This window comes from Podarcis bocagei, assembly GCF_964188305.1.
Source record: "Podarcis bocagei genome assembly, chromosome: 3".
NCBI classification, from domain to species: Eukaryota; Metazoa; Chordata; class Lepidosauria; order Squamata; family Lacertidae; genus Podarcis; species Podarcis bocagei.
In genome coordinates this window covers 62,236,419-62,380,597 of record NC_138127.1, presented here as the reverse complement: position 1 = coordinate 62,380,597, position 144,179 = coordinate 62,236,419, and the positions used below count along the sequence as shown (strand labels likewise).

Here is a 144,179-nt window from a genome sequence, read left to right as displayed (position 1 = left end):
TAAAGTTGTCCCTGCCATTGTGTAATTTACATGTATCATAGAATTGTAGAGTTGGAAGGGACTGCATGGGTAAAGCTGACAGTGTTGTGTGTTAGATTACAATTTTCTACACCAGGTTATGTTGGGCAACAGGCTGAAAAGTGTGTTTACAATTGTTTTTATCTCTTTTCCAGCATACTAGCTAGTAAGGGACCACAGGAGTTCACACACACACACACACACACACACACACACACACACCCTTTCAGTATTGCACAAAACTGGAAAACTGCCCAAGCAAATTTATAATAGCCAGATGGTGTGATTTTGTACACTTCTTGGGCAAGGATTGTCTTTGTAAATACATATGGGTGTGGACAGCTCTAGTCTAATTAGAATTTGGGCGGAAAGGATTAACAGCTAAATAATGCTCAAATGTGGACAAGCCTCAGTCATCATCCAGGGAGCACACTCAAGCCTCATTGGGTTGTTTTTGTTGTTCCTCCCTCCCTCTAGGTTTTGTTTTCCTTTTTTGTCTAAAATTTGCTTTTTGTCACACATTGCATTAAATCAGCTCCCGTGTTGTCATGTGGGTATTCATGTAGGCTTCCTGGACGTAATGTATCTTTAGAAAGATTTAAAAGCTAAACTTGCTTCATGTGCTTTATACCCTTATGTTTCTATTATCCCTACCTTTAATTCCTCACTAATGTAATGTAATCAATTCGAAACTGTATCAGTGTGGAAAATGAATGTTCAAATGGATGTTGGCTCTGCCTAAATTGCTGAGGGGAGAAAACAGGAGAATCACTCACAGTTATCTCAAACAGGACACATAAATTTTGCCTTTTTACAATATTAGATAAGAGAAACCTTCTTTGGAAGTCATAGATTAACAGACACTCCTGAAATGGCACATTCCAGGGCAGCTGGTACCTTGTCTCTCCAGAAAGGACAATAGCATCCTGATAAGAGCAGAGATTTCTGCAATCATGGTGCTGACCTGCTTGTGAACATACCTGAAAACTTGGAAAAAACAAATGGAGTAAGGTGCTCAGCTGAGCATACAAAGCAGAAGCGGGCGGAATATAGGAGCCACAGATGAACAGATCCATCTTCGATCAAGACTGCCCGTAGTCTACACTGAGAATGATAACTCTCTCTAAAGCACAAGTTTTGTAGGCAGAGTTTGATAGGAGTGGCAGGTTCATTCGTGAAACGACGTATTCATTCCACTTTGTAAGAAAGCTGAGATGCATTACTCAGTTAATCAGAGCAATTCATTGTTCACAGGTTAAACACATGGATTTTCCAGGCTGTTCCACACTAAAGGGTTTAAGTGCTGTTTTTCTTCTTGTAAACAATCTGTGTACTTATAGGGCGACATCCAAAACCACACAACAGATTTCTATTCCTCTCGTCCCTTCTGCAGCCCCACCCTCCCCCACATGTCTGCCTGTCAGGTTCAGAAAAGGAGAGGGGATTTGTGCCACCAGCAGTATTCATTCCATTGGGGGACGGTCACTATTGGATTTCACCCATAATGGCTGGGGAAAAGAGGAAGAAATTAAGCGAAACGCTTATCTTTCTGTAATAGCTTCAAAGCAGCAATTTAGCTGATTGTGTGAAATTGATCAGTTTCTTAATGAATAAAAATATCAATATGCTGAACTGGCAAAAATGTCCATGTCCTTGTTTTAAAACAGTGATTACACAAAAGCAATGAGTCTTCTTTTTGGGGTGGGTAGGGGTGTTGATTTTATGTTGTTGCATGATATGCAGGGGGGGGGGGAGAGATGTTTAGTATATTTGTTTCCTTGTAATGATTATTTATTGTATATGTTTTGTTTGTTATTTTCTCTATAAATTGCTTTGGGACTCCTCCTGGAAGTGTGAAGTGATACATACTGGTAAATTGAGCTGAATTAACTATCGGGGGGGGGGGATGTTTCCTGCTGTTGTCTTGGAAATCTGAGGGTAGCTTCGATGAACAACTTGGGCAAGGAGCAACCGCAGCAGCAGTTGTCTCTCAGTGAAACTTTAACTTGTATGGCAACTGATGGGTCACGAGGAGGGGATGAAAACATAGGTCACCAGCTGTGGAAATACCTTTAAAATGTGGAGGGAGCCAACAGATGCTGAGAGATGATTTCATCACATGGCTTTGATGTGTCAGCACAAGCAAATGATTGCCATAACCCCTGCACCCAGATCTCTGCTATAGCCAGCTGCCTGAACCCACCTGAAGAAAAACCTAGAAATTTAAAGGAAGATGCAGGTTGAGAGAGTCTGAGAGCAATATCCAATGATAAGAGAACTTCTGGTCAAATTCCAAGAGTTCTTGGCTATTGATGGGCTCCTCCACATGACCTGTTTATTGATGTACTTGCACAGAGCTTATGAGGAAGTTAGACTGAGCCTGGTGTTTATTGGGCCTTCATTTTTATTTGTTTGCAGGGACAATGAGCATTTTTCCTGATTTGCTTGTCTGGTGTTTCTATATCTTCCCATTTATCATTTGTTCGTGGTGCACTTTTTGGTGCATTTCCCCACTGCTTTCTTAATTGTAAAAAGCCCTTTGTTGATGTTTTTAAGTGGATTTGTTGTGCTAGGGCAGGGGTCTGCAACCCGCGGCTCCGGAGCCGCATGTGGCTCTTTTACACCTTTGCCGCGGCTTTGGGGCGGATACTAGCGAGGGGAGGAGGCGCATTGTGCGCCCCGACACTCCCCACTGTGGCGGGCGCTGTACTGGCTGCGACGTCGCATGGGGGCAGTGCGTGCGTTAGTTACGCACCGTCCCGACGTCACCTTCCCACCCGCCCACCCGCTACATTGTAAGGGGCATGTACGCTGGTCATTGCATTGAAAGGGGGCATGTACGCTGGTCACTGTTTTGAAGGGGAGTGAAGAACACACACACACAAAAAGCTAACTTGTTAATTTAACGTTTATTTCTATGAGGAGGAGTAATTCTGAGGGGTCAAACAAAGAAATAATAAAAAAGTGATAAAAAAGTTATTTTTATAATAACGAGTTTTGCAGCTCCCAGTTTTTTTTTCTTCGGAAACGGGTCCAAGTGGCTCTTTTTGTCTTAAAGGTTGCAGACCCCTGTGCTAGGGTGACTGGGCACTTCAGTCCACTTGAATTGCGCAAACCTAAATTTCTCATGTGCACTCAAATCTCTTCTGCAAAATACTGACAGCCTGGAGGGGGCCAGGGTCAGTTTCAGAGCTTGTGCTAGCTGTGACACCGTACTGTGCACTTGTCAGAGTGTAGCAGTCTCTCTGTGGCTGTAGGGTCATGCGCTGAATGTGTGGTGGTGCAGAATGATCTCACAGAGCTAGTCCGCCCTCTTCACACATGGATTGGTACTTTCTGTGTTTAGCTAATGTGGGGAGGGACATGCTTGGTGCACTACACTGTGATTGATGGGCGTTGCTAGGGTTACTGTAGAAGTGTCTGGCTTTGCTACATTATCTTTTGTTTCTAGTAGTAGTATTGCTTTGCTGTGGACATTGCTGCCACATTGAATTGGCTTGCAGCTACCAAACTTACACTGATGTAAGAGACCACTCAGGACCACAGGACCATTAGACTGAGATGCCTGTTTGCTACCCTTCCTTCTGTGTGCCTGATCCTTCACAGCGAAGCAGCCTGACTGAGCTGTTGACCGGTTTAACAAGTGACACGACCTTTTCATCCAGATTCTCCCTCTCCAACTCACTGCAACGACTGAGTTCCGGGTCACAAATGTCCATTCGCAGAATGTTAAAACTTTTCTAAAATGATCCAAGACTGACCTTTGTGCTGAGCATCGCAGCACCAGACATTTTTCAGGCTGCTGAAAAATCTAATGTTTACCTCACAGAATAGCCAATTCTGTGTACTTTGGAGTGGAAAACGGAGCAGATGGTTTTCAAGTCAAAGTGCTGAAACGAAGCAGGCAGATTGGTGGAAAACTAACGTGTTATTGCCTTGTCTGCATTTGTAAAGCCTCAGCAAAGGATGGATGGTGTGGAATCTCCTCCTGCTGATGTTGGCACTCTACACCCTTGAGTGGCTGTGAACAGAGTCAGCATTTATGAAAGGGTAGCATTCAAAGACAAGGTGCAGAAAATGACTGAGAATTAGCTTGCTCTTCCACATTCTTAGGAGCTAAAATATTTCTTTATTTTCAGAATTTCTGGGGACAAATCCAGTCCTGTTTTATACTTCGATCAGCATCGAAACAGAATGTGATCCAGTGAGTTGCTTGCATGTACACACACACACACACACACACACACACACACACACACCCCTATACATGCAGCATTTTTGGCCAGGCCAGTGGATGGAGAATTCATACTAGTTTAGGGTAGATCTGCATATCTTGTGGCCCATCAAGCCAAATGCAGGTTTTGTGGAATCAATAAAGCTCCCATTTTTCTGTCTGCTTCTGATTGCAGAAATACTGGACAGGCCAGATACCTGACCAGTGGAGTAGGGATAGGAGAGAAATTTGGTTTGGTTTGCATTTGAATGCAAACATACCTAATTTGTGTTCCCCAAAACAAGACACAAATGAAATGCAGGTGAGAGTGCTACGGTGCTCAGGTCCTTATTGAGGGCTTGGCAACTGTGAGAACAGGATAGGTCACTGGCCTGATAAAGCAGGCTCGTCTTATGGTCGTATCCTCCAAAATTCATACTTCTCTGAATTTTGTGATGCAGTTCTTCAACCAAAAAATGCACACAAAAATGTGTCGATTATGGAAGTACAGTGGAACCTCGGCTTAAGTACTTAATTCGTTCCAGAGGTCCGTTCTTAACCTGAAACTGTTCTTAACCTGAAGCACCACTTTAGCTAATGGGTCCTCCTGCTGCCGCCGCGCCACCGGAGCATGATTTCTGTTCTCATCCTGAAGCAAAGTTCTTAACCTGAAGCACTATTTCTGGGTTAGCGGAGTCTGTAACCTGAAGCGTATGTAACCTGAAGCGTATGTAGCCTGAGGTACCACTGTATGTCCATAAAAGGCATATAATTAGGGGAAAGAACACACACAAAATGCATTATATTGTTGAAAATTGCTTGTAAAAATGTGTATATTTTGGAAAACTCTGACATATGTCCTGAAGAGATGTTTTGGAGGGGCTGGTCAGAACTGGACAAAACAGCTGAAGAAGTCGGAAACTGATGGTCCTGGGAAAGGACCCAGTGGCCTGGCACAGGCCACATCAAGGCCCTGTGAGACTATTCAGAGTAGGGGGTGGGATTGCAGCAGGTGAGGAAGACCCAGTGAGTTGCCACGCAGTTAACCCCACCTCCAGTCCTGATGGTGCCTCTCATGCCACTGGAACCTGCCCTTCCATTGACACCTGCTGACTAGCCTCTGCCCACAAAGAAGATGTCAGTCTGGTTCTGAGCTGGTGCTGTCTTCACCTCTGTCGCCTAGGACACAGGGATGCCAACACTGGCGCAAGCAGACAGTGCAGGCTTGGCCTGCCGGAAGGCAGTCCCATTTGCTTGTCCACTCTAAAGAAATGCCCAACTTGCAATGCTAAAGCCATGCCCATACCCCACTCCTATATAACAGGCGCTCAAGGAGCACATCACCCATTGGATCTTAGCTCCCTTAGCCATCCATTGCACTTGCTGTGTCCTTCCCTTTTCCCTTGCTTAGGTACCGGGCTGATCTGAGCATTGAAGTTTTTTGCAGAGACTGTAATCTGAGTTCAAGTTCTTTATCCAGTGGGAGCCAAGACAAATTGCATTCAAAATTGTATACATTAAGAGATGTTCTCATTAAAATGCTGGTGAATTTTTGTGTAGTTTTTTTTTTTTAAAGTAAAGCATGGAGTGATGCAGAACTGGGAAGAACTTAGGAAAGTGACAAATGGAGAGAAACCAAAATAGGCAAGGTTGGTCCATCCCTGCTTGTGGCACTTGTCCACTAGATGTGGAGCCTTGCTTGAAAGATACCTGAGCTCAACTCCAATGGCGAACGTTAGAAAAACTGCTACCTCTTGGCCTCTAAAAATACTGAGTTGGGATGATAACAAGTTCCCACAGAATGGGATTTTGGTAGGGCTCATTAGTTGCTTTGCACACACACACAGGAAATATTATATACAAGGCGAAACCCATCAAAGTTTGCAGATGGGCCTCTTTGGAAACACTTTGCCGTCTTGTACCCATTTGCCCTTCCTCTCTTACACACAGTCGCTCGGATAAAATGTACAAGTTGTGCTTTCATTAATATGCAGACTTGCTGGAAGCTTTTGACAAGCAGAACTGTAAAAAGCTGAGCCAGGAAGAACAGGAATGGGAGGGGGTTTGGCTTGCTATTTTCTGCCCATAGAAGAGAGGCAAATATTATGCATGGGAACAAAGAAGCCAGAGAAAATTTTGAAAATAAGCATAATCATTCTGCCCTTCTTCTTCCCTCAGGGTGGCTCCTGTCCTCCCACTGATAGGGGAGATGTTAGAAGCAATTTGGGTTGATCCATCACAACTGTGAGATAAAAAGTAAGGTAAAGGCTGTGTGGTGGTTTTTCGAACTACACATGACATTAGCCATCATCCATTGGCATCCTGTAGCTTCTTGAGATATATTTTATCTTAACTTCAGATAGTCGAGGGTGAAGCCAAATTGGACAGTTCTGTGGACTGGTCTCCATGTTTTGATTATATATAGTCAATAAACAATCGTCCCATGACTCATTCTTTGTTGTGGTTGGACTATATAGATTCATCTTAAAATCTGGCTGTATGTAACTGCATCTCTGTAATTTGATTTTTATACTGCATGTGATCCATGTGTGGTTCTGTTATTGTTTGCATAGTTATGTGTTAGTTTGTATGATAAATCAATACAGAATATTTCTAAAGTGCTCGTTTGATGTGCTTTCCCTTAAACCAGCTTTCATCCAGTTACAAAATGGAAGCCACTGTTAAGCGGAGGTGAGTAGATTTCAGGCAGCCAATGCACAGATAATGGCTTTAGCAAATTGGAGTTCAGCATGAGGAAACAAACCAGGCAATGGACATCAGGTGGAGACATCCCAACCACCTCTCTAGTGTGAGGAGCAGCATACAAAAGCACAACCGGAGGGCAGGACCACACACTCACTGTGTTTCAAGCCGCAAATGTGCACAAAGCCAAAGAAATGCAAGACAAGTTCCACCTCATCCGCACCTTTAACTCTTACATATTTTAAATTATGTGCCCCACTAAACATGTCTGCTGGAAAGCTAGCTATTTCCCACATCGAGAAACTGGCTCTGGGACAGACCAGTCCAGGGATGTTTTCAGCTATGTATAAATGGGGAAGGATTACATCTGTATTCTGGAATTTTGTCAGCTAGGCAGAAGGATTCTGGCAGAGCTTTTCTCAAACATCTCTGCACTGTTGTGACCTTTTGCTCTGAGTCATTGTTATTCTCAACAGTAGGAATGACCCAAGGCAGCCTTCTTGATAAGGCAAGACAATGACATCCTTTCGGTAAGCTAAAAATATTACATTGGCCTCACACAATGAATAGCGGTATGACAGCAGGGAAATCAAAAGCAACGCTGGGCTGCATTTTATCAAAAACGCAACATTGCCCGTGGTCCAGATGTGATGTTACTAGTCCTTCTGCAACCTCTGGACTTTTCTAACAAAAGATACTGTAAAAAGTGACAGTGATGCTGTACATTGAACAATTACAATGGCAATTTATATGTTACCTGGTGTTAAGTAATAGATTGGCTAAAAAAAATTGCAGAAGAAAACAACTTTGTCCCCTGTCTTCCTGCAGAGAACTTTAATAACATGAACAGCTTAAATCTATTTGACCTTGTTTCCAAAAGCCAAAGAGCATTTAACATGGAACAATGTTAAGGAAAGGCAGCGATCTTTGGTGTCTTCAATCTCCTTTGGGCATAAGAAGCAGCAGCTTAAATGCTCTGCTTTTTTCGCATTGTGGAAGGGCATCTCCTATAGAGCTAAGCTGAAAGTTATTCATGAAATTGTTCTGCCAGAAACTGGGGGCTCCAGGGGAAAAGGAGTCCTAAAATTGCACGCCCTTCTCTCTTTCTACCACTGCCACCCCCCATTTCATGGTTTAGACCAGTGTTTCTGAGACTTGGGTCTCCAGCTGGTTTTGGACTACAATTCCCATCATCCCTGATCAGCGGTCCTGCTAGCCAGGGATGATGGGAGTTGTAGTCCAAAAGCAGCAGGAGACCCAAGTTTGGGAAACCCTGGTTTGGACAGTAGTGTCGGTTGCACTCTTAGGAGTCCTGGTGGCTGGTGGACACATTGCCCCATTTCCCCACTCCCCCAAATCCATAAGGGTATGGTTTGATTTGGCTTCACACCAATGCCATATCCCCATGTGACTTTATCGTGAAGCATCGGGGAGTGAGAGCAACGCTTCCTGCTCTCATTGGGGAGCCTTAGCCGGGGCTTAACAAAATGGCATCCAGCAGCACAAGAGAACATGATCACCTCACCTTGCTCCTCAAATCACTCAGTGGTCCCTAAATGTGTATGTTATGAAGAGGATGGTGAAGTGGCCCAGGGGTTCACCACTAATCCAGGCACAGTATTTTACATTTTCCCCTTCCTGGATTCGGGAGAAGTCCAGGGCAGCCTATCACAGGGCAGCCCAAAAGATGGATGGTGTCTGTGTGATTCACTAGGCACGTCCACGCTGTGCAGGTGATGCAAGGACACAGAAGAATCCACTTGCCAGCAGGCCGGCAATGTCACATTTATTATGCCACTGCAAGACCTGTACACTTGAAAGCAGCACCGTTGATTTTTCACTTCAGAAATCTGTCCGCCAGCTCCAAACAAACATATTCTTTTCAGTAGTAGATAGGTAGCCGTGTTGGTCTGCCATAGTCAAAATAAAAAAATTCCTTCCAGTAGCACCTTAAAGACCAACTAAGTTAGTTCTTGGTATGAGCTTTCGTGTGCATGTGTATCTGAAGAAGTGTGCATGCACACGAAAGCTCATACCAAGAACTAACTTAGTTGGTCTTTAAGGTGCTACTGGAAGGAATTTTTTTATATTCTTTTCACTTTGTGGAATCTGGATCATCCTCCTTCAGCCAAAGCATCAGCTGGGTGAAATGTATCTTGATCACCTGGATCAAGATTCGGCACCTCTTTTTCTTGCAAAATAGCACCGGTTTGGCCCATTAAATCTGCCTATAGCAGCCTACAACATATCTGTGCGGCCAATGGTGAGCATAGTGACCTCCAAGCCCCTTAATTCAGGGGTCCCTGGGGTCTCCTTTTCACCCTGAATCTTACCTCCAACTCTCCCATCTGGCCTTTTTCTGAATCTACCATTTTGTCTCCAACCTTCTCCTGAACAACATCCTTCCCTCCACCTTGGCCCATTGCCCGGCAGCTGTTTCTCATGGGAAATCAGCCCAGGGCAGGTTCAAAAACGTTGCATTCCTCCACCCAAGTGCTACCAAGAAATGTTTCCATGGTGTGGTTCTGCATGTGGAAATCATCACCATGCCTGTAAACAACTCGGGGTGTTGTTTGGGGCAGTAATACGACACCTCTCCATGTCAGTGGCTACCAAGGGAATCTAGTGCCTGTATGAAGACGCCTCGCATGATGTCAGCCACCCTAACCGCATGGTAAGCTGTTTACAAGAATTATGGCTTCCACATGGCATTCATAACTGTCTTTTCTCCGCAATGTGCATGTTGTGGGCTGTAATGTTTGAGGCAGTCCTGAGAATGTAGAATGCATTTGTCTCCCAGAGTTCTGGGCAGCCTGGTGTTTGTCTTCTGAGCTACAGAGAAGGGTCATAGTGCAGTGGTGGAGTGCAGGATTTATCAGCAGAAAGTCCCAGGTTCATCCACCAATGTCTCTAGATAGGACTGGGGAAGTTTTCGGTCTGGAAACCTGGACAGATGCTGCCTGTCACTATACACAATTACCCAAGGGTCTGACTTGGGAGACGGAAGCATTCTATGCCTCCAAGTCCCACTTTGGACCTTATCTGAAAGGTAGCGATGCCTTTAAAGTTTGGGTGCTGTTACAATGTTTCAAAAGAACATTTAACTCCATTGGAAATAATTTCTTGATATTGTTGACTAATTCAGGGTTATCATCTGGGCTGATTCTGTGTCCTGATTCAAGCTAAACTACAGTTTGTATTATGGATTGCTAATGGGAAGTCAACACATGGTTTTTGGTTTTGACCAGATGTAAAAATAAGTTGATTGCTCAATTATTATTATTATTATTATTATTATTATTAAAATTGTATAAAAAGAACATTTAACACACATTTCATCCCTTGTTAGCTTTGATCAAATCTATACCAGACACCTAAAGCACATGGCTGCCCCCAAAGAATCCTGGGAACTGTAGTTTGTTAAGGGTGCTGGGAATTGTTGCTCTGTGAGGGGTAAGCTACAATTCCTAATATTTGGGGGGCAGGCACAATGTGCCTCAATGTGCCTCATTCCTTCATAGTTTAGCCTCTCCCTTTGTCTTGTTTTATTGACATCCTTTGGAACCTCTCTCACTGTTGAAATTTAGAGATAGTAAGCTCTTTGGGGCACGAACCTGCCTCCTTTCCCCCACTTAAGTCACACTGTAAAATGTATTATTAAGATATTCAGTATGTGGCCTTAGGAATGGCAGCTACTACTGTATTTCTTAGCCTCAGCCATCCATTTGAAGAACAGGGATAATAATACCAATGCACTTTACAGGGGGTTATAAGAACTATTTACCTCAATAGTTCTTATGTATGTGAAGTGCTTTCAACACTCTGGGGTGCTATAAAAATGCTCAGCATTTTTAGAAAGAAAAACAAAACAAACCACAAACCCCCCAAGGTTAAATCAGAATTATACATGGGTCAGAATACCAGCTACATTATTATCAGGACATTTGGGGAACCAGGTCTTTGATTCTGCAAAGCAGACTTTTGGAAATGTTAAAAACCATTTTGTGGATTCTCTGAAGCGAAACTGAAAAGCAGGCAACACCTCTCTGTTTCAGAAACTCACGCCTGTGTGGCAAGGTCTCTGAAATCCGTGAGCAGCACAGAGTACCAGAGGTTTGCTTTGTCTTCCTGCCTTTTTTGGTAAATTAATATTTTGGACAATGGGGGATATAAATAATGTACAGATACAGCTTCTGTTCTGCTGGCTTACTGAGCTGGAGTTGCAGAGGCGCTGAGCCAGGATCTAATTCCTGGCTTTATTAGGTTATGAAACTCTGCCTGCCTAGAAGAGGTAATGTCCTCAAGCTGTTAACATCAGCAGCAACCGATGGATCTAGTGCTGTTGGACCTAATGGAATTAGATTTGTGTGTGTGTGGGGGGGGGCTAATGAATGCAAATGCTGCTGGGAAGTCATTTTGGGTGAGGCATATGGTAGACTAGAGAAAGTACTCAGAACTATATTCTGTGCAACCATAATAAGCCATTTCACCAGAGGGGAATGGTAGGCAAATGCCAGCAAGATAAAGCTGTATGGTTTAGGACCAGCTGTGAAGCAACATCTGTATCTATGCATTGGGCAATTTGCAAGGGTTCCATTGGTTCTGTTTTCCAGCAGCCAGAAAAGTAGTTTAGGAATGGCAACTGCACAGACAGGAACCTATTATCAAACTTCTCATCCATCTACCTTGCTATTGTCTAATTATTGACTCTCCAGGCTCTCCAGGGTTTCAATCCAATCTGGAGATCAGACCAGAGATCTTCTCTCACCTCCAAGGCAGGTGACACACTCCTGAGCAACAGTCCTTAAAGACACATTAATAATGCCTCTGCTTAGTCTTCTCAAGAGGAACATTTTACTGCTAGAATCCTTGAAGAAATGCAGGCAATGTTTCCATCTGAAGCCCCACAAGGAAAGCCCAAGCCACATGCAACCCTGAACAAAGTTTGCATTTGATAGCCCTTTGCTGGGGGGAAGTAACTTGGTTAATAAAGGAATAGATTTCCCAGCAGTGTTTGGATGCATTCTTAGTCAGCTGTTACTCCAAAATGTTGGGCTGTGGGAGGCTTGTGAATGGCTGGCTGCTAGGTCATGAGATGGAACCACCAGGTAAATACATCCATAGTGGAAAGCGCATCAAGGGATAGAAAGGAGCTTGCCATAGAAAGGATCACCTTTGGTATAGCATCCTATAGGCATGTGTACATTGGGGTGGAGAAGAAATTCAGTTCAGCTTACATTTAAAGGCAACCTACCTAATTCACGGGACGTGGGTGGCGCTGTGGGTTAAACCACAGAGCCTAGGACTTGCTGATCAGAAGGTTGGCGGTTCAAAGCCCCGCGGTGGGGTGAGCTCCTGTTGCTCAGTCCCTGCTCCTGCCAACCTAGCAGTTCGAAAGCATGTCAAAGTGCAAGTAGATAAATAGGTACCACTCCGGCGGGAAGGTAAACGGTGTTTCCGTGCGCTGCCCTGGTTCGCCAGAAGCGGCTTTGTCATGCTGGCCACATGACCTGGAAGCTGTACCCTGGCTCCCTTGGTCAATAAAGCGAGATGAGCGCCGCAACCCCAGAGTTGGTCACGACTGGAAATAATGGTCAGGGGTCCCTTTACCTTTACCTACCTAATTCACACCTTCATAAAAAACCCAACAACCTAAAACCTTCCAAATTTGCTCTTCTCTGAATTTTGCAATGCAGTTCCCTGGGCAAGTAGTGTGTACAAAAATACATATACTGGTTCATAAATGTGCACTAAAATGCTTTATGTTAGGGAGCGTAGGCAAAATGGCATACAAGAATGTGTATAGTAGGAGAAATTTGGACTAAAATACTGGTGATTTTTCATAAGGACTTTAAAAATCTGGTGTATAAATGTGGACAACTAAACTTAAGACTGGCAAATGAGAAACTGAGAGAAATGGAAACTGACAGATTTGTGCATCCCCAGTCTACATTGATAAGCTTCTCCACGACTGCCACCTACAACGGATTTTCTAAGCCTGTTCCTATTTGCATTCTACTTCCTGGTGGTGGTGCTGGCACTCATATTAATATCCCACAAGGAGAGCCAAGTTCATTGGGATGTTCCTTAACCTTAGTGATCAGACCAGCCTCAAAGTACCTCCTTTGTGCCCGGTGAGCGAGAGGCAGCCGTGAAGCAACATTGCATATTACGCACCAAACCACATACCAAGATTGCATTGGCATTCCTTCTGCTTGCTCCAAGATGACACTACAGTTATGTGCCTGTTCCACATGTGTGCATGTTAAGTATACACTGGGCACACATTATTAAAAAACCCTTAGTACCCTTATGTCCCTCCCCTCCAAAAGCAAAGAGTAGGGGGGAGGATAATGAAAGGAGTCTGTGTGTATGTTTTGCCAACAGAACGCAACATTCAAAACACAAAACATGCTGCATGAGATCAAGAAGAAATAGTGTGTCAGGAAACAAAGCATTAAGATCGGGGATGAAGGTGTGATGAGAGTTGGTGATAGAAGCATAGATGAGCATGTTTTCAGCCTGGCATTTATGATGCTGCTGCAGCAGCAGCAGCAGCTCACTACGGTGAATTCCTGGTAGGATCGTCTAGAGTTATTCAGAGATTACAGATGCAGGAAGTGAAAATCCCACCTACGGATTAAAGAGCCGGGGCTAAGAATGAGGGAAGTTGCTAAAAGCTAGGAAACTAGCTCAGAGGGCAGCCTTTTGGAGAGGACATTCTATCTGCTATGTTTTATGGGAGCAGCACGTGATAAGCCATGACCAACAACGCTCCCCTTGACATAGTGCAGGTGTCTGGACATTCTCCAGGGCACTTATGCTAACAGTATACCAAGATGACTCACGACACAGCACAGATTACACCAGTCTCTCGCACATCAATACAAATCTGAAGTAAAACCGAGCCATGGATTTGTACTCATGCAGGCAATCATTAACTGAACAGCCTCAACCTTGCCCAAGGCTAGAGTCTGGATTCTAGCCAAAGTTTGCACTCAGTAGATTACGTGACAAAGCTTCCATTAGCCATGAATAAGCAGAATTCTGTCCAATGGAAATATAACCCATAAAGGTGCATCTTTGGGTGGGTGGGTGCAAAACTAATAAAGATTTGCTTCTGGACATAGCAATAAGGAAAAATATCTTCTGTAATCTAAAATGTGTATGCCTGATCACAGACGTCTTCAGGGGAGTCACCGTTCGTAGTCTTGGATGGTTCAGGTGCATGGCTTGCATCCACCAGGAGCCATGAGTTTAGTGTGGTGGACCCAATTTTACTCCCTTCTAGTTGAAGCCAGACTGGTCACCTCCCTGCTGAAATTCCAGCAGCTACTGAAAATTTCTGTATTCCAGCAGGCATTTCAAGTGAAGTCTGATTTTATAGTTTTAACTGAGTTTTATACTTTTTCCTATTACATATCCTTGTAAACCATTTAGAGGCAATTGCACTTGAGCAGTATATACATTTCCAAACAAACAAACAAACAGACAGACAGACAGACAGACAGACAGACAATAAAATGGAAAGTCTAAGAGCAGCATGTTTTTCCAAAGAGTGACTGCTGATCTGTTGTCATTTCTGGTGCTTTGAAGCTGGCACCAATGGGGGATTTCCTCCCAGCTGAATAGCGGCTTCAGAGAAGGGATTTTCCATCAGCACTGCAGCAGTGGAGGCATGAGTTAAATTCCCTCCCCATAACTAATGTGATACTGATAATTGCCAGACACACCAGCGGATGGTATAAGATTTTTTAAAATGTACTTGTTAAATGCAAAGAGTCATTCAGCATCACCACCAACTTTGGCCCCAAGGAATTGCTGGCAGCTGTATTTCTTCATATTACCTGTTCTCCTTCCTCCCTGCTGCCTTCTCTATTGCTCAAATTTATTACCACCATCATTTATTTTGTATGCTGCCTTTCTGTAGTTAAAATGGTGCTCAAGGCCGCTTACAATGTGAAAAGATTTACATAATTACAAGCATAAGAGAAGTAGTCATAAACAAGAAATAAAACACATCAAAATGTACACAACCATAATCGAACAATTTCCACATACATCTAAAATGAGTATTGATAACAGCAGCAGCAACAAAACCCAACAAACCTCTTTAAACAATACCCTTGTAAAGTCAAGAGAGGGACCTGGGCTCAGTGTTTTGGCTGGTTTGTATACATGGTTCTATAAAGCGTGATGCACATTTGGTGCCACTATTAGGAAAAAAGTATATAATAATCATCATTATCATGTATGACTAACTCAAGTGGAGCTCAGCAGTTCCCAGATGTAAAGTGTAAAGCTCTCATAAGAGCCTACTGTCATTAGTCTGGCAGGAAATACACATTTAATAAATAAAACCTATTCAGCTGTATGTGGTGCTTTGTTGTTGTTGTTGTTAGAAATAAGCTGCCTGGTAGTCATAATAATAATAATAATAATAATAATAATAATAATAATAATAATAATAATAATATATTTATTTATTTATTTATACATACATGCATACGTACATACATACATACCCTTACCAATCTGGCTGGGTTTCCCCAGCTACTCTGGGCTGCTCCCAACAAAATATTAAAAACACAATAAAATATCAAACATTATAAACTTCCCTAAACAGGGCTGCCTTCAGACGTCTTCTAAAAGTCAGGTAGTTGTTTATTTCTTTGACATCTGATGGGAGGGCGTTCCACAGGGAAGGCGCCACTACCGAGAAGGCCCTCTGCCTGGTTCCCTGTAACCTCACTTCTTGCAGTGAGGGAACAGCCAGAAGGCCCTCGGAACTGGAACTCAGTGTCCAGGCAAAACGATGGGGGTGGAGATGCTCCTTCAGGTATACTGGGCTGAGGCTGTTTAGGGCTTTAAAGGTCAGCACCAACGCTTTGAACTGTGCTCGGAAACGTACTGGGAGCCAATGTACGACAAGTGTTATATGTCATATCTTGATAAATGTGCTGTGGGTGCCACCACAAAATGGCTGTCACAGGCAGGAAAAAAGAAAAAGAAATGAGGTGACCACTCTGTAATGGTGAGTAGTTTCATACACAAAAGCACCGACTATATCCTCCTTTCAGGAATACCCAATGTGGAGCCCTCTAGATGTTGGTAAGACTACAACTCCCACCATCCTTGACCATGTGCAAGGTTGGCTGGGGCTGAGAGGGACTTGTAGTCCAACACCACTTAGGCTACCACAGACCTGTTTTATTTCTTTTTTGTGTGTGCACTCTGAGTACGTTCCATATGGCTGTCTATCTGCATAATAATTACAAGTCTCTAAATGCAGATACTATTCCTTCTGCCACACCTTTGGCACTGGCAAGGAGAAGGGGAAAATCAGCAAGTTTGTTATGAAGCTAGATCTTTTGAAATGCATATTTGAACTAATCAACCCTTCTTACAGTGTTTTAACAAGCAACAGGAAATAAAAACAGAGTTGTCTGAGTAAATGAACAAGACTGACGCAGTTAGTTCTTCTCCTCTGCAGAAACAACGCAAAATCAAAAACCGCTCACAGTCATGTGTGCTATAAACACTTCTTTAGAGAATTACACACACACACACAAAAAAAACCCACGATGATAAGTTATATGTGTCAGGAAATGTAATAAGCAAAAGCAAGAGTTGCCAGAATATGTAAACACGCCATTTCTGCTTTGAAAGATTGCTTTGTTTACCTTGAGTTCATTAAAGATACAAGAGAGACACACATTGCAAATTCAGCATCCTTGCAAAGCTGCATTTTCTCTCTCTCTACAGTCCCAGATCAGAAGTGCATGATAGTTCAAGAAGGGTATGTTCCCAAATCTGTAAAAGAACACAGATGGGGCAGGAAGTGCTTAACCCTTGCTCACCCACCAATTCTCCCCTGAACCATTCTGTTTCGCCCTTAAGTTGGCCTCATTCCTGGTCTTGGAGTTCAGCTGCAGGGGAAGGGGGTGAGCAAGAGACCTCACAAAGCCCAGTTGCCCTCACACCATTCGTGCTACAAGCAAAGACTGGATCACCAATGGGCCTCTGGATTCTTGGAGGTAGCAGAGTGCCTGCTCAATCCCTTTTTGCAAAGAACACCGATTGCTATTAATAGTACAGTAACTTCAATGCAGCAATAAAAGAGGAAATAAAGTTTTTAAAAAGAGAAAGAGGAACATCTGCTCCATAGCAGAGAAAGCAAGCAAGAAATCTCTATGGGAACAAGATATGTTGACCTTGTACCATCTTCCTGTCATCTCTTTTCTGGTTTCATTTTATCATTTCATGCGGGACTCCAGGTAGCAGCTGTGCAGTTGAAGTTGCTTCGAAATGCTTCTAAAATGTAACATCAACATTCACAAATCAAAATCTGCCAGGAAACCAAACCTCTGCAGCCCACAAGACTACTATGGCTAATGTAGAGATTTGACCCATATTTCAATCTAAAAGAGCTCCTTACACTTAGAGCAAAACCTTTTCTCCATTTGCACCTTTCCAAAGTTTCTCTTTTGTTGTCATCTCCCTCACATTTCAGAGAGGCTGCTCATTGGTATGTCAAAACAATAAAATATGATTTTGTGATAAACTTACAACCACGAGAAGCTACTTTTTGAACTAGCTATTAACTGAAGGGTATGCTATACCTTACAAATAGTACTGTAAAGGACCTCATGGATTTCCTATACTACAGTAATACTATGAATATGGCTATTTTTACTTTCGGGGGGGGGGTACAAAATGCAGTTTTCAAGGATGTTGCAAAAATCTGCAGGTCTAAAGTAACAGCTAATGGAGAAATATACTTGAGTCTCAAACCTATTATTTGATTATGAGTGGCACAAGGTTTCTTTAACAGAGAGCAGATGAGCTAAGCAAGGGAAAAATCATATGTGAACATGTTTGCACACACACCCAGACTAATCCCCTTTTGACCATTTGTTTGAGGGGTGAAAAAACAAGCTATTGCCAGTACTGTTGCTTTGGCAAAGGATATTTTCCCTCCTCTCCAGGGTTTTCCCCCAATTAATCAGGGACTGCATCTGCGTGCAACCAATCTCTCTTCGGCTCTTTTCATTTCTCTGCATGTCCTAAGAGACTAGGCTGGGAGAGCTGGTGACAGCAGGAGAGGGAGACTCCCTGGATTCTTCAGCAGCCTGCCTCACCCCTGTCTCCTGCCCCCCACCTCCAGCCTCTACATCAGGACTGCTTTCTTTTTTTATTTTATTTTTTTATAATCATATTTATTAAAATTTCCAATAATAACAGAATAAGAAAAATAGAAAAGATAGAGAAAGAAAGAAAAAGAAAGAGAAGCTTAAATCCTTACTTTCATAACCTTCTTTCTAGGACTCCCTCCTTCCCCTCCCTACTGTATTCCCCTTTCCTTAAGTTGGTTCCACAAGCTCTCATTCCCAATTTAAAACCAATATGTTTAACCCATTAGCCAAAATTTATACAATCTTACCATCACTCCTCGTCTTTAACAGAAAAAGTAAAAAGATTTTCCCCCCAAGATCTGCCCCAATTTCCTTCCACGAGTTCCCCCCCTTTTTTTTAAACATGTTAAATCAAAATACCAAAGTTATATAAAGAAATAGAAGACAAAAGATATAAGAAGATTCAAAAAGTTGGTTACATAGCCTTTGGATTCCAAGATTCCCCCTCCCTTCCCTGGTTTGAATTCCTCATGTCCATCAGTCTGTTTGTTGTTAGCCTGGAGGTCTCAAGTCCATAGCCAAATTTTTCCCATTCTACCTTGCCGGTTTTCTTTTAATTTGTTTGTTTCAATGATGTTTAACTTCAAAAATCCAGTCTAATAGAGGCCTTTAGTTTCCTTGGTCTTTGTTGCTCCTCCCATTGTTCTTTCAGTGTCGTAGTTGGTCCTTTGTTCTTTTTATTCCTTACTTTCTCAGGTTTCTTGTCTTGTTCAGCTGCTAAAACATTCTTATTCCGAGATCTGGTATCTCTACAGAGGTTTGTTATTCAGGAACAAAAACTTGCGTCCAGTCCCTTCCTTTCTTCAATAGAAAATTCTATTGTCTCCTTTTAATGTAAACACCTCTGTAGACAAAATACTGTTTCAGTTTTGCAGCTTTCCCAGAGGATAAGACCTGTACACATCCCAGAGTAATTTTCCACATACGAACACTTGTAATGTCCCGAAACCCCTCTAGGGGGATTGCAGTAACTTTGTATCCTCTAATCCAAAAGTCAAATACTTGTTTCTTTTCTTTTCCCGACAGTTTGTATCCATATTATATCAAATTGTAACAGAATTAACCAGCAAAATACTTGTAACAAAGTCCTCTTTATATTCTCAAGATTTGACAGCTACTTTGACAGCTGTCAAATTCTCCGTCTCTCTTCGCCAGGTTCTACGAATCACCCCGGTTCCCAGGGGGGGTTGCCTTTTCCCTCTCGCCCTCCACTCTTCTCCTCCAGCACAATTCTTGTAGTTTCCCATCGTGGAATTTATAATTTTTATCAGCAGTAAACTTCTGGATCGATCTTGGTTACCCAGTCCTTGTTTTAGCATGTTTACAATCAGGAGGGGACTGACTTCCTTTTTAGATCCCCCCCGCTCGTGCCGAATCCGAAAAAAAATTCTTTTTTTCTCCTTTTGTACCCGGTTTCCCAATTACTCACGGGTTGTTGTTAAAAGTCCGAATTTCCAATGGAAGAAGCCAGCGCTCTCCGTTGAATGGCATGCGGCTGCGCTCGGCAGGGGAAGCAAAGGACTCACAGCACCACGCCACTCCCCGGCACCCGATCGGAAGCCTTTAAAAAGGCTCCTTCACGAGTCGGGAGGGCGCTATCGGTGCCAGCCGAGTCACCATGTCCACGGGCTCCGTGCCCGTGGTTTTTGAGGGTCCCCGCGTCGCCGGCGTGGTAGGACCCAGCCCCTGCCGAGCAGACTCCCTCCGGAGCTCGGAGGGAGTCCGCCATTCGGCGATGGCGCCAACCCGGAAGTCCTACATCAGGACTGCTTTCTGCCCCAGCTTCTTCCTGCTCACTAAACCCTGTTGCCTCTTCAGCATCCGACACCTCGTTCTCCCAGTCTGCTTCCTCTTCTCCCTCTGACCACTCATCGTCATCCCACCACCAGTCCCCTGGTTCTGCATCTTCTTCCCCTGGGGGTTTCCTTGGGGGTTCTCCAGTTGGTGCCTCCCACAGCATCTCTTCATCCAGCCAGTCCATGACAGTTGCCTAAAAGAGAGAGCCAGTGTGGTGTAGTGGTTAAGAGCGGTGGACTCATAATCTGGTGAACTGGGTTTGCTTCCCTGCTCCTCCACCTGCAGCTGCTGGGTGACCTTGGGCCAGTCACACTTCTCTTAAGTCTCTCAGCCTCACTCACCTCACAGAGTGTTTGTTGTGGGGGAGGAAGGGAAAGGAGAGTGTTAGCCGCTTTGAGACTCCTTCGGGTAGTGATAAAGCGGGATATCAAATCCAAACTCCTCTAAAAGAGTTCTATCTATTGTGGATCCTGTTTCCACACATTGACTTAATCCAAATATTCCATTATACAACTGGAAGGGGACTGAGCAATGTTGTCCCCTTCTGCATGCCCCCTGTGAGCCTTGAAAATCCTATAGGGGATATCCAGAATTGCTTTCCAGGCAGCAAGAGGGTCAGAGCAGGAGGGAGGGAGGAAACCAGCGACACTGCAGTACAAGCAGAGATGCCTTCTGTTGACCCAGCGGGATCTTTGGATATCAGCTGCTGCTGGCAAACTATGAAAATCCAGCTTGTTCAACAACTGGTGACTGTGGAGTCTATTAATCATTTGACCATCTCTGACAATCAATTAGCGGGAGTCACGGCTAATAAAATACGTCACAGTTCCAACTGTTTTCTGCCAGCTAGGGACTGCAAAACTGATTTTTGAGACAAGGATTTTAAAGGGCGTTGCACCTATAATTACACACACCAAAAGAGGACTGAGGGCCAATGCGATTCACATATCTAGTGATGGCATGGATTCCTTCCCCCCCTTAAAGTAAATAAATTCATGGGAGGCAGCTGGTCAGGGTTAGGACCCTAAGTAGGGGTGGGGCGCTTTAAACCTGCACCCCAAACCTAATTCAAATCCCCTTTTCTTGCCCTCCCAGCTGCTATTTGCATCTGGAGAAAAATCCCAAGCCATGGGGAAAGTGGGGAATCTGGTTTCGGACCTCAGCAGCGGCAAAGAATTAAACTGGACCACAGTTCTGATCTGACTCTCTCTCTCCCCACCCACCCACCCACACCCCATAAACACCCTGTGGCTGCTATTTGCTTCTAAAAATGATCCATGCCATTGCCGACTGTGTGAATATTGGGGGCCCCAAACAGCAAGGTACTATCTCCAGTTTCGGGACGCAGGTGGCGCTGTGGGTAAAAGCCTCAGCGCCTAGGGCTTGCCGATCGAAAGGTCGGCGGTTCGAATCCCTGCGGCGGGGTGCGCTCCCGTCGTTCGGTCCCAGCGCCTGCCAACCTAGCAGTCCGAAAGCACCCCTGGGTGCAAGTAGATAAATAGGGACCGCTTACAAGCGGGAAGGTAAACGGCGTTTCCGTGTGCGGCTCTGGTTTGCCAGAGCAGCGATGTCACGCTGGCCACGTGACCCGGAAGTGTCTTCGGACAGCGCTGGCCCCCGGCCTCTTGAGTGAGATGGGCGCACAACCCTAGAGTCTGGCAAGACTGGCCCGTACGGGCAGGGGTACCTTTACCTTTATCTCCAGTTTCACCCCGGACCAGACTAATGACTTAATGCTGCTGTTGTTATAGCTGAAAAAGCCGAGCCAGCAATCGTGGCTTGAAAGAAACAGCACACAGCACTGTCATGGATTTTCAATCTCGGCTGAACATTATGGAGTTAGGGAATTCCCGGCCCACATTCCGCCAGGTCAAGAGTTCAAGCCTCCCTTTGATCTCCATGGCAAACAGTAGCAGATACTGATGTTGTGTATTCCTTTGAGTTGTCAATTTCAGTGAACCTTTTCCATGTCACACTGAGGGTTTATAGCCTTTCCCCTGCTTCATTGGTCCCTGTTGTATTGACCATGAAGTGCTTTTTAATGCCTGGAACAAACAACATTCATCCAGTCTCCAAACAAAACAGACATTTAAATGGCTTTTAACAAGCTCTTTACCTGGGGTCTTTATGCACTTACCATTTATAGTGGAACAGTTGCTGGGGCTTTTCAGATATTTTGGCACGACAGCAGCACCATTCGGCTGGTATTCTGGAATAATGGACCAACACTTGTGGCTTGTACTGTAGGCTACATGCCCGCCGCACGGAAGCCACATGCATGTACACATCTCTGTCCAGGCAAGCAAGCCGCATTAAGGATTCCTGGAATCCTGGGAACAGTAGTTGGAAATTCTAGGAGTAAACTACATTTTCCAGGAGGTGTGAGGAAGTCATTGAAACAAGTAAATGAAAGATAAGATATGGAAATATTGGGTGTGTTTTTAATTGTTTCTCTTTTTGTTTTTGTTTTGTTGAGCAGTGCTTTTTGTTTTTTTATGTATTGTATTGTATTGTTTTGCTTTGTTTAATTCCTTCTCTTCTTTTTGTAATTTTTAAACTCTTAATAAATATTATTTTTTTAAAAAAAACAAAAAACAAAACTCTTTCAGGGGGGGAATGTGCTTCAAATATGCTTGAAAGGTATAGCCTTGGAAATCTCGCTGTGATGCTCCAATGCCTAGAACAGCTGTGGCCACATGCCTCCATTTGCCCCGCCTCTTCCCTCTAGAAAAACCCATGGTTTACCACTTAATTGGGACAAGTGGCAATTGAGTTTTCCATGGATTGAGGTTTGTTCTGATTCAGTGGTGAAGGGTGTGTTTTTCAGGGGGGAAGTGTGGAAGACCCTTTTGGTCTGCCCGCCAGCAGAGCTGGAGCCAAGGGCTGCAGAGAGCTGATTCATTAAGCACCTCTTTTTCCTAGGGGAGGAACTCTCAAAACATGGAATCAGGTTCAGGAATCTGTTAGATGGTTCTGTGCCCAAGCAAGGGTGGTAACCCATGGCATTGTATGTCCAGCTCTGTATGGCCCATGTTCATGTGTGGCACAGCATATTGACACATATACCTCTCCACAGGATCTTCCTGTCACCAAAAAGGGGATAGACTGTGCAAGTGAACAGTACACACAGATGCATGTACTGCCTAAGGTCTCATGCAACTTTCTGATCATTCTCATTCCACACACTCAATGTGAGCCATAGATTCTACCCCAAATTTCAGTTGTTCCTTTAAATGTGTCCTAGCAGGGGGGGAAATCCCTGCAGAAAATCCTGCAGAAAACCTTCAACCCAAGGACTTGGGGATTTCTTGCCTACACAAAAAATAAAATAAAAAATTGTAGAGTTTACCTAGTCCCTGAAGAGCTGCCACAACATTAATGTTCTATGCACTTTTTTCCAGTTCACTTCACTGCCTAGATGAAATGAAAATGTTTTCCTGGCCCATCCTAAATGGGTCAGCGAAGTGCATCTCCCATGATTCCACTGACCACCACAGAAAATATCCTGTTCCTAGGAGAAAGAACGAGGCATCTGTTTCTCCATCAGCAGCTAACTACGAGGATGACCACCTACATTCCACCACCTAACAAGGTTTATGCTCAACCATTCATTTGCTATTTTAAGGCCACCCTCACAATGCAAATGGCTGAATGTGAATTTGGGTTCAATGTAATTGTTTGGTTCAGTCTGGCATATGCTTAACTGGTCATGTGACTTCTTTTGCAAATACCCGACTCTTAATTCAAGCTATGGTTGGCTTCTCTCTGGGGAAGCCATAGATAGGATCCGAGTCTCTGTTCGGATGCTTGCTGGCAAAATTACAAGACTATATGACTGCATTCACACTGTACATTCAAAGCACTATGATGCCTCTTTAAACAGCCATGACTTCCCCTAAAGAATCCTGGGAATGTGTTAAGAGAGCTGAGAGTTGTTAGAAGGCCCCTACTTCCACGACACAGCCATAATTCCCAGAGTGGTTTAACAATCAATCCCGCTTCACAGGGAAATCTGAGAACTGTAGCTCTGTAAGGGGAATAGGGGTCTTTTTAAACTCTCAGTACCCTGAACAAACTGCAGTTCCCAGAATTCTTTGTGGGAAGCCATCGCTGTTTAAAGTGACACCATATGCTTTAAAGGTATAGTGTGTCAGAGCATATCAGACTCAGCCTTGATGTATACGATGTAACCCATATCCACAGTGCTCCAGATTGATCACATTGTTGTTGTTGTTGTTTAGTCGTTTAGTCGTGTCTGACTCTTCGTGACCCCAGGGACCAGAGCACGCCAGGCACTTCTGTTTTCCACTGCCTCCCGCAGTTTGGTCAAACTCATGCTGGTAGCTTCGAGAACACTGTCCAACCATCTCGTCCTCTGTCATCCCCTTCTCCTTGTGTTCTCAATCTTTCCCAGCATCAGGGTCTTTTCCAGGGAGTCTTCTCTTCTCATGAGGTGGCCAAAGTATTGGAGCCTCAGCTTCACGATCTGTCCTTCCAGTGAGCACTCAGGGCTGATTTCCTTAAGAATGGAGAGGTCTGATCTTCTTGCAACCCATGGGACTAAATTAGCCCTAAAACCTCACACCCACACATTTAGCTTTAACTGTTCTGCTGATTTCAGTGGAATTTACTTCCAAGTAAGCATGGCAGGATTGCAGTGTTACTTTTTCCTCAGTTTTCATTTCGTAGCTATGAAAGGGAATACACACACACACACACATTTGCAAGATTCTTAGAAGGGAAAATGTTGTAACTCACACTGGGCCTTTGGGAAATGTATTTGCATATTAAATAAATTAATGGATATCCATGCTCTACTTCTTGCAAAAAGTCCTACTGTGCAGGAATGGGCAAGGTTTCATTCAGCTCATTTGCAACCTTATGGGTTGCATTCTTGCACGCATTTAGGCAAGAATCCAATAGGATTTAAGCAGTCTTAGCTGTGTGAAGGATTGCTGTCATAGTCAATCAATTCCAAAAGATCTAATGAAATGCAGAAAGCTGCCAGGGCAGTACAGCTTACTTATAATGACTTCTATGATTCCACTAGCCCTCCTGACTGACAATATCCAGGGTCTCATAATGCACATGCATTGTTTAGCTGTCTGAAATGTTTCTTTGGGGTCCAAATGATGCATGAGCTCTGGTTGTTCATGTGCCAGTTCTGAAAGTCAAGGACTAACTGGGAGTAATTCAACATATGTGTAGGAATGTCAAAAGCATTTATATTGAGCCTTCAAGCTGCCTAAGTGGAGTTTTCAATTTAGCTTGCAGCTTATCTCGCTCCTGTATTTGGCAGGGAAAGATATTAGGCTTACGATCTATCTTGGTGGTGCTGGAAGCTAGCCAAAAGCTTGCACTTGAATTGTTTAGTTCTATAAAATCTGGCTTTGACTGGGCAGGGTAGTAGGTGCCTGCAAACTTGTGACTTCACAAAACTTAGTAAGAGTTCTTAAGCCGGAGTCCAGAAATAAATGTAACCCTAACCTCCACCTGCACTCAGAGCAAAGCAGAGATATTTGCATTGTGGAGTTCAAGGCAATGCTATCTGATAAGAAGAAATCAATACAAATACTCTACCAGAGACAGGAATGTAGGAAGCTGCCTTGTACAGAATTACCGGTAGACCATTAATCCAATGGAGTCAGTCTGCATTGACTGGCAGTGGCTCTCCAGCCCCACCTGGAGATGCCAGTGATCCAACTGGGGTCTTCTACTGGAGATCTGCCACTGAGCCACAGCCCTTCCCTCAATTCTGCTTTCTCTATCCTGATCAGAACAGAACAGAATTGTTGAGTTGGAAGGGACCATGGCAATCATCTAGCCCAACTCCTGGCAATACAGAAATCTTTGTTCCCAACATGGGGCTCCAACACATGACGATGAGATTAAGAGTCTCATGCTCTACTAACTGAGCTATCCCAGGTCCCTAAGTTCCTTTCCTGCCTAATACAAACCGCTACATCTAGAGAGCACAGGTCTAAATATTTCTGAACTCTGACATGCTTACTAGCAAACAAATGCTAAAATATGACCTTTGCTGCAAAGGCTATTGACTTCCTTTGGGTGGTTCAATCTGGAATGATCTTCCATTTGTGAAACAGTGGTTCTCCCCAGCTCTTAGCCCAACTGAATAGTTGTGTTGATGACAAGTTAATGAACCAAAATAAAGCAAAAGTCAATGACAAGTTTCGATTGTTAATGTCCCTTAGTTTCCTTTTAATTAAAATTTATGTAGAAACATGCATGCCCTACTCAGAAACAATGGACTGGAAAGGTAACATACAGTTAGACAATTGGCAAGACACAATAATGTTGGTGGAAAGCTCTGATGACACAACACAGACATTTCTAGGTTGGTACAAGAGATTTTATTGCTTGAGGTGGAACAGCAAGTCAAAGTACATCGTATCCAGGTTGGTCAGAGTATTTTGCACCAGGGTAGTAAATCCCAAAAGTGTCTGCCCCCTCACTGGCAGTAAAAATACAGCTATCATAAATTCATAGAATCAAAGAATTGCAGAGTTGGAAGGGATCCTGGGGCCCATGGAATCCATCCCGCTGTGATGCAGAAATCTCAGCTAAAGCATTCATGACAGATGGCCATACAACTTCTGCTTAAAAACCTCCAAGTAAGGAGAGCCCACCGCCTCCTGGGAGAGATCAGAAGGTCCTTCCTGATGCTTAGTCAAAATCTTCTTTCTTGTAACTTGAATTCATTGGTTTGGGTCCTAGCCTCCAGAGCAGGAAAAAACAATCTTGCTCCATCTTCCATGTGACAGCCCTTGAGATATTTGAAGATGGCTGTCATATCTCCTCTCAGTCCCCTCTTTACCAAGATAAACATACCCAACTCCCTCAACTGTTCCTCGTAAGGCTTGGTTTCCAGACACTTTACGATATCCAAAATCAACGGCCTGAGGTGGCCAAGACCTTCTCATGCGCGCTTCTGTGTATCGTGCATAGCTCCATACATCCCCAAAAAACTGTGGCAGACAGCAGGCCTTCCCTAAGCCTGCTGTGTAGGTGACAGTTGGCTGAGACTTTCCACAACTATTACACAACTGCTTTCTCTTCAGCTAAAAATGCTACCTCTCAAGTTTACTTCAAACATGCTCCATTTCATGACAAGTAGAACGTACAAATGGCATGCCAGAGAACCAGTGGAGCCTAGGGAATGTGCCAGATGAGAACACAGAGACCCAGGTTCAGATCCCCCTCACCGGGTTGACCTTGGGCCATCTCTCAGCCTAACCTACCTCACTGGGCTGTTCTGAGAATAAAATGATGGTGTTGGGTGAACATTATATGCCAGAAGCTCCTTGAAAGAAAGGTGGGAGAGAAAAACAACACATAATAATGTAGGAAAGTATGTCAGTTGGAAATCATGCATGGCAATTGCATACTTTCAAACTAAGGAGCCAAAAAGAGATGTGTGCATTTGTCGCATGTGGTGATTTACATGTGGCTGGCATGTTTCCACCCCACTCCCCACAGAAGTACCATCTGTGTGGGAAATTAACCACATTTGGAAGTGCCCTTCTGTTGACACCAATAGTGGAAAGATTAGTCAGTCTCCTTGTTCTTCTGTTGTTATCTAAGCTGCAGCACTGTTGCAACTGGCAGGTGTCAAGGGAAGAAAGATTACCTCCGTGCTTAAAAAAGAGGATGCACCAGGAGAGAAACGGTAGAATAAAAAAAAAAAAAACAGTCTGGGTTTTTGAAACAGTGCAGCCCAGCAATGTTTCACCCCGAGTTAGTAAGGGCTTAAACTATCATTTACCTACTGCTACTCACAAAACAGTGGATCAAGTGTGAGTTATAAAACCATCATACCACTACCAGCAGCTAAATGTGGGGGAAAGGTCATGCTGTGTAAGACCAACTTCCAGAGGTGAAAGTAGAAAGCTGAAACATAATAGGGTGTGGGGAGAAGAGATCCTTCTACACCACACCTATGTGACACAGCCACAAAAGCCCTATTCAGTTGTTCTGCCTAAGCACGAAGGCTGAATGTGTAGGGGGCAGGGGAACGTGTGCCAACCCCACACCCAATATTCTTGCACACTGGGGGCACCGTCTCCAACCTCACCTTCATGCATTGAGTGGGAAAGTTTAAAGAAGAAGGGAATGTGGGAATTTATTGGTTTACTATATATAGCCGAGGGTGTCCAAGCTACTGGGTCATGGGGTCATTTTCGGAAATGCATCCTCCCACCTCCATATACAGTTGTAACTTGGAAGTCGAACGGAATCCATTCCAGAAGTCCGTTTGACTTCTAAAACGTTCAAAAACCAAAGCCCCGTCGCATGTTTGGCTTCCAAAAATAGTTCGCAAACCGGAACAGTCACTTCTGAGTTTGTGACATTTGGGAGCCATAACGTTCAGGAACTAAGCTGCTCAACTTCCAAGGTACGACTGTATTTATATATGGAGGTGGGAGGATGCATTTCTGAAAATGACCCTTAACCCAGTAGCTTGGGTCATGTGTATGTGTGTGTGTCTGTCTATATCTACCGTATTTTTCGCTCTATAAGACACACCCAACCATAAGACGCACCTCATTTATAGAGGAGGAAAACAAGAAACAAGAAAGCAACGCAAAGCCTCTTGAGCGAAGGGGCAGGAGCGCTCCGGCTGCGCTCAAGACGCTTTGCGTGGCTATCGCTGAAGCCAGGAGAGCAAGAGGGTTCGGTGTGCACTGATCCCTCTTGCTCTTCTGGCTTCAGCAATAGCTGCGCAGCCTGCATTTGCTCCATAAGATGCACACACATTTCCAGTTACTTTTTAGGAGAGGAAAAGCGCGTCTTATAGAGCGAAAAATACGGTATATAGGCAACATCCAATTGACTCAGGCCTGTGCATGTGTGCATTACTTCAAGGTGGAAGTGGCTGGAAAGTGAGCTGGGGCAGTGTGTGAAGGGGCAGAAGGGGTTTACGCGCACTCCACTGGTGTGCATGGGGGTCAGGAGAACAATCCTCTGTGCAAAACAGTCGTTGCCTGTATCTATATGCAAAACCTCTGGCCCTTTCTCCTCTTTATTGTGTGAACTAAAATAAAAAAGCAAATAATGTGGTCTGTAGTCTGTGGTCACCTTGAACTAAAAAACTAGAAGAAAGAAGTTTTTAAAAAGCATATTTTACACACATTCTCAGAAGTTACTTGTGACTTTTTCTGACAAATCCTGTTGTTGATGTTCTCACAGACGGGTGTCAAGTAGACCCTGTGCTGAAAATGGATAGCTCTCTAGACATGCAATCTGTAAAGCGATCTTCTGCCAAGAAAGGTACACTGTAAAAGCAACTGATAATGTCAACTCCTTTCCTGTGGAATGGGATTTATCCTCACCCTTTTCGCTCTTTGGCCAATATTGAGAAATATTAGTGAAGCCACTCCCCAACTGAGTCAGTGAAACTTCTGTAATAACATTCCAGCTCATTCCAGCCATCAGATAAGAGAACCCCATGCATGCAGAGCATAAAGTTACAGTGAATGAGTCAGTAATGAATCTCCCAAAGACAGGCGTATATCAGGGGAGGTCTCATGGTGTTACGGGGGGGGGGTGAGGGGAGACACATCATGTGCTTTTGCAAGGGGATAAAATTAATTCCACTTCTTCAAAGAAGAGTGCATCTTAAGAGGCCCATCTAAACAGTTTTCTGGCATGCTTTTGCCATCTGTGGCTACCAAGAGAATAAGATTAATATTATTGTCTGCTACCAGTGCTGTTTATTCCCTTTATAAGATGCTGAGCTTATGCGGTACCATATATGTTATGTTTTTGTAGTTCAGAGTGGATAAAAGTAGTTTTGAGTCACTTAATGACTGAACTTTATGCTGTATTCAAAAATATAACATGAAAACAATAAAACAGTGTAACAAAAATCAGTAAACCAGTACAATATTCTGAAAGCAGGACTTCCGTAATAACAGGGTCCAATCTCATGTGTCAGGGAAAGCCTGATCAAAAAGCTATATGCTTACAAGATGTCTGAAGGATGATTCCATATTTGCCGGGTAATGGAAATAACTCTTCACGTATTTTAGATTGCTGGGTGGCACAGTCCAGTTGCAATGCCAATTATCCTATTTCTGGATTCTCATTGTCATCTTTTGATGATGCAGAATTGTGGGGAAATGTGGCACAAAGTGAACCCAGGGCTGTGTACGGACACTCGTTTACTCTGCATCTACGGCGCTCCCACCACTGATTTGGGGAGTGGTGTACACATGACATTAACCCCAATCCGTATCTATCCTACTGTTCCTCATGAACTGCTGTGTTTTGATGTGCTTTCCCCCAAGCCACCATCCACCTGAATTGAGAAAAAGGACAACCTAGCTGCATTTTAAGCCAGTAATGTGTACACAGCCTGCTACAAAAATAAAGTTCATTTTATTGATGTTCGAAGTTTATACCCAGATAAAACTCAAAATCCTTCTCTAACCATGTATATGAACTACACGTGATAATGTCAACAAGAGCACTGGATGGCCAACCTTTGTGAATGTCCTTTCTTAGCAGGAACGAAGAGTGACATTGTGGGAGGTCATGAGAAGTGTACAGGCAGGACCAGTCCCATATTTCCTGCTGGTCATGCATGACAGATATGCTCAGCAAAGCTGCATTAATTCAGGGGAGCTCAGAGTCAGCACAAAGTGACATGACATTTCCTGATTCCATGCATCTTTTCACATGGAAGCACACAGTATAGCACAAAAACCACCATGTAAGGCTTCTGAGGACTGGAAACGTGTCCAGATGCAGGGGAAATTCCCATGTCCATCGCTGGCCTTCAGATTCCTTTGCACGCAAAATCTGAGTCTGTGTTAGCGCATACTCTCGTTGCACCATTTAGTTCACACCCTTGTGTGGCCATGGGAATAAGTTATATTAAATTAGCTAAGATGTCTGCAAGACAAATAGCTTAGAATGCAAGTCCATAGATATGTAGAAGTGGGTGATCCATATGTCTGTCTGTCTACATATCTAATCATGTCTGTATTTTCACATGGTTCTGCTCTGCGAAAAAAATAAAGAAGTGAATATTTTGTTTGTATTCTCCCTGAAAGGTGAAACTAAAGGCTTGCTCTTGGCTACAGATTATGTAGCAGAGACCTTAACAACAATCTCAAGTTGTTGGTTTTTTTAAAAAAAAATTACATTTACAGTATATCCCGCCTTTCCTTCAAGGAGCTCAAGGTAGTTCTCCTTCTCCGCATTTTATCCTCATGTTGATTTATGTGAGGGAGGGGGCTACTCTCTCCACCCTTAATTTGAAGCTTTATGGCACTTCGGCTGTGCTTCTAAACTTGGAGGGATTATGTGCCCTGTGCACATTCCAAACACTTAGCTAGTTGATGTTGTTGGGTTGATTGACCAAAACCCCACCACCACATTTCACCTCTCTCCCTAGCCTGCCAGAGATCCTTGACCAGCGCGAACAAGGCAGTTTCAGTCCCACGATGAGGTCTGAATCCCAATTGGAAGGATCCAAATGGTCCGCATCCTCCAGGTGTGCCTGGAGTTGTTCAGCAACCACCGGCTCAATCACTTTGCCCAAGAATGGAAGATTTCTAGCCTTATTTTCTCTATGACATGCTAGTTTACAGGGCGGAAGCATCCATGGGAGTGAGCATCTCTCTCCTCCATTCTTAAGTAATAAGAGTCTCACTAATGGTCTATTATGGGGCACAGGTGGCACTGTGGTCTAAACCACTGCGCCTAGGGCTTGCGGATCGGAAGGTTGGAGCTTCGAATCCCCGCGACGGGGTGAGCTCCTGTTGCTCGGTCCCAGCTCCTGCCAACCTAGGAGTTCGAAAGAACATCAAAGTGCAAGTAGATAAATAGGTACCGCTTCAGTGGGAAGGTAAACGGGGTTTCCGTGCGCTGCTCTGGTTTCACCAGAAGAGGCTTAGTCATGCTGGCCACATGACCCAGAAAAACTGTTTGTGGACAAACGCCAGCTCCCTCGGCCAGTAAAGTGAGATGTGTGCCGCAACCCCAGAGTCGTTGGCGATTGGACTTAACTGTCAGGGGTCCCTTTCCCTTTTTAATGGTCTATTGACTCTATTTATTTTTCTGACAGAGCTGGCCTACCTATGAGGCAGACTGTGGCAGCTGCCTTGTGCAATGGAAGCCCATGAGGTGCCACACCTGTGGGCACCTCCACCACTGGCAAGATTTCTGCTTTGCAAGTGCCGCCCCACAACCCAGGTAAGGGAGGTGGCAGTGGCAGCAAGATGGCAATTTCCTAGTTTGTGTCAGGTGGTGGTTAAGCAAGCATCGCCTCTGTTTTCTGAATATCTAAAGTGCCCCTTTGTCCTGATATAAGAATCAGACCAAATCACTTTGAATTTTGCTCACTTTGATTTCGTTCACCATTTATTCGCTGATCAATGCGAACCAATTTGTTCTGAACACAACAGAAGCCATAGCATGGGTAACAAAAACTGAAACAAGCTGCTCATTGTTTCATGCTCTGCATTTGATAAATATGCATCTGAACTGCAATAGCTGATGTAATGATCACGCCAGTGCCCAGCGCATTCCTGCTGATTTAGAGCAGAATTTAAGAGCTCTTTGTTCAAACAGCGGGTCAGAAATTTTGGGCAACTTTACATCAACTACGTATTCTCCCTGTGCTTCAAAACACCATCTTTTAAACTGGGACAGCACTGCTCTTTTGTACAAGCATGCTACAAGAATAAATTCATTAATGCATCTGAAGTGCTCAGAAACATAATGACAATGATTAGCACCATAGAAAAGTCCCTGAATTAATACACTGATTACTCACAAATATAATTTGGGTTTTCAAAGATGCAAATTTCATTCAATTGTTGTTCTTTTTATTCTGATCTTAGCAAGCTGACTGTTCCCCCCTCCCTTTTTTATGTGAAGAAATTGGCTATGCAGTATTGAAAGCAGAATGGAAGTTAATTCTCAGTAAACCCTGGGATTAAATCCTTAGCAATAAACCTAATCATTTTCTTACAAAGCACCCTATATGATATTTCCAATTTGGGAGGTTTTCTATTCTATATTCAGATTTTTAAATAGATATATCTGAAGGAATTATTTTCAGAAATAAACCAGTGACTGAAGTCACAAGGCATAAACTGTTTTAGATACAGTTAATTATATCTGTTTCGGAGTCTTCATGTTTTTAATGTTCATCTTGCGTCAGAATGGGATCTGGGATGCATAGAATTCTACAAATTGTTATTCCTTTCAGCACATCATGAAAACCACATATTCCTTTCATAACTGCTGGGATGAGTCCAGACAAGTCCATTGAAAACTTCAGATTCGGATTTGTTCAACCAAAGCAGGGCCTAGGAGATAATCCAAAACGCTAGTTTGCTTTTTTAACTGCATAAATGACCCTTAAAATTGCAGTTGGGCTTAGAATTCAGGTCTTCTGAATGAAAACCTCTTTGAAGTCTTAAGCTTTGCTAGTCTGAGCCACAAAGCCAGATGTGATGATACATACTATTTTTAGATATATTTTTTGTTGCCTATGCTTTATTGTTTATGTATTTTATTGTAAATGGTAAACCTCTATGGGATCATCTTGTTATGATGGAAGAATGGGGTAGAAATATTTTAAATAAATAAATAGCATTATTTTCTAAGGTGCAAAGTTTAATTTTCAAGGTTTTGTTTGTTTTTTAAAGAGAGCACATGCCTTGAAATATCTGAATGATGGCACAAATGTTTTGCTATTCAAAACCTCTTGAGTAGGGATGGGGGGATTCAATTCACTTTGCATTTAAAGATGAACCTACCTAATTATCACTTTTAGTGAATGCAATATATCCATACTTCAAATGTTGGGCTTCTCTGAATCTTGCAGTGCCAAGTAATACACACACAAATGCATATACTAGGATGAAATGTGCAGACAAATGCATATACTAGTAAAAAGGACATATGGAAGTGTCAACAACTGCTTTTGCAAAAAATGAGTATATTTGGGGAAATTACATGCTAACATGTACATACAGTATAAGGAGAAATTTGTGTCAAAATGCTGATGACTTTCCATGATGACCTCTTTTTTTTTTTTTTAGCAAACTGATGTGGAAATGTGAAGAACTGCACTTAGGACTGGGGAAAAATGAGAAACTGAAATGGAAACTGATACATTGGCCCATCCTTGCTCATGAGCAATAAAAAGTGGTGTAACAGTAATAGTAGACACGGGCTACAAATCTGTGACTATTGATGGTGAAGTCTGCAGTTCCTAATTTTCAAAAGTACATGAGTAAGAACTATGCTGCTTTATACATATTTTCGTCTATGCAAGTTCATCTGAGCCTAGCTAGAGAATGTGGACAGGTCATTTACAAAGTCTGTTGGTTGTGGTAGCTCTTGCGCTATGACCTAAGGCAAAATTTGCAAGCAGGCTTGTAAAAAAGCGATGACAGTCTAAACAAAAGGTGGCGTGGGTGTCATTTCCAGGTTTCACCCTGCTCCATGTAAAGTTGATGGGAAATGGATTTTACCAGAAGCAAGACCTGGAGTTATACAAATATAAGCTCTTTAATGTGACAGCAGTGCCCAAATGGAAGATAGTGTACAATGCAGCAAATGTGATGCTCTGTTGAGATATTATTATTGCTGCTGCTGTGTTACTATAGTGTTGTAAACCACTTTGAGGTTTGTTTTGAAGTGAAATATTGATTTATAATAAAGAAATACATTTATCCCTCTTACCTGTACACAGCTGACAATGAATAGCCTACACTGCCTGATTCATATTAAGAGGGCAGATCATGGCATTGCTTTATTTTACCAGCATGAAATGAAATGCATCTAAGGATAGAGACAAACAATAACTTTTAAGAGAGTTGAAGGCATTGCAATAGAGTAGGGTATCCTTGCTTCTTTGATCTGATGGTTTGGTCCAGTAGCTTTTTCAGGTTTTTGAAGCACTATGAAACCCACTTACCAGATACACCATATGCAATATTGCTTCTAACATACCTGTATGAATGTACAGTGGTTAAGAACTTAATTCGTTCCGGAGGTCCGTTCTTAACCTGAAACTGTTCTTAACCTGAGGTACCGCTTTAGCTAATGGGGCCTCCCGCTGCCGCCGCACGATTTCTGTTCATATCCTGAAGTAAAGTTCTTAACCCGAGGTACTACTTCCGGGTTAACGGAGTCTGTAACCTGAAGCATTTGTAACATGAGGTACCACTGTATAAGTGAATGGGAGGCACTATCCCTTAGGGAGCACTGCTCTCTACTTGGTTTGGCTGGTGTCAAGAAATGGATGCAATGGATTTCCCTTCCTTCCTGTTATTTTTATCCTGACTCTTTCAAGTTTCAGGTGGCTCACATCTGTAAAGCACCATATGTAAAATATCATCACCAGGAACCCAGTGCAGCCTTTGCCAGGTTTGGAGTGTGTGTTTCTGAAAATGGGGTGCTCTGGACAGGAAAGGCATTGTGTTGGTGTATTGCCTGCCTCACTGCCAAACACTCTCTAGGCCGGTGAGGGATGTAACCTGAGGAGAAGTGGTATGGCCTAGGGAGGAGGCATATTCTAGGGCAGAGGTCAGCAAACTTTTTCAGCAGGGGCCGGTCCGCTGTCCCTCAGACCTTGTGGGGGGCCAGCCTATATTTTGAAGGGGAAAAAATGAATGAATTCCTATGCCCCACATATAACCCAGAGGTGCATTTTAAATACAGTGGTACCTCTGGATGCGAATGGGGCTCTGGAACGGATCCCGTTTGCATCCAGAGGTACCACTGAAGCGAACGCAACCCACATCTGCGGGTTGCAATTCGCCACGTCTGCGCATGCGCGTGACGTCATTTTGGGCGTCTGCACATGCGCGAGCAGCCAAACCCGGAAGTAACGCATTCAGTTACTTCCGGGTCGCCGCGGAGCATAACCTGAAAACGCTCAACCTGAAGCATATTTAACCCGGGGTATGACTGTAAAAGCACACATTCTACTCATGTAAAAACACCAGACACGCCCCACAAATAACCCAGAGATGCATGTTAAATAAAAGGACATCTTCTACTCATGATTCCCGGACTGTCCGGAGGCCGGATTTAGAAGGTGATCGGGCCGCATCTGGCCCCCAGGCCTTAGGTTGCCTACCCATGTTCTAGGGAGAGTCTCATGGGCTGGATAGAGTAGCCTGGAGGGCTGCATTTGGCTGAGCTTTCCTATGCCTGAGGTAAGAGGAAAAGTGATGCTGATATGATAAAGAACCGAGCTGTCTTAGGGCAGATCCACACTACACATTTAAAGCACATTCCACTCGATTTCCCCCAAAGAATCCTGGGAACTGCAGTTTCCTCCTCACAGAGTAAACATTCCTAGGACCCTTAACAAACTACAATTCCCAGGATTCTCTGGAGGAAGTCATGTGTTTTAAATGTGTGCTGGATGTGCTTTAAATGCATAGTGTGGATCTCCCATGGAAAACCACTGCAGGGAAAAGTTGAGGTTTTAAATGGCTACATCCAGAGTCCTTCAGCTTTTCTCTAGTTTTTGGCCTCAGGCAGAGAGCATTCCCAACCCATGTACACGTGAGTGGACTTGTCCACTTTCGAAGCAGTGTGGTGGGTCTTCTATAAATACAAAACAGGACCAACAACTTCAAGAACCAGTTCAAAGTGTCTCTGCTGTAAATGTTACAAAACAGAGACTATTTGCAATGTGTTTTGAGACCTGCTGATTTCTGAGACTGAGCAGTGAACTAATTCACCTCCCCCCCCCCCGCAGCCCCAGCCTGTCTTTGCCCAGACGGTGAAAAATTACATAAAGTCTGTGTCATTGTACTTGTTAGAACAGTGGGGAAACAGTATGAAACAAAAGATAAAACCAAGTCTCCTTTCTGTTGTCTCATGTGATGGATGAGTCAGGAGCCTTGGTCAGCATGACGTGCAAAAGGAGAAACAGTGGGATGGGTCAAAACACAGAGGAGGTGGTGATAACATGACATGCACAAACGGTACCCAATGGGGGGGGCACTGGCAGAGGCAACACACAGCTCTCCTGTGAGCCACACAATTAAGTGAAACTTTTTTTAAATAAAGAAACATCTGAAAATTGAGTTGCCCGAGATATCACTTATAAGGTTTTCCTAACCTTTTCTAAAGTTTTTTTCCCCCAGCTCAACATCCGAGTACACCCACCAAAATCAACAGAACAAACTAAAGTTAAGGACGTCTGTTTTGTGTGCAGCATTTTCTGATTGTGCATGTTTTTCCCTCTGGCTGAGCATGCTTTGGATTATGGTCTAATCCTATAACTGCCTGACTGCCTCAATTTTTCAAACCTTCAAATGAATAGCTGATTGCTTGCCTGGCATATGCTTCTGTCACATGCAGCCAAACGAAGGAGGCAAACAGGAACTTTGAATTCCATCACAGACACACAGAGGTGTACCTAGACTCCCTCATGCCCTTGGCAAGAAGATGTTGGCCAGGCGGAGCAGAAGAGCAGTGACCCAAGCAGCGCGGAGACAGGCAGATGGCCTCCTAGCCACTCAAAGCCAGAGTGGAGAGGCACGGTTTTTGCACATACACCCTGGGCCTGTGTCCTTGGTGGTGGACAGCCTGGCCAACCACTAGGTTGAAATGGGACCTTGCTCTGTTGCACCTTGTGTCACGGTCCGGTCTACGGGGGATCAAAGTCCCAGCTGACGATGTCGGGACCAGGAGCAAGATGGCGGGGTGGGAGCAGGAACGAGAGTCCAGAAGCCGGGGGTCCGAGTGTCAGGAAGCAAGGAGTCACGAAGTCAAAGGTCCGAGGGTCAAGAAACATGGAGTCACGAAGTCATGGGCCTGAGGATCAACAAGCAGGGAGTCAGGAAGCCAAGGACCGGGGATCAGGAAGCCAAACACAGCAAGGCGGGAAGTGTGTTTCTGTGGCAAAGAGCCGAAGGGAAATGCTGACCTTATATCCCTTCCCGGCTCTTGCCACCAGGTGCAGTGAGTTACCAAGCGGTCCCACCTGTGCGGCCATGCCTTGCCTCTCCAGAACAAACTTAGGAAGGCCCCAGTCCTGCGAAGCCCTACTGGTCATAGGGCCTGGCTCCTGCACACACTCCTGACACCTTGCTTCCTAGGATTTCAAATGGCTAGAAATCAGTGTGGGTGGTTTGTCTCCAGTATCCAAGTATGTTTGTGAGAGACACTGTTTGTAACAGGCCTGCATGACAGATGACTCCCCAAACCCAATATGCCATGCCCAGTAGCTTCTGAAATTCTTGTCACCCTTTCCTTTTTGCACTTCTAGGCAGGGAGGGGGGGGGGGAAGGATTGTGTTACCCTTTGTTTGCCACTGTCCGGGGGGTGGGGGTGGGGTGGGTTGTGCTTAACTTGGTGGGCTACAAATTCTACAGGCTTAGTGAGCCACAAGTTGTGCACAAATTGTGATTCTTGCAGCTGAGATCTTCCGAGGATACCAGGACAATGCAAGCTACTTGTATATATATATACTTGTATATACTTGTGTGTGTGTGTACACACACACATATACACCCCCCCCAAAAAAAAAGAAGTTTAGGAGAAAATTAAGCCTCCTTAAAGAGTTAAGCTTCATTCTCAGCAAAGCAAACAGTGGATTAGCAGTATTATATTTCACATTTGCTGAAATGCAGCCAGTCTAGCGTGCTTTAACACAATGTGAATCCTGTTGAAAGTACAGAGGAATTTTAGGCAGCTTTCTAATATGCTTTGCTTGTGTGAGAACTGGCTAGGAAACAAGCCTGAAAGTTTTCATTGTTATAGGAAGAGGCATAATGGATGCAAGGATTGTGAGTTTTAAATTACTACCTTAAAGCTACAATCCTGTACATACTTGAGAGTAAGTGCCATTGAACACAATAGGGGTAACATCTGAGTGCACGTCAGTTTGCATTTAAAGGCAAATTTACCCAATGCACAATTTCCAAAATAAGATGAAACCGAAACACAGCCATCTTTTGAAAAGCACACTTGTCTGAATTTTGGAAAGCAATAATGTGTACAAAGATGCATATACTAGTGTAAAGTGTGCATATAAATGTATATATATATGAAGGAAGGAAATACAAAAGGAAAAATTCTTTGCAAAAATGTGTATTTTATGAGAAATTTGCAGGAACATACTGGTGAATTTGCATTTTATATATATATATATATATTTGAAACCAATATATACTTTGAAACCAATGCTTTAGACAAGTCAGAACACAAACCCAAACTTTGGCTCAGATATGTTGACGACACCTTTGTAATTTGGCCACACGGGAAGGAAAAACTAGATAGCTTCCTCACACATCTCAACAGCCTACACCCCAAAATACAATTCACTATGGAAATAGAAGCCAACAACCAACTTCCCTTCCTTGACGTCCTAATCTATAAAAAACCTGATGGCTCCCTAGGACACACTATCTACCGGAAAAAAACACACACCAACCGCTACTTACATGCACAATCACACCACCACCCTGCACAAATAAACTCCGTAGCCAAGACTCTCATCTCCAGAACCAAACGCCTGGCTGACAAAGACCACTTGACAACTGAGTTACAGAATCTCTCAAATGTGTTAATCGCCAACGGATACCAACAAAACAGGGTTACGAAGCTAATCCAAAAAGAAACACCCCCCAAAAACCAAGACACAGAAGAAAACAATGGCATGGCCCTCCTTCCTTATATCAAGGGCACTACAGATAAAATTAGCAAAATCCTCCATAAACACAATATCAAAACAGCCTTTTGCACCAACCAAAAAATAGCCAATATCCTCAGAAACCCAAAAGATAAAATCCAGTTAGAAAACCAAGGGGTCTATGAAATACCCTGCAAAGTCTGCCCAGCCACGTACATTGGACAAACAAACAGACGAATAAATGCACGTATCGCAGAACACAAGAATGCCGTCAAAAAAGAAGAAAAAACTTCCTCTCTTTACCAACACATGAAAGAAACAGGACACGAAATTAATTTTGCAGATTCCAAATTGCTCTTTAACATGGAACATCACCACAAGAGAATAATCATGGAAGCCATCGAGATAGAGAAACACCCTCACAACATGAACAAGCGTGACGACACGTCCCGCCTGCCAGACATCTGGAAATTAGCCCTCCCCACAAAAACCGACACCAGAACCAGAGGCACACAGAACGCCATCTCCAATCAACCACACCAGACCCAAACCCAGACCCTCTCCACAGATAAATTACAGACACCATCCAGTAGCCAAACCATAGTGGCACCTCCGGATGCTGCACCCCCCTGCAAACCCTACACAGATCTGGCTGGCACAGGGCACAAAACCACAGCTCGCCCCTATACACGAAGCCAAGCCAGAGCACAACTAAGTGCAGTACAGCCATCTTCTCAGAAAAACTCTTCACAAGCTCAAGAGGTCAAGACACGAAAGCTTTAGCAACTAATCCACACCTAATGACCCTCCTAAGTGGTACTCAGAATATCACTCAAGAAATCACTCAAGATATCCCTCAAGTAATTAAGGAACAAAAGAAGAAAAGGCACACTAACCTGGGAACTTCCTCTCTGCCCAGAACGTTGGAGGCTATACACCACACCCCCTCAACAGTATTTATAGGAACTCAAACACTGAGATCCTGCTCTGTTCTAGTAACAAGAAGCCGAAAGCACCAGCCTGAAGATGACGAGTGAGACCTCGTCGAAACGTCGCCTAGACACCCCAACTCTTACACGGGAAGACACCCGAAGACACCAAAACCTGCATATATATATATATATATATATATATATATATACTAATGTGGAAATGTGGAGAACTGAAGACAAGGTTGGGAAAATGAGCAACTGAGAGAAACCAACACTGGCAGATTCACCCATCCAGGCTTCTGAGTAACTAAGGCCACACTACAAAGTCTGATTCTCTCTGGTGTGATGCAGCATTATCAATGACTATAGAAAATAGCCACTGCCATGTGGAGAATTTTGATTTGATAGGTCATGGGTGCTCCAAGGGCATTCACTTGCAAATAAAAACATGCCAGGAATGTTCCCCAACAAAGAGCTGAAAGGCAGAGGAGGACAGCTTTTGTGTGATTAAGTAATATTTCGGGAAACTGTGTAAACCCAGCGCTTGGTGGTGGAGCCTGGGAAGCTCCCCTGCCCTGCTGGGGTTTGTTGTTTGATGGAGAAGGGGCAGCATGTATCAGAGCCTGGCTCACCATGGTCCCCGCTGGCTGAGCTAAGGAAGACGTTGTCTCAGCAACACACCAGCTTTGTCTGCTGACAAGACCTTTCTTTCCAGTAGCTCCACCCTTCTGGGACAGGTATCTGCAAACCGTAAGGGCCCCATAACTGATTCTGTCGTCACGTGTCCCTGAGTGGCTATGGAGGAGGGCACGTTAAGAAGGGGCCAAGGAGACTGGTGAAACTTCTCCAATAGGAGCAGTATATGGAGAATGGGGCACTACTTCCATCTTGTACCTCCTGGTTGTCATGGTGACCGCTGGCTCCAGGCCCCTTAGCCCATGGAGTTTCCCCACTCCTTCATACTCTCAAACACACAGCTGCTTGATTTATCTTGCAGGCCAGATTATTTCCTTTGACCTAACTAGGGCAGGCATCTTTACTTCATGGCGTTCTTCTTAAGTTGTCACGACTCCCTTGTGCTTTCTAAATAAACTTTCTCAAAGAGAAAGAGGCAGCCTCAGAGCCAGAGCACATTTGAAGAGTGAACAACCCCAAAGTCAGAAGATGATAGCAGAGCCATGCCCTCAGGCTGGGGTGGTACTGAAGGAGGTGTTAAGGGCACTCGCCTGAGTGGGGGGAACACTGGGACTTGACAGGAACATGCCCGCTCATCCTTCCTAGAATATACTTCCCATGTTTATAATGTAATTTCAAATTTGTTTTATTTTCCAAAGTCTTGTTTCTGTGTGCTTAGTAAAGTGGTATGGAAAACAAGTCTTGCATTTCTGTTTCCATTAGGTGAGAGAATATGCAGTCCCGGCCCACACACAAGGTGGGGTGAAGCAGCTGCCTCAGGCAGCAGAGGTTCCCAAGGTGGAGCCCCTGTGAGTGCCCACCCCACCCCAGAGAAGCGGCACCTGCTCTGGCGTGCAAAGTCTTGTGAGATTTTGGTGAGAACTGTTGTGGTGAGCGGCACAGCGGTGGCAGAGCAAGGCAGCACTTCTCGTTTGGCCTCAAGTAGTGAAACGGGATGCATTGCCCCTGAATATATGAGTGGATTGTGTCCCTTAAGTCCTATCACTCTGTCACCCATTCTGCTGCCCCTAGTGGCATTCACAACAAGTCACAAGCCATCACCAGCAAATCGACTGCCTCAGCTTGTTTCATAGTAGGGCCAACACAGAATGCCAAGCTCTGATACTCTAACAGTGGCTTGCAGTGCCTCTGCTTGCTCACGCTCTCACTGAAAAGGCCATTTCTGCTGGGCTCCTTTCTCAAAGGTGGTGGGGAAATTACAATCAGGGTTCATCCAGCTCATTAGCTGCCGGCAGTATTATGGGTGGTGGGGTGCAATTATTTATGTTACAGTGTTCGGAGATCTCAGATACCACATCTGGATCAGGAGGGGGTGACAGCTGAACTTTAAAACGATTTCCTTCCCCAGCATAATTAAGTTAGTGTGGCTGCGCAGCTCATTTTAGCAAATCTGAAAGGCTGGAAAATGTCAGCATGGCAAGTGTACAGATTATCGTTGTATGTTCTCTAATCTTATATTGATAAGTCCCCTCTAGTGGTTTCCTGCTGGTAAACCACAGACAAGGGAGGCAGGGGTTAGTCAACTGGGGAAAATTAGATGAAACTTTGCTTCTGCAATTAATATAAAGGCACACTTATTTGAAGGATATTGCTAATTAAAACAAGCAGTGCTTTCCCCATTTCATGGGCTCTGGAAATGGGTTTCATGGAATGCACAGTAAAGCCTACTTCATGGGAGTTAGTGGTGATTGAGGTAAGCCACTGTGGCAAACTCCATCGCAAGGCATCTGTTTTATGTGTTCAGGTGAAGACTTCTTCACCTTTATACATACAGATAAAATCGAGGATTTTTAATGCAATTTAAATGCATGTGGTTATCTGTGGATTTTTAAAGCAGCCCTCTTCCTTCCCTGTATACCATCTCTCCACTAAGTGTCTGCAGATTAAAGTTATCACACATCCCGTAATGCTCCAAAGGTACTCAGAATTGCTGTCCTGACCCCAACCTCCTACTCCCCCCACCCCACCCCATTCACCCAGCAGTTCCTGGACTGTGGTTGCAGCAGGTCTGATGGTGGTGGTAGCAGAGATGAAGAATGAACTTTCTTTTCCTCACTTCCTCTCCAGCACCAGGAATAGGGCTGAGGAGGGTGGGGGGAGGAAGAGGAGAAGGAAGGGGAGAAAAGAAGGTGGACAGAGGATTCCCAGCTACTGTTGACACTGTAGCACAGATAGCACAAGCAACAGCTAGGTCAGCAGGTGGGAGCAGGGTGGAAGAACAGCCCATCCCTCCTTCCTCTGCTCCTGCGTAGTTATGAACTGGGAAGAAAACGGCATTTGGTTTGGTTTAAGGATCACCCACGGAGATTAGCACCAACATCAGAATCTCAATATTAACAGGAAAGGAACTAGGCGAAGGGGCTGTCAGGAGGTAACAAAAGTCCACTGGAATTATATGAAAGCCTGGAAGTGCAAGTGTGTATGTATAGGATTATTGCCTAGGGCTGAAGCCCTGTGCTCACTTACCTGGGAGTAAGCCCCTTTTAATTTAAGGGGATTCACATCAAGTAGACAAATGTAGCATTGCACTGTTAGCGATCCAAGTGAAAGCCAGGCCTACAGAGAAAGAGCAGAGAAAGGAAATTTTAGGGGGATGTGCTAGCATGTCTATAAGGGATGCAATATGCACTGTTTCAAATTAATATAGCTAGCATTTCCATGGTCTTAGGCAGTGCTTTTTTCTGGGGGGACCCCTAATCATTTTGTGAATCTTTGTACTTTTGTCCATTTACTGTACTTATTTTCCCTTGAGTCAAAATGAGAGTACCCCCAAACATACTTTTTTTAAGAAAAAAAAAGCACTGGTCTTAGGGAATAGTATTTCCAGGCAAGGTTGCTGAAGTATAAATCTGCAGCAAACAGACCCTGGATCTGAAACACTCCTGATCTCTTAATAATACAGGTTGGTTTCAGTCCAAAAATTGCTTGCAAAAGGTCAAGAATTCTGCACAGCATTTAGCACAGCAGGGGGGTCCCATCAAAATGAGCTCACATGTAATAGTAGCCAATAATGCAATAAATATTTCAGTATTACTGAAATGTAATAGGTAAGAGAGAAAAATCAATGGTTAGGAAGGGCGACCTGTAAATGTTCATATTTTTAAAAAGGACCAGAGATTTCATGTCCAGAAATAACCACAGCAGCAAGTATTAACAGAGGACACCTAGTGGTGGAGAACCATAACAGGTTACTTCTTAAGACAATGTACATTATGTAAACTGCACAATCAAATTGCCTGTAATGCAAATTCTTGTATAATGATTTTACAGAGATTGGGGCCTCGATGGTTCTGGAGAAAATATGCTAATGAAAGAATCAGAAAGTTTTAAATACATGTGAAATAAAATCATTTGTGTCCTCAATTTTGTTTCAAACTACTGTAAGCAGAGGGATTATCCAGGGAATAGCATTTTTTGCTCGTTCCCTTAATACACTTGTCAGTTATTTCTAGGAACAACAGTGACAAGCTATGAAGAAAAGGCTTCAAACACAGCCAGAATGCTTTGTAGGCGTAATGTGGGACTCTGGGTACTGGAGATAGCACGACAAGAAGAAATATAGGTGTACCTTCAATTGTTCGGCATGAACAGTCTTTAAAAGGCGGAAGTAATATAGATTCCACCTGCCCACCTTTAAGGAGAATTCACATCCACCTACCAAGCAAAAGGTAGTTTATATAGTACACCAGTAACGATTTAATTCTTCAGCTGCTAATTCTTACATAGCCAAAAACCATCTATGCACAAGAGGTAGGTGCCAACGGACTTGGGGGAACCTCAAGGTTTGCAGAAGCAGAAAAGTACATTAGGAAGGCCCTATGGAGGAAGAAGACCCCCTCCCAGTCTGATGAAGGTAGCGTGTGCTGAGTGGGCATTGAATACTGAGTGTCTGTTAAAGGGATGCTGGTAAAAAATGGGTATTTGTTTGTTTGTATAATTTATATCATGCTCTTCCCCCCAAAGAAGGCCAGGATGGCAGGGTGAGTTACAGAATGTCCTCGGAGAGGCCATGACCCACTGGCAGGCTGGAGCACTCAATGGGAGCATTCCACACTGCAACGAGTGCAGGTCCCACTTAGAAACATAGTAGAGTTTGAAGGGATCCTGAGGGTCATCTAATCCAGCTCCTTGCAATGCAGGAATCTCAACTAAGGCATGCATGGCAGCTTAAAGACCTTCAGTGGAGAGTCCACTACCTTCCAAGGGAGTCCTGATGTTTAGTTGTAATCTCCTTTCTTGTAACTTGTATCCATTGGTTCAGGTCCTGCCCTCTGGAGCAGGAGAAAACAAGCTTGTGATGGCCCTTGTGATATTTGAAGATGACTATCAAATCTTGTTTCCTTTTGTTTTAAAAGCAGGTGTTTCACCTTTATACTGCAGTTGTGCTTTCAATGCAGCTCTCAAAATATTTACTAAAACAATTCAGACACACTAAAACTATGTGTTGCCCACACAATGCAAAACGAGTGTGAGCTGATCAATGTTGATAATGTGCTAGCCAACACCACACTATTACTTGTCTGATTTTTTTAAAAAAAAACCTATTCATATACTGTTTAATACTGTAGTCTCTATGTGGCACTACTAAAACCAGCCATTCAGTGCCATAGCATATTAACATTGTGCATATATGTGCAGTGTATATATTTCTACAATATATTCACCCTGTACAAATTCTCCACAAACCTTTGTATCATAGATGGATATATGTCTACCCTGAGTTTATAAAAGAGTGCACTTTCAGATAGCACTCACTGGGGAGTAGCTACCTAATGACTCAACAGAATGCCACCTTCATTTAATCAATTAAAATGCCCATTTGTAATTACATTTGTAAAAATCAATAAATAAACAGAGGATTCTTTTTATATATGGAGAGAGAGAGAGAGAGAGGCAACTATCTACACTGGGTAATGTTGTATACAATTTGAAACAAAGATTGCCTAGGAAAAAATTAATGGATTTGATTAAACACTTGAGGAATGCAGTCAGGTTGTGTGTGATGTTTTACTTATTTAAAACATTTCTAGGCCACTCTTCATCAAAGCAGATGCCAGGATTGTCTTCAGTAATATAGGCAACAAATTAATTAAAACCTAACGCAACACAAAAACATGAACATTAGCAGCTGGGGTAAAAACAACAACAGCAACCCAACAGCAGATATATTAAGGTTAAAATGTAAACTTGATTGGTTGAGTATTTTAGAGCAACCTTGAGCATGTGGCATTTTCATTGTGTCTGCCTGCTCTGTTTCAATAAGGTTAGCAGTAAAAGCGAAATTTACAAGACAAGGGAATTCTTGTAAATGTCAGTCTGTTGCTTGTTTCCAAGCCATGTGAAAACTAGGGTTACTGAATGGTTAATCCCCATACCTTCCTAGTGAGCAATTGAAACTTTGAGGGGCAGACTATGCACTACACGAAAATGTATGTAATGAAGGCCTGATGAGTTTTGTAATGAAAACAGCCTCAGGAGACGGTGTTTTTGAACAGAGGAGCACTTTGCCTATGTGTAACCTTTTCCCTGCCAAGTATTTTCCCCCCTCCCAGCTTCTCTCCCTCTGCTTCCATATGTGTATTTGTGGAAAAGGGTATTTGTGTGTGTGATTTTAAACTAAAATCATCATGGGGAGGGGTTAAGCACCCATTCCCTCTACCATTCTTTTGCTCAAAATTGCAGCCTTTTTTAAAAAAAAGACATTTATAGATCACTTTTCTATCTCAAAGATCTCAGTGTCTTACATACACAATAAGTACAAAAAAAAAACTTCAAATGATTTGCACAACAAAATACATGAACAATATCCATAAACTTAAAATAAAATTAATAAAATCAGAGAGCACTACAAGGAAGAATATCTAGGGGCTGCTTTCTATGGCAAAAACTCTGGGCTTCGTAGTACCTACTTTATCCCAGAGTTCATTACTGTCATGTCACAGTTATGATTAAAAGTGTTGGTGGCAGTAGCACTTTTATTAAATTGAATGATATCTTGCCTACTGTACTGCCTGGACTCTTGCAACTGCCCATCTCTAGACATGATTTCACCGTGGATGAATTCTGAGTCAACTTTAGGAGGATCAAGACCATGTATTCCTGTGAGGGGGCCTCTCACTGAGAGCCAGTGTGGTGTGGTGGTTAAGAGCAGTAGATTCGTAATCTGGTGAACCAGGTTCGCATCCCCGCTCCTCCACATGCAGCTGCTGGATGACCTTGGGCCAGTCACACTTCTCTGAAGTCTCTCAGCCTCACTCACCTCACAGAGTGTTTGTTGTGGGGGAGGAGGGGAATAAGATTGTTAGCCACTTTGAGACTCCTTAGGGTAGTGATAAAGTGGGATATCAAATCCAAACTCTTCTTCTCTTCTCAAATTCTTTTTGTCCAAGGGGGCTGAAGAAATGAAGCCAAGAAAACAACACCTTCTCCCATCACTACTTTACTAATGGGAAACACCCCAAAAGAATCAATTAAATATCATTTCAGAGCATACTGAAGTCATAACGTCTTTCCCCTGGAGTACACCTGTTTGAATTTATGGGGCTAATATTTTTTACATATATAAAAAGATGAAAGTGCACTTCTTCTGGAAACTGCATTAAGGCTTAAAATTATTGTTTCCAAAACTTTAGTGCACTATTCTCAATTTTAGAGGGAATAATAGGGCTATAGTACATTTGCACTTTACTGAAAACCCTGTGCCTGTCCTCAAGACAAAGTGCAACAAGGGAACTGTGCTTTGGGCTGCAATCCTGCACACACTTACTTGGGAGTAAGCCCCATGAAACTCAGACTTATTTCTGAGTACGAATGCACTGTCAGAATCAATGTTGATGACTTCTTCTTTCTTCCCAGGATGGCCTTCCTGTATCTGGGTACCTGGTACATAATTCCTTCAGAATGAGCTGCACAACTCTCTGTGTCTCTGCATTCCATGCATTCTTATCAAGTATCAGTATCCAGACCTGGTCAAATCAGATTTTTCTTATGGTGGATGTTTTAATAAGAAATAATGTAAGAAGTCAGCAAAATGCATCTCATTAGAGAGATGGGCGGGTTGCTTTACATACCCAACAACAGCAAATTTGTAAGCATAAGGTTTTCAGAACAGAAGTTACTGTAAGAGTAGCTTTTATCATCATACGTTTGAGAGATATGTAATTTATTTTGTCTTCTCAAATAAAAACTCATGGTGCAATTTTACTTCCTACTTCTAAAGAGCTGTCCCTACATGCTGTCTGTCTCTCGTTTTTTCATTTCCACTGTTTTACAGTGGCTACCACAGATGTGTACATTACGTTTTTAAATAGTCTTTGAGGTAGTTTGTGCGTTTTGGCACTCAGCTGGGATAGCTCAGTGAACTGAACACGAGACTCTTAATCTCAGGGTTGGGCAAAAGATTCCTGTACCATAGGAGCCAACTCCTAGGAGCTGAGGGGGATTGACCCCCCCCCCAATAAAATATTTGAGGATGCTGCCCCTCCAAATTGAAGGGCATTGCCATATAAATGTGCACAGTGTCATGTGATCGATTATTCGGGGCAGGGCTTACCTCCCTTCCCCCTATTTTATTCAAGTTGGCACACCTGACCCTCACGGTCCCTTACAATTCTGTGATTCTGATTTCCCTGCGAAGACACCACCTGCCCCAGAAAGAGAGCAGGAAATGGCAACGCCTTACAACGATGGAGTTGTCCAGGGTCTTGAAACCGAGATGCCATTGAATGCTTCGAGGATGCTCCCCCCCTCTCTGCAAAGGGCTGCCCTATGCGCCCTGTAGGGGCTACGGAGTCCCCATCGGAGTTTTAGAGGCGGGCACGTTTATTAAAGTTTACCGATAGCCGCTTTTCTTTTCACCCCCCCCCCCGCTTAAACAGCGACTCGGGTCAAGGTCCGATCGCCGTCCACGCAAGAGAGGAGTTTGCGGTGCAAATCGGCGTCCTGGCCAACGTAGGTTTCATATTCGCATTTAAAAAACCCCTTTGGCCGCCCAGAGTCGCGCTATGAGGAATCCCACCGGGATCCGAGACGCAGCGCGCAAGGCTGGTTACAGTCTCTCTCTCTGGCGGTGAGCTGCTTCGCTCCGGGCTTCCCGCCGGCCTCCTCCCCCAGCTTAGAGACTTTCCCCAGCGGAGCTGTCCTAAGAGGCAGAACTTTAGGAACCCGCCCCGCGCGCCGCCTGGGAAACGGCGGGGGGGGAAGGAAAGGAAAGAGCGGCGGCTGCGGATCTCAGCGGGCTCTATAAGGCAAGGAAGACAATTACCGAGAGAGAGAGAGAGGGAGAGAGAGAGGGGAACAGCAGAAGGTGGGATCGCCTGCTAATACGTAGGCGGGGCGTCCTCCCCCCCCCACAAGAGGCATCCTCCCTGTCCAATGGGGCGTCAGGGCGCCCTCCGAGGGGCGGCCTCAGCCAATGAGGAGCCAGGGAGGCGTAGCCGCGCCTCGCAGCGAAGCTGAGCTCCTTTCCTCCCCAGCCTATCCGGCGGCTGAGACGGACCGAGCCGGAGCTTGCCTCGCGCGGGCAGCTGCGCCGGCTAAAGCGGACGGGCGGCGCGCGCGGCGCTCGCTCGGGTCGCCCCCCCCTCCTTCCCCTCCCCGCCGCCCTTTGAGGGAGAGACGCTCCCTCAGTCAGTCAGTCAGTCCGCCAGTTGGTTTCGAGGGGGGAGAGGAAGGTAACCGGACGGAGCTCCTTCGCCTGGGAGCAGCCCGGCTTCGCTGCTGGGGTGTGGAAAGGAGGTAAGGGAGCCGCCGCCGCCGCTGTCGCCGGGTCTCTCTCGCGTCGGTTCTCCTCAGAAAGTGGTGAGGGAGTCTGGAAGGGGAGCCGAGCCGGCTGGGTTCGAGACTGAGGGGCAGAAGCGGCTCCTTCAGTCGGGCTGAGGGGAAAGCGGGTCTTCCGAGGAGGGGCAGGTCGGTGCCATCCCCTCCCCCTCCGCCCTTTGGTGGAAGAGAAAGAGGGAGGAATTAATGGAGGGCTTTTGGGGATTAGTTCTCTACAGCACCAGGAACTCTCGCTCTCTCTTTGTGTGTGTGTGTGTGTGTGTGTCTGTCTGTCTGTCTGTCTGTCTGTGTGTGGTTTCTGGTGGGGGGTTGGAGAAGCGACACTTTCTTCATGCACTTGCTGCAGATGGTGCAAAGGTTCCTCACGTTACTTCCTTCCTCTCCCCTCCCCTCCGAGAGAGAGACAGACAGGCAGTCAAGATGGAAAGTTGGAGGAGGTTATTCTGGCCTGGGAATAGGTGAGGAGGCGAAGGCAGGAGGGAGTTGCCTTTTCCTCCCTCCCTCAGGGATCTCTGCTTAGCCACCCCCACTCCCGTGGGTGGAAAAATAGCACGGGGGGGGGAGAGGGGCTTGGGGTTGGAATTCGCCTCCCCCCCCCGCCCGCCCAGCACAGAGTTCGCCTCTCTGGCGCACAGCTTTTGTGCCTGCTGTAGCATTGCCATACATCGCTTGATTTCATCTACTGTATTTATTTATAAGTTTTGCAAAACAAATGGTTCTGCTTGGACTAGGGCATGGGTTGGCACAACGGTGGTATCTGTTGGGCTGCCGACGTCATTTCGCTGGACAGTTGTCTAAAACCGGCACCTCAAGTTTAGTCTAACTTTTTAAGGAATGCTGTGTGCTAATTGCTGGGATGTTTTTATAAGGCTCCCCCTCCCCCAAATGGGCATATCGAAAGGGAGGTAATGGGGCAATCTTCTCTTCCCTTTGGTTTTGAAAAACAAATGTATGTACATCAATCGTAGGTGCTAGAATACGGTTATTGTCTGGTACAGCTAAATGATTTTTCAGCAGTTTGATTTTTATGTATAGCAAATGGCAAACGATGTCCTGTGTGTTTTCTCTCCCCCCCCCTTCTCTGCTACCCCCTTGTTTTTCTTCGAGTCTGAAGCATGACCACCAATTCATTTTTTTTAAAAGAAAGATTTCTCCTTGTTAATGTTTTGTCTTATGCTGCATTTAATGGAACACAAGTGCCTTTGTAGTTTTGTGGAAAACTTTTACCATTATTTTATGGATTTTGGTTTAACAACATTTGCAGGGCTTTCCACTGTTACTGGGTAGCTAGCTCACTGCTTTATTTTGACAATAGACTGCTCTGAAGCTGATAATTATCTAATGCACCTATTAACATATAAAGTGAGTTTGTCAGCTACATTTTTAATGTATGTTAGAGGATACCTTTGAATACCTGCAGCATGGTTATACTATTTTTATAGGGTTGGTTGTTGGCAAAACATTGTTTGAAAACAGATATCTATATTTTTGTAGTAAAGATTCTTGCTAACGAAAAGACTGCTGTGAATTCTTTTACCTTATTTTTGTGTTCAATTTTCATTCCTAAATGTTAACACTAGATGGCTTTCTTGCATCGTCCAGAAAGTACAGTACAGTTCAGAGCTGGCTTCTGACTTTGCTAGGTTATATCCTAGCACTTGCTGCTTATAAAATGCTAGTGCCCTGATCTGTTTTATAGTAAATGGAACTACAGTAAAACCAAATTTAAGCAGTTCCGTTCTTGGCAGTTTTGTTTTGACATTCTTCTTTACAGAAGTGCTATATGTGCAGTTTGCAATTTCTATAATTCTGTGCTAAGCGATGCTCAGAAAAAGCTTTGAACATATTTTTTCCATGAAAAGGGCTGCTTTATCATTGATGCATATATTGATTAATCAAAATTGCATTGCTTTACATTCTCTTTGAAACTGGTATAATCTCTTTAACTGGTTTAATATAAACAAATCAATATTTTCTCTAGTTTTGTGTTTTTGTTGTTAATTTTGGCCAAAATGATGCTACTCCAAGTCACATTTCATTAGCTTCTGTGTAGCTAATACACTTGTATTTTGTTTGTACAAAAAGTGGCCATAGAACAGTTCTTTATTAGTGTATGATGTTTTTCTTCCTAAGAACTAGTGCAAGTAGTGTAGATATGTTTCTCTCCATTCATAGGAGCACAGTATGAAATAGAGACTGCGCTGTTGTTGTGGCCTGTCTTCTACTTGGGTCATGCTCTGAAGAGTAAAAATGTCGCCCCCCCCCCATATCAGCACCCTTAGACTGCATATCAGTACAGAGGATTGAAATGTGGAGGTGCTGCATTTGGATTTAGGAAGGCTATTGGGCTCATTATGGTTATCATTTATCTGTGCTGTTTTCTGAACTATTGTTGCTGGAAAACATGAAATGTAGGACCCCAATGAAAAAAACTGCTTACTACCTAAGAAATAATTACAGATGAAATTATTCCAATAGTGCAACTTTAAGGACATTAAAAACACAGTTTGGCTTCAGAATTGTTGGCTTACTCTGAATGTTCATATAAATTAAAATGGATCCCAGCAAAGTCTTAAGCATTGACTTGTGTAGCTGTCTCTTACTGCTTTGAACTTGAAAAGGAAGAATGAGATAATATTTCTGCAGTTTTGAAAAAAATTGTATAGATGGTCTAAGCAGCAGTGTAGCTAGCCAATTGGGTGCCTGGTGCGGCGTACACGCCCTGCAGCTGGGGGCGAACTGAACCGCCCATGGGGGCGGGGCGAGCCAAGGCAGGGGTGCTGCGTGGAGCCTCTCTGCAGCCTCCCCCTCAGCTATAAGGTGGCTGAGGTAGTGGACAGACGCAAGCCCTGTGCTGCTCAAAAAAGCAGTGCCGAGCTTGCAGGCAGTCCACTCGCCGCCTCACCCTCAGGAGAGACGCATGGCTAAGGCACACTGCAGGCCCCGCGGTGTGACACCCAGTGTCCCCTGCCTGACCTAGCTGGCAGAAAACGAGCCCAGCAGGATCCCGCAGTTTCATTAGCTAGTGGAGAGAGAGAAACACACAGAGCTGCATTGGTGACCGCCACACCTGAACTTACCTGTCCTCACTGGGTGGAGCTGCTCCACTGTGTCCACTGGGCTTGTGGTCCATCAAGGATGCTCCGGGAGGTTTTGGGTGGCCTCAGCAGGCAGTGCCCAGCCACACCCAGTGCTGAGACCGTCCCAGCCTGCCCCTTCGTCGTTTTCCACTCGGTAGGCGCCACATGGGTGCATTGGCTGCCCGCAGTGGTGTAGGAAGGGGGTGTGGTGGGTGAGGGAGTTATTTTTTCAAAAAATGTGTCATGAGCCCAACTTTTATTTATTTAAAAAACACACATTTTTGCCATTTTGTCACCCCCCTCAGTGATGACACCCAGGGCAGCCCGCACCCACCACATGCCGCTTCCTACACCACTGGGTCTAAGCCAAGATGACATTTTTCTTGGGCCAATGTCAAACACTTCATCATTCATTACTTCCAATATTATGATTCTGAATATTCACTTGGAAGGAAGTCTTGTCAATTTCAATAGAATTTCCTAATAAGCATTCTTGGGATTTCCTCTGTAGGCCTAGTGAAGAATCTTAAATCCCAATATTTGATACTGGAAGGGGTTAGAATAAGCTTTGCCACTGTGGAGGCCCCCATTGTACGCTCTGACCAAGCGCGATGTTCCTGCCCCTGGCAGCCATAATAAAGCCCCCAAATGAGGTATTAAAGTTGTGCAGTGTCCAATTCAGTGTATTCAAAACTGCCCCATTTCCTGACAAGGGGCCTAATATGGGCTCCTCTGCTGTGTCAGCTTGGAGTTGCCACAGCTAAAAGCAGAGGATTATTGCCTCATGTCCTCTACTATGGCTGTCAGGGAGCTATAGGGCTGCAGTTGTAGTGGTCAATTGCCTGGTCAGTGCCATCCCAGCTCCAGTTTTAATTGCTCTTCCTAGGCATGCTTCCTGGGGAGAAAATCCAACTGCCCTTAGTGGGAGTTACTTCTGGGTAAGCATCCACAGGTTTGAGTTGCATAAGTTTCAAGTCTGGAGTAAATATTTATTTATTTATTTGGTTTGTTTATGCAGGCTGTGACTAATGTTGTCTGTTACCCAGCAGTAGGCTTTTCTTGTAGGTTGATGCTACAAGAAGTAGATTGAGATAGTTGGCCACTTCTGCTTCTGCTTGTTGTTTCTCACATTGGTAAATTCCATCATTGAATGTTACAACTGAAATTGTCTTGATGGATGTTACTTTATATGTATGATTTGGCCTCATTTTAAAATCTACTTCAGTGTCATGTCTATCCCGAGACCTGACAGAGGGTTAGAGCATAAGCTACTCACTTGGTATGCTTTATAACATGACCACAATAAGTCAAATTGTTTACATTCTGTTTGTAAAAGCTACTTACATTTTCTGTGCTCTTATCCCTGCACTTTAGTTAGGTTTGTAAATCCAGTTCCGTGTTTCTGGATTTGTCAAGGTTGCTTGGCAGGTGTCTTGTAAGTAATCAGCTCGTTTGGCTTTTATAGAAGACACTCAGAATATTTGACATCATCTGTTAATTTGCAATGGAATAAATTACTGGAATAAAAGTTGACTACCTGTACTTTTGTAATTCATTAACATAATTTCAATCTTGCAAACTCCTATCTTTTCAGTTTTCTTTGAATTTATATTAGAATATTTTGTCAAGCTATTTTGATGTGTGAGAAACACTTGTTTAATCAGAGTTTTGAAATGTCTGCCTCATGTACATTGATGGCACTAAATTAAATAAACGCAGCATTTACAAAAAGTTGTGGAAGAATTGATTTTAAAACATACTGATGAAGTAAAAAGTTCCCCCAACTAATTGAGTAGATGTTTATTTGCTCCTGTGTAAATACTTCTAATAACAGTAGAGGAAGAAGTGTTTCTAAGGTTGTGCTGGCCAGGTTTGGAGGGGGACAAGTTTTTCTGTCTGTCCTTGGTGGATCTCCTTTTAATAAAATGCCCCCCTCCAAAAAATAAAAAAATAACCAATGCAGGATAATTAATTATGCCAGTTCCAAACTGGCATTTTTGATGATTATAATCCTGGAGCTTCTTCAAGGAATGAAGGGTTTCAGATTGAAGACTGCCTCTACCCCACGCCTGGAATGAACCATTTCAGGGCCTAACTTTGACTACTGCCAGCAGTAGAACTATGTTCATAGAAGTATCTGCCAGTGTGCAGCAGGGGCCTGTGTAGCAGATGTGCCTATCTGCCAGTGCAGCTCTTCACCAGTGCCAGCTGCCTCCAGCCAGTGAATGAATGGGGGGTGGGTAGGATTGTTCTTCCAAACTTGTGTAGTTATTTGACTTTCTTTAATTGGGTGAGAATTATAATCATAGAGGTGGAAGAGACCCAAGGGTCATCTTGTCCAACCCCCTGCAATGCCGGAATCACAGCTAAAACATCCATGACAGATGGCTATCCAACCTCTGCTTAAAAACTTCCAATGAAGGAGAGTCCACCACCTCTTGTGGGGTTCCACCGTTGAAAAGCTGTTAATGTCAGAAAGATTTTCCAGATGTTTAGTCAGAATCTTCTTTCATGTAACTTGAAGCCATTGGTTCGAGTCCTACCCTCCAGAACAGGAGAAAACAAGCATGTTCCCTCTTACATGTGACAGCCCTTAAGATATTTGAAGATGGCTATCATATCTCCTCTTAGTCTCCTCTTTTCCAGGCTAAACATATCCAGCTCCTTCAAGCACTCCTTGTAAGACTTCATTTCCAGACCCTTGATCATCTTGGTTGCCCTCCTCTACAAACGTTCCAGCTTGTCAACATCTTTCTTAAATTGTGGTGCCCAGAATTGGACACAGTATTCCAAGTGTGGCCTGACCAAGGCATAATAGAGTGGTACTATTCCTTCCTTTGATCTGGACATGTACTTCTGTTGATGCAGCCTAGTATAGTGTTAGTTTTTTTTGCTGCTGCATCACACTGTTGACTCAAGTTAAGCTTGTGCATTACATTTGTCCCTATTGAAATTTATTTTGTTAGCTTGCGTCCAGTTCTCCAATCTGTTATCGTCATTTTGAATTCTAATTCTGTCTTCTGCAGCATTAGCTACCCCTCGCAGTTTGGTGTCATCTGCAAATTTGATGAGCATCCCGTCAATTCCTTCATCCAAGTCACTTATAAAGACATTAAACAATAATGGGCCCAGGACAGAACAGTATGGCACCCCACTTGTCACTTTTTCCAGTTGACAAGGAACCATTAATGAGTACTCTTTGGGTTCAGCCAGCCAGCCAGCTACAAATCCACCTCGTTTAACCCACATTTTACCAGTTTCTTCACAAGAATATCATAACATGTACTTCACTGTCTACACGGTGTGAACCACTCTGGATAGTCACACACTCCTGCATAAGTATTCTGTAGTAAGAACTGTAGTAAGAAGAAAAAGAACCCCTACAACTGACAGCTGTTCAACATGAATAAAACATGTATAATAAATAAATAGTCATGTTAGGTGACTTTGAACATTTATTAACATGAGAAGTGTTCTATAGTATCTCCAGCTGGTCATTGTAGCAGCAAAGTTGGGAGCAGTTTACGGAGAGAAGTGTTGATCTGGCAATGTGGGCATACCTTCTGCTGCACAGGATCATAATATTTAGTGTTTCTTTTGTGCCTTTTTAGCTTTTCAAATACCAGTGTGGCAAAGCATCCAGAAAATGGAGAGCTGGAAAATGAAATTATGGTATAGGGAACAAAAATACAGATACAATAAGAATGTTCTGATTAGAATTGAATACCCACATACTTAATTGTATTTAAATATCAGTGACCCATAAGCAGTAAGTCTTCCTTTATTTATTAGAGATGCAGAATAGAGTGCTGGGCTCAATTTGTGTTGAAATTAGAAGAAACTTCATGGAAATAGCTTGTATGTTTAGGATTTATCCCTTTATATTTGTTGCAAAACAGCATGGCATGTGGAAAGTCCTAGCAAGATGAGAACTGAATAGAACAGATATCTGTGGAGTATTACAGAAGGTTCTAGGAACATTTTAAGATGTAGAGACCAAATGAACACAGCATAGGGAGGTCAATCTATTCCATTTAGAGAGGCTGAAGCAGGGTTGCAGTCAAGCAGTGAGCTGCCAGGAAGGTAGGTGGGCAAGAAATTTGGAAGACTCAAAGGGGAAAAAGCAGGGGAGTGAGAATATATTTGCAAGCTGACAAGCAGAGGCAACTAGAGGTAGACTACAGCCAAATGGAAATAAGACCAAGATCTGGCTGTTGATCAGGCCTGATCTGGAAGTATTTAAGACAAGTCAGAGAAACAATGGATTGTCTGGGTAGTGAAGCATTCAAAGAGAATGCTTTGGTCAGCCTTAGCACAAGGGGCACAGCTGATCTAATCAGAAAGCTTCCAGCTTGAGACTTACAGTTCTGAAAATAAGGCACCTCTCCAGATATATGTGGCTTGATAAAGAGCACTGGGTTTAGGTTGTTGTAATAGTGTCAGCATCTGCATGGTTGGAATGTGTAAAGGACAGGGGTCTACCATTTTTGGTTGGCGTTGCTCACCAAGCCAAAAAGTCTAGCTACTAAACACCCACCACCCAATCAAGCCTCCAACCCTCTTCTCTCTGGGCAATAATCTTAACAGGCATTTCTCAAAGAAAAGACCAGTAGTGTACCAGGTTTGGCACTGCTGGTTTGAAAACACTCTGAGTGCCTTCAGAAAATAGCATCCAGCCCTCCCCAGTGCATTCCATTCCTGTTCCAAAGCAGGAAGAACCAGTATGGGGGTTGTTGGTTTGGCCCTGTGCGGCCAAGGCTCATCAGACATTTTGGCAATGCAGCTGCCAATCTCCATCATTCCTTACAATTTTGGAGGTGGCAGACATAACCACATACTTGTCTGGATGACCTCCACTCACCTCTAAAGCTTCAAAGTTGGGAAGAAAGCTTTGTTGGGAAGTTGAGGAGTGAAAATAAAAGGATAGGAAGGAAACCTAGAGATAGAATTTAATTTCATTGATAAGTAAGATGAAAATTAAACCAAGTTCCTAGACAGAGTTAAAATAAGCTATTGAGTCATCACTTGCTCTTTCAAATTCCTAATGAGGCTGATTTTATCACCAGATGATGGACCCTGGCATTGATGTATTGCATCTTGGTTTAGACAATTTATTCAAATATCTTTCACTAATATGGAAATAAACTCTGTCCTACTGAAATTTCAATTGTAGCTTACATGCAAATACAGTACATGGTTTCATTTTTCTATTGTAACCTCCAAGCAACATCACAGCAAGAAGATTATTTTTGCTGAGCCATTTGAAGTAAGCTAACACATTTGCTGTTTGACCAGCAGTACAATTGTCCTCCATGGGCTTCGTATACCAGCTGTACCACTACAAATGATTGTGTTGAATGGTGCTTTGTTTAAAAGAGGGAAAACAAATGTGATGTTAATGTACAATTTCCAGAGTTAGCCACATATGGGGGTTGGAGAGGGGACTGGCAAGGAAGTGCATGGATGGATAAGATGTAGACAGCATTGTGGTGAGAAAAGAATTTTAAGAGGTGGGAATAAAGTGGAATCGGGTTTTCATAGATGGAATAGCATGCAAAACAAACTATTTACAGATTTTGTTTAAAATATTTTTCAGAATATGTATTGTAAAAACTCAAGGTAGGTAGGAGTGAAGTTGTGAAAACCCTAAAGAATAAAGAATAGTATTTGTTAAAAGTGTAATAAATAATCCCCTTTAAAAGGTCTTATAACACATAGTAACCTATAGTAAGGTCTACCATTTGTTAACGCATTATTTCTTATTACCACTGAGGACACCGTTCAGTGGAAATGTCTCTGGCACAAATGCCATTGAAACTATATGAATGGTTGCATGCTATATCCAGGGTTGCTTGCATAAATGTTCCCAGTGAATTGCTCATATATATAACCCCAGGGTAGTCAGAATTGTAACCTCTACTGTGGAACCTTGAAATTAGTTCATTAATGTATAAGAAATTTATAAGCTTTGTTAAAATGATCATGATAGATATTTGCTTTAAATAGATTTATTTAGTATGGCCTTCAAAAAACTTCAGTGAGAAGATGATGTGTTCTGTATATGTTTCACATGGTGTGATTTAATCACTTGCTTCCATTTTAAAAGCAACAATTATAGTTGTAAATAGCTTTTTCTAAAGCATAGCATAAATACTATAGGAGTTAATGACATTTCAAAATAACAGCTGCTTTTAAAAATAACATTAAGTACTGGTGTGTGTGCATTTTTAGCATTCCCTTGATTTTGGTAGGTAGTGTAGCTGAACAGCTGCAGATTGTGTATTTTCATCACAAGTTGTGGCAGTTGGAAAGTTACTCTACTTCTGCCTATCCAACAAAGGTAGTTTGATGTTTGAGCAGCTAGATCAAGGTCACTTAGTTTCAACTACACACAGTACAGATCCCCCCCTACTGTGTATAACAGTATAGTAAGTCACTGAAAGGAAAGGCACCTACAGGATTATTTTGTATGTTCTCACAAACTTTCAATTTATTCTTTTATGTAATTGTGCTTAGTAATAATTCTCTACATAGACACTCACATATTCAGACTATGATTAATACAAATGAGCTGTCAATGGTGCAATGCTTGTTTGTAATATACAAGAGATCTGAAGCAAAATGTTGTAGCTTTGCGAGTTCTGTTCACTGTTACTATCACTCTAATGCATGATAACACAACTCAGTTCATTTCTCCTCTGGTTTTCTACCCTTCCCTCCAAATATCAGTCAGTATTTATTGGCCATTGAGTAAGCATAGTTCTCATTTGGTTATTTTGTGTTCCCCTCTTGGTTTTTTATCTCCTAAGCATTTTTGTACTTCTGAGCAATTTGGGCTCTCCCAAGCCCACTAATGTATTAGTTAGTGCTCACAGCCTGGACTTCAAAAGCATAGGGAATGGTAGAAAGATTATTTACTGAGATGTGCTTACTGTGTTGAATCTTAGTAGCCTGCTTAAGATCTTGACCAGCTTCTTTCTAGAAGCTTTACCATAAATCCTTAACTAATGGCTTTCACAATACTACTTGATTCAATAATGACCATCTATGTTCTAGAAGATTTCGAGGCATGATTTTGGCCCAAATCTTGCAGTTACCACCACTAAATATTCAACTGTTGTAACTCTTTTTCAGGTCAATTGCAACAGTCAGTGTACTTGAGTACATGCCTTTATCATGCCTTATATTTCTGATTGAAGTTGTCTTGTGATTGTGGCACTGCCCAAGCATGTTGGGGGACCGGGCGGGGGGGGGGGGGGCTCAGCTGATGAAGCATTTCAGCCTCAGTGATGACAAGTCAAGACAAGTGAGATAGGCAACTATGTAAGGACAGATGACATCCACCCAAGAGTTCTTAAAGAACTCAAATATGAACTTGTTTATGAGCTATACTTTTGTTAGAAGATATCCAACTGTGTTGCTCAGCTGATAGCAAAACGTCTATCAGAAGAATGGGGGAAAAAACAATTTTCAGTGAACCCCACTCCTCCCTGAAGCACCCAAGTTCCTCCAAAATTGTTCTGGAGGGGTCAGCTTGAGCAAATTTAAGGGGAATGTGGAGGGGAATTGTGAAAAAAACGATTCTCTCCATTCTTCTGACAGAAGCCTTGCTGTCAGCTGATCAACACTATCGGCTATAACCCAGTGTAATTTGTCTGTAAGATCAGCCTCTATACTTGAGGACTGGAAAGAGGCCAATGCAACTTTAAAAGAGGGAGGCAGAATCCAGGAGTGATCTGAGAAATGGCAATCTGGTTAAGCTTAACATCTATTCCTGGAAATTACTGAGCAAGTCTTGAGGAACAAGTTTTGCTGATGAAGAATCAGTGTGATTTGTATAAGGATTAGTCTTGTGGTTAAAATAAAAAGGGATTTTGAGGAATCCAAAATGAAATCTCCAAATGGGAGATTAAATGGGCAGTAAAGGTAAAGGTAAAGGTACCCCTGCCCGAACGGGCCAGTCTTGACAGACTCTGGGGTTTGTGCGCCCATCTCACATCTATTGGCCGGGGGCCAGCGCTGTCCGGAGACACTTCCGGGTCACGTGGCCAGCGTGACAAAGCTGCATCTGGCGAGCCAGCGCAGCACACGGAACGCCGTTTACCTTCCCGCTGGTAAGCGGTACCTATTTATCTACTTGCACCCGGGGGTGTTTTCGAACTGCTAGGTTGGCAGGCGCTAGGACCGAGCAGCGGGAGCGCACCCCGCCGCGGGGATTCGAACCGCCGACCTTTCGATCGGCAAGCCCTAGGCACTGAGGCTTTAGGCAATGGGCAGTAGATGTGATTAAATGTAAGAAAATGTAAAGCGATGCACACTGGAACAAAAAGCCTAACTTCACAGATATGTGACTTTGCAGTGGTTTGAGCAGTAAAGTGATCTTGGAGTTGTAGTGGATAACTCAATGAAGATGTCAACTTAGCTATAGAAATCTGAATTTCATGTTGGTGATAATTAGGAAAAGGATTGAAAAGAAAACAATCAATATCATAATGTCATTATACAAATCTGTCATGAAATCACACTTGGAATACTGTGTTCAGTTCTGGTCTTCAAAAAAAGACGTGGAGTTGGAGCAGGTTCAGATTATGGCAGCCAAAAATGATCAAGGGATTGGAACAACTCTCCTATAAGAATAGATTACAACACTTGGACATGAGAGAGTTGTATAAAAGTATGCATACTGTGGAAAAAGTGGGTGGACAGAAGTCCCCATCCCCTCGCAATACTAGAGTGGGGGCCATCCAATGAAGCTGCATGTTGGAAGATTTATGACAGATGAAAGAAAGTACTTCAGTTAAACTGGAAATTGTTCCCACAAGATGTAGTGATGTCCACTAAACTATTCACCTTTAAAAGAAAAGTTCATGGAGAATAAGGCTATTGGTTGCCTCCTCCGGTATTGGAGACAATATGGACCTGAATGTCAGTTGCTGGAAAGCACAAGTGTGGGGAGTGTAATGTTGTGCTCATGTCCTGCCTAGGGGAGAATAGTGAATCAAGGCCATCACAATCAGAGAACAGATGGGCCACAAGCAGAAGAAAGAAGTTTATGTAGAACAGATAACAGCTGCACACTATGGGTCAGGTTATACATATTGTGAAATTAAGGAACTGAAATACATTGTAGAAGGCACTAGATAAGAGAGGTGAAAGAGGACAAGCCAAGTACTGGTATTTGAGTGAATCCATGTTAAAGAATTCTTAAACATGAGCCACTATGGCAGAGCTCCTCATGTGTACGCTTTACAGTGTTCCCATCACTGTTAAATGCATCTTGCCACACTGTCCATGGTTGTCAAGTGTGCAGCGGACCTTTCTGCATACCCAGTTCCTGCTGTGAACTCAGCCTTGGTACGCATCTATTGACTTTTTTCAGTTCCTGAGCTGTTGGTTGGCTGACCATTTAAAGAGGCTTTGGATTATAAGGGACATGACAAAGTTAAGAATCCTTGTAAATCCTTACAGTTGTTTGTCCTCACTATGGTAAGAATAGTTTGAGGGCTAATGGGAAGCAAGGAAATGCTCGTTTTAGATGTGTTATCAGCACTAGATGTGACTCTGGCTGCCACATTAAATTGGAGTGAGAGCATGAAAGGCTGATTTTTATATTAAAAATGAGTGCAAATAGAGAAGGGTACCTTGTCTTTCCTCCCACCCTCCCCCACCATACTTTGTTTCTTCAGGCATTTGTCGGCCTGGCCTAGAAGGTCTTCCTGAAGCAATGGAAAGTGGAGAGGTAAAATGAGGGAGGCTTAGGCTCCCTCATCTGCATAATACTGCAGTATATTTTGTCCCTCACGTGAATGAAATAAGTGAAGTTTTTAATCAATGGGTTAAATACACCCCCCCGCCCCAGTGCAGCAGTCTGTGTCCTCAAATATATTGCCATTAATCAGCATGCCTCTTCTGAAACAAGACATCAAATGTAGCAGTACCTGCTACTGTAATACCTGCTTCATGTAAACATCAGTATGATAGGAAATGAAACACTTTCTGCTCTTGCTGCCAGTTGTGTTTCCTGTATGTAAACAAAAGCAATCAGTTAGCAGAATGGGAAATTGTTTATTTGCAGGATGCTTGCTGTATGAACGGAAGGAAATGTTCTTTTACAGACATCAGCTCATTGTGTTGAGGCTACATTGCTGGCAAAATTGATTTTAGAATAGTTTGGGGAAATTAGCTGCAAAATAGGTGCATCTATTTTGAGTCCTAAAAACTTCTTAACTCTTTACATTAGTGTTTGAAGTTGAAGCTTATAGATCTCATAACCATCCCTATTCATAGTTTGTGAACAGGGGATTTACACAGTTAAATGAATGTAATTTTAAACAGGAAGTTTGCTGTTTGTGCACTGCCTTTTTAAAATTTTGAAGCAAAGATGTACAGCAATCTTGAATGCAATCTGAACAAATTAGCTAGGAAATATGTAGCCTGATAGTCTGTGGTTTAAAATTTTGTAGGATGCGTGATAACAGGACTCCAGTAAATCTCTGCACCCACCCTGCCTTGAAGTGAAATGAAGGTTGTTTCCCCACTAGAACACTTTACTGCCACTGAGACCTTGCTTTTCATTGGCTGGGGGCTTCACACAGGACTTAATAGCCCACCATTACCTTTCCATGTAGCTATTTGCTTAGAATTAAGTCTATCCAAGGCAGTGTATTACAATATAAACATAAAATTGCAATAATGTAACATGATGTTTCAAACATTAAATTGCAGAAACAAACAAGCAAGAATACATTAAACTATAATTCAGGCAGTACAGAATAGTTTCCAAGCCACAGCAATAAAAAGTATATACAATAAAATAACATGTGTTAAAAAGCACATGAAACAGGTGTTTGTCTTTTTTAACACAGCACATCCATTGAGAGGGAGATCCATAAAGTGGAGACCACTGTACTTTGAAGTCTCTGTCTCTGAATCCCACCAATTTGACAGATTTTAAAAGTGAACCAGTGAGCAGTCCCTATATTCAGCAAAGGTCTCTCAACATTAAGGATCCCTCCTTGCAAGTTTTGCCCCTTTATTGTTTTGTCATGAGCATGATAGTTCTTTTTAGAAAGCTGATTCTTAACAGACCTATGGCCCCACCTGCACTATACATTTAAAACAGTATCATGCCACTTTAAACAGTTATGGCATCCCCCAAAGAATCCTGGGAACAGTCATTTGTTAAGGGTGCTGAGAGTTGTTAGGAGACCTCTGTTTCCATTAGCAACTGCAATTCTTCGAATCACTCTTCCCAGGGAACTCTAGGAATTGCTAGGTGTTATAATAGCTCATAATTTTGTATGTTTACAGATCTAGATTTGTCTTGTCAGGTTGGCAGGGAAGGGTTTCTCTTATTTTGTGCATTCTTAGAAATGGATTCTCATTCGTGGATTTAATTTTAAAATGTATTCTCCCTTGCTGTTCCTTTATCAGCAGACATTTATTTAGAATTTCTGAAGTTCTAGTGGGCTAGTTTAGATGTGTTTCCAAACATTTGATTCTGTGAAGCAGATAACTTGATGTCATGGACTACTACTCTACCCCTTCATCTTTTGTGTTCTAATTATTAGATTGTACTCCAGTAGTCTTGTCTGGGGAGGATGTTGTAGTACAGATTATTCAGCACCTGTGTGCTTCCCAGTTAAGTCTTAGGTGCAATCATTTTATTTTACTTTATATTTAGCTGGATATTCTTGGGTCTGTAGTATGTACTGATATAATTTTATATGTCGTGAATGTATGTTACACAGTATCAATTCATTATGGAATATTCATTGTACTTTTATTCTCTGTCTGTAAAATAATTTTAATCACTAAGATAATTTAATGTAATAGTATTTCCGAAAGAAGAAGAAACCTTTTTGTTACATAATATAAATGGAAACCCATTAAGTTGAAGACTATAATTTTAATTTGCTTCTACCTGTATACTCCCAAATCTTTCTATTCCAGATAGCCATTAAAAGAGCTATGTAACTAAAACAAATAGTGAGCATGCCACACATAATGCTAAGCCAAAACATGATTTAGCACAAACAACTAAATGTGCATATTTCCAGGCCAAAGGTTGCAGCTGTATTGCTCCTGCCTTAGTTCTGCTGCCACCATGTCACCCGGGTCTAAGCCATGGTTTGCCTTAGCATTGTGTCTGAAGGTCATTTGGTATTCTTTCAAGCTGAGCAAGGTTTTGAATCTAGTAGCTTCCTCTGCTAATGACGCAAGAAGACTATGTACATTACAAAACTTCTTAGCTGTAGGTAGTTTTATATGTATGCTTTTGTAGTACATAATGCTTCTGAAATGTTGGAGAAGACTAGCAATAAGTCTTTTTTAGACATTTTCATAGGAAATGGACTGGGATTTAAAAATCAGAAGTTTGTATTCTTCTTCCCTGAATCATATATGGTGCAACTGTCCCATTTTAAGCGAGACATCTTGGATTGACAGAAGCCGCCCTTGCTTCTGATCCCAATCCTGGATGTCCCATTCTGGCTTCTGTGCTCTGGCCCTGCCAGAACATGGGACCAAAAGATGGATGCTTTGTCATCTCTTCCTGTGGTGCGAGTCAGTTGGCTCACACCAGAGCGTAGGACCAAAAAACAGAAGCAAAGCCTTCCTTGCCCCTGTGTGTCACCACTCTTTTTTCTCCTTCCATTGTGGGACTTCTGGAAACTGGCTTCAGGAAGCACATCTGCGGAGGAGCTGGAGGCCGCAGTGATTTCTCCCAAGGCCATGCCAGCCATAGATGAGGCAAAGGCCATGGAGGAGGAAGCCACAGAGGTGGCAGGCAGTGGCAAACGAGTGGGTGATGGGAACTGAATCTTGCCTAATCAGTCCAAACTATCACTGCTTTGTTAAATTGACTGGGCCAACACATTATCTCTGCATAAAATAGTATATCATCATTATACCACATGCTGAAATCATGCAGAAAATACACTACTAAGAAAAGACAGCATACAGTCTAGTTTCATTCATAAATAACATTAGCTACAGAATGAGAAGCAAAGGATGTAGCTACAAATAACTAGTCAACTGAAGTCTCTGTAGTGTCAGCCTTCTTTACAGTATTTGGAAAATCATGGTTAAGCTCTCTTGTCACTAGCCACATACTGTAGCTTGAGCAGTCGTGTTAAGCCAAGGTTTGGTTTAGTGTGTCGTGCAAACCTGGTTTGTGTGAAATATAAGTGATTGGGTATTTCTTTAAAGTTTGTTCTGTTGTATCCCACCCTTATGCTACTACTAAAAGATTATTGCAGGGCTCTCTAAAATGTGCATTTTGAACTACAAATAGCTGAATATACAAAGTTGCCTCAGGGCTACTAATCCCATGAGATGGCAGCTTGTCACAGCTAGAAGGGCCAATATTGCGGTACCCTGATATGGAAGATAATTGTCTATACCTTTATATAATTTTGAATGTGTCATATTGGGACATTTGAAATCAGTCCAAATGGATTTCTTCTTTGTTTAAATTAATTTATTATATATAGGAAATGGTTCTGATGCTGGTGGTGTTTTAGAGTAAGGCTTTACATTTCGAATAGACTATGTGTTAATTGATTTCTTCTTCCCTTTTGGTTGACAGGTATGTGGAGTAAAAGTGAATTGCTGTCAACTTGATCTTGATCCGAAGTTATAAAATGCAGACCCAGAAATAAGTCCTACTGAACTACCTTCTGGAATGGCAACCTGAAAGATCTTTTGATACACACAGACACTGTAACTCTTTCTTACCTCACTTCATAAATAATGGAAATGTCAGGCCAACAGCACTGCTCTTGAAGATAAGGCTTTGCATTCCCTTCCCATTGCTTGGATATGAGTGATCACACATCACAGGAAGAAAAACACAAATCCAGCAGAACTTCCTTAAAGTTTAAGGAATCAGCAAGAATTATGCAGTCTGATGACTATTTTGCAAGAAAATTTAAGGCTCTAAATGGTAATATGGGCCCCCCTTCTTCTTTAAGTGCAACCAACAAAGGTGAAAGCAGCAACCCCGCCAATGGTACCCCAGCTATGCCTAAGATGGGTGTCCGAGCCAGAGTATCTGAATGGCCTCCTAAGAAAGATTGTACCAAGGAATTAAGCAAAGCTACATGGGAAAGTAGACCTCAAGTTAGTTATGACGGTGCTGGGTCAGCAAATGGTGACCAGAATGAGGGGCAGCAAAAAGAACCTCTTGATATAGAATTTGCAGAGGCAAAGTATGCATTAGGAGACATTTTTCTCCATTCACCACACAGAGGGCTTCACCCTATAAGACAAAGAAGCAACAGTGATGTTACAATCAGTGACATTGACACAGAGGATGTACTAGACCAGAATGCTGTTAATCCAAATACAGGAGCATCTCTCCATAGGGAATATGGAAGCACTTCATCAATTGACAGACAAGGTTTATCTGGTGAGAATTTTTTTGCAATGCTTCGAGGCTACAGGGTGGAAAACTTTGAGCATAAAACACACATGCCATTTGGATTTCCTGAATTTTTTCACTGTGATCCCACAATTTCTCCAAGTCTCCATGCTGCAGCACAGATATCCAGAGGAGAATTTGTAAGAATTTCTGGACTTGACTACATGGATAGTGCCCTGCTAATTGGCAGAGACCGGGACAAATCTTTCAAATGGAGATTGAAGTCAGAATCTGTAGAAACGTCACTCTTTAGAAAATTGCGGACTGCTAAAAGTGAACATGAAACTCTTAAATTCTCATCTGAACTAGAAGAAAGTAGACTTGATAAAAATGTTCATCCTTGGAATTGTCAGAAGTGTTTTGCACATTATGATGTCCAGAGCATTCTGTTTAACATTAATGAAGCAATGGTTACCAGAATTAATGTGGGGAAAAGAAAAAATATAACCACTGGGGCATCTGCTGCATCACAAACTTCAACAGTAGCCGGACAGCTTGGAAGCTGTGAATCTCCTATGGGGAGTAAAGAGGATCTCAATTCAAAAGAGAACTTAGATGCTGATGAAGGTGATGGGAAAAGTAATGACCTAGTACTGAACTGTCCTTATTTCAGGAATGAAACTGGTGGGGAAGGTGATAGGCGGATTGCACTCTCTAGGGCAAACTCAGCCTCTTTTTGTGCAGGAGATAGTTGTTCTTTTGAGTCTTCGCTAAGTTCACATTGCACGAATGCCGGTGTTTCGGTGCTGGAAGTACCCAGGGAGAATCAACCAATCCACAGGGAGAAAGTGAAACGTTATATCATCGAGCACATTGATCTTGGTGCATATTACTATAGAAAGTTTTTCTATGGAAAAGGTAAGCATTTTTTTTCTGGAATCTCTTGCTCCCAAAGGTTTCAGAACATTTGCTGAACTTGTGGGTAGTGTTGTGAGATGTGAAAATATCTAATGTAAAACGAAGCTCTGCTTTTTTAATATGTGTCTTAGAGGGCATCATTATGGCCCTCCTTAAAGTATTGAAAGCCCCAACCTACTTATTTAGTATTAATGATTTACTATTGGGGTTGTGTTTCTCTGACTTTGGTGTCATGTTCTTACATATGCTTTGACATCTTTAATGAAAACCATAATCTGGTCTCCTATTCTGAACGACAAGATTAAAGGAGTTAGGACTGTGAGAAATATTCTTTAGGAGAGTATCACACTGTCAGAGGTTGCAGCATCATTGTTTACAAGTACAAAAAACTGTCTTCCATCAAAATGCCATAAGTGATATGCTCTTATTCTCTAACTAGCATTTTATACAAATAAACCAGCTAATTTCATAAGTGCCTAATACATGTGAGGGTGATGTGATGAGTTTTAAACTCTATACTTAGTGCAAACAAGGGTTTAATATTGCTACAGATAAGTTTAAAAATACTCAAAATGACGCATTTTAACTTTATAAAGTGCATAAAGTGTGGTTAACCCATGGTCTGGATCTGGCCACCAAAGGCACAGGAAGTAGTGCCAGCACCTCCAATTTTATCTCTCAATCTGATCAGGAGATAGAGCTCTATCTGCTCTTTAAGGAACTAACTCTTCTCTAAAGATCTTTTCTAAAGGGCAGGGAGAGAGATTTTATCTTCAGTCTTGGTGCTAAGCAGCAGAACACTCAGATCAGAGAAAGAGTCTGGTGCTTGCTCTTAAATGGCAACATTTCCACCTACCCCAGCATTGGAATGGAGAGGGTTAAAATGTGTGCACCTGCATATCTGTCCCTGTGTATTTTGTGTGTGAGCATGTTTGTGGGCTGTGTGCCCACATATCTAAGGAATGGGTGTGTGGGGGCAGGGAGGGTCTGAGTGTGCTGTATGTGTAGTGTTTTTCTAGGAACGTGTGTGCACATTGACATGCATTGGCCATGTCAACCACTGGCATGTGGCCCTTGGAGGAATTGCTTTTGGGTAAAAAAAGCATTAAACCATATTTGGTATAAAGCGTTCAGTGCATTTGACCATCTTCCATCTAGTTTTGGTACAATGAGTGTATTCCCCTGAGTGTATTCTTGTTTTTAAGAGTCATTCAGTAGTATGTTGTGCATGTGCATACACATGCTGTTTCTTTGTTTCTGAGGATATTTATAAAAATATTCAAACTATTTGCTCAAAGTTTAGGGGCCATTCTTACCAGTTTCATATTTACGAAAGCTGCAATGCAGAATTGTAATTGTCTAAAATATGTGTTAACGGGCTGTTGCTTTGAGAATTGGACAAAATCTGGGTTTTAAAACAAAGTGTGATAAAATTTAGGTATATAATAAATACCTGCCTCTACTTAGCTTTAAGTGGAAGCAGATATTTTTATTTATTATTGAATGTTTGTGTGGTACGTATGGACTATGAAATAACTTTTAATGTTGATTCTTATTCAAGGTATGTGGTGTTAGGTGAAATACATTAAGAACATACCGGTAATCCTTCTTCCTATGTGATGGACAACAGAATGTAGACAGAAACCCCATGGGAGATTGAAACCTTCTGGGGTGCTCTGGAGAGAGGCTTATACAATGCTATAAGCCTCTCACAGAAAACTGAAGCTCTTTTGAACCTTGAAGGCCCAAGCCAGCCCATTGGAGACAGTCTCAGCATGGATGTTGAAGTCTTCCAACACTGCTGTAAAAGGGTTCTCCAACACCACAGCCAAGATTGCCTCCATCAGCTCAGAAAGGGAGGTAGTACAGCCAGGTAGACAGTACACTAAAAGCACAGGAGGGTTTGAAATAGCTGAAGGAATAACAGCAGGATTATTTAATGTTTTCTAGAAGTAAGTCCCATTGAGCTCAATGGCATTTACTCACAGCCTAAGAGAATTTGAGCTGTGTGAACTCGGAAGGACAAAAGGAATGCACCAGAAAATGATATATCAGTTAGGACTCATCAAAGGAGGACAAGTTTGAGAAAGGTACTCAAGCAAGACTGTAAAGTAACTAGTAAATAATTTTTATTAGTTTTAGCCATCTTTGCCCCATGCTTCAAGTAGATTTCCATGACAGCTCACAAAATTTCAAAATAAAATCTTTAATTAAAATGTGCAATCATAAGCTAAAAGCAACAATTCAAATTAGAAGATATAAAAATATAAAGGAGAGGAAAACATCTAAAATTCAAAAAATGGAAAAGTAAGGTTCTGTGAATACTCTTGAAGCACCGGTAAGTTCAAAGAAGAAATGGGAATGAAATTTCCCACTCCTACTGCCAGTGAAGGCAAAGCTAGAAGGATAATATATTCAGATTATTTTTATCACTTTTTAAAAGAGGCATGTTATTAAACAAATAATTGCTTGATTTGGGGACTTGCATGTGTATAAATAGTCATATTTGGCAAAAAGAAAATTCTGTCTGTCCACCTTCCAAAAATGTGGAAATTCTTTATATTAGATCCATTGCGACTTAAATATTCTTTTTTTTTAAAAAAAGTGTTGGGATATAATCTGTGTAAACTAAAACCTACTATCTTAATAGAAACTATGTATATAGACTTGTCAGTTATGAAAATGTTTAAAGCACATTTGACTAGCCTATGAAAATAGTCACAATGACATTTACTGCACTGTCAGTTTAACTATCCTCTTAAGAATTGTGCTCATCCATGTATGTCATCTCTTACTTCCATATAAGTGAATAGCAGCTATTCACTTTGTGTAAGAAAAAAATAAAGTGGGCAAAACCTGCAGACAGTAGGTATCCCAACTTCTGCCATGAGGAATCTAATAGGGGAAGCAATAGTCAACCCTCTTCCTCTGAACAGCTTCTTCTCCCCTTCTCTTTAGTCCTTTCCCAGGAATCTATTTTAGGAGGCTCTAGGCAATGTGGAGCTCCCATTCTGCCTGCACTTCTCCTTAACATGTAGGGTTTGAGGGAGTGGGAGGATTTGCATCCCTTGTTCTGTCTCACCCAAAAGTCTCAGTGTCCTCCCTCAGTCATTCAATCAGAGTAGGAAAAATAGGTTGCAGGAAGGAATAGAACTCAACATCTCTTACCCTTCTCATCAAACTTAAAAGGATGTTAGCTAGTTTTGAATGCGCATAGGTTTTGACCATATTTTGTGGAGGCTTGGAAGATGCAAATAATAATTTTGTTTAGCCAGAAGGCTAGATGCTACTCAGGCTCACCTTATTAATGGCATTACTATGATGATAAATATGAGTTGTAAAGAGCCCTGAGTGTAGAGAACTAAGCCTTGGTTTCAAAGAGCTATGAAGGTTGATGCAAGGGGCTTGCCATAGTCCAGTGGAATGTTTCACTTCTTTCTCCTTTGAATGCCATATCAGTACAGTGGTACCTCAGATTACATACGCTTCAGATTATATAGGCTTCAGGTTACAGACTCCGCTAACCCAGAAATAGTATCTCGGGTTAAGAACTTTGCTTCAGGATGAGAACAGAAATTGTGCTCTGGCAGCAGCGGGAGACCCCATTAGCTAAAGTGGTGCTTCAGGTTAAGAACAGTTTCAGGTTAAGAACGGACCTTCGGAACGAATTAAGTACTTAACCCGAGGTACCACTGTACAGTTCTTTTTTTTTTATAAAATTTTTATTGGTTTTACAAAATTTTTGAAAACAAACAAACACTTAAAAAAGACAAACATACATGTATAATTTCATGACATATTTTCATAAACCTCTTTTCTGAGACTTCCCCATACCCCCCCTTTCTGCATCCCAATGTCCATAATTTTATAGCAACTCCCAATTGTTACTTTCCAGCCTCTGTCATCTTAGTCATCTCTGCATTCTAACCTTATATCACTGTATCCCTTTGTTTCTGAAAACCACAACACTCTAACATTCGTTAAGTTTATAATAGTCCTTAAGATAATTTTTGAATTTTCTCCATTCTTCTTCCGCCGTCTCTTTTCCTTGGTCACGGATTCTGCCTGTCATCTCAGCCAATGTCATATAGTCCATCACTTTAATCTGCCATTCTTCCAGAGTGGGTAGATCTTGTGTCTTCCAATACTTTGCGATGAGTATTCTTGCTGCTGTTGTAGCGTACATAAAAAAAGTTCTATCCCTCTTTGACACCAATTGGCCGACAATGCCCAAGAGAAAGGCCTCTGGTTTTTTAGGAAAAGTACACTTAAGTACCTTTTTCATTTCATTATAGATCATTTCCCAGAAAGCCTTAATCTTCGGGCATGTCCACCAAAGGTGGTAAAAGGTACCTTCAGTCTCTTTACATTTCCAACATTTGTTATCGGGTAGATGATAAATTTTTGCCAGCTTGACTGGGGTCATGTACCACCTGTATACCATTTTCATAATATTTTCCTTTAAGGCATTACATGCCGTAAATTTGATACCGGTGTTCCATAACCATTCCCAGTCATCTGACATGATGTTATGGCCGACATCCTGTGCCCACTTAATCATAGCTGATTTGACTGTTTCCTCCTGTGTATTCCATTTCAGCAACAAGTTGTACATTCTAGATAAATTCTTAGTACTGGGTTCTAACAATTCAGTTTCTAGTTTTGATTTTTCCATCTGGAAGCCAATTTTCCTGTCCTGTTTGAAAAATTCCATTATTTGATGGTATTGAAACCAATTTTGTACCTTGTGCTTCAATTTCTCATAACTTTGCAATTTGAACTTATCTCCATCTTGTTCCAAGATTTCCCAATACTTCGGCCATCCGACCTCCATATTGAGTTTCTTCACTGCCTTGGCCTCCACTGGTGAGACCCATCTAGGGGTTTTGTTTTCCAACAGATCTTTGTATCTTATCCAAACATTAAACAATGCTTTTCTAACAATGTGATTCTTAAAGGCACTATTGACTTTATCATACCATAGATATGCATGCCAGCCAAAAGCATTATTAAAGCCTTCCAGATCTAAAATGTCTGTATTTTCGAGGAGCATCCATTCTTTCAGCCAGCAAAATGCTGCTGCCTCATAGTACAATTTCAAGTCCGGCAGGGCAAAACCCCCTCTTTCTTTAGCATCTGTCAATATTTTAAATTTGATTCTGGGCTTTTTGCCCTGCCAGACAAATTTCGAAATATCTTTCTGCCACCTCTTAAAACATTCCATCTTATCCAGAATCTGCAAGGTCTGAAACAAAAATAGCATTCTAGGCAATACATTCATTTTAATCACCGCAATTCGGCCTAACATTGACAATTTCAAATTTGACCATATTTCTAGATCTTTTTTAATTTCTGACCAACATTTTTCGTAGTTGTCTTTATACAAATTCACATTTTTAGATGTCAAATAAACCCCTAGGTATTTCACCTTCTTAACCAGTGTCAACCCTGTCTCCTCTTGAAACTTCTCCTTTTCAGTATCTGTTAAGTTTTTTCCTAAGACTTTGGTTTTTTGTTTATTCAACTTAAATCCAGCCACCTGGCCAAACTGTTGTATTATTTCTAAAACCTTTTTCGTACTAGTGTTTGGCTCTTGCAAAGTCAATACTAGGTCATCTGCAAACGCTCTTAACTTGTAATGTTTAGCTCCGACCTGCACTCCTTTAACCTGCTGGTCTTCCCTTATCATATTCAGCAACACCTCCAGAACTGAAATAAAAAGTAATGGGGAAATTGGGCACCCCTGTCGTGTTCCTTTCTCTATCTTAAGTTCCTCCGTCACTACATTATTTACAATCAATTTAGCTTTTTGTTCAGAGTATATTGCAGCCATACCATTCTCAAAACCTTGACCTACCCCCATCCCATGAAGATTCTTTATCATAAAACTCCAAGAAATATTGTCAAAGGCTTTCTCCGCGTCCACAAAGATCAATACTGCTTTAGTGTTTATGTTCACCTCTAGCTTTTCCAAAATGTCTATCACATTTCTTACATTGTCTGCTAGGTGTCTTTTGGGGAGAAAGCCTGCTTGGTCCCTATGAATCTTCTCCATCAACACTTTTTTAAATCTTTTTGCCAAAATGTCTGCAAAAATTTTGTAATCCACATTAAGTAGTGATATTGGGCGGTAGTTCTTCAGTTGAGTCTTTTCAGTCTCTGTCTTTGGTATGAGTGAAATATATGCTTCTTTCCACGATTCAGGTGCCTTTTTCCCCTCAAGGATCTCATTACAGACTTCTTTTAATGGTTGAATCAACCATTCCTTCAGCGATTTGTAATATCTTGAAGTCAATCCATCTGGTCCCGGAGATTTGCCCAGTTGCATATTCTGGATGGCAGCCTCTATCTCTTGTTCTGTTATTCTCTGGTTCAGATCCATCTTACTTTGATGAGAGATTTTTTGTAATCCATATTTGTCAAGGAATTTGTCTATATCTTCTTCATTTTGCTGGCCTTGAGTATAAAGTTTTTTAAAGTAACTCAGGAAGCAATTTCTAATTTCATTAGGTTTAGATATATTCTTTCCATCCACTTCTAGGCTTGTAACTGTATTTAATTTCTGCCTTTTCTTCAATTGCCATGCCAGAAGTTTGCCACATTTATTTGCTGATTCAAATGTCTTTTGCTTCATCTGCTTTATCTTCCATTCAATCTCTAGGTTCATCAATTCCATATATTGTGTTTGATATAACTTGATCTCTCTTAAAATCTCCTGGGACTTTGGTTTTACTCTTAATTTTTCCTCTCCTTCCTTTATCTTTTCCAAAATCTTTTCTTTTTTCTCATTTTGTTTTTTCCTCTTTATTGAGTTTTGTTGAATCAAGAAGCCTCGCATCACCGCTTTGCTTGCGTCCCAGATCACTCTTTTCTCAACGTCAGTCCTCAAATTTATTTCAAAATAGTCTTTTAAGGTTTTTTGGGCCTTCATAAGGATCTCCTTGTCTCGAAAGAGGGTGTCATTCATTCTCCATCTAAATTGACCAGTTGTTGTAAGTTTCATTTCCATCTTCACGGCGTTATGGTCGGAGCAAGTTTTTGGGCAGATTTCTACCTTCTTAATCTTTGGAGCCATTCCACTAGTAATCCAAATTTGATCAATTCTGGTCCTGGTCATCATTGCTTGGGAGAAAAAGGTTCCCTCTCTCTCCAGAGGGTTCCTTGTTCTCCATATATCTATCAAGTCCATATTTTCAGTCATTTCAAAGAAAGTCTTAGGAAGTCTCCCTTCCTTACTAATTGTTAGTCTTTGTGCCTTGTCCATATTAGTGGAGACCACTCCGTTCATGTCTCCCATAATTATCATATTGTAATCCAGATAGTCCGTCAAGGTTTCATGAAGTTTCTTAAAGAAGTCAGATTTGCCTTCATTTGGTGCATAAATTCCAACAACTAAGAGTTTTTCTCCTTGTACTTGTATCTCCACTGCCAAATATCGCCCTTGTTCATCTTTAAATATCATTTTTGGAGCCCATTTCTCTTTCACATATATTACAACTCCTCTTTTCTTAACTTTGTCTGATGAAACGAATTCTTGTCCTAGCCTTTTGTTTGTAAGTAGTCTCCTGTGGGCTCTAGTTATATGAGTTTCTTGTAGGCATATCAAATCCAGCTGTTCTCTATTCAATATATGAAATACTTGTCTTCTCTTCAAAGGCCCATTGAGCCCATTACAATTCCAGCTAAGGAATTGCAAAGCCATCTTGTTATTTCCCTAAAGCTCCTCCAACAGCTCCAAGTTGTTGCTCTTCTTCTGATGGTGGTAGTTTTTGTCCAATCGAGAGATTCAGAATATCTAGTGCTCTCCTCTGTTCTGCAAGTACGTCCACAGTTCCCTTCTGCAGGTCCTCCTGGTATCTTGCCAAGAATTTGTCTTTATCTTGAATTGTCTTGATTTTCACCTTCTTTACCTTGTAGTCGAATGACAGTCCTTGTGGAAATTCCCACCTAAAGCGGATGGAGTTTTTCTTTAGCAGAAGAACCAAGTCCTTGTAGAAATTTCTTAGATCCAGAATGTATTTTGGGATGTCTTTGAAGATCTGTACAGTTGAGTTGCAAATTTGCAGGGCCTTTTCAAAATGTAGTCCTAATATTTTGTCTCTTTCCTCCTTGGATCTAAATGTAATCAGGCAGTCTCTCGGAGTCTTTCTGTCCTGCTTTTTACCCAGTCTGAAAGCTGTTGTAATTTTAAATTCGTCTTCCTCCAGATCCCAACAGTCCACAAACTCCCGTGTCAAGTATTCCGCAAGGTTGTCTCTCTCATTCTCCGGAATCGATCTTAATTTCAAATTCCTCTCTTTTCTCTGTAACTCCCACAAGGCCAAAGTTGCATCATGCTCATAAACCTTCTTAGCAATCGGCTCTAATTTCTCCTGCGTCTCTCCAGCAGCAGCTTTAGCATCTTCGGCAATTTGACGTGTAGTAGCATTTTCCTCCACCAATTTATTGATAGATTCTGTGTTCTGGTTTAGTCTTACTGATATTTCTGTTAATTTTTGTGTATTTTCTGAAGTCTGTTTTGTCAAAGACTCCAGAGTTTGATTTATCTTGAGCAGAGCGTCTGTCACAGCTTCCATAGAGGCAGCTGCTCCTTTTTCTTGTTCTGTTGTTCCTGCTGGTCCTGGAGTTGCAGCTGAAATTGAGCCTCTTTTCTTTGTCTGTTGCTGTTGCAGCTGTTGTTGTTGTTGCCTAATTTTGGCTCTTGTGACAATCTCTTCTTGTGCGCCACTCATGTCAAGGTCACTTCCCACGGGAACTGTTTCCCGTTGGAAAATTCCACTGTCCTAGGCCGTGCCGAACTTTACTTTACCCTCTAGGGGGAGCAAATCAAAATGGCCATAAAATAAAGTATCCAAATACAAGAGCAAAGGAGGATGTCCAGAGATATAAAAAAGAGAAATTAACACAGTCAAAGTCAATGTTACTAAAGGCTTGTAGCTGCAAGTTGCCACAGTTTCCCAGTTTATGCTGTTTCTTCTTGTAATAAACTGTAGCCAGTCACTGTATAAACTTTGTGTCACAGTATCACTTTGCAGGCAAAAGTCAGTTCAGTGACCTATTGTTCTAAAGAGGCAGACCGTTTCGTACTTTCAATAGATAAGACAGCGGAGGATTTTTACTTCAGGTAAATCATGCAGTTGTTAAAGTCTCATTCACCTCCCCTCTGCCCTGCTAGCTGGAGGGGAGATCTAAAGTCTAAGTGCCCGGTTTAGTTAATTAAAAAGCAGGTTTCAGCGGATGCAAGTTTAAAGTCCCGTTGCTTTCACTTTCATGCAGTCGGGGGGAGGCAGACTTCCTTGATTTGATCTCCCCGCTTTTAGCTCAATTTTCAAAGTTTAAAGGGTCCCGATTGTATTTCAGTTCCTACTCACGGGAATTCCGTCCAAATTTTCTTTTCAGGAAGAAATCGGCGCTCTCCGCTTATGGCGACGCGGCTTCACTTCGCAGGCTGGGTAACGACTCTCAGCACCGCGCTCACTCCCGATGCCGATCCGTAGCCTTTAAAAAGGCTCTTTCACGGTACCGGGGGGCGCAAAGGTGCCCACCGAGTCTCCTTGTTCTCAGGCTTCAGCGCCTGAGATTTTAGGGGTCCCCCGCTCGCCGTAGCGGGTAAGACCCGAACTTGCGAAGCAGTCCTTCTCCGGAGCTCGGAGGCAGGACCGCCATTAAGCGCTGGCACCGACCGGAAGTCACCACTGTACAGTTCTTGGCACTGTCTCAGTTTTAAAGGCAAGGTGCATGTATGACTTGTTGGACTTCTATTCAAGAAAAACAGACAGTCCCCTTCATCAAATTTGTGAGGCGTTTTGCTGAGTTGTATATTTACCTGCAACTCAGGGAAACACTTTGTGCATCTGATGAAGAAGACTATAGTCCACAAAAGCTTATGCCATAATACATTTTTTAGTCTTTCAAGTGCCGTAGGGTGCTGAATAACAATATCAATATCAAAGGAACATTGGATAGCAATAAAATGTCTATTGACACAGAATATTTTTAAGAATCTGGCAGAGCAATCAAACCCCCACTTTGCATCAGATGGGGGTGGGTGGATAGGACTGGGCAGAAGTGTCCCTTCACCAGCTTTGTCATCCTCCCAATGGCCAGTGCCTGGAGAGAGAGACCAGCATCATTCTGCTGTTGTGGTGCTCCCCCTTTTTGTCCTCTAAATGTCTGAGTGGGGCATTGGCTCTAAGCTCTTCCCCAGCTCCAGGTTGCCCCACCACACCAAACTTCTGCTGCTGGGGAAGAAGGGAAGTTTGGATTCCTTTCTAAACAAATATTGCAAACACAATCCAGCCAGAGTTAAGGACATTTAAATACCACTGACTTCAATGAGGATATTAATGATGTGCTTGATTTTCTTCCTTACTCTGCATCCACGGCCATATGCAGTATGCTTCTGAATACCAGTTGCTGGAAACCGCAGGGGGCAGGGCAGAGTTCTGTTGTGCTCAGCTCTTGTTTAAAGGCTATCAATGGGTACCTCGTTGGCCACTGTGAGAACAAGCTGCTGGACTAGATGGGCCATGGGCATGATCCATCAGGGCAACTCACCTGCCAATCACATGTCAGTATTATGACATCAGAAGACTGATGGGAGGACTGTCCCACCTACCTGTCCGAATCCCTTGCTTGGTGTTCCCAAGCTTGGGAACTACAGTGCAAGCAGTGTTGCCAGCTCTCTGCTTTGCAAGCCTCTCTTTGCTGTGTGAGGTGGAAAGGAACAACATGGGGCAGCTTCAAAGAGCAGTGCTGGTAGGGAGAGTTGGCTTTCATTGGATGGAAGCTGCTTCTTCCTCTTTGAGCAAGGCACACTCCTCCTTACCATCACATGCTAGATGATTGGGAGCATGCCTTGCTCGAGCAAAGGAACTGTCAGGAGCTAGTGGGCCAGATGGGGAAATTTAAATTATTAATCTTAATTATAGTTAATTATTAATCTTAATTATAGTTTGGCACACAGTTTGGAAGTTCCCTACCCCCCACCTTAAATCAATAGGGTTTAAATATGCTTAACTTAGGTTGGATTATACTTTGTGTGTGCATTTAGAAATGTGAGTTTTCCTGCAAAAGAGAGTTAATTTACTTCTAATATAGTTGAAATTACAGTTGCCTCATTTGGAAGATGGGGAAATCTTGTTTTAAGAGAACCTGATCTGTGGATTGCCATGATTTCATGTGTGCCAAAATATACAAGATTAATTTCTAACGAAGTATTGCTCTGGCATCCCATATGCTGCAGAATGGGTCATAAACTAATATGTATGAAAAAATATTTTAGTTATTTGCATTTTTTAAAATGGCTGACAGTTTTCAGCTACAATACAGATCTATGCTGAACAGATGTCCTAACTTGCAATACACTTATTATGCTTTTAGGTTCGTTATCCTGCCTGCACATAAGACATAATAAAAGTGTAAACAAATAGGTCTGAGGGACTTTCCAATCTCAACCAGTAACATTTATCTGACAAACGAACAGGAATTTGTCAGTCTAATATTTCATTATTGTCTTCTCCTCTTTATGTACAACAGAGCATCAAAACTACTTTGGAACAGATGAAAATTTAGGACCAGTAGCAGTCAGCATCAGAAGGGAGAAGTTTGAAGATGCAAAAGAGAAAGAAGGTTCACAGTTCAACTACCGTGTAGTGTTCAGAACAAGTGAGGTAGGGTTTCTGCCAGGTGTGTTGATAGGTAGTTAAAGGACTTGGGACACAGTCCTATGACACAAATTTGAATAAAATTAACATATGCTTATTTATATGCATAGAAGCAAATTTAAATAGACTTTCAGACGGGGGAAATAAATGCTGGGGTTGCTGAGAGGGCTTATTCTGAGCTATGGGGGTACCATGAGGATTTTCTGGGCAATGTATACTGTATTATGCCCTCTGTCCTATCTGTAATCTATTGGTAAGAGCAGGTGTTTGCTTGTATTTTTTTCTCCTGTTCTGCCTTCCTTCAGTAATAGAGCCCAAGGTAGCATAAATGTGGTTTCCAAGCAATTTTCCACTGAGGCACTAACCAGCTTAGTTTCAGCAAATTAATGGCCAGACCATACCTTGGGACATGTGCTCAAACAACAACAACTAATCTCTATAAAAAAAATAATCCTTCCAGTAGCACCTTAAAGACCAACTAAGTTAGTTCTTGGTATGAGCTTTTGTGTGCATGCACACTTCTTCAGATACACTGAAACAGAGGTTTCCAGACCCTTCTATATAGTGAGAAGGTGGGGGGGGGGTATCTGTAACTAATCTCTGTTTCACACACACACATATGCTTACATGTCTTTTAAAAACTCAGTGCCATCCACACATAACACCTGTCAACCCCAGATTAAAAGAATACCAGATGTGCAGGAAAATACTGGATGTACAAAGCAGATAACTTAGGAAAATTAGTCTATTTTAAAGATGGGAATATGATGCTAAAGCCTGGGACATTGCAGGTGCCCAAGAGTTTTTACTAGTGCTGCAGCCTGCCCTGCTGCCCTGTGAACAAAGTTTGCTTTAAAAAAATAACTAGAAGAAGGGGAAAGGGTCAGAAGTCTGGGAACTAGTGCAAAATACTCTCTCTTGTGAATCACCCCTTAACAATGCCCCTGGTTTCCACACTGCTCCAGAAAGTACTGAAAGATATTCAAAGAGAAATAATAAATTCACAGAGCTTTCATTCCATATATAAGAATTGATATCACGTGAGCTGACTTCTGCTCTGCTCACACAACTGAACTTCCCCTTCTCCCCCTCATACCTCACGAAATCTGCTCCAGAGGGTCCCCTATCCTCCAGAGCAGATTTGAGGGGTGCATGAGAGAAGAAGAGAAAGTGAAGTTCTGTTGAGAAGGCAGAATCCCATTTCTATTTCTGCATGTGGACATGTAGGCACTTGCAAGGAGAAACAGGCAATTACTGGCAGCAATTCCCATAAGCTGCAGTGGCTGGAGAAAGTGCCACTGCGGTTAAAACAAAACCACAGAATCATAAATAATTATCTGTTTCCTTCCTGTTTAGCAGTTTGGTGTAAATTAGATGTATACTACATCTTGGTTCAGCACACTAGATGGATGGGAGCTATGGGTGATTCCCCCTGTTTATTACTAAGAGTGAGTGATACATGCTTTTTGCTGCCTGACAGTCTGGTGATACTCTGTTCTGATAGAGAGTAAACTTATTTTGGCCAGTCTAGATTGTAAGAAATATAATATCCCATGTAAGAAATATAGTCTTTAATTATTGTTATTAATTGATATACTGCTTAAGGTCCTGATGACTTCTAAGTTGTTTGTAAGTTGTTTATAAAACTTAAAACCAATTGTACAACATTGATAAAGTACAGAATAATTAAAGATATTTCATAATTAAAATATGCAATAAAACAATCACATTAAAACAGCACAGCAATTAAAACAAGAGAATCAGGTAAAGAAATCAAGATATGTTTGTGTAAACAGGTCCATCTTCAAAATCTGGTGACATGCCAATATAGATTTCAGCAGGGAGTGCATTCCAGAATTCTGGTGCCACCAATGAAAAAACTTCTCCCTTCATCACAAGCTGATCAAGATTAGGCCATGTTCTTGTGTGCCCAGGTTTCAGAGTGATCTATGGAATTGGCAGGAGAAAGGGGGCTGCTGTGTCTCTGCTCCAGGGTTTGAGAGTAATTACATCTGAATATAGCCAGCAAACAGTGAGATTAATTTGGGCAAATATACCCTAGTCTTTTAATACAGCACCTGTCTCTTACAGAATTCTGGAGAAAGTTAATGTTCAGAATGACACAGATGAAACACAAACATTTTTCTAGGGAAAGAAGTAACATAACACACATACATATATGTGTGTGAGAGAGATCTTGCCAGTAGAATCCAGCAACCCTACCCACCCACTATCTCTGTTTTTTCTTCCTATTTTATGTACTGTAACCCTGATTTCCATTATTATATTGGTTCTGTTCATGGGGTTAACAGTGGGAAGTCCTTTGTGAAGTGCCACCTGTGAGGAAAGTCTATTCATGTTTCCAAATCTGTGTTCCACTGGGTTTGACCTCGTTATTGTGCCTTTCTGTACTCTTACGATTTGTGTTCAAATACCTTTTCAATTTTGTAATTGCTATTGGTTTTATGTCATTCTGTTTTTCATTTTCAAGTTGTCTGATACCTCTAAAAACATCGGTAAATGCCGTTATAAAGTCCCGCTAAATCAAAGGGATTTAGTCGTGTGTGTGTGTGTGTGTGTGTGTGTGTGTAGGATTGCAGTAGTTTTACATTATTTTGTTGGTGTGCTTATAGATAGAATATGATGGCTCTTGTAGAATCAAAGCATATTGGAGCCTTGCAGTTCTTATGTCAGAAATTCATTTTCCCTATTGAGGAATGAAGGAAATGGGTACACTTTTCAAAAATAAACAGATGGTGAGCCTGAGAGTGTAGAAGATAAGTATGGCTGCAGATGCTTGACAGAAGAGGATTATAAAAGTATAAGCAGGCTTGGGAAGAGAGTGGAAAGGAATAATGTTTTGAGAGGGGGAAGGGAGAAAGGGGATGTGACATAGAATTCCTCTTTAACAAAATACTTTAAATGTCTATTTTATTTTGTGTTGTTGGATGTTCTAGCTATTTCTTTTTATAGTGTACTAACTATGTACTAACAGGGACGCGGGTGGCGCTGTGGGTAAAAGCCTCAGCGCCTAGGGCTTGCCGATCGAAAGGTCGGCGGTTCGAATCCCCGCGGCGGGGTGCGCTCCCGCTGCTCGGTCCCAGCGCCTGCCAACCTAGCAGTTCGAAAGCACCCTCGGGTGCAAGTAGATAAATAGGTACCGCTTACCAGCGGGAAGGTAAACGGCGTTCCGTGTGCTGCGCTGGCTCGCCAGATGCAGCTTTGTCACGCTGGCCACGTGACCCGGAAGTGTCTCCGGACAGCGCTGGCCCCCGGCCTATAGATGTGAGATGGGCGCACAAACCCCAGAGTCTGTCAAGACTGGCCCGTTCAGGCAGGGGTACCTTTACCTTTACCTTTACCTTTACCTTAACTATGTAAAGCACAGTAGAGTAATTTGTTGTAAAATAATGGCATGTTCAAGGTTTAAAAAACAATAGCATCTGAAGTCGTAGGAGGGATGCTAATTAAGCCTCAGGCACTTTCTTAGGCAGCTTTAACAAAAGACATACCTGGTTGTCCACCATTAATTTCAGTTATAGGTAGTTTTTCAGTTCAGTTTTCCTTCTCTTGTTAATTAATCATGGGAATGGCTGTGTATGACATTTGTGATAAATCTTTGTAAAAAGTTTCTCAGATCTTACATTGGCTAGCATACACAGAATTAAAGGATGCATTTTGCCATATAGTTTGCTGGTGCAGTTTATGAAGTTTATATAAAACCTTCTTGGGGGCTGGAAACTGAGCCCAAAGTGATGGTTTCATGCTAACCTCCAAGTGCTATTGCTGAAAATATACTGCTTGTGAACATGTTTCAATAGACACCTGATTCTGACCGTTAACTCTTCTGCTTATTTTATTCTTTTCAATGTGTGTCTTTAGTTGAATTTTGAAGTTTTGCTAATTGCTGTTGCCCGGCACCACAGTCAATGAAGCATAAGTATAGCCATGTTCAAGCATTATTGCTCAAGCTAGTGTAGGTTCCCCAACCTAGCACCATGTGCCGGATGAATGCATTTAGAATGCTCTCCACAATCCTTGATAGTGCAGTTCTATATAAGTTCAGTCAAATGCACTTAATCCCTTGTCAAACCTTACCATTCAGCGTAGCAAGGTTGGGGATAAGGCTAGCATGCATGGTCCTACTTCTCCCTACGCAGGTTCAGGCAGTAACAGCTTAATAGAGTTTGTATTTTCCTTTTCCTTGTTGAAGATTGTGTTACAATGATAAACATTTAGTAAGACATATACTCTTGCTGTAGCTTACCACGTTGAGGGGAGCCATTTTAGAAGATGCTATTCCATCTACTGCTAGACATGGCACAGCACGCGGTTTACCTCTTAAAGAAGTATTGGAATATGTAATACCAGAACTGAGCATTCAGTGCCTACGGCAAGCTTCCAACTCACCCAAAGTTTCTGAGCAGCTGCTTAAACTTGACGAACAAGGGGTAGGTATTGCATGCCTTGCCTGAACTTGCGTGCCTGTGAGTTGTCTTATTGCAGTGTTTTGTTGTCATAAATACAACTGAATTTGATCTGACCTGTCTGTGGAAATGCAGCTAACTGCATGTTAAGGAAGTGAAGGAGATTTTTAAGGAACTTTAACAAAAGGGAACTTTCTGTGTATTTATATTACAGTAAGATAATTTTGTAGGTTTTTTGGTTTTTTTACATGTTGGCTTATTTATATACTGCTTCAGATAAAAGTGGTTCACATAAAACAATAAATATACAAAATGAACATTTACACATACTAATCACAAGCACAAATGGCTGTACTTTCCATGGAGGTAAAATACAGTTTAGTAAGCCATTTTTGGTAAACACCCAATATTAGAAAGCTGCACATTGTATTAAAGGGAAAATCATTGGTTTGCCAATCTTTCACCTTTTCAGATTTTCCTTTCCTAATTATAATTAGCACACCTTATTCGCAGTGGCAGTCTTCTTACTTTATGTGGAATATATGATAGATCAAACAGCTGAAATTCTAATTGGGACTATTTAACAAGTTAACACTGCATGAGCAATGAAATGAACATATACTTTAAATTCAGAGTGAATAATGGTGAGATTAATTGGTTTGATAAGGCAGACACTGTTCTGCAAGATTATAAAAGGCATAATTGATCATTTTATATAGAAATGCATATATAGATACGGAAAAAGGAGCATCATTTTAGTCAGCCTTATACAAATATAAAAAAATTCCTTCCAGTAGCACCTTAAAGACCAACTAAGTTAGTTCTTGGAGTTGATGGACTTCCATTTCATACGGCTCAATGTGGTGCCTTCCATGGTTCCAGTAGTAGATAGGTAGCCGTGTTGGTCTGCCATAGTCAAAATAAAAAAATTCCTTCCAGTAGCACCTTAAAGACCAACTAAGTAAGACCAAGAACTAACTTAGTTGGTCTTTAAGGTGCTACTGGAAGGAATTTTTTTATTTTGACTATGGCAGACCAACACGGCTACCTATCTACTACTTATACAAATATGATGAATAAGGTAAATATCCGGCTTCTTCCAAGGAGCTCAGGACACCATATATGAGGATGTCTCATTTTATTCTCACGTCTTGACTCCAAGGTGACCTTGGACCAGTCAACCAACATTTGAGGCTTTTTCTTACAATCAGCAATATATAATTTTTTTGAAACAAATTAATAAATAATAAACCAATCCGGGGTTTTTGAGTTGGGATTTGTCCCCTGGATTCCTCATTCCATAGAGCAATATTCTTTATACAGCACACCTCATTGATTCAATGACATACATTTTTTATTCTGTAGCCAGAGGATGTATTTTGACCAAATAAGTATTTTTCAGTGTATGTGATTATGAGCCTTGAGCGTGGCTGGATATCTGAAAGCAGTACAGGAAGACTGCTGCTTTCTATCACTTGGTTAATTTTAAATAGGAAGAGGAAATGCTAATAGAATGGATGTAGGAACACTGGATTCATCCTATTTTGATACTACTAGAAGTTTTTTTAAAAGTTGAAAATAGAAGAGATCAAATCAATTGCTATGGTGAAAATAATCACTATTTGTTACAATCAATTGGCAATACATACTTACATTATAGATGCTTTAGTTCATCTGCAATTATTGTCAGAAATAAGCAGGCTGATTGTGTCAACAGTAGTTACAATCTAAAAGGGAACTTGTATAAACTTCACCTCCACCAAAATCCTTCACATAATTGGGAAAATAGAGAAAATGGCTGGTATTATTGCAAAGAGGAGAGTCCATTGAACTTCAGGTATCTGAAATTTAAGTTAGAAAAAAAAACAGTATTTTTTTCCTAATGCAAGAGTAACTAATTTGTGTGGTCTTTTTGGGTTGAATATTCCAGAGCTTTTAGTACTCACATCTTCCATATATGGTGCTTTCTGCTTACACTTCATATTCTTTACAGACAACCACTTACGAAAGACAAATGGGGAATTCATTCACCCAGAGCAGCAGAAGCTGATGTTCCTGCTTATGCAGGCAATATCTTAAATTAGCCCAAATGCATTTGCACTGGGATCAACATAAGGTGTCCCATTTTGCTAGATGATGTAGAGAGTACTATAGTATACAAAGCAATCCTAAAATCACATTTCACTTCAGAGATTATCTCAATAGGTATAACATGTATTTTGGCCTCTGAAAAGAAAAGAAAACCTTAGAGAGAATGAAGATACTCAGCTGCAAATGATCCAATGATTAATACTGCACAGGGGCTTTGGGAAGGCATGATTTATCCATCCACAAGGAGAAGTAAAGAAGTAAAGTTCAGTTAGTGTGCTAGAATTGGCATTAGCTGCTGTTCTGGGGAAGTTCAAATATGTCAATCCTAAACTGAAAAATGCTTACTAGGGTTACAAAATATATCTGTCAGACCCTGTTTTAGAGACTTTTTCTGTTCTGACTAGTTTTTTCCTAATTACAGCTGAGTTTTCAGCACAAGATTGGGATCCTGTATTGCAAAGCAGGCCAAAGCACTGAGGAGGAGATGTATAACAATGAGACCGCAGGACCGGCTTTTGACGAATTCCTTGATCTCCTAGGTCAGAGAGTATGGCTGAAAGGTTTCAATAAATACCGAGCTCAGCTAGACAATAAAAGTAAGTTTTAATAATGAATTGTAATAAACACTAAAAGTATAAAAATAAGAGAATCTGTTATGCCAAAGTGCTTTCCTTCTGTAAATGCATATTACACAGAGATCACAGAGACAGCATCTACACTGCATTTCTTTCTTCCCTTCCAGTCTGAGCACAGTCACCCTACAGTGGGGCCAGATGGTGTTCCAGGCCTGCATGCTGATGCTTAGGGCCAGAGTCATAGCAACAGATGAGTTTTATCTTTGTGCAGTTGACTACATTCCAACCATGCAGAGCTGTCCAGACACACCCACACTGACACCCTTCTCCATCCTCCATCCAGGCAAGCAGGAGGCATCATTACAATTGAAGGACATACTACAGACAGGCAAAGATGAGGGCATGGAGTAGGACCAGTGAGGGATGTAGCCTGAAGTGGTAGAGAGGCATTCCGAAGAGGCATGAGGACTGGACAGAGGGGCCTGGAGGGGCCACTTTTGGACCTGGGGTTCCTCATCCTTGCTCTAGGGAGACCAGACCCAGCAGCTGGTTTCCTTGGTTAGGAAAACAAGGGGTTACGTAAGTGGCTGTGTTTTGCGTGCTCCGTCTTAGTGGTTGTGCTGCACCCATTGAATGGCATGCAACTTTCACTTGCCACAGGAAATAGTTGAATGCCAAATTACAATAGGGACATACGGCTTGGAAAGGGCTTCTGAAACTATTTGGAATTTATATGGAACTGTCATATTTGCTGGATGGTGTTTTTTGCGGCCCAGTGGTAGGGAGGAGAGATGTTTATATTATACTTGAATTTCTGCATTGTCTTCATTGACCCACTTGTGGACTTTAATTTCAGCCGATTCAACTGGAACACATTCCCTTTATACTACCTACAAAGATTACGAAATAATGTTTCATGTGTCAACTATGCTTCCATATATGCCCAGTAACAGGCAACAGGTATGTCTCAAGTCAGCTTTAGGGAATCATGCATGATTTCTTGTCTGAGAAGTTGTTTGTAGAATGTATTTTTTTTTGTTGAAATGTTTGTTACGAATACTCAGTAAAAATTATTGTTGTTATTATTTTAACTTGAGGATTGCATTTTCCTTATGCAATAGGTTTCTTTCCTTATGCTTAGGTTTCGTACTTCTGCTTTGACCCAAAAGTTTATGCTGTTAACAATTTTTTTTTCTATCTGGTCTTTCCATTTTTAAAAAAGAGAGAATAAATTATTTCACTGAATTGCCAGTATTCAGGGATACAGATACTTCTGGAAACTTAAATACTTCCTCTCCTACCAAAACAAACTGAATCCAGCCTAATTTTTAATAATATGCATTTAAAAGATGCAAGTATATGTAATTTGATTTTTCATGGTGTAAGTTTTGGTATTCTAATAACTTAACATACTGCTTCTCTGTTATGCGCATAGATAATAGAGCATTATATAGCAAATATAGTTAATGTTTGAACATGTACCATTCTGTTCTAGTTTAGAATATCTTGCAGCATTAAGGATGGCTAAAAATGACTTTGCATTAGAGGTTTTGTAGAATCCTAATGGTTGCAGTCTTGAATGATTTGAAGTTAATGGACTTTTGCCATTGGCTTGAATTGAATTATGACTTTCTTTTTTTGTTTTTGTAAGGTTAACCCTGTCTTTGCCTGTACTAATTGATATAAATAATACCTTTGGCATAAGTTTGCTTTATAAATGGGATTTAAAAGAAATAGATACTTTAAAATGTATAATATATTCCCACTTCTACGAATTTAATGTGTGAATAAAGGAGCCATTCACAAATGAGATTACTGCTCAGAGTGTAACATTCTGCAAACAAGTGTGTGTAGATAAAAGAAGCAACAACAGTTCCTTGTATATCTGCACAAAGAATAAGGATTTCTGCAAACATATTTTCAGACTTATTGACAGATGTATAAAAGTTATTTCCTTATCTGTGGTGAATTTGTTTTGGGAGAGTAGCTAAAATTGTAGTAGTTAGGTTGTATGATATTATATTTATGCCTAAAGTGAGCAAGTTGAGAATGTGGCAGAACTTGCAATTCTGGAGTTCTAAAAGAATAGCTTCGTAGATGTATAAAAATTAAAATAGTTTTATAATAATTGGCAAATCACTTTCCTAGAAGTGGGTAGGTGTAACCAGCTGTCTTGTTTACCAAATTCACCAAACTATCAGAACTTTATAGCTTGTTTTGTACTGTTTTAACTCAGGTGTACTTTCTATTGTTTTCAATGGGAACTATTCCCAAGGCAAGTGCCCAGAGGATAGAACGAAGCCTTAGTTGGATAAAGAGAAAGTTTTAATAGAACTACACAGTTCTATCTAATGAGAAAATATTGTAGCAACACCTTTTAAAATGGAGCTAGAAATTATACGTGAAAGGCATATAGGAAACGGCTTTAGAATACATCTACCTCAGTACTGTCTACACTAACCAGCAACAGAAACTAGGGTTTCTGATAGGGGACATTTCCAGCCCTACAGCTAGAAATGCCAGGAACGGAACTTGGGACCTTCTGCATACAAAGCAAATGCTCTACCAGTGAGCTGTGTCCCTTCCACTATATACATCTTCCATATTTGGTCTACCTATGGTTTTTGGGACCATTTTGACCATTTATGATGATACAGAAAAAATTCCATATATCATATGAAGTTAATTAAATTTCCATGTAATTTAGAAACACTTAAAATTTCTTTGTGATCCAGTGCACATGCCCAAGGTGATTAAAGTGATAGGTTAACATATCAAAGTTGTGAACAAGGAGCTTACTGCATCTATTTGCAAATATTTTATTCCCTCCAATATGACACAAAAGACAGTATACACTGGAATAACAAAATGTTTGAGAAACTGTAATCTATCTGTGGATGGGTTTAAATTGCAAAGTTTAACTATTGTAGAAAATACTTCTACAAAAGATATACTCAATGTTGATTTCAAATATTTTTGTTCCTAATTGCAGGCAATGACAATACATTAAACCCTTACTTGATGTTGAATGTTAGTCTTTGTCTTGGTTTTACCTAAACTGTGAGCATAGGAAATAACCTTTTACCTTGATCCACTTCTTCCAGAATTGTATGGCGTTTGTCACCCTCACTATTGTGTTTGCTTGAGCCACTCATTTCACTCTTCAGTTTTCTTACCTTTGCTTATATCTTTACCTAAATATTCCCTAATGTGTCTTCCTCTCTAGACAAACTAAAGCCTGTTCTTGGTTTATCCTCAAAATTTTCCAACCTAATTCCATTATTTCCCCAGTAACAATCATACCCTTCCACAATGTTTTAGTAAACACTCATCAGTCTTTGTATCTTGGACAGTCTTGGTATATTTAGCAGTAATATCATAGTATGTTCTATGGATTCCTTTGGATAAAATAATGTGGAAGTTTTCCATATTTAGGTAATATTGGCCTCATTTGCACGTATCACTAAGCCGAACTATGGCTTAATTTGAACAAAACATTGTGCTGGTGCATATAGGGGAAATTGTGGCTGCTTAGCTCCTTTCCTGCTGTTTCACTACCAAGAGGCAAACCATGGTTTGACTTAGCAAACTTGGGCTTACGGTTTGCCCCCCCCCCCAAAAAAAAAATCAAACCAAGAACAGTAAGCTGAGAACAAACTTTGTGTAGCCAAAGTTTGTTCTCAGCTTACTGTTCTTGGTGTGGTTTGTTTGGAGTGAGATGAACCATGAGCTCTAGTTCATAAGGCTAAGCTTAGCTTAGCTAACCAATGGCTTAGCTATTGGTAGTGTTGCTGCAGGAGCAAAGCACACTTCTTTGTTCACACTAAACCATAATTTGATTTAGCGTTATGCACAAACCAGGCAACTGAGATCTGAAGGCCCCCCACATTATTTTTTATGATACTGGATGCCAGTGGTATTTGCACAGCATGAACACTTTTCAATAAAATGTGATAAGCACACTCTAGTAATCAACATTTAGCCAGCCTTAATGTGTAGAAGAAATAGCTAATGAATGTTTATTTTCTTTTTCTGTTGGTACCTCCTTGCTAAACTATATAATGTAGAATGTACCCATGGAAGTATTCTTGATAAGCTAGGAACAATTCACATAAAATAACAAACCTTTCCCTCTGAGACACACAGGAAGCTAAGAATCAGCATCACAGATAAAGTTGCTGCTGTCCTCAAGGAACAGTCTTACCAGCCCTGCGGTATAGAAATTTTACTTTGTGTACAGGGCTTATCTTGTTTCATCCACTTAGATAAGTGGAGTCATGTGGGAACTTCCCATCTTAGATTTGAATGGGATCTAGAGGTCTAGCCTCCCACTGAAATTATGGTGTGAATAGGTTTATACATCCATTATACCTCGTATGGTCACTGGCCAAGGTATGTAGCCAGCTACTGTGAGCACTATTTCCAATGAACATTTCATAAAATCCAATTACCTGTGAGCCAGAAATAGGCCACACCAGAACTGTCTGTTGCTTTTTCTAGGAAATAACTACGCCCTGCTTGGTCACTGATCAGGACATCCCTCTAGTTTTAGAGCGAGCAGGAGATCCAAACACTCAGGTAATTTTTCACTTTGGCTGCAATATAGGGTGGGGAGTCTTCACTCTGTGTTCTGATCAGAACAGAGGGAGCTACCCACTCTGGTGTGGCCAGTACCACCTCCTTGTATTGGCTTTCCTTACACATCACAGTTAAAGGCTTCTCCTGTTGAACTTTTACCCTTGTAGACACCCTTTCCAGATCATTTCCTTGCAATATTTCCTCACACTTCTGCCATTTGCTTTTGTTATCTTTGGTCAGATCTGATTAATCCAAATCTGTTGTCAAGTTATCTCCTTGTCTGATATAATAATAATAAAAAAATGAAAACGAGTTACTGTCTTGGTATGTAAGATTAAATGCTTCTTCAGTGTTTGGAATTTTCCTAGTTTTAATCAGGTCTGATTGAAATATGTGATCTTTGTATATGTAAATATTAACATATTATAATTCAAACTTATTATGAAACCACTTATTTTATTACTAAATTAAAATAAGCTTGAAGGTTTCTTGTGATGTCTTTTCATTCCCCCCCCCCCCATTAAATTGAATGAAGAAAGATGCTTTATGTAATATGACAGGATAGCTTTGTTGCTTTAGCTTGAGCAAGCAATTAAGGCTTACAGAAATAGATTGCTGTGGCTTTAGCTGTCCGATAATGGTCAATTTAGCTTGGGAAGCTTAGAGATGAATAAAAGTATGCTAAAGGGACAGATTAGGTGGTGCATCCCATTTCAGATTATCTGGAAAACTTAAAATCACATTTGATTAGCACGTTAGGAAAAACAGAGCCAGTAAAGTAAATTGAAGGTCTATAATTAAGGTCAGATCAGAACTAATACATTATTTTTAAAAGGTGGTAGATATTTCTTTTCTAACATTCTCTTAACTTGATACTATTTCATATTAAAATTAAGTTCATTAATGCTGAAATTTTACTGGATTCATATTTAGATTTACCACACCAATTAAGGTTGTGATTACATTTCTTTAAAAAAAATACTATTATCAGTGGACCTTACTTCCAAGTTAATATTGTGTTAGAACTAAGGTGAAAACTGTTATTAGGGTCTTACTGTCAATATTGTGTTACTTCCTGAAAATAATCCCACTTGACCTATGTACTATATTTAAAATTCCAATTGAATTGTATCATTGTTAAGAGTGTGTTGGAAGGGCAGTTGAACAAATAAGGAGAGAAAGGGGAAAAGAACTTAGAGATATGAAAACAAGCTCTGTATAATAGTTACATACCATTTTTTTCAGTTTTCAGAACAGTGTCTCTCTTTTTTTCATACCTTTTTCTCCATTCAATTTGCATTCCATTTATACAATCCTACCGAGATCAATGTATTACATATCAATATCATCTATTTAACTCTCCTTGCTTGTTCCTTGCATTTCAATTCCCCATTTATAATTATATGGTTCTATTACTGTTTTTTTATGATGTTGTACAGACCTTTATGGTACTGATTATAATGGTTGTCTGCTATGTTAACTGAAATATTAGTTGTACCTCAGAAATCTCACCCTATTTGCTAACATTTTAAAGAATGAATGAGTTCCAATTTGTTTTATATGGTTAGGTTAATCCAATTACGTTAATGAATATGCTTATGCATGTTGGTGACAAGACTCAAATTCCTTTCAGGAACTATTGATGCCCTTTAAAATAGTTTAGAAAGGTTTATATTGCAAATGTCTGTTATTTATTATTCAACCCAATTAGCACCTAATATCTAAGCCAAGCCATGACTTGAGGCAAATATGTGGGATCCCAAAAAGGAAATTGTCCATTTTGCTCCTGTCTACTTTGTTTTGCTGCTGCACTGTGCCGAGCTAAGTTATGTTTTGGCTTAGCATGTCATCCAAACTCGGGAACCTTTGCAGCCCATAAGTGGGCCTTCTAGAGATCCTCTGGAAAAAAATCTGTCCTCCACTCAACTAGCTTTTACATGCCTTTCCTCACACATACTGGAGTAAGCAAAATGTTCATTCTGTTTGTGCACTTTCCTGCAGGCATAGCCAATGTGGTGCAACTTCTTTCAGTCTTAGCCAGCATGGCTAATGATCAAGGCTGATGGGAGTTGTAATCCAAATCATCTGGAGGTCACCATGTTGGCTATCCCTGGAATATTTACTTCTTACTTCTGTTTCCTGATTTTTACTCTGTTACTGTTAACAGATGAATCTGAAATCAAAGGTATTATTGTCACTTTCTGCAACTTTAGAATAATTTGAATATATAGGAAACTATATCTGATCAGTACATGAACTTTTATTTTGGTGATGTGTTAGCAGTGATAAAACTCACTTCCATAGAGCCTTTGGGGGGAATTCAGCATTGCCCCAAGGAGATCATTCCATCGGCACAGTTACTTTTGCTTGCCAGGCAAAATGAACTCCTCCCTCTGCACCCTGTTCTGGGGGCTCTCCTGACCCTCCCAATCAGATATGGGGAGGGCATTGGTGTGAAGGTGAGGGGGGCAAGTCCTGTTGATCTCTTAGGACTTGTTGCATTGGCTTCTGCTAGTGCAACAGATTAGTTCAATCCAGTCCAATTACTTTAGTCCACCTGTAGACCCAAGTATTTATGCCCCACTAAAAACACGCAGAAATTAGTGTCTGTAGCTGTAAAATGGATTGCAGCTACTGGCTTATAATGGTATGGCAAAACTTTCATTGATTTTAATAGAGTTGGGTTGTACCCTATGCCATAACATAGTGTGCACCAGATGCATACCCACAGTTGTGATTTTCATTCACATATGTCTGTCATCTACATCATTTCAAAAGCCAGTAATAGGTAATGTTTTAAATAAAATTCAATTAAAACAGCTCAGAATACAGCAGAGGTCATATCTCCAATTTTCTACCAGCTTAATCCTGGACATCCCAAATTAATACAGTAAACAAAAAGCTATTGCAGCATTCCCAAAAGCTCTGAGATCGAAACTTTCTGGTAGATGGACTTAACAGAGACTTTGTGTTGCTTCAGTATTTCCTTTCACTGACAGCTCTGCTTTTAAGCTAACAAAGAGAAGCTGAAATAGCTTCTGGTTTACTATTGTGGACTACTGAAGTAAAAATTCACCAGAAAACTGCATGTGAACATCGGTATGTGTTTGTGGAGCTCCTGGATTGTAACATTTCCAACACCTTTTCAGCTTTCCAAATAATTATAGAAAATGATGATGTTTTAATTAAATACTTGTTACATGGTTACAAGTTATTTAAATTGATATTAGGTTATGTTACTTAAGATATGTTACTCCAAAATATCATCTTTAGCTGTAATATGAATGTATGCATGTACATGTTTGGGGCAATATCCAAAGGACCCCTTTCTTTCACAGACTCTGCTGCAGACACACTACCCAAAAAGCTGTTTTCCAAAAGTCTGGGAGGTTACTGTAATAGTGTGGAAAGTTGCAGCTGGAAATAAAAGGCAAAAGCTGTGTTGAACCACTTCAACATACATTTAGGAATCCTTGGATCTTGGCCTGCCTTTGTCCACTTCTGCATTTCCAAATTTAATTGAAATAAAATTGTCCTGTGAAGATATTTGGTGACTGTTGTGCTTTTTATGGTGGGGAAAGATTGGTTTAAAATGTTGAGAATTTCTAGTCGATATAGAAACCACTACAATGAGGAAAAACATCTTAAGGAAACAAGAAATGTTTATTTCATATATGGAAAGTTATTTTACATCTTGGAAATGATTAATGGGCTATTTAGTGTGGGTCTGTGCTTCATATACTTGAACAAGACTGGTTTAAGATTTTACCTATTCTCAACCCACCACTTTCCCCTTTTTAAAGAGCTGTGTATTTCAAACGGTATAGACAAGACCTGTAAAACATACCGTACTTGGGTTGTGTGCTGCCTGTGCCAAGACAAGAACATTGTGACTAATCAAAGTGTAGGGTTTTTTAAAATACATAATTGCCATTTTTAATAGTTATCTTTTTTTCTAGTGGATGTGAAGGAAATTGTAGTCACCATTTTAATGTTTTTTTGTTTTTTTGTTTTGCATCTAGCTTTTAAGGAAAAGGCACATAGGAAATGACATTGTTACCATTGTCTTCCAAGAGCCTGGAGCGCTTCCTTTTACTCCAAAAAATATCCGTTCTCATTTTCAACATGTGTTTGTCATTGTTAAAGTCCACAACCCTTGCACTGAAAATGTGTGCTATAGGTGAGTACAGGTTTGTCAATTGCCTTAGTTTCTTAGGCTTTCATTGGAAATTGCTGGGGCCATTGTTTATTTGCTTTATCAGGCATTTCTGAATTTTCCATGTATCTGTGCTCCCAGCTCACCCAGCCAACCATAATGGCACCAACCTCCCCCTTCCACTCAATGAATGAGCTTAGTGGGAGACCCACTGGCCATATCCTTGCCTGTGGGGGCTGGCAGCAAGCCCCCAAATGGGGTACCTCAGGGAGGGGCTAAACCACACTGGGATCCACTGGAATCACTGCCATCGGATGATGGAATTTGTTCCAGTTGTCTTGTACCTCCTCATCTTTGGCCACAGTGAGCAACCAGAGTGCAGATGGGTGGTGGATGTACTGCTCCAAAAAGTCCAAATGATGGCTCGAGAGGGTTTGGATTGCACCCTAAAACCAAAAATGACAGTACTTTAAAGAAATATTAGTAAGGTTCAGGAAACTTGCTAGCTTCAATAAAAATAAGTTGTATGGTACCTATAGAACGTTGTCTCTATATTTAAATCTCTGAATTATTCAAGGACAAGAAGCAATCTTATGAAAGCTGAGCCCTTTTGTTAATGCAAATTTCTATATGCATGGGGACTCTAGACTGGAGAAGTGGGGTAACTGACTCAGTTCTAAGGTAGCCCATCATGGATCATGGCATGCTTATATGTTCATACCATGAATCAATACTGTATAGGAGTGCATTCTAGGCATCTGGCATAAAAAATTGTGCATTTGTTTATACACTAGTACGCTGATCTATATATTTAGTGTTCATGTGCATGCATCTGTAACACACCATTTTATGATGGGTTGGTACAACAACATTTGTGTTCTGTGAATATTACATTTTTTGATGCAGCACATTTTCAATTTGATAAGAAATATATTCAATTAGGAAGAGTTCTGTAGAGGGTTGGACTGCATGATCCTAGTGGTTCCATCCAGCTCTACAATTCTATGATTTTATTTTTCTCATTTTGCTGCAAATGTAATTCCTAACATTTTCTGCTTTTGAAGAGTTTTGAGGTAGTTTATTATATAAATTTTTCTTGTCCTTGGTAGGTGCATGAATATCTTATGTATAAACAAATAATGTTTTAGTTAAAATAACTTACGAAACGTTGATCCTATAATAAGTTTTCTTCATTTTCTAGTGTTGGAGTTTCAAGGTCAAAAGATGTACCACCTTTTGGGCCCCCAATACCTAAAGGAGTGACTTTCCCTAAATCAGCAGTTTTCCGGGACTTCCTTTTGGCCAAAGTTATTAATGCAGAAAATGCAGCACACAAGTCAGAAAAATTTCGAGCCATGGCCACTAGAACACGGCAAGAGTACTTGAAAGATCTTGCAGAAAACTTTGTTACTACCGCTACAGTAGACACGTCAGTCAAGTTTAGTTTTATTACACTGGGAGCAAAGAAAAAAGAGAGAGTGAAACCAAGGAAGGATGCCCACTTATTCAGCATTGGAGCAGTGATATGGAATGTGATAGCACGAGACTTTGGTCAGTCCCTTGACATTGAATGTCTTCTTGGTATCTCAAATGAGTTCATCGTGTTGATTGAAAAGGAATCAAAGAATGTTGTTTTCAACTGCTCCTGCAGAGATGTTATTGGATGGACATCTGGATTAATGAGTGTTAAAGTTTTTTATGAAAGAGGAGAATGTGTTCTTCTCTCAGCACTTGATAACTGTGCTGATGACATCAGAGAAATGGTTCAAAGACTGGAAGTAAGTATGGTTTCTTTTAAGTGTTTGGCAATTTCAAATACTATTGTCAGTAATTTTTCAAGATAATGGAGATGGATAAATATGATACCTGACTATAGAATTTTAAAAATGAAAAATTTACCGGACCATTTCAAGGGTATTTCTGTATTCCAGGCTTTAACTGGAAATGTGGCAGCTGTAGTCTGAAACAGAATTCTCCCTTTTTATTACAGTTAGGGTTGCCATATTTCAAGAAGTAAAAAATCCAGACAATTCTACTAAGCATAATAAAGAATTTTAACTTAATTCAGATTCTCTTTAAGTGTGTTTTAAGTGTTGAGATAATTCAGATAGTTCAGATAATTTTAAGTGTTCACTTAATTCAGATTCTCTTTAAGTGTGTTTTAAGTGTTCGGATATATAACCTGACCCAATCAAATGAGTCAGGTTGCAATAATTTAGCATTGTTCTAATGAAAAAATGTGATCTGTACCTGTAAAGACTTCAGTAAATTACTATTTTGCTTCCTTGTTTAATATAAGGCAGCTGCTAAGTCTTCTACAAACAAAACAATCCCTGAATTGTTATAATAATCAGTAAGAGAAATGTACTGTCTTAGAAACTGGACACAGCACAGATGGTTGCTGCAGGGGCATCAAATGTTAGAGCTTGGAGAACAACATCTTTATTCAGAAATCTCTAGTCAGCCATGAATGACAAAAACACTATTAGCTACCCGAGGGGTATAATATATTAGTACATGTGACTTTGCATTGTTTGAAAGCAGTTCCTTACATAATTCAGAAGGCATGTGTCCAGTGAGGGAGATGTGAAGACTTGGTAAAAAAAAATTGGAAAGTGGTGGAAAAGAAATGGGTGTATATGAAAAGTGGGTGTGGGTGTGCATGCAAGACTAGAAACAGATTACTGAACAATTGGTAGTTGGGAGGGGGGATCTCTTAGGAAATGCACCTTTCAAAATGTGTAATACTAATGTGTATAAAAGAATCCTACAATTAATTTACCCTGCTGAAAAAAATTAGTCTTAAGATTCCAAAGCAGTAATAAGACTGATGACAGAACTGATACAGTGTCTGACAGGATTACTGAAGAAGTAATTATTTTCTATCTTGATGTTGGAAACTTACTTCAGAAGTTGCAGAGTACATCTTTGAGTGTTTGGTCCAGAAGCACATTATGAGATTATTCCAGTCATTTTGATTCTGAAACCTGGTGGATTTTGTACAGGCTGGCTTTTGACTCCTCTTTTTAGAATTTGTTTAAAATGTTTATGCATGGCCCTTAATAATAATAAAAATTCCAGGGTGTCTCACAATAACATAACTACTATACACTGTAATATAGCAAACAATTTTTATTTTCATCTTGTTTTTAGGTAACTTAGGTTAGGATTCACCTAACCAGCCCTGTCAGTGGAAGCCCTGTGCAAGGACTTTCACTTGTGCTATAAGGCTTCCCCCATCTCTCCCCCCCCCCCATGCCTTCCAGAATTGGATTGGGAGAACCTCCAGAACAATGTGCAGGGGGAAGCGTATTGTTCCATTTGGCAAGCTGGAATGGTAGCACAGATAGAATAATTGGAAGACCTTAAGTCTGCAATCCTAAACACTTAGCTGGGAGTAAGTCCCAGTTAACAGTGTGGCTCTTATGTATTGGTTCCATCATGACACTGATTTATAATTGTTCTAATAAAACAAAGTTGTTATTACTTTTGGATTTCAGAAACATATCAAACAATAAAATTTTATCTTATAGGTTATAATAAATATTACACTTCATGTTCTTAATGGCAGGGGGATAAAATCACATTTTAAAAACCATTTCAATATCACCCTACCCACAGCTCACCATTTCTGGAATTTTTACATCACTATTCTTTTATACTGTGGTCTCACTAATTTCTTATTCCTTTAGATAGTAACTAGAGGATGTGAAACAACAGAAATGACCTTAAGGAGAAATGGCTTGGGACAGCTTGGATTCCATGTTAACTTTGAAGGGATTGTAGCAGATGTGGAGCCATTTGGTTTTGCCTGGAAAGCTGGCCTACGTCAAGGCAGTCGCCTTGTGGAGATCTGTAAAGTAGCTGTAGCAACCCTGACTCATGAACAAATGATTGACCTGCTGCGCACTTCTGTGACTGTAAAGGTGGTGATTATCCAGCCACATGAAGATGGATCACCTAGACGGTAAGAAGTCACAGTAGCTAGTAGGTTATTTGTGTCTTCACTGCTGACATTCTTTTGCCCTTTTCACAGATGGCTTTCTTGTTAAATGGGTAGTGCTCATTTGGTGCTAATGAGACTTGCAGCTAACACAGTCTGTGAGAGAAGTGCTATCTTGTAATAGATGGAATGGATCTTATAAGTTATTTTAATAAAGGATGGATTGTATACTGGGGGGACTGGTTGCTTTTAGTTAAGTGAGCAGAGCTTTCTGAATAAAGTGAACTGTTTACTATAGAATGGGGAAAGCCTCAATATGGGAATAAGGGGGAAAAGTGGTGGCAATTAATCAATGTCTTTGAAAAGAGTGAAAATTAATAAGGGATTTGAAATAGGGAAATAGAGTAGAAATTAATATGGCTTTTGGAATGGAATGGAAATTAATGAAGAATAAGGGGGGAAAGGGTAGAAAGTAATAAGGAATATTGAGGAGAGGGGTGGGGATGCTCAGTATATTTAATGAGGCAAATGGTTAAGAAAGTTTGGCTTTGACTACACTCACATTGACATGCAGCCCCTGGAGGGATTGGCTATGGGTCGATGCAGTCCTCAGCACCAAAAAGGTTAGCTACTGCTTGCCTGCATGCTCTGTCCTCATAGGGAAGGTATTCCAAACCCAAATCAATTTGCTTGCACTTTTCTGCACCTTTTTCAGCTCTCCAATATTCTTTTTGAGATTGGGCAATCAATGTTTTCTTCCATTTCTCACTTTCAACTAACGTTAAAAGTATCCCAAACAGATGGAGCAAGGAAGAAATTGAGAAAGTAGAAGGGAAAGCTTAGGTTAAAAGAGGTAGCCTTGTGTTAGATGTGCTTTTGTAGCTAGGCAGATGGATATTATGAGGACAGAATACATGTCTGTTATACCCGCTTTAATAAATGATTTTTTTATCTCAACTAATTCAAACGTTCAGTTAGCTTTCTTTAATAGGGAGAGTGCTTGCTGTGTATGACTGCCACATTAACATATTTAACTATAGCATTGTAGAATTGGTGATATATATGTTGCGTTTTATTTATGAATGTTCTCCAAAAATTAATTTCTTAGAGTGAAATGGGGGAAATTATCCCTTTATTGCTGCCACTCATATTGCCACACATGTGCTGCCTTTGGAAGACATAGAAATATGTCTGTATATCATTGTTTTTTTTCAAGTTGCATATAATTGGCAGCTGAAAGATTTTCTCAGTTTCATTTGGAGATTTTTGCCATCTGCTTCCAAGTATGAAATAACACTTTTTGGTACTTATTCTCCTGATTATCACTGGTGCCATTCCAAAACAGTTGGATCCATTGCTTAGGATAGGCTGCAGACTGCAAAAAGTCTAGAAAAGTCAGAGCCCTTATACAGGCTCCTAAGTCATCATCTACCCCAACAGAAGGAGAAGGGATTTTCTGCAGTATAAACTTCCTGTGATATGAGAATCTTCAACTGCCTCTTTAAAAGAATGTCTGCTCTTCCTGGATTATCTGACTCTTTGAAGCCTTCTTAGCAGACTGGACTGAGTATAGCTTTCCCCAGAGTCCACTGTTTTTTTACTACTTCCAACCAAGGTGAATAAAAATGGATAAAAGTGTAATCTTACATTTTTAAAAAGTTCAGTCTATAATCTGTTTCTCTTCTAAAAATAATGTGGTTGAAACCATGAAGGTTATTGCAAAACATCAAAGGCTCAAGGTGCCGTAAGACTCTTTTTTGCAAGAACAGGCTAACTCAACTATTCATTTGGGAATTGGTTTAAAACTAAAACTGACCTTAATATAAACACATAATCTCTTAAATATGAACATAGAACCCTCTTGTGAAAGACTCCTTTCCTTTCCTTTGTAAAGACAGGTCTGTGCTGCGAAATATTTGTTCATGGGGGGATATACAACATACTAGATCACATCTTAAACCCTGATTCAAGAGACCAGAGACAAGGAAGTCATCACAGGTTCTAAAATTCATATGATGTCATGACTTGCCTTATAACTGATCCCATATATATCATGTTGTCCTGTTTGATGCCCAACTATCTGAATTGTACAATGTTTATGACTCTACCACCCAAACAACAAGGAATTCACTTTACTTCTCATGGCAAAAACACTGTTTTGCTCTTCAACTACCTTTCCTTCAGAGACCAGAAAATATGACAGCAGGGGACTTAGAGACAATACTAGTGGACATCGCTTATGATGGAAATCCTAAAATGAAGACATGATCATGAAACTTACAAGGTTTTCCAAGTTATCTGTCTATGGAAAAAGAGTACTCTCCACATCCAAAAATTTTCTCACATGATTTTCTTTCCGATACTTTTCTATAAAGGTTAAAACTCCAGTCCACAATCAGCAACTGGGACAAATTATAATAGATTATGTGTGTCTGGTTTCCCACCTTCTGTGCTTGACAAAATGTTAAAGACACCACTGCCCTAAGTTTTGTTACCCCATATCCAGATCAAGCTTCTGTCACTGCATTTCACAACCACAGGCATATGTCCAGTGAACAGGAGGGATAGCTAATTTGCTAGCTTAATCTATTCCCAGGCTTTATACCTGTTCTATTGACATGTTCAGCATATTTTCCTTCCCAATGTGGTCTGAATTGGTACCATAAGGAGGCTAAAGGGTTAAAGCCCCCTTACTCCATAATAGGGTCTTAATATGCTTGGCCACCTGGGCAGGGAGTATGTGTTTAAAAAAATAGTTCTCTGCACTTAAACAACACAGATATGGAGCTAATGTATCCTCTAGTTGGGCCATCAGTGAACTTGTGGGTAATAAAATAACCCCTCAACCCCACTGAAGTCTTCCTTGTTTACTCTTAGATATCTTGGACACCAGGGATACTAGCGGCATGTTCAACAGGCAGGTTTTCCTTGGAATGGAAAAGCTGCTTTGCATTCAGTTTTATCTCTTGACAACTTAAATTTTACATAATCTAGTGTAAGAGTACTGATGATGGGTCATATTTCATAATATGATATAATTGATATAATATAATCATATCATTTAATGACATGCACATGCTATATTTCTTTTTTTAAAAATGATGGGCTGTATCTCTACAGGACTCAAAGATTATTATGTCTATGTATACTGCAGGGGTTGCTCAGAACTGTGTCGAATTCCCATGGTGGAGTACAAACTTGACAGTGAAGGCACCCCATGTGAGTATAAAACCCCTTTCAGGAGGAATACTACTTGGCATCGGGTGCCAGCTCCTGCAGGGCAGCCTCTTTCTCGTGCCTCTCCAATCCTAGGAACATCTGATAGATTGCAGTGCCAGCAGCTTCTCCAGCAGGCGCAAACAGCCATTCCTCGCAGTACTTCATTTGACAGAAAGCTGCCAGATGGTGCGAGGTAATATGTTCTCTCTGTTATTAATTCCTGTATTTTCTTAGTGCTTTATTAGTAAACCTTTCTGGTCTTTGGTATGAAGTGATTTTTTAAAAGCTGTTTTCTTTTTAAACCTCATTCATATACTACTGGACAAGGTTTTAACAGATTTGAGCTGCAGTGAGCTTAGTGTTCACCTCCACTAATCCTTCTTGAAACAATGGTCAGTGCTAATGATACTTTAAAAGGTAGACGACATTAAAACTCACACCCTCCTCTCTATTTATAATGGAATATAAAGGCTAGGTACCAGGCAATTTCGGCCACTGTGGTAGTCGGCCAATAAAATAAGAACTTCTGAATAAGAGCTACAAGCATTTAAAAAAATGAAATTAGTTGCTTGCAGGTTAATACTTTCATCTCATTCCAAGAGAGTTTTATTATATTTGTAACATCAATAGAACATGGCTATAAACGTCCAAGAGCAAATGGATATTTGTGGAATGATGTCTTTGTTTAAAAACTGAAATGACTTAAAAGTTAAATGAAAACCCAATTGACGTTTGTTCCAATTCAGTAGTAGGCAGCGGGTTTTTCCAGGGGAAAGGGGCTGGACAAAAAAAAAATCCCCTCTCAGGCCCGTACCTAGAAATCACAGGACAAATGGAAGTGCGGATGAGCCCAAAGACACTATTGCTTGCAAGGATTGATCTATATGTACTTTAAAAAGTGCTGAATTGTGGTCACTATGCGAAAATGTGCAGACTGTAGGAAACATCCAGTATCACACGAGCAGACCTCACCATTCTCTTGCTCCCTCGTTGCAGGCCCCTCCAGAGCAGATTGTAGGGCTACTGAAGTGGGGATGAAGAGAGGCTGCATATCATTAGATGTCCCCGCATCTAAAAATGGTTTAAATTTCACAAAAACTATTCCAATGTCTTCATATTGTTGTCTGTATTTCTAATTTCATTAGGAATTTATCTCAAAAATTGATTGTTGTTGAAGCATCACAGATCTGTGTACATGGTTAATTACTTGAGTCACTATTTCAGAAGTTCACCGAGCAACCAATCATCCTCCAGTGACCCAGGACCAAGTGGGAGTAGTCAGTGGAGACACCAAGTGGGATATGATGGGTATTTGTTTCTTTACATCTGAATCCCTTTTTATGAACAGTAACTGTAGAAGCTAATTTACGTGTGGACTATCCAACCGGCTGTTGTAGAATGTTTCATAGGTGGCTTTGTAAAGATAATAATTTAATTACCGTATTTACTTGATTCTAATGCTCACCTTTTTTGGCCAAATTACATTGTGAAAATTAAGGTGCGCATTAGATTTGATGGCACATTTACATTCACCAGCAAATACTTCTTTTGGTTTCAAGGTTCTGAAAACTGAGGTGTGCATTAGATTCGATGGCGCATTAGATTCAAGTAAATATGGCATGTGCTGCTGTAGTCAATCTGCCCCATCTCTGAAGGCTTGCAGGCAATCCATACATAGCTGAGTGGTGGTGGTATCTAGTGGTGTCTGTTTGCTAGTGGAAGTGCATCAACTAGCACAAGAAGAGGGAGCTGTTTTTCACTAGTCCCCTATAGCAATTGCAGCCCCCTGTGTCATATCTCATACTGTTCAAGAGGGTCTCCCAACCCTCAGGAGACGCTTTTGGAGCAGCATTTGGCTTTGGGTGGGGGGGGGAGTGGGCTAGGTTGGGTAGACCTGATTAGTGAAAAACTGGTACCCTGCTTTGCTCAAGTGAAAGCGGTTCAGCTTGTAACAAAACTACCCACTTAAAAAAGAAATCAACATAAGAGCTAATGTGTTGAGCAGGGGTATCAGCAGCTATATTTGGGCAACTTTGTGTATAAGTCTTAGATAAATAATAACTTAAGCAGAATATATTTAAATTGTTCTAACTACTGTGGAATGTCTTACTCTTCTTTGCTTACCAGTTGTCAATACTGAAAATATATAGTTATGCCATTTTACAGCAGGGATTTTATAAACTGGATGAGAAGCTTTCCTAGTGAGCAGGGGAAAGCAACAATTTCTTTCTTTGTTAATAGGTGCCAGTCCCCTTTACTTCATGATCACCAGGGTTCAGGTCCACTGGAGAGTGAAGGAGGCAGAGAACATGAAGAATCTTTGGAAGCGACCAGGCATCCCAATGGTAATTATTATTCTGTTTCACTTTAATCACAGCTTTGCTGGTTTGTTTTCCACTTGTATAATGTTTTGCATTATAAACTATCTTAAACTATCACTGGCATATACTGATGGTAACAAATGCAAAACCTTTGGAAATCTTCCCTAGCCATTTTATGTAAATGTTAAACAACATGGTTGAGAATATCAGCCCTATGACACAATTATATCCCAACGATTATTCCCACTGGCACATTTTGAAATCTGGCCAAGAAGGACATTTTCTCCAAGTCTCATCCCAGCTCAGTGATCTAGAAGGATGCCATGGTTGATAGTATTGGAAGCTAGCGAGAGGTCAAGAACCAGCACTCTCCTTGCCCAGCTCCTGGTATAAATCCTCCACCAGGCCAATCAAGGCTATCTCTCTTCCAAAACCTGATTCCACCCATATGAGATTTGCATATTTGTGTGTAAACCTACAGAGGATTTTTCTTCATGTGAGAGTGTGATTGCTGAAAATACAGATTCACTCATGCTAAATCTCAAGATTTATAGTTATCAGGTACCTTTTTTGTCCTTATGTGGAACTTACAAGAATTAGTGCTGTGGTATGATCGGGAGCTTTTGCTGCAGCTAAATGTGTATATGGTTCCACAAGGTTGTTTTTTCTAATACAGTTCTGCTACTTCCTTTCTCTCTTTTTATATTCCCATTTCCCTGTTTGTCTTCCTCATATAATTGCAAACATCCTTGCACACACCATTTTCTACCATATTTTCACACAGTCTTGTGCACCTGCGCTTAGTACTCTCTTGAATAAAGACTAGAATCAGCTGCATATGTATCTCATCACATTTGTTGTTTGCAGAGAGTTTTAAGATATTTTTTTATCCACATACAAGCTAAATTACTTTTTCCTCAAAGCTACTGGGATGACTCCTTTTAAAATGATACTGTTTATCTCCCTCTGTTTTTTGATCATCAGAACATTAAGAGGATGTGTGTATTGATTTTGCATTGTGCTTGCATTTCCATGTTTTGTAGAAATAACACAGCAAAAGGACATGTACAAACAGGCCCTTCTTATTCAGAACTCTCATTTAGTAAGCTGTATAGACATCAGTTTAATTATCTTTTAAGATGATGGGCAAGAGTAAACTCTCTGCTCTAGGAAATTTCAAAGAACATCACTGTTTCAACCTGATGCATATAGCATTAAGTTGTGAGCTTCTTTTCATTGTACAATATGTTTTGTGCGTTTAGAAATTAAAACACATAATTATTTATGGCAGAAACCAAGTGGCATGCACCATCAACCAAAGTCTTGAGTTCCTATAAAGACCGCGCTTTACAGAAAGAGAACAGTGGCAAGGATTCACCAAACAAATTTTCTCATGTAAGTCTTTTTTCTTAGGGTTTCCCAAATTAGGAATCTTTCCAAATATGTGGGCACAGTCTCTGTTGCAAAAGTTGGGAGAGCTGTGCAAATAGCTGGTTGCATTTGAGCCACCAACTTGATTGAAAGTGTATGTTTGGTCCCTGCTTTCCCATATAGAAATGGGAAGTACAAATTACAGATGGTAAACTATCCTGCAAGATGAATGAGCTATTGGGGGTTAATACATTTATTTCTGTATCTTGCTATGTCCTACAGTTCTGTTTGGCATTGTTTTGCATCCTATCATTTTAATGGAATAACTGAAAAACTGTAAAATTGAATGGAAAAGAGGCCATCCAGTTGTATCTGCCAGTGTTACAATCTCAGTTGTGGAATAAATTGCCAGAGTCTTTCTTGAAATTTTTTCTAAAGTGTGTGCACAACTAATAAGCATTACTGATGCAGAAGTAGTTTCAAGTATTCTTTCTGGCAGTGACCTCAAACAATCTCATTATAAAGGGCATGTGCAGGTTTCTAGGGCACTGCATGGATTAAAGCTTCATGTAAGCATCACTCTGGTGTCTGATTAGAACGTAATTTACATTGACTTGCATAGTCCTGAATACATTTCCTATTGTATTCAAGCGACATTCATACATTGCCATTTCTTGTCATATTGTGAGGGATAAGCATCTGTTTTAATTACCAGCAATTGCACTTCTTTTATTTAGGGGAAATTTCACATTTAAAGAATGCATCTAATAAGAATATATTGTTATGCTTGTTCCTGTTAATTTGTGTGGTGGTGGTGGTGACCTGATGTTAAGAAACAATTATTTCCAGCTGAATTAAATAATGTGAGAACTGAAGTGTGAGATTTGGAAAATAGAGCCTGTTTGTGCACAAATATCACTTTTGTGGTAAATTAAATGACAAGGGAACTATGCCAAGCCAAATTCTTCGCTTTCCTCTAGTTCATATGCATAAGCAGTCCCTCCCCCGTGTTGCAGCTAGCAAATGTTCATCGCCTTTTTGTCAGTAAAACAAAAGAGCAATCATCAAATCTACTATTTCAGCAGATTTGATTCCCACACTCTGTCCGGACAAAACCAGTGCTGGTCACAGCACATCTTCATGACTGAAGGATGATTTTAGGATCGAAACAGCACTGGTTAGCTAAGCCACCTGAGGGAGCAACATTGGCACAAGGTTATCCTGTGTCTTATCCTATGTTTCTGCATACATACACATTTAGGTGGATATGTGCTGGCTATTTTTTAATATGACACAGGCATTTTAAATCCCTTTCCCTTTCCTCACTTACACCCTTTTAAACATTGACTTTCCTCAATACAAGAGGAACTGATATTGTTGACTTTATCTGTATTTCTTGATTTTGAATCTTGCATATTTTGCTTGTTATGGCGAAGTGGGGAAGAGAAGGTGAGAACAGTTTGGGTTTCGCTGTCCTTTGCTTGCCCAGCATCAGGAGGGGCAAATGCAGAGGCTGATGCTGGTCTTTTTCTTAAAATAGTTCATCTTGTGTTCAATTACTTGCAAACATGTTGAGGTTCTCTTATAACAAAATGGACATTTGCTGATGTAATATGACGTGTTAGGGATTTAATTTAAAACTATGTTATAACATTTATTCTGAACTGAACACAATTCACTCTGCACAGTGGAATCTTCTATACAATGGGCAAATTATTTCCCATCCTGTTTTTACTTTAGTTTGTTAAATTTGTTCTTTGCTTCCCGTAGCCAGAGTCCTGAAGCAGCTTACAAATGATTAAAAAAATTAAAAATACAAGTGATAATGGCATATCCATTAAATCATGCAATAAGCAAAAAGTGTTAATTCAAAAAGTCACTCAAAAAAATCCACCACCACCAAGATGCATTTGAGCATGTGTTAATCAAAATACTAATTATTTTATCCATATTACAAGTTTATGCTGTTAGCATTATTCATTATATCTGCTTCATTTTTATTTGGCACTTCCAACAAGTAGTGAGGCAGCTGCTTGCTTCTTTGACTGATGAAACTGTGAATAAGAGAAAGTAAAACTGTATTGTAAAATGTTTCTTATTAAGATTGGAGACAAAAACTGTTCCAGCCATTCCAGCAGTAATACCCTGTCAAGTAATACATCCAGCAACAGTGATGATAAGCACTTTGGCTCCGAAGACCTAATGGACACTGACTTGCTTGGATTAACATACATTAAAGGGGCTTCTACTGACAGTGGGATTGATACAGCTCCTTGTATGCCTGCTCCAATTTTGGCTCCTTTGCACCTGGCTGGAAGCCGGTCAGGGATACATAACCGGACTGATCAGTGGGCTGAATCATCTGAAACTCCTGGACCAGATGATGAGACTAAAATGTATGCTGTTCACAGCTATGCTTCTGCCATTTCTAGCAGTCATACAGGTGATGGTAGCATGGGAGACCTCAGTGAAATATCTTCACATTCCAGGTAAGCAATCCCCCAAGATTCCAGCTCCACAATTCTGTGATGGATAGTTCTGAGTTAAAGCGTAGATTTACCCCTTTTTTCTTTTCTTTTTTTGCTATTAACATTACATTTTACATGAGTGCTTTTATAAAGCCTCATTTCAACAATGTTACATTTCAGAACAGAGGAGGAAAGACTAAAATGGCACTTTCCTTACGAACTGCCTTCATGTGCTTGACAGTAAAACTATAAAAGGAGAAGAATATGCAATATTGTGTAGAGCTGTATATTCCATGCAATTGCATAATAGCATGTGACCTGTTTTCTTTGCTGTATGCCAAGTCTCTGCTTGTTCAACAACATAATTTAGATAACATGATTTTATATGTGGACACTGTTGAGTGGATAGTCTTCCCATGTGGCAGAAGATTGAACTAGATATCCCCCTACCACTAATGTTTCAATTATGAAAGCTGTAAATTACATTACACTTTTTAAATCTGCAAAACCCTTTGTATTATCCCAGCATATATAGCCTATTGCAATCTTGGGGGGGGGGGGAGTGCACATGAACCCCTCTATGCATTGAAAGAGAGCTTGGGTGAGTGCATGGCTGTGTGGTCTAGCTCCACCCACTGCCGCCACAGATGTACTTATGTAGACCTTCTGACATCATTTGAATGTGCTGGCATCAGGGGAGTGTGACAGTGTTGGACAAGGCTAGCCTGCATGAAAGTGACAGTAAGTTGGACCAAGCCCTGTAGCCCTACCACACGCTCTTTCAGTTCATGGAGTGCTCCATGACTTTTGCATAAAATGTTGACACTGAAAAGAACGTGACACTCAAATGTGTGTACATATTTTACCTTTGTTTTGTGAACAAGTGGGGCTGGTTTAGGATGGTAGTGATTTGCAATACTGAGTAAAAGCATATGTCCTTTGAGTGGAACAGAACAAGACTTTCTAAAAAGTGTGTTGGGATTTCCACATTTAGAGTTTTTAAGGGTTTAAGAACTTAACCAGCGGAAATTGTTCCTATTTTTTACTTTTCTGAAATACAAAACATTTGCAAACAAACCAACTCGGCACTTGAAATCCTGTCACTTCAAGTTCTGTACTAAATGTCTTTGTACATCTGGTCTCTGTAGTTTCAGTTTCAACTTAACTAAGCTGTAGAAGATGGCAGTGAAGTAAGAACATAAAAACTTTCAGCTAAATAGAATAAAACCCACAGAAATATAGGAATTCCATGTGTGTGTTCATCTTTCTTGCTGAAATGTCAGTTTAAACTATGATGTTTGAAAGGCCTCTTACAGCAATGTTTGGGTATATTTTTGAATAGTTTATCTGATACTGGTGTGTTTTAAGCATTGAGTTAAATTGAAGAAAGGTGGGACATATGTAGTAATGCTTTATAATCTATAACAAAATGTACTTTAAAATTGATTGGGCACAGCCTAGCCAAAGAATAACACTCTCAAACACAGTGGTCATTATCTGAGGCCATTCTCTGGATTCCACGCCTCTTGAAATAAATTATATAGCTGATCCAGGAAGTGGGGCTTTTGGTTGTAGCAACCTATGTGTTATGTACTGAAGTTCTCACCCTGCAGCAGGGGGATACTGTAGATAGTTTTCACTCAGGTCCACATATGCAAATAAGGGATTGAAAGTGACGTTCAGTGATTGAATAGTTACAGAAAGTGTTACAGTTGCATTGTAGTGGAGCTCTATATAAGCAGGCTGGCTGAACCCTTCAGTTCAGTTCTGTTCTGGCCTGTGAATAAACAAGAGCTGTTTGAAGAATCGCCGTGCCATCTGATATGTTCACCCACAACTTAACACTATGTTATATCCTCCCCATGGAAGGTCATCTGGTGCCATCCTTGATATCCTTTTGGTAGTAGGAGAATTGTTTTTTATTTACCTAGGTATTCCAGCATGTACTGGTCTTAATAGTGGCTTCATCCATTTTGCTGGATTTTATTGTTGTTGTGTTTTTCTCTACACTTTTCTTGTTTTAAGTTATATTTCTAATCCATTTATTTTTAATGGATACTGCCTTGAGTATTGTACAGCATACATTTTCAAAATAAATTTCCTATCAGCTGTAATGGGGAAATTATGAATTTCTATAAATACATCCAGTGAAGCCAGGATGACTTTAAAGTATTTAATTTTAATTGGACAAAGAAAGCAAATAGCATTAAATATGACTGACTTCTGTCCTTTTGAGAAGACTTAAGATTTTAAAAAATGTATGTGACATATTTTCCTGTCACATATTTCCTCATGTACTTCACTGTGTATTTTGTTTTCTGTGTTTTCCTCTCTTCTAGTGGGTCACATCATTCAGGAAGTCCTTCCACACATGGCCCTAAAAGCAGTGGATCATTAGATACGTCCAAAGTGTACATAGTGTCACAAAATTGCAGTCAACAGATCTCCGGCTCCATAGCAAAATGCTACCCTCGACAAGGAGCTATAAGCAAATATGTCATTGGCTGGAAAAAGTCAGAAGGTAGCCCTACACCTGAGGAGTCTGAAGCTTCGGAATGCCAAGAGTAAGGGAGAGTTTGTTTTCTTGGGGAAGAAAAGTCTGTGTGGATGAGGAGAGCCTAAATCATGAAAGGAAATGCAGGGTAGATGATGTATAATCCCAGACTAGGAAGAAGCAGGGAAAGGCCAGACAAAGTTAGCTGCTTTCTATCAATATGGCATGAAATCAAAATTCTAAATCACTATGTAGAAGGAAAGTGTACAGTTGAATATTTCAGTTTGTTTTATACATTTTTATGTGCTGTTGATTTCTTATCCAAAACAGCTTTGCAAAATTTCTGCTAATAACAAAACATGCTCTAATAATATAATTACATAAATGTATAAGGAATGTCATGCTTTATTACTAGTAACCTAATCTGTACTCAACATGAATGTGTGCTTTGTTATTTTTTTATTTAATAATAATCCAGGAACAAAAAGGAATTGGGTTGTGTGTTTTCTCCTCCATGTTGGAACCCAACTTTAAAAAACAAACAAAAAAAACTTTATTGGAACTTTTAATGAATGATGTTACTGTGGTTTTAGTGTCAGTTTTGATCATCATTTTAGAGCGTTAACAACTTTGCAACATTCCCTCTAATTGTAAAGAACAAATTGTTTCTACAGAATGTATAGTGATGTTGAGGGCCTATCATCAAGTCAGCTTCAGGCCTCTATAAGGAATACAGTTTCTGAAAGTCAGCGAGTCTTATCAAAAGAAGAGTTTCTGAAGTTGATGATGCCAGACAACATCTCTGTGGAGGAAGGCAGAAGAAAGGTTAGCTGCTGTTTTTTCTTTGTCTCTGTGTAACCGTTAGGGGCAGTTATGGTGGTGGGAGCACTGCTTGATATATAGATAAGTTCTAAAAAGAGCTGTAAATGAGAGAGAGTATAGAGCTTGTAATACTAATACGCATGAAGCGTGGTATGGTTATAGTCAGGAGGTTTGGTATATTTAACCTGAAAGCTCTTCACTTTAAGGCAGGGGTGGCTGCCCTGAGACTCCAAATTTTGTTGGTCTCCAACTCCCATGAGCTCCAGCCAGCATGGCCAATGGTTAGGGATGGTGGGAGTTGTAGTCAAGCAACATTTCAAGGTCCACAGGTTAGCCACCCCTGCTTTTAAGTTGCTATGTATAGATTCTCATTTGGGATGGAATTTTCTGAAAATACTTTCAGAATACTTTCAGAAGTGTTGAACTTCCACATTTGGACTATGGTTAAATCTGATGGATGAGCTAGGATGCTGTAACTTAAACATTTTAAACACATTCTTTGAAGTGTATTTTAAGTATAGAGGATTGGACTGGCATTTCTGGAGAGGTTTGAGAGCTATCCAGAAAATAAGCTTAGAGGCTATCATGAAATAACTGTCTGTTTGGTTGGTTGTAAGCTGCTTTGGGTTGCCCTGGGAAAGGTAAAGCAACTAACAAATTCTTTTAGATATAACTTTAGTGACAGTATATAAACCTGAGGGGGAAGGTGAGGGAAGTCAGCCTGAACCACATGGGAACCATTTCCAATAATCCACTTTCCATATTGTGTAGTGATCATACTGGTTAAGTAATACCTGAAATGGGTTTAAGAGAACTTGGTTGATGTCCTAAAGCAGAGGTAGGGAACCTCCAGCCTGTGAAGCCATTTTACCCAAAACATACCCTTCTACCTATTAGCTTTCGTCACTCGTGGCATCGTCTGCTGAACAGGAGGGTGGGGTTGAATTTTGCTCAGTTTGGCTGTATGCTTCCATTCCAAGAATTTCCTAGCTTTGGGATTTCACCTGCCATGATTCTGCTCTCAGGTGTTTGGTTCCACTCACCTGTCAAACAAAGGCAGCAAGGGGGGGGGGAAGAACATAACAGTCTGGCCCTTGGGGCTAGAAAACTTCCCCAGTCCTGGCATAAAGGGGAATCAGTGAAAATTGCCACCTCCTTCCATCAGAGGGACCCTGGAAGGATCAAGGGACTTTCTGTAAATGAGAAGTAAAAGATAATTGGTTTAATCCAAGTTATATTTTGGAGTCTATATATAGCTAATGACTTGGATTACGGTAGATATTAGAACAGTCTTTAAATCAAGACTACACATTAACAGTTTTAGAAGGATTTCAAAGAATTCTTGCAACTATTACCTTCAGAAAGCTAGAGGTTTCATTTATTACTCTGGAGTTAATACAACATTTCAGTAAGTAATAATTCATTATGATGAATGCTTGTATGTCGGAAGAAAATCTAATAATCCAGTAATTTTGCTAAAATGCCAGATAACCCACAATGATTGATGTTAGTGTACTATAGTGGGTAAGACTTATCAACAGAATGAACTATTAGAGCAATCATTAGACGCCACCTCACCAATTAAACCGTATATAAATGAATAAATTAATAATAGTGATGATGATAATGATGATGGAACATATTTTCTAATTTATATTTTTGAAAAAACATAGTTTTCATTTTACGGGAACCTATCTCCAAGGAAGACGCTTTACCGCACTCTTTCTGATGAGAGCATATGTAGCAATCGGAGAGGATCTTCATATGCTAGCTCGCGGAGCTCAATGCTAGATCAAGCTTTGCCAAATGATATTTTGTTCAGTACTACACCACCATATCACAGCACCTTACCTCCTAGAACAAGCTTAACCACTGGTACTGGACACCTACGACGTAAGTGTGTGTTAAACACTGTCTCATTTGATACTGTGCAATTGAAGGTAGATCTTCTAAACAGAATGTAGGAACCAAATTGAACCATTAGTTCCTCTATTTCAGTACTGACCAGGAGCAGTTCAGAGTTGTTCACCTGGGATCAGCTCTCCGGGTTTCTTTCACAGCCCTACCTGAAGATGGCAGAGCTTGAACTTCGGGCATTGTGTATGAACACAAGTCCAATGCTAGTTGACAAAATCCCTCTGGGAAGGGGCCTCAGCTACAAAAGATGGCAAGAGTGGTCAGATGGTTTCATTCAGACTGTTTTCACATTTTTGCTTAGATTCTTCTTTCTGCTCCTCTATTCAGTCTGTAATCTTTATTCTTAATTCTGTTATCTGCGAGGTAATTACAATGTATTGTGCTTTTTGCTAATCAAATCATGTAATAGGGGAGCGTGGAATACGGCTTGAAAAAGATACTATGAATCTTAATAATGTCTAACAGTAACTGAGATTCCTATCATAAACAAGACTTAAATCCCAGGTTTGAATCTTGTTTGCAACCAAAGTTTAAGAGGCTAATTAGTCTTAAGAAATAAATTATGCTGGTTCAGACATAACCCATAACCGTGGTTAGTTCAATCAAGGGTAGGGGAAGGAGCACACACAGTACCTGGTCCAGGCTGAGATCACTGCCATCAGCACCAGGGAAGTTTATCTCCACAGGGAGGACAGCAGTAAAACAAAAATCTACATCTCCCAACACCAGAATGGCAAGTCTTCCATTCAGAAGACCTTGCAGCACCCAGAGTGGGGCAACAAACTTTGGCTCTCTTACATCTCCTGGAAGTGGTGCAGCTTCTCACACAAAAACCAAGGAACTCGAGCAGCAAATAATGCCCACCCAATCTTTTACCATTGTTAGAGATCAGGACCAGTAAACAGATGAGTTTGGGTCAGAGGTGCCAACTTAAATAAAATATTGAGGGGGGGGAGCAAGTAAGCCCTGCCCCACATAATTGATCACAAGACATACACGCTGTTTTAATGGCAATGCCCATCAACTTTGGGGGCCTTTGGCCCCCTCAAATATTTTATTGGAGCTGAAGAGATCTTGGCCCCTAGGAGTTGGCTCCTATGGTTAGGGTCGGTTCATCAAAGCTGGGATTGCTATTTGGAGGGATGGAAGCTAGAAGTAAGGTTTTCCAAACAAGATTTCGAAACTATCAGCATAAACTAAAATATTGTCTCATTCATATCCAACTGATCACTAGGAAGCTTGTTCAGTCTTAGGTAAGGATCAGGCTGCTGCCACTTAGCTGTTCAAACTCCTTCCCATTACATATCAAACAAGTTCCATCTGTGTTGTAGTTTTGGTGCCTATTGAAAGCCTTCCTTTTTCAAGAAGCCTTTTAAGAGTGGCAATTTTGGTCCCAGTCGGTATCTGTGTTGGATTTGAAATTGTTTTTGTATGTTTTAATTGATCACTTTAAAATATACAGTGAGAAGTGATTCATAAACGAAAAACATTTATTTTAGAGTGGTAATCATTAGCTAAATACACTTTGTAGCATATCGATGGCCTGATACTGTGTGTACATATTTTCTGATTTTGGAACAGTCATAGCCCTGCTTTCAGGTCAGACACTCCCAAAGTGTTCACATTGTATTAAAAGCATAACATCTATGATGACCTAATTAAAAACTATAAAATGCTATGGCATATACACAGTCCATAAAAAATAAAACATTTTAAATATTGTAATTATTCATTTTCTAACCTGTTGAAACATTGTCCTGAAGATAGCTTCTGATTCTGCTTCTTAATTTAGATGAGTTTTGGTTCTCAGACGGGTCTTTATCTGACAAATCAAGATTCAATGATCCTGGGTTGATGCCCCTTCCAGATACAGCAACAGGATTAGACTGGTCTCACCTTGTAGATGCTGCACAAGCATTTGAAGGTACTGTAAGAATTTCTGCAACCGCTGCACGTGTAGTTAGTAGAAATTAAAGTCCAATGCTTGTTGTAACATGATTCATTACCCCTAGCTATTGGCAGTCCTGCACATGCACCCTTGAGTAGGTTCATATGGAGAGAGCTGGGCCTTGAGGTATCCTTGAGCCATTTAAGACTTTATGTCAAAACCAGCACTTTGAATTGGGCCCAGCAACTAATTAATATCAAGTGCAGTCAGAGCAGGATTGGTGTAATATACTCAAACAGTCTTGCCCCGGTGAGCAACCTGGCCCCTGAATTCCTCACTAGATGAATTTATTGAAGTGCCTACAGAAGCCTATATAATGCAATAATCTAACCTAGAGGTTACCAAAGCATATATGACATAAGTTAGGCTGTCCCTATCAGTGCTTTTTTCCTAGTAAAATAGGTAAAATATATAATAAATACTCAACATGAAGTTGTTACAGTAAGTGCCACACTTTATAACAACAACAAAAGAGGTGCTGATGCTGCATACCCTTGAGTACCCCTGAAAAAAGCACTGGTCCCTGTCCAAATAAGGGTGCAGCTGGGCCACCACCCAAAAGTGATGGAAGGCACTCTGTGCCACTGAGGCCACCTGAGCTTGAAGTAACAGCAAAGGATCCAGGAGTACCCCCAAGCTATGTATTCACTCATTCAGAGTGTAGCCCCATCAAAGTTATTTACACAAAGACTTTTCTGCCCCAGTGTTGCTTCCTTCAACCCCTGCCACCTCCAGAATATTTTCAGAAGTTTGGTAGACCCTCCCAAATGTTCTAGACTGTAGCATGTGAAACTGTAATTGGGTGTCGGGGAATTGCCAAACTTGGTGGAGGTTATTTGAACAAGTGGAGCTCAGCTCATGCAAGAGGACTTCCTTTTCTACCCCCCCCCCTTCCCAATCCTCCATTTTATCCTCATAACAACTATGTGAAATACATTAGAGTGAGAGACAGTAATTGGCCCAAAGGTACTCCCCCACCCTGAGTGAGGTTCAAAGCTGAGTAGAGAGTTGAATCTGGATCTCTCCAGCCCTTATTTTATTCATATTCAAAATGTTGGAGATAGAAGACTTTTCTGATTCCTTCAGACAACTGTAGTAGTTATTGTCACTGCTGTTTTTCATGGATGCAATACCATAAATAAACCTGTGCAGTTTAGTACATAATGGAAATTAAAAAAACTCTACTGTGTTTCATAGTGTGTGTTTGGAAATCCGCTTGAGCTTCAACGTAGCTAAGACTGCAATCTTATGCTTAGTTACAAGTGAGTAAATACCACTGAACAGTCAGTAAACATACAAAGGATTGCTCTGATAGTATGTTTAGAATTGTAGTGTAAACATTGGAAACAATTATGAACGAATAGCTTTAGTAAAAAGAACCTGGGGAAAGAAAATAGATGTATCTTTTTTAAAGAATAAGAATAATAAAGTTGATCGTTAAAGGATGTATACTATTGAAAGCCGAATTCTAAGTCATCATGCATATGGAACACATGCTTATTCTTTCTTTGAACTTTTTAACACTTCCATCTTCAAAGGACCTCAGGGCAGTATACAAAGGTTTTCTCCCAATTTTCTTTCTACAAGGAACCCGTGGCGGGGGGGGGGCAGGGAGGGAGTTAGGCTGTCAGAGACTGTGGCTAGCCCAATGTTCAGGGATTGGAACCCAGGTTTTCAAAGGTTCACACTATTCACTACATCACAATAGCTCTGGTTTATGGTTGCCACCTCAACATCAGAAGACCTGTTATCCTAGCAAAGCATTAAAACTGTGCCAGAACACATGTTTAAGAACAGGATGTTACATTGTTAGAGCACTGCATTAATAAAAACATAAAATCAAAGTTAGGACTAAACTTTACAGAGCATGTTAGCCGAAACAGTTTGACAAAGACAATGGATCTACTATAGGTGTACTTCAGTTGACTTGAAGCTAACCTCTGTTATAATGATTGACATAAATGTGATCTAACAGCTGGTTTCTGAACTTTTATTTTGTAGACCTTCAAATGTCTTCGCATAAATTTTCATTATTTGCTTCTTCCAGTTTGTAACAGTGATCAGCACATCTCTGCTTGCATAGCTGACTACTGTTTTCAGCAGTTATATTTTTTTGCAGAACCAGTATTCCTGTTCTAGGTATAACAAAGGTATCTGTTAATACCATACTTTTAAAAAAAATGGCTGGCATAATTCAGATCTCTATTTATATGCTGAAGGACAGAATAGAGGCCTCTGCTCACAAACAGGATCCAAGGGCCTGGTGTACATGTTGTTAATCAGAAGGATTATTGTTCATGTCTAATGTTGGTTCATTGGTTCATTCAGTTCCCTTCTGGATTTCAGATTCCTGATATGTTATGCGTTCCCATGATTTCATTCTCTTTGAGAGAGACAGAATGAACATCTTAGATCTGTATTGCCTTTGTCAGAGATGGAATCCATCTGCAATAGCTCTTTCTTCTTGGATAAGCTATTACATTTAAAAAGCCATAACATCAGTAATTGTATTCTGTCTTCAAAAGCAGCCAGTATTCAGTTCTTCAGAGGAAATTTGCAAGATTGCAAGTCAAAAATTATTATGTTCCTTGTTCTTCTCTGTGTCTGACATTTTTAGGCCTTGAGACACTCTGAGAAAGATGTTTGTATTTTGGCCATATTAAGAACATAAGAAGAGCCCCGTTGACTGCATGTCTAACATTTTTTAATCAGTCTTTCCAAAATTTAGTATCTCCAGAATTTAATATCACCCTTTGCTCATTTCTTCTCTAGTATTTACTTTTGCTACTTCTGGTTGTCTGCAGATGTATCATCTGTTTGTATTTTTATACTTTTCCCCTTTGTAGATCAAACAAAAGTGTTAAAGGTTGGCTGCTAGGACTTTCAACAGTCCTTGGCACTGGACATCTACTATTCAAAAGTCTCTAGAGGAAAAAGAAAGCATATACTAGGAATATACAGTATTTTACATGCAGCCTGGTAAAATTACATTTATAGTCAAGCATATCTGAAGGTTGCCATGCATCATGCTATCTTGCCAAGAAAGCGAAAGAAAAAGACTGTCTAGCATTCAAATTTTGCATATGTTTATGAACTGCTGTGTCTCCTCTATCATTTCCCATCATCTGCTAGGGAACATTTTTAGGAAAAGATTCAAATATTTACTTTTATTTCATAATTAAAAGATTGACATGAAAAGGGAAAGTGATAACTAGGCTTCAAGCTGCAATTTTATTTTTGTCCCATAATGCTTACAGGGCATAATAACGAATATGGATAGTTTGTCTTTTGGAAAGAGGAAATCCTGATAGCTATTATGCTGCCATTATTACTGAAAAGTAAAATCGTTTTTTTGACTTAGCACATGTAGCAGTGGGGTGAGTTGATGAGGAAAACTACTGTTTTGAGAAAATCAGCAAAGATCCCACAATAGGAGTTGATGTTAAGTAATATTCCATAACTGTTGTGTCTCATAAGGATTGCAGCTATATGATTCCAAAGTTAGCTCAGTGGACTTTGTTGTTCATAGGAGCATTCTAAATCTTATTTCAGATTTTGACTCTGACGAAGAACTTGGGCCAGTCTGTCATCACACTCCGTTTCTAGGTGATGGTCTGGGGTTGGCTGCTGAATCTTATAAAAAAAACCTATCTTTATGCTTTTATATGTTTGCACGGTTGCATGATTATATGCAAGCATTGGGGCTTTGCGAGATGTGAGGGGAAGGCATGTTATGGTCAGGGCCAGCAGAAGTCTGTGGACCAGAGAAATCTGAGTACAGTCTATATATAAATGAATGATCTCTGTTGTTGCAGCATAAACTGTTTGCATGGGGGGAAAACCTCAAAGCGTGATTTACTCACGTTCTATACCAGTTTTTGTGTGGCATACTCATTTTCTTTTAGAACTGGGTATATTTTTGTATGCCATACTGCATGTCCTTCAGTAAAGAAACTCTGTTCCCAAACAAGGCAAGCATGTATTCTGCAAGTCATTGGGTAAAGATTTTATTCCAGAATCCTAAAAGGAAGCAGCAGACATTATATATGTGGAAGATTGGTAAATGTATGGCGATAGTCATAATGGTAGCATTTGCATATTATTCTGTTCAGGTAGAATAACTGTGCCTTGCTATACTGCATTCCATAACTTTTTATGGAATTATGTATCTTCCTCTGTCCCATTAAGTGCCTGCATTTGCTATTACAGTAGTTTGCTTGAAATTGGTCTTGGTCTCAGATTTTCTGTACATTTCTGTTGAAATAAGTTAGTGAAAACAAATCTGTCTTGTTTTGTTGATATATGCAAAGCTGAGGCTATAGTGGTCTCGCTATCAGATGCTTTATGTTGGAAATTCAGGGGGAATTGGGGGGCGGATTCCCTGTAATATATACACTTGTTTCTTGTCTGTAGCTGAATTGGATAAAAGAACACCGGTTGTTTAAGCTGAGAGTATTTTTATACAGTCATTTCATTTTAGATGTTTATTTATTTATTTCCCTTCCAGATCAAAGGGTTGCATCTTTTTGCACCTTGAATGACATGCAGCATGTGCAAAGCTTGGAGAGTAATCAAGCCTTGGGCGCAAGTCCAACAAATGGAAAGGACTTCATTGACACTACTGGGTATGTAAACCTTGCCTCTTTTCTTTGAGGGGAAACATGATTGAACAAATTCCTGAAAACATTCCTCCTGGAATGAATAGAGAGTCAGAATGATAGATAGGGTTATATACAGGGGGCGGGGGTATTTGGCTTGGAACATCTTCAAGGACTTGGATAGGGGATTGTCTTACCTCAGTACTTGAGATAGATATTGTGCTTCAGCTCAGAGGTTGAGTCTCACCTCACTTCAGATTCTGAAGTCATAGGCTCCCCATCGGCTAAAATGAAAAAACAAAAAGAGGTGGGGAAAATACTTGAGGAAGGCTGAGAAGGAGTTGCTAGCCTAGAAAGCAGAAAGGAGAGAGAAGGAAACGTGTATCTAAAAGGCCTGTTCTCTGCCTGCCAGGCAAAAGTGAAAAGTCTTTAACCTCAGCTCACATCTCACAGGGAAAGGGAGGGGGAAGAATCCCTTTTGCAGGTTGAGCCTTCCTTAAGAGGTTCTTTCCCCACTCCTCCTGGGAGGTGCGACTTCACGTAGCAATGCAATTTTAAAAATCAGGTCGTCTTTTCTTTTGTGGCACACAACTTTCCATAGGGAACAGGCACCTGCTATGAAAGCAAGCAGACCTGTTTCTCCCCCCCCCCTGCTGCTTTCTTTAGCTGTGTGTGCCTATTCCCAAGAAAGAAACTGAGCAGGATTTAACTTCTGCCTGTCAGCTGTTAAGCAGAGGTAGAATTCTGCTCCTTTGGCTGCAGTCACCTGTTTCCTGCTGGGGACAAGCACCTGCAACATTGCAGAATTGAGTCCTAGCCATCAGTTGATGTCATAAATGACACCAGCTGCTTGACAGGTCGGCATGGTTTGGGAGAAATGGCTTTGTGGGCTGGAGGTTCCCCATCCTTGCACTAACATCTCCTGGTAAGGAGCACAGGACTGAGAGAACAGACGTACGTGTGTGTGTGTGTGTGTAGATAGATATACTGTATGACTTCCCCAGCCTTTGTGTTTCTTGAGTCCTTACCAGTTGGACTGGGAGCTGCGGTTGTTGGCAGGATAGTTGGGAAGTGGTTGGCTGGATAGTTGTTTTCAGCTACTGTGTTTATTGCTACTAAGAGTTGTGTGGGAGGGCCTGGCTAGTCTAAGGATTTTATAAAATAGCTGTTGCTGTCACTTTGGGGTTGGTGAAAAGGAGCCACCCTATTTGATTTTTGGTGCGTGTGTTTCAGTCTCTGCAAAAATTAATGGTATGGTGGTGCTGAGTTATTATTGTTTGTATTGCCTTTTTGCCTATACTTGTATGTTAGTGATCCCAGGACTGGTCAGGGTGTGAGACTCACCCAGTCCTGTGTGTTTGGTACCCATGAGTGAGAGGCGGGGGGAATTTGATTGTTTCCCAGGTAAGAACAGTGTGGTTGCTTAAGCAAATTAATTAGCACCTGTCTAATTATTATTGCTGGTGTTAAGATTCTTGTGATAGCCTAGGGTGGTTGTGTATTGTGGCAGGAGGTGCTTAAAGATGTGTGTGGGAAGGAAATCGGATGAAGAGGGTTGGGGGAGATTGGGGGGAGTAGAAGGCATGGCTAGAGAGGAGTCGGTTCAAGGGGGTTCACATATGATTGCTTAATGTCTTCCACTTGGCTCCACTCCAATAGCCTAGTGTTGTTGTTGTTAAACTCCATGTATATATAAATTAAATTTAATAATAATAATAATAATAATAATAATAATAATAATAATAATAATAATAATAATACAACTTTTGCTGTCTCTATAAAAAAAACACAGTTGTGTAGTTTGGAGGTGCTGCTGGATCTAACTTTGTCACTTGAGGTTCAGGTACCTTTAGTGGATAGGAGTTCCTTTTACCACATTTGGCTAGTGCACCAGCTGCAGCCATTTTGGACAGAGATAGCCTGGATACAAAGATTCATTCATTGGTAACCTCAAGTCTTTCAATGGTTGCAATGCACTCTGCACCAGGCTGCCCTTGTGCCTGGTTCAGAAGCTCCAGCTAATTCAAATTTCTGTGGCTAAACTGTTGGTAGGTACAGACTACTACCAGCACATAACTTCAGTTCTGAAAAGCTTGCACTGGCTCCCCACATATTACCAGGCCAGGTTCAAGTTTCTTGTATTAATTTACAAGGCCCTTAACAACCTGGGTCTAGAATATATTAAGGACTGTCTGATCTCCTATATCCCAGTCCAATCAGTGATCTTAGGGAGAGTCCCTGTTGACAGTCACCCATGGCTCAGATGCATGGCTTATAACTACTAGAAGCCATGTGTTCAGTGTAGTGGGCCCAAACCTCTGGAAATCTCTTCCACCTGAGATTAGACAGGCACCTTCATTTGCTGAACGTCAGGTGCATGCCTAAGACTTCCTTGTTCCAGCATGCATTTTGAGGTAGTGCCCAGTTTTATGATGCATTTTTCTTATCCCATTTTTTGTGGATTGCTTTTATGTACACCTCATAAGAAATGCTTTAATAAATAAAAATTAAAACAGGCATTAAGAACCCCTCATAAAATGTAGACACAACCCTCCAATTCCAGTGCACTTGAGGAGGAGACGATTGTAATTCTTGGCCTGTTACCTGCTTCTATAACAGAATGTATTTTGTATGAATAATTTGTACAGATCCATGTAGGAACAGAGGCAGGATGTATCTTGTGGGTTGTAATGGGAGAGTCTAAAACTGGCAGGGATCATTGGGTAGGGCAGGGATGGGGAACATGACTTTAGATTCTGTCAGTGCCAGTGAGCATGGCTAATGGTTAGGGATGATGGGAGTTCCAACCCAAAAAGTTTTGAAGGACCACACATTCCCCCATCTCTGAGGCAGGGCTCATGGATTTTATTAAGCCCCCCTCTAATTATCTTCCCCCATCATTTGAGCACTGCCTTAAATTACATTTCAACTTTGCAGTTCAATTGTGCAACATTTTACTACTAAAAACTCTAGGCATTTAGTGGAATAGAGCATAAAATAATCACTTGACACAAAGATTAAGGTTTATGAGGGACTTCTTTACATTTCTGAAGTTTCAGATTTCTGGTAGGGGCAAGAGGGAAGTTAATGGGAGCAATGGTGGAGAGGTTCACTGCCCAGTTGTATTCAACCTTAGTGCAGCTTAGGCATTTTAATAGTAAACGACAAGACAAACAACGTAACCCCACAATCCAGTTGCCCTAGAGGAATAAAAATCCAAAGGGAGCTTGCATGCAATGGTAATTTGGCTCATTATATCACTGTTCAGTGATCCTCCCTGCCTCATGAGTTGCCACAACAACTGTATTTTTCTGACTGCTGCATTAAGATTATAAGAAAGATTGCCAAAGATTTGCTGCAACAGAATTCATAGAATCTATATTTTAAATTTATCATATTGTTCATTTGAAGTCTGTTAAAATTTTAATCAGCTCTCATACCTTTCTCAATATCTGCCGGCTTTTAAAAAAGACCAGGAGCTGCCTCCGATATCCTGGAGTGTTCTGGCTGCCACCAAAACAAACAACACACACACCTTACTGCAGGGGAAGCCATTTATATGAAGCAGCTATTTTATTTTAATAGTTGTTTAGCTGTCATTTAAAATACAATACTTTATCCCCATGATGGCATCATAATTTTTTTTTTAAAGATTCAAATCTTATCAGATATAAACAGCACAGCCCTAGTTCTAATAATAGCACTAAAAACATTTCAGATCAATATATCTCAGCATCCATAGCAATATAAAACTCTCTCCAGAATGCAGCAGTGACTTGGCCAGAGGGAGATCAGGTAAGAGGTGCAGCCCTACTGTGCCATCCACTACTAAGATAAGAATTGTATTTACTAAAGTTTTGAAGTGTCTGTTTAGATTTTCAGCTTCAACATGTGGAAAGAGGCATTGAAACGAAGTCTTTCTCTTAAATAAGATGTCACTTTTCTTGATATCTTTTCTTTATTTTATTTTTTTAGTTAGTGTTGTAATACAACTTGACATATTTGCATAATAATTCAATGAGAACCAGTGTGCTAGAATCTCATTTTCCTTCCTTTAGAAACAAGAAAATTCATGATGACAGTTGTTTTTTGAACCATTTTAAGAGAATTTTTTCAAACTGTAGCATTACCTTTAGTTGATTTTGTCAAGAACAATAAACAGTTTTGTTTTGCCTCCTATTTTACTTGCAGATATAGTCTTGTATTTCATCTGACTGCGCTTTTTCTGTTATTGTGTCAGGCTTCCGTGGGCAAGGATACAAAAACAGCCACAGTCACTGGGATGTTCAAATCATGACTTTCATTAGGGATTAAGTATTACAGTACACTCTAATAATTAACTCCAAGAGTGTTAGAGATACATCTCCCTGGTCATTTAGGCAGCCTCCCTGGATTAGGGTTTTAGACATTCCCCCAATATTTGTGGATCCACTCAAAAGCACTTTGGTATCTAGTGAATACCACACAGTTCCTTGTGTGGCAGCTTTACCTCTCTTTCCTGCATGCAAAAGGGGGGACAAACCTATTAATCTTTCCTTCCAGGACTGACCCACCTCCCTGGGGGCTGAGGCAAAGGAGTCCACGGAGTGAGGTTCTGTGTCAGTGCTCAAGCATTTCAAGGACTTGGCAGGGCAGTTCACTAGGCCCCCAAGTTCCTCTACCCGCCTTCCACTCACCTAACCAGCCATGGGTATAGTAGAGCATAGCCTCCATCCTTATGCTTCTCCCCATTTGTCAGCTAATCACTCCATTCTCCAAGCATTTTTCTCCCGGCTTGCCTGTTGCTCAGCCAAGACTCCTCCTACCAGCCTCCTTCCTTTCACCTGAGCTATGAGGAGTTCTGAAACCCCAAGGCCAACAGATATGTCTTCTCCCAACAGGAGGAGAAGCTTGTCTGTCTGGCCTGCTGGCAAGCCTTGTTGACTGGGGCCCTAATTCTGCCTCTGAGCAGGTGGGAAACACAGGGTGCAGTTGATCCTTCACATAATGCATATAGATTTAATATTACTTAATTATTATGATAGTGTATTCATGAGGACTTAATGACTATGCATTTCTAATGATAGATCATAATTACGACCAGGTTAGAGCAATGGCCTGTATTGTTGTTAGTGTTCCTTGTGACAAGCACTTTGCACTCATCACAATGCCTAGCAGTAAGATTTACTTGCTCCTTGAGAATGATACCATAATCATATCTGTTGGTGTTTGATGTCAATGTGTGTCAATCTTGAGTGGGCTTGAACCTGAACAAGCTTTTATATGTGCTTTATGCACTAATTGCAACCGTTATTCATTGTCATCTGCACAGGGAACTATTTTACTTGGGAGTGGGTAGGACATCTTGAAATAATTCAAAACTAAGTGCAATTTAATTTTGTAGGGAGGACAGCCCTACTGCATTGACTGGAAAAGTAAACCAGCTGGAAGTGATCCTCCGACAGTTGCAAACTGATCTTCGGAAGGTAAAAATGTTTAGCAGAATAAAACGTCATTGGGTTTATCTAACAGTGTGTAAGCAGCTCACGCAGTGGGACTTCTCCTTTCTCTCCTTCCCCTGTGCACCCCCCCCCCCAAAATCTGTTCTGCGTGTCCTTTAACCCTCTGGGCCAAATTTTGAGAAAAGGCCTTAAAAATGTTTTTGAGCAATCTAGCCCCAAACCCAAATCAAGAATCCCAGCAGCTGCATTTAATAAGAAGAATAAGAATAAGAATTTTACTATTTATACCCTGCCCATCTGACTGGGTTTCCCCAGCTACTCTGGGCTGCTTACAGCAGCCCAGAAAACATCAAGCATTAAAAACCTCCCTATATTTAGCCTTTAAAAATGTAGAAAGTCCAATTAGTCTCCTGGCTAATCTAGTTGCTTCCTCAGGAATAGATTCAGTATTTCTGGCATAATAAGCTTGGGTAGCACTTCCTTGTTCTCTAGTTCAGATTCCTTATAACCTGGATGGTAAATTATACTACGAGATAAGCTAATATTTGGCCTATGTTTAACATGGTATAGTAAGTAATACAGGCTGCATTTTCCGATCTACAAATTTGTGGCCCCCCCCCCTTTTTTTTTAGTTCACAGCTATTTTCTGTAATAAAAATAGTTGTGTCAAGTTTGTTTAAATCATAGGTGTCAGGGGTTCAGGAGCAGAGGCAAGGGCAAGGGAGGAAACAGAGAGCGAGGGGGAGGAGGCAGAAGAAAAGATGAGTGATGACGACGACCCGAGATCTCCGAGTCTTTCCAGTGAATCAGAAGATTCACAGAAAGGAGCACCAGTGGTCAGGGCAAGGGGGGAGCCTAGGGGGACACCCCAGGAAGATAGAGCCAGAGGGGACTCAGAGGAGAGCAGTTGGAAATCGGGACCAGCATCACAGCCAGAGAGCAGGGAAGAGGAGGAGCGCCAGAGATCAAGCGCTGGCAGCTCGCAACAGGGGGGAGGGCACGAGTCAGGAGTGGCCACACCTCCATCGGGGAGCGAAGAAACGGTCAGACGGAAAGTGGAAGGTTGGGCGCGCGCGCCAAGTTCAAATGCACAGGAAAGTGACGCAGTAGGCAGCCAGGAAAGGGAGCCAGGTCCTAAAGCCCGGCGCAAGGAGACAGGGAGTTCCGGGGGGTCGGCGTCAGAAGAATCCCGGAAGGAAGAGACCCCGGGGGGCAGAGGGACCCAGAGGAGAGCAGTCAGGCGGAAAAGGTGGAGCAGGGCTAGGATATTAAGTTGGTGCACAAGGGGCGGAGACTCAGACGGAGCTTCGCCGATCTAGCCATTAGACGTAGAGTTGCACGCAGCAGCTTGGGAATGGAAACTGTAACTCAATAAAGACTTTTACTTAATGACCGCTGGCTAGCGTGATCCTCTGTGAGCTAGGATCTCGAAGCAGCTCTGACAGTAAGCTCCGTCCCCAAAATTGTGGGCATCTACAGCCTCGAGGAGAGGAGAGAAGCAGGTGCCTACTAGCTAGCTCACGAACGACAGACAACATGACGGCTGAGCAGCAGATAGAGGAACTCAGAAAAGCAGTGTCACAACTGAATGCCGAGGCTCTCGCATCCAGGAAGAGAGAGGAGGAGGCAGCTGCCGCCTGCAGGGATCTCCAGGTCAGGTTGGACATGCTTACGAAGCACGGGCAACTGACACCCAGACAGGAGGGAATTGGGTTGGCGAGACGAACAGGCGGTCTGGTCTCTCACTTCGATAGGAACCTGCAGCAGTACCCCAACTTTAGAGCAGATGTAATGTGCGCACTGGAACTGCTGCAAAAAGACTTTAGAGATGAGCAAGAGAAAGTGGGGTTCATCATGTCCCATTTGCATGGGGAAGCTAAAGCATGGCTGCGCAATTTGTGGAAGGATAAGGATCCGGCGCTCCAAAATGCGGATGCCTTTATTAAAGCGATGGATGGGTGTTTCTTATCAAGCATTGACGTGGATCTTGCTCGGCAGCAGATACATGGACTGAAACAAGGGAGAGCCAGCGTAAGGCAGTATCATGCCCGCTTTTTCGCTTTGGTCAGTGCTCTGGAATGGGACAGGGATTCGGCTCCTGTAAGAGACCTGTTTTGGGAGGGATTGCACGGCTCTGTTAAAGATGAAATTGCGAGGGGGGAGAGACCCCGGACCACGCAGGAGATCGTTCAGAGGGCGCTAGCCGTGGGGGTGCGGCTGGAAGAACGTCCGTGGAGCAGGGACGAGGGGCGTGGAGGGCGCGAACCAGCCAGGGGCTCCTCCTTCCTTCCCAGAGAAGCAGCGCGTGCGCAATCCACGCCTCCCGCCAGGAGGAGGAGTGGAACCTATGGAGGTTGGAAGTGCAAGGGCTCAATCAGCAGCCAGAGCCCTAGCACCGACAACAGTGAAAGCGAAGCCTCCTAGAGGGAACAGGAAGTGTTACATCTGCGAGGATCCAGGGCATATGGCGAAAGAGTGTCCCCAGAGGCTCCACAAGCACACTGCAGCCTCAGCAATGGTAACTGCAGCAACGCAACAAGGAGGACCACAGCAGGGAAACGACGATGTCTGGCTGGAGGAAGAGGCAATGGGGCCCAGCCAGACGTGTCAGTGAAGAAGTCCCCGGAGATTTCACAGCCCGTGGACCCCCTCCCGCCCAAACCAGTAGTGAGGCTCACCGCATCGCTCCAGCTGCCCAATGGAATCACCATGGACGTGCCGCTCACCATTGACTCGGGAAGCAATGCGGACTTTATAGGGCAAGACTTTGTAGACCGGCACGCTATACAGTTGCTGCCGGCCACGCTGCCCCTGCAGGTGGTCACGGTGGATGGCAGGGAGCTGCTAGGGGGGCAAGTGGTGAAGCAGACGCCACCAATGGTGATGCGCCTTGGGAATCACAAGGAAATCATCAGCTTCAACGTCACTCAACTATCGGACACGCCCATTGTATTGGGCATGAGTTGGCTGGACAAGCACAGCCCAACGCTGGCTTGGTACCAGAGGCAGCTGACCTTCGGCTCTTCCTTTTGTGCTGAACACTGCATCGTCCCCCGGCAGGAAGGAGAGGAAGAGGAGACACAGCTGCTGCTAGGCACGCTGCAAGCGATTCCCCACAAGTACGCAGAATTTTTGGAGGTTTTCTGCGAGAAGGAGGCAGACAGGCTACCCCCCCACAGACCATATGACTGCAAAATTGACCTGCTGCCGGGGGCGGCGCTGCCTAAAGGGAAGCTGTATTCCATGTCTGAGGACGAACTGCAGGAACTCAAAGAGTTCATAGATCATAATTTGGAGCGCGGTTTCATCCAGGAGTCCAAGGCAGCGAGGGGCAGTCCTGTATTCTTTGTTAAGAAGCGGGACGCGCCCCAAAAAAGACTTGTGGTGGACTATCGCATCTTAAACAGTGTGACCAAGCCATCGGACTTCCCCATGCCCCGAATCGACGACCTCCTCGCAAAGGTACGGAAGGGCAGCGTGTTCACCAAGTTAGACCTGCGAGGGGCGTACAACCTCATTCGCATGCGGGAAGGAGATGAGTGGAAGACAGCCATGTTCACGCCGCTGGGCACCTACGAATATAGAGTTATGCCTTTTGGATTGCAAAATGGCTCCCACGTTTTTCAAGCGTTCATGCATCACGTGTTGGCCGGGCTCCTCTACAAGACGTGCGTCTGTTTCTTAGATGACATCCTGATCTTTTCGGAATCGCAGCAGGAGCATGACAGACACGTCAAAGAAGTGCTAAGCAGGCTACAGCAGCATAGGCTCTACGCCAAGCTGGAGAAGTGCCAATTCGACGTGACGGAGGTGGATTTTCTGGGCTACAAGTAGTCTGACAAGGGGCTCGCCATGGACAGCGCCAAGGTTCGAGCGGTGTTGGACTGGAAGAGCCCACGCAACCGGAAGGAGGTCCAACGGTTTGTCGGCTTCGCGAACTTCTATCGCAAGTTTATCAAAGGCTTCGCTATGCAGACAGCGGCCATCACGGACACGCTTAGCTCCAAAAAAAAGAAGTTCATCTGGACAGAGCAGGCGGAGCAGTCCTTTCAGGCACTCAAGCGTCTCTTCGCGTCGGAAGAGCAGCTGCTGCATGTCGACCCCAGCAGGCCGATGAGGGTGGAGACAGACGCCTCGGACAGAGCCGTGGGAGCAGTCCTGCTGCAGAAAGACCCGCAGGGGGTTTGGCGGCCGGGAGCGTTTTACTCCAGGAAGCTCAGCAAGTCCGAACAGAACTACACCATCTGGGACAGGGAGTTGCTGGCCATTCATGCAGCATTCAAAGCATGGAGGCACTTCCTGATCGGCGCCAAGCACACGGTGCAGGTCTGCACGGACCACAAGAATCTGGAGCACTGGCGCACGGCACAGTTCCTGAACCAAAGGCAGATACGTTGGGCTGAGTTCTTTGCGAACTTCAACTTCCGCATAGAGTATGTCCCGGGGGACACCAACATCATGGCGGATGCTCTCTCTCGTAAGCCACAATATCTGGAGGACGCCAAGCCAGCGGCCGCCATGCACATCTTCGCACCAACAGTGTGGGCGTGCGCTGTGGCAACAGTGGACCTGGAGGCGGTGCGGCGAGCGTTGCAGGATGACTCCTTCGCGCAAGCAAAGATGGCAGAGGTGCAAAGGGGCACGGCAGCGACCAACGAGTTCCAGCTGCGAGATGGATTGCTCATCCGTAAAGGAGCCATCTATGTGCCGGGAGACGAACTTCGCGCCAAGGTACTGCAGCAGCTGCACGACGCGCCCACTGCCGGGCACTTTGGCAAGGAGAAGACGGTGGAATTAGTCGCCAGGGACTTCTGGTGGCCCGGAATGAGAGGGGAGGTCGCGGACTACGTGGCGAGGTGTGACACCTGCCAGAGGGCCAAACCGGTGCACAAACCACCGGCCGGACTGTTGGAACCGCTGCAAACTCCGGTCGAACCATGGGAGAGGGTGGCCCTGGACTTTGTCACGGATCTGCCCAGCTCGAGGGGCAAGACGGCCGTGCTGGTGGTGGTGGACTTGTTCTCCAAGATGGCACATTTCATTCCGTGTGCCAAGGTGGCCACAGCGGAGCAAACCGCCAAACTGTTCATAGACCACGTGTTCAAGGTTCACGGTCTGCCACGGTCTATTCTGTCCGACCGGGGGCGACAGTTCATCTCGAATTTCTGGCAGAAGCTGATGGGCTTCCTGAACGTCAAGATCAACCTGGCGTCGGCGAGACACCCGCAGACCAACGGGCAGGCGGAGCGGGTCAATGCCATCATGCAGCAGTACCTGAGATGTTATGCGAATCAACAGCCTGCGACGTGGGTGGATTACCTGCCGCTCGCCGAGTTTGCCTACAACAACACGAAGCACGTGTCCACAGGGGTCACGCCGTTCTTCGCTAACAACGGGAGGCACCCCAGAACCTTCCCGGGACTGGAAAGGATGAGGGAAGGGGAGCCGCAGACAGCAGATGCGTTCAGCAGGAGGTCCACGATCAGCTGCGGCGACACCTGGAGCTGGCCAAACATGCATACAAGGTGCAAGCGGACAAACACAGAAGGGTTGGCGAAGAGATCCATGTGGGAGACTGGGTCTGGTTAGCAGCCCACGCAGTGCCGGCCAGGTCGTTGGCCAAGAAGAAGCTGAGGCATAAGCAACTGGGGCCCTACCAAGTCGAAGAGCAGGTCAACCCGGTGGCTTTCAGGCTGGCGCTTCCGGAGGGTTCCAGAATGCATCCGGTCTTCCACAGATCGGTGCTCACCCCCTACAAGGCACCGCACAGGTTTCAGGAACCCGGAACGGCACCGAGTCCGCTCAGAGAAGGAACCGGGCACGCGGGAGTGGCACAGAAGGAACGCATCAACGAAGTCACGGAGATTTTGGACTCCAGATGGGGGGAAGAAGGGGTAGAATACCTTCTCGCCAAGGAGGGCTCCCCGGCCAGTGCGAACAGCTGGGTGCCGGGCTACGCCTTGGACGAACCTCTGCTCAAAGACGAGTTTCATGCCCTCTTCCCACATAGACCAATGCCAGCAGAATTTTTCGACGACTGGCTTTTCACGCCAACGCTTTCTGCCAGCACGTTCCGGGGGTTCGACTCGGACGAGGACCCGATACGAGACGCCCGTTCCCCGGAGGGGTCGCCCTCGGGATCTGCCTCAGAACCCTCGTATTGGTGGGACGATAGACCAGAGGAGCAGTGGCGCAGGAAGTGGCAGGAAGGTCCAGGACGAGCAACGCCGCCAGGAGGAAGTGAGGGAGAGACGGACATGGACGTTTTCGGGGACGACCCTGGTTTCGAGCACGGCGGCACAGAGATGGAAGCGGAGGTGACCGTCGTCGACGAGAGCAGGGAGGCAGAACCGGGAGACTTCAGATGGAGGTCCGCCACGGGAAGCGAACTGTATCCGACGTTCGTCCCTCTGACACAGCAGCACCCAGTTCCCGCACCGGAAGGAGGGGAGGGGGGAACGGGGGGCTTCGAGGGGGGGTGGATGTCAGGGGTTCAGGAGCAGAGGCAAGGGCAAGGGAGGAAACAGAGCGAGGGGGAGGAGGCAGAAGAAAAGATGAGTGATGACGACGACCCGAGATCTCCGAGTCTTTCCAGTGAATCAGAAGATTCACAGAAAGGAGCACCAGTGGTCAGGGCAAGGGGGGAGCCTAGGGGGACACCCCAGGAAGATAGAGCCAGAGGGGACTCAGAGGAGAGCAGTTGGAAATCGGGACCAGCATCACAGCCAGAGAGCAGGGAAGAGGAGGAGCGCCAGAGATCAAGCGCTGGCAGCTCGCAACAGGGGGGAGGGCACGAGTCAGGAGTGGCCACACCTCCATCGGGGAGCGAAGAAACGGTCAGACGGAAAGTGGAAGGTTGGGCGCGCGCGCCAAGTTCAAATGCACAGGAAAGTGACGCAGTAGGCAGCCAGGAAAGGGAGCCAGGTCCTAAAGCCCGGCGCAAGGAGACAGGGAGTTCCGGGGGGTCGGCGTCAGAAGAATCCCGGAAGGAAGAGACCCCGGGGGGCAGAGGGACCCAGAGGAGAGCAGTCAGGCGGAAAAGGTGGAACAGGGCTAGGATATTAAGTTGGTGCACAAGGGGCGGAGACTCAGACGGAGCTTCGCCGATCTAACCACTAGACGTAGAGTTGCACGCAGCAGCTTGGGAATGGAAACTGTAACTCAATAAAGACTTTTACTTAATGACCGCTGGCTAGCGTGATCCTCTGTGAGCTAGGATCTCGAAGCAGCTCTGACAATAGGTTTTAATAATGAAAATAATTCTACTTTTTTCCAACTGTATACTCAGAAATAGGAATTTTCCTTTGCATATCCTTTGACTGTATCACCATTTTTCTTCACGAATACTTCTATTATGATAGCAGAATTAAGGGGGAAATGCTTCAGCATGCGTAAGGTCTGAAGGCACTGATGTACTTGTTTACCACACAAATGACAAATTAGATTGCTTTCAAATATTACAGGAGGTTCAATACTACTTTGACTTCTTTGCAGTTGCCTTCTTACATAAGACTTGCTTTCAAAAATATATTTTTTGCAAACATCTGCAAGGAATTATTTCATAACCTCTAAAGAAATAGCATATGGCTGCTTTTGCAGAAGTTCTCTGAAAGGAAGCACTTATTGTTATGTTTAGAAAACTTTTTAAATTGAGCAACCTATCCTCAAATCTAAGGTTCACATTACATGTGGCAGCAGTATAGCCCCTTGATTAAAGCTGGATCTCACCCCCTCTTACATGAGGGAGTAAAAGAGAATCTGGGTGTCTGGGATTGGGGGTTTCCTGGAAAAGAAGTGGTCCATGGATGGGAGTGCTACCTCACCACTTACATCCGGTAGCCATCCGCCTGAAAAGCACGTGAGGAGACACTATGGGGCTTTAAGCTAGAAAAGGGTTTAGTTTTGTGTGCTCTTTGTAGTCTAAAAATCATACCCCCACAAACATTTCATTCAAGCCCAGGTCTGACACAGCTGTGAACTGGTCGATTTCATCTAGCTTTAGCACAAGAGCAATTTTTGCATCAGGGTTTCCAAACAGCTACTTCGTCTTGACTGTGGTTGTTAGGTCATATCTACATCATACATTTCAAATGCATGGCTTTCCCCAAAAAATCCTGGGAACTGTAGTTTAAGGGAACGGAATCATATAGCTTTGTGAGGAGTAAATTACAGTTCCCACAATATTTTTTTTTGGGGGGGGCGATATGTTTTAAATGTATAGATGTGACTTTAATAGCCTCTCATAGAATTGTAGAGTTGGAAGGGACCCTGGGGGTCATCCAGTCTAACCCCCTGAAATGCAGGAATCTCAACTAAAGCAACCATGACAGATGGCCATCCAACCTCTGCTTAAAACCCTCCAATGACTCTCAAAGTCAATAAAATATGAATGCCCCCAAATAACATGTTTTATAATAGGTACTAAGGTTGGCGGCTTGTAGTACTGAGTGTTCTACATTTCTGTACAGTAAGCTAGAACTGCATATAATGACCCAGTATCCCATTATAGTGTAATTGCTCCGCTCTCATCCAGAGCAGTGAAACGTATAGTATGAATTAAGCAGTTCAATGGTGGTTTGCACATAATGTACTGTGATTCCCTGTAGCTTTCTCTTACCCATTTGCCAACACTTGGCAGCATATGGCTCCCCCGCCCCCCCTGTGATTTTTGCTTATAGAGCACACAGTCTTTAAACATTGGCGTTGTAACAGACCCTGTGTCTCTTGCTGATAAAAAAATTATGTTGATGCATTTGCATTGTACTTGGAAGCTGTTCCCAACTTCATGTGTCCAACATGTATTCTTTCCCCACTGTTCATTTTGGATGGCAGTGTTTAATACTCAGCGGGTAGAAACCACACAGCTGGACATCTTGTTGCCTTCCATTTTGTTTAAAAGTACCTTTAAGCCTGTGTAGTTTTTTTCTTAATCTGATGTATAGCTCTAAAAATATTCCTTATCTTTTTGTGTAGTGATCTCTCTGAATATGATGAAGTGTGCTGAAATGTAGCCTAGTCCTACAGCTCTGCTGCAGAAACTTGGTTATACAATCTCATTTATCTTGTTTAGCCTGCAAGGCTATCTGATTTAGAACAACCGAGCAAGCAAATTTGGGAATTCAGCTTAGAGTTCCAGTGCTGTCATTGCAAAGAGGGAACTAAAGAAAACAGAAGTCTGTTTACTCGCTCAGAAACACGAGCAACAAAAACACTGGCTCTAAGTGTCATTCAACTCCTTTTTTCTGTTATCTAGGAAAAACAAGACAAAGCTGTTCTCCAAGCTGAAGTCCAACATTTGAGACAAGATAACATGAGACTTCAGGAAGAATCTCAAACAGCAGCTGCGCAACTAAGAAAATTTACAGAATGGTTTTTCAATACAATAGACAAGAAATCCTAATATCAAAGTCCCTCTAAAAGCACAGTTGAAGCCACATAACACCAGTAACTTTTGAAGTAGCCTAATATAATTTCACTGTGTCCACAATCCATTTTACATTTTCTGCTGTAATCTCTGCCCAGCCCCAGGCTACTGACAGTAAGAAATTATCTTCATATTCATCTGAAGAAAACAGAGAATGAATAGCAGACATTTGTTTTTGTGAAGATGAATGTACAATTGCTGGTGTCATTTTAGACATTTTAGAGTATACTTCTGACTTGGGATTGCCTGAAGAAGAATAAATTGGGGTTTATCTTCGGTACTTCAGCTGCTCCAGTGAAGATGCTAAAGCAATTTATGGTAGCTTGGGTTTCAGTATTGTAAGATAAATAATAATAATAATAATAAACTAGACATATACTTTCATGTTTAAAGGTGCTCTATTTTTTTGTATGTACAGTAGATATTTCCACAGTCACATTGTCATAGCAATAAGAATGGAAGTAGAATTGAATAGTCACAAAACTGTGTTTATAAAAATTAGCACTGAGGTGTTTAACACTAGTTTGGATGCAGATATATTAGGGGTTATTTATTTGCAGAAAAAATGGTGCCTGAATTTAAGCAGTGTTCTGATTTTTCTAAAAAAAAATAAATACACATGCCTTGTAAATGGCTCACTTGAATCAGTTCACTCCAATGTCAGTTCCTTTTGTATAGTTCATGTTCAGCTAAGATTGTTCTAGAGAAACTAACTATTGAAACCATATGTGGTGCAAGCCAGCCAATCATTTGTATAATGCCAGATTTGTTTATCTTTGTACAGAAGCTTTGAGCGAGTGACTTATATTTAACACCTTTATTTAAGCTTATTTAACCTGTTAATTTTATAAAGCTTTTGTTTTATCTGCACTATGGTGAGGACAGTGGATTGCAAGCTACAATGTGTGTTTAGCTTGCCAAAATGGCACTGCAGAGTTCTAGAAAATTCTAACTATTGGATGCTGCTAGTACACAATTTGTGTAAGTATACTTTAACATTTTTAACTGTTTCATTTGAAATGAACATACATTTTGCTTTTTTAATAAATGTTAAAAATGTGAACCACAAGTAAGAACTCTCTGTTTATTAACAAAAGCTTCCGGGTTTGATAGATTCAATAAAGAAAGAGCACAGTTAAAACATTTCGCTTGCACTCTGGTTCCAAATCCAAGAACTTGAGTAGCTACTGCTTCAATTCACTTTTACACTCCCCTTTTTATATTCATAGTGTGCAATTTAATAACAACTCTGGATCATATCTGTAAAATAGTCTGCAATCCCATACACACTTACACATTGAACATCGCAAGACTTATGGTGCAATCCTATACATATTTACACAGAAATATTTGCTTCAAAATGTCTAGCTGTGTACTGAAATGCATGTTGGTAAAAAATGTTTGCAACATCTTAAAAGGAGGTGGTCTCAATTACTTTAACATCTTAATTGCCATATTATAAAAAATAGGGATCACATTAGATACCACATTTTAAAAGTTTTGGACCATGAAACTGCTGGACTCCAATTCCCATCATCCCAGACCACTGTCTATGCTAGTTGGAAGTCCAGCAACATCTGGAGGCCCACAATCTTGGAAGTGTGCAAGAAAAAAAAACTTTATTGGCCCAACTTGCTTTGAAATACACTACAATGTGAACAATTAAACCAATTTCATAAAAGTGAGGCAAATCTTAAAAACATTGAGCTTTTTCATTGATGTTTTAATGATATAGGTAAAGGTAAAGGGACCCCTGACCATTAAGTCCAGTCGTGACTGACTCTGGGGTTGCAGCGCTCATCTTGTTTATTGGCTGAGGGAGCCGGCGTACATGTGGCCAGCATGACTAAGCCGCTTCTGGCGAGCCAGAGCAGCACACGGAAACGCCGTTTACCTTCCCGACGGAGCGGTACCTATTTATCTACTTGCACTTTGACGTGCTTTCACCCCGTTGCGGGGATTCGAACCGCCAACCTCCTGATCGGCAAGTCCTTGGCTTTGTGGTTTAACCCGCAGCGCCACCCACGTCCCCTTTAATGATATAGCTCACTTGTTATACTTGTATACTTGTTTTTATAATATTACAGTATACAACTTGTTCATTGTTCTTCTATATAGTGCTCCTTTGAATGTCTTTGAGCAGTGAACGCTTTCCATGTATTGTTAAGGTTTCATCCTCCCTCACCTAACACATTTATTTTTTCTTGTTGGTGCTTTCCTTCATGGTTTCTCAGAAATTCCAGTGACCAAGCTATCACGTAATTAAGTGGCTGCATGAAAACAGGTCTGAGTGAAATTATGTGAAGTGTAACAAAAATATTTTCTTTTAGTTGGTCAACCATGGTTAAAAACCATTAAGTGGTCAACAGGCTATAATGGTGCAGATGGAAGATTAATGCTGTGGCCAAGTGCCCAACACCACAGTTTGTGATCAGTTGTCATTGTGGAAGGAACCGTATTGCAAAACTCTGCAGCGCTGGCTTTGGTGTCTATAACTGAGCAATTGTTTGAAAAAGTCCCATTAATTTAAAGTAATTAAATGTGGCACTTGCACGTTCCACTAGAGCTTGGTTTCAAATAAAAGGCATTGGGTTAAACCCATCTGTCTAAAAGCCTTGCCAAATGTCAAGCGCTGCAGTTTAAAGAAACATCAAAACATGGTGCTAATCATCCTTAGAATTATGAGCAAATTTAAGTAGTTTCGAAAAGCAGACTTTCCCTGAACAAATAAATGATCATTTATATAAATAGTTTCCATATCTTTTTTAGAGAACGATTTAATTGAGGTGCAGTAACAGACACTGACTTATGTTTGCAGCTCTTGTGATAGGAACGATAATTTAGCTGCATACTGGGATTTAGCAAGTAAGAATCTATCATTCCCCTTTATTATCAGTTGTTTCTTTTTAGCCAGAATTGAAATTTATGTTTCCCACTCCACATTTGCTATGTTTGTCATTCCTGTGGTGGCCCACTGTGGTTACTTATACACATGTTTTTACACATGAGTAGCAGTAGATTTGAGATTAGGCTTTCTTCCTTTTATCTCTTAAGAATTGTGGAATGGAATCAATGAACATGCCTATTTTATGGCACATTTGCTAACTGCAGCATAAAGCAAAAACCCAAAGTTGAGAATCATAAGACTTCTGAAATTTAAATCTACATAAAAGAAAGTTACTGAAAATAGTGCTAACACCAGTGGGGGGAGGCACCTGTAGCTGTAGAAGTAAGACACAGGAATAGAGGTTTACTGAATTATGAGTGGTGTGAAGAAAATTGATATTAATTATTCCCTTTTTGTGTAATAGCAAAGCACCAGGTCACACAACAAAGTTGATTGCTAGACCAGATCCACGCAGCACATAATCAACTAATGGTATTCACTCACACAAAGTGTGGTGATGACCACTCGCTTAGGTGGCTTTTAAAGAGGATTAGACGAAAGTTGTAAAGGACAGGTCCATCAGTCATGCTATTAGTCATGCTAACGAATGAAGCTCCATGTTGAGAATCAGTATACAGTACCTCTGAGTAGCAGATGCTGCAACAAACAGGGAAAGGCTGTTGATTTCATTCCATTCTGTGAACTTACTGAGAGTGATCAGGTTGGTAGCTTTTGGAATGCTGGCCTAAATGGTCTAATCAATTATAGTTCTTAGCTCATCTATCCACTATCAGTACTCTGGGTGGTCTACTGCTGTTTTTAATGAAGTATAATACGTATGTACATTAGTAGACCTTTGTATTGTATAGGGGCCCTGTATCTTCAGTGACGTCTTCAGTAAATCAATGATCAGCTGAGCAATAGTGAAAATAGAGAAGAGAATCAATCATAGATGAAATGGTGAATTATATCCAGATGCTCTCTTAGAAGTGAGGTCAAACAACTTGACAAAGAATGAGAAAGATAAAATTGAAGTCTGTCCTTATTAACCATGACCTTGGCAATCCATAGTCCGCTGGTTGATTGATTTTTGAAGTCAATGTAGTTTAAACCTTTTACTAAGCTCCAAATAATATTCTTCCCACACAAAACCCCCAATGCATTATGTGTGTCAATCTGTTTAAAGCTGGAGAGCCCCACATGCAGCAGGTTGTCAAACTGGATAGTTGAATTGTAGGAGGAAATTTGTGATACTTTGCCAACATTTTAATTCTTTTTATTAAGAAATGTATACCCTTTCCAATTATATGTGTGCAGGTGACAACATGACCAGCATCTCCTACTGCTGCCCTGCAGCGATTCTGAATACCTTGATTACCCCTTTGTAAGCCACAGTTCTTCTCTTGAAGAAAAGTGCTGAAAGATCAGGATGTCAGGAGCACAAACCTAGCTATTTCCACTGTCTCTCTTAAGAGTAGCAACAGAACAGTGCTTCAGGGCCTGCGAGTTCACTGATTTACTATCTGTTTGTGGGAAGGCAGGGTGGAAAGGCAGCCCAACATCTTGTAGAAAGGCATGGTTGGCAGTCAGCCCAAGGAACAACATCTTAATCACAACATGTGAATAACTAAGATACTAGACAGGTCTTCTGGAAAGGAATCCGAGGTGTTTGTGCTTCATTTCTGAAACCAAATGTTCTGTTTATATAAATGCTATCTTTTGTCTTGATCAGTTTGCTTCAAATGCCGTCACTGGAACCCAAATAAATTATGACTAATTGTGCAGGTGGCATATTGCATATGTATTTAGTACATCCCTCTTCAGAAAAACAAACAGGATGTATGTCCTTTTATGATGATTCCTGACACATCTGAAGATGTTTACTTGACTAGGGCTTGCCGATCGGAAGGTTGGTGGTTCGAATCCCCACGACGGAGTGAGCTCCCATTGCTTATTCCCACCTCCTGCCCACCTAGCAGTTCGAAAGCACATCAAAGTGCAAGTAGATAAATAGGTACCGCTCCGGCGGGAAGGTAAACGGCGTTTCCGTGTGCTGCTCTGGTTCGCCAGAAGCGACTTAGTCATGCTGGCCGCATGACCCGGAAGCTGTCTGTGGACAAACGCCGGCTCCCTCGGCCTATAGAGTGACATGAGCACACAACCCAAGAGTCGTCCATGACTGGACCTGACGGTCAGGGGTACCTTTACCTTTAACAGTGGCCAAGGTCTTGTCACTGGGAGGTAAACATCAGGTGGTGTCTCCAACACAGGAGAGAAGGGGTTATGTTCCAAGCTGGGAAGCTACCTTATAGACAGTGCTTTTCTTCTAGAAAAAAATGGTACTGGTACTCACCATGAAGTTGTGACAGTGAGTGCCACACCTGACCAGTGCTTTTCTTCTGGGGGGGTGGTACTGCGTTCCCTTGAGTACCTCCAGAAAAAAATCACTGCTTATAGATATGACCTCTATAATATAGAGGCAAGGCATCTAATTGATGCCCAGCCTTTCCCTGGAGGCAAGCTACATGCATAAGGAAGGTGTGAAGCAAGAAGCAGGAAGTGAGAGTGCTTGGCTGGGGAAGAAGGAAAAGGCATGTAGAGTCAAGAAAATGTAGAGAGAATAGGTGAATGCTGGGTGGGTAGCAGTCTGCCAAAGCACATCCACTTGTTAACCCAAACTGTGCTCGCAAGAAAAAGAAATGGGAGCCAAACGCAGCAGGAGCCAAACTACTTGGACATCTGATTCTCCAGGGAGGGCTACAGTGGCTAAAAGCAGAAGGCTCCATGCTGACTCCCAGGAGGCCTGCAATTTGAACCTACAGTAGTTGCGGCTCACAATCCAGACACTACTGTTCTTCTGGAAGGGAGCATCAGAGCTTATCAGAATTTCCAGTTTTGACCCTGCCTTCATTTTCATTATTATTATGACATTTCTTAGTCACACAAAAAATTATCAGAGCTCATTAGGAAAGCAAGGTTAAGACCTCAAGTTTTAATCTCTTAACCTGTCCTTCACAGTCAGCTGTTTAGCTAGTAGGAAGCACAAAGTCAGAACCTTAGGGGGTAGCTGGACCTTGCTGCTCCACTACCACCCCTCACAGATCAAGAGACCAGCTGGCTTCTTTCCTAATGTTCTTCAGCAATATTGTCAGTGGAATGCAGAAGTCCAGCCAAAGTTAAGGCCGCTACTCCTTCTCAAAGAGGCTTTATACCCCACCCTGCTTCAGTCATGGAAAGCTTCAAGGTGCCCCCCACACAGTGACCCAGTTGCACTACTTCTATCAAAATGTGTGGGAAGGCTAACCCTAGTCTAGGGTCTATGAGTTGCTGGGTTTTTTTGGGGGGGGGTATATGGCAGAAGTCATCTTCTCAAAATGGGAGGACTCTCATCTTCAGAGGGGACATCAAGCCTTTGACCAGAGAATGGGTTAATCCTTTTCCACCTGCGTATCAGAATGGAAATTCATGGTGAGTTCAACTTTCATATCAAAACGAACCCATGAAGGTTTAAGTGTCCTAAGGGTAGGCTGTTGAAATCGTGTAATATTTGGCCCTCCAGATGTTGCTAAACTGCAACTGTTGCTGGGGGTTGTAGTTCAACAACAAATAGAGGACAAAATGATCCTCCCAACTGGTGTAGCCTGCCTTTCCTCCCAACCTCTGATTTTAAAAAAGATGTCTGCACTGTAATAATGCTGTGAGCTTGTTCTACGTAGTACACCCGCCCCCTGTCTCTCAATCCTTCACTTTTAGTTCTAACTTGAAACAGTCCCTGTGCACTGAAGTCATATGATCAGGCTGGCTGTCCTCACTTGCCAAAGGTAAGTATCTCCTTACATTAGGTTATGCTATCACAGTGGGATCTTGCCAGCTTAGATGCAACTTGATTCCCTCCCTCATGGGCAAGTCATTGGAAGGTGGGAAGGATTTGACAAATCAAACACGAGAGGAACACCTGCAACAAGAATTATGCAAGGTTGCTAAGAGATTATTAGGATCTCTATACTAACAAGAACATCATCCAAAACTGTTTAAATAACTGTGGCTAAATCAAGTTACCAGGGATGATGTGCAGAGACTTTTGTGCATTGAAGATCTTACCATGAAAATGAGAGCCTGTAATAGGCATCGCTCCCTTTGAATGGAAGCCCAAGTACTTGTTGCCAGTTCATTTCTGGGCTCAATTCAAAGTGCTCAGTCACTTGGCTGACCTTGGGCCAGTCTCTGTGGGTGAGATCCAATATAATGTTAGTACAAGATGTTTGAGAATTGAGATTGTTGCTCAGGTGCTAACACAATCAGTAGTACGTGAAAGTAACTGTCACAGAGTGGCCAGTGTGAGAACTGGGTACTGGACTAGCTAGACCACTGACATGATCCAACAGGCTCTGCTTATATTCTTAATAGTGACTGTGTTAGATGTTGCACATTTATTGCAGGGATGACTTCAGCTGTTGCACTATACTAAGGATAACCGTCCAGCCAGCACGTGCTTCTTCAACCTCGCGCCTTGCAGTTGTTTTGGATTCCTGCTACTGCAGTTTCAACCAGTATATCCGGGCAGCCAACATAGCTAATTATCAGAGTTGTTGTGTGGATATAAATGGAAAGCAAAGAGCCACATATACACCACCTTGAATTCCTTGGAGAAAACATGGGATATAAATGCTATAAATAAACAGTAAATGAAAGACTCAAATATTTCTTATCTGAAGATATCATCTGGGCAAACAAGAGGAACATTTCTGCTCATCATCTCACTCCCTCAGTTTATCATGAACCTAAAGCTCCTCTTTCCCCTCTGATGTACATGGAATTATTTCCCTTGGTGGCTCACAAGTGAAAACTTTTTTTAAAAAAAGAGTAGCCTATCAACACAGTGCTATTTGCACTGTCAAGTACTTTCTCTAAATGTGTCAGCCAACAGGTGAGGAACAGAACTGCACCATATGTTCAACAACTTCTCTTGTAGCAAGAGACTTCCCCAGTCTACATAGAGCACATTTGTTCCAATTCCAACATACCTGATTATCATCGCCTAACACGTACATATGAAAATGTGTGCTGTTATCAGTATGCTGTACTTTAAACGAATGCATGCTTACCTGAGCTGGAGATCTGGGCCTGTAGTTTGTGGGAAACCAAAATCAATAAGATATAAATGCCTAAATACACCGATGTTCTTGATTGGTACCTTTGCTTGACTTTGAGCTTCTGAAAATGTCTGCCTGCCATAGGCACCAGGTCCCAGGGGCCCTGGGTGCTGCGGCTCCACATTTTAAGTGAGGGGGCAGGGCACCCACAAAGTTTGGTGCATCCGAGCATGCTTTTCCCCCAGCATGCCTGCGCTAAATCACTGTAGCACATTCTGTAGCACATCACTCTACATGTGCAAGTGTCACCAGCACACCAGGGAGGTGTGATACCATAGTGCGCACACACTGGGGTGTGTGTGTAATGATGTCATGCACACACTTCACACTCTGCGCATGCACACTGGTG

General features: G+C 41.8%; 1 protein-coding gene across 7 annotated transcripts; it reads left to right on the top strand.

Annotated features, from left to right (window-relative positions):
* Positions 1–49,687: 49,687 nt before the first annotated feature.
* Positions 49,688–136,859, top strand: SIPA1L2 (signal induced proliferation associated 1 like 2). Of its 7 annotated transcripts, none has more exons than XM_081186190.1 (23): positions 49,689–49,916; positions 66,640–68,331; positions 79,870–80,003; positions 84,260–84,448; positions 86,937–87,111; positions 87,947–88,050; positions 91,591–91,668; positions 95,691–95,848; positions 97,026–97,602; positions 99,517–99,791; positions 102,922–103,179; positions 104,211–104,294; positions 105,228–105,331; positions 106,599–106,702; positions 108,782–109,167; positions 111,486–111,710; positions 112,315–112,465; positions 114,136–114,355; positions 116,172–116,303; positions 119,880–119,933; positions 120,835–120,952; positions 126,309–126,390; positions 135,620–136,859. In XM_081186190.1, exons 2-23 carry the CDS (start codon positions 66,873–66,875, stop codon positions 135,764–135,766), a joined length of 5,214 nt encoding a protein of 1,737 aa, XP_081042316.1. In that variant the 5' UTR covers positions 49,689–49,916; positions 66,640–66,872; the 3' UTR covers positions 135,767–136,859. The 7 variants fall into 7 exon arrangements, with proteins under 7 accessions (XP_081042321.1, XP_081042316.1, XP_081042315.1 ...); XM_081186189.1 differs by having other exon boundaries at positions 49,689–49,929; XM_081186191.1 differs by lacking the exon at positions 49,689–49,916 and adding an exon at positions 50,006–50,100.
* The last annotated feature ends 7,320 nt before the right edge of the window (positions 136,860–144,179 follow it).

Excerpts from the sequence above, each read along its gene's own strand:
- SIPA1L2 (XM_081186190.1), top strand. The coding sequence starts at position 66,873 with ATGAGTGATCACACATCACAGGAAGAAAAACACAAATCCAGCAGAACT. Across the intron at positions 103,180-104,210 it reads AAGCTGCCAGATGGTGCGAG|AAGTTCACCGAGCAACCAAT; the intron begins GTAATATGTTCT and ends TCACTATTTCAG. Across the intron at positions 112,466-114,135 it reads TGGAGGAAGGCAGAAGAAAG|TTTTCATTTTACGGGAACCT; the intron begins GTTAGCTGCTGT and ends GAAAAAACATAG.